The sequence below is a fragment of the Carcharhinus amblyrhynchos genome, chromosome 15 (genome assembly GCF_965287045.1).
Source record: "Carcharhinus amblyrhynchos chromosome 15, sCarAmb.v2.hapA, whole genome shotgun sequence".
Classification (NCBI taxonomy): domain Eukaryota; kingdom Metazoa; phylum Chordata; class Chondrichthyes; order Carcharhiniformes; family Carcharhinidae; genus Carcharhinus; species Carcharhinus amblyrhynchos.
In genome coordinates, this window is record NC_137338.1 from 65898274 (window position 1) to 66042452 (window position 144179).

The following is a 144179-nucleotide window of genomic DNA, read 5'->3' on the forward strand; positions in this document are numbered from 1 at the left end:
TTTTAACTGGTCGGCGCAACATCGTGGGCCGAAGGGCCTGTTCTGCGCTGTAATGTTCTATGTTCTATGTTCTATGTTCACCCCCCTCATACTCACTCACCCCCCTCATACTCACTCACCCCCTCTTTCACACTCACTCACCCCCCTCATACTCACTCACCCCCTCTCTCACACTCACTCATCCCTCTCTCTCACTCACTCACCCCCTCATACTCACCCCCTCATACTCACTCACCCCCTCTCTCACACTCACTCATCCCCCTCTCTCACACTCACTCACCCCCCTCATACTCACTCACCCCCTCTCTCACACTCACTCACCCCCCTCATACTCACTCACCCCCTCTCTCTCACTCACTCATCCCTCTCTCTCACTCACTCACCCCCTCATACTCACTCACCCCCCCATACTCACTCACCCCCTCTCTCTCACTCACTCACCCCCCTCATACTCACTCACTCCCTCTCTCACACTCACTCATCCCCCTCTCTCACACTCACTCATCCCCCTCTCTCACACTCACTCATCCCCCTCTCTCACACTCACTCATCCCCCTCTCTCATGCTCACTCACCCCCCTCTATTGCACTCACTCACCACCCCCGCACTCACTATCCCCCATCTCGCACTCACTCACCCCCCCTCGCACTCACTCACCCCCCCTCGCACTCACTCACCCCCTCTCTCATACTCACTCCCCTCTCTCCAACTCACTCACCCTCTTCTCTCGCACTTACTTCCCTCCCTCTCTCGTCCTCACTCACCCCATTTCTCTCACACTCACCACCCCCTCTCTTTCTCTCTCTTGCACTGATACCACTCTTTCTCACTCTCTCTCACACACACACTCACCTCCCATGCTGTCTCTCTCCCTCGCACTCACCCCCCTCCCCACTGATCTCTCGATCTCACCTGTATTTCTCTTTCTCTTGCTTTCGCACTCACCCCCTCTCTCTCTCCCTCACGTTCACCATCTCTTTCTCTCTCTCTTTCTCTCATTCACCAACTGCTGCCCTCTTCCTCTCGCACTCAACACCCTTTCTCACTCACTCTCTCCAACTCAGCCCCTTCTCTCTCTCCCTTTCTCGCACTCACACCCCCTTTCTCTCGCACTCGTCTCTCTCTCTTTCTCTCATATTCACCGGTCTCTCTCTCTCACTCACTCACTCACCAACCCTCTCTCTCTCACTCTCTCTAGCTCTCTCTTGCACTCGCTCCCCTCTCTCAGTTCTCTCACTCTCTCTCTCTCTCTCACTCTCTCTCTCATCCACTCCCTCTCTCAGTTCTCTCACTCTCTCTCTCTCTCACTCTCTCTCTCATCCACTCCCTCTCTCAGTTCTCTCACTCTCTCTCTCTCTCACTCTCTCTCTCATCTACTCCCTCTCTCAGTTCTCTCACTCTCTCGCACTCATGCCCATGTTTTCTGTAGGTCTGAGCAATACCCCAGGAATAGTTGTTGTTGCAGATGCCTCTCCACGTCAGTTGCCACTCTCTCCACCGAGGAGACTACTTTGACAAGTAGGCCTTTGACAAGGTACTGCATGGTAGGTTGTTGCATAAGGTTAAATCTCATAGGATCCAGGGTGAGGTATCTAAATGGATACAAAATTGGCTTCTTGACAGAAGCCAGAGGGTAGTTGTAAAGTTTTAAAAACTGGAGGTCTGTGACCAGCAGTGTGCCTCAGGGATCAGTGCTGTGCACTTCCTTACACAAGTGTGATATACCCTCACCATTGTGCAGTACCCACAGACCTATGCCCACTGTGTTAGTATCTGCACTGGTCCCAAGATACAGTATCTCACAAATGCAAAAATGATGTCTTTCTGGCTGTTTAACAGATGATTCTGTAACTCCTGCAGATGGTGCACCTGTAGATGGAAGGCACAACACCAGTGCATTCAATCAGGACAGTCACTATATACATTGGGTGTCCTACTGAGATGGTGCCATCTGTATTAGAGCTTCAATGGGCATGCTAGCATTGACAGCTCACTTTCTGATTGGAGGAATCAGTGATGTTTCCCAGATCGATGGCACACACATCTCGAACTTGCCTCTTACCCTCTTCCCAGACCCCCAGCTCACAAAGACCAGAGAGTGAGCTAGCCTGTGCCACTCCAGCTTGAAAGCATCACTTACATGAACTGGATGACAGGCAGAATATGCTGTCTTCCTGGAACAGCTCCAGTGCTCCTCCAGTGAAAGGATGATTAGGAAAATTGACCATGCAGTTGAGAGCGAAGAGGATCGCTGTCAACTCCAGAATGAGTCGAGTTTGAAGTTAAGTCGCATGGGAACAGAGATGAGCTGGCAAAGTAGATACAAACTGGCTCAGTCATAGAAGACAGAGGGTAGCAGTGGAAGGATGTGTTTCTGAATAGAGAACTGTGACAAGCAAAGTTCCTCAGGGATCAGTGCTGGGACCTTTGCTGTTTGTAATATATATAAATGATTTGGAGGAAAATGTAATTGGTTTGATTAGTAAGTTTGCGGATGACCCAATGGTTGATGGATTTGCAGATCATGATGAAGACCATCAGAGGATATAGCAGGATATAGATCGGTTGGAGAGTTGGATGGAGAGATGGCAGATGGAGTTTAATCCAGACAAATGTGAGGTAATGCATTTTGGAAGGTCTAATACAGATAGGAAATATATAGTAAATGGCAGATAGGAAATATACAGTAAATAGCCTTAAGAGTTTCGATAGGTAGAGGGACCTGGGTGTTCAGGTACACAGGTCACTGAAAGTGCCAATGCAGATGGAGAAGATAGTCAAGGCGGCATACAACATGTTTGCCTTCATCAGCCGGGGCATTGCGTTTAAAAATTGCCAAGTTATGTTGTTGCTTTATAGAACCTTAGTTAGGCTGCACTTGAAATATAGTCTTCAATTCTGCTCACCACACTACCAGTAGGATGTGGGGGCTTTGGAGAGAGTACAGAGAAAAATTACCAGAACGTTGCCTGGTCTGGAGGGCATTAGCTGTGAGGAGAGATTGGCGAAACTTGGTTTGTTCTCACTGGGACGAAAAGGCTGAGGGCGAGCTGACAGAAGTCTACAAGATTATGAGTGGCATTGACAGAGCGGATAGTCAGAAGCTTTCTCCCAGGGTGGAAGAAACAATTACTAGGGGGTATAAGTTTCAGGTGCCTGGAACTCGCTGCCGGGAGAGGTAGTGGAAACAGATACAATAGTGACTTTAAAGGAGCGTCTTGACAAATACATGAATAAGATGGGAATGGAGGAATATAATCACAGAGTCATAGAGGTTTACAGCATGGAAACAGCCCCTTCAGCCCAGCTTGTCCATGCCACCCTTCTTTTTCTAAACCCCTAAGATAATCCCAATTGCCTGCATTTGGCCGATATCCCTCTATACCCATCTTACTCATGTAACTACCTAAATGCATTTTAAAAGACAAAGTTGTACCTGCCTCTACTACTACCTCTAGCAGCTTGTTCTAGACGCTCACCACCCTCTGTGTGAAGAAATGGCCCCTCTGGACACTTTTGTACCTCTTTCTCCTTACCTTCATAGAACCCTACAGTGCAGAAACAGGTCCTTTGGCCCATCGAGTCTGCACTGACCACAATCCCACCCAGGCCCTGTCCCCATATCCCTACACATTTTACCTGCTAATCCCTCTAACCTACACATCCCACTACACTAAGGGGCAATTTTAGCATGGCCAATCAACCTAACCCACACATCTTTGGACTGTGGGAGGAAACCCACACAGACACGAGGAGAATGTGCGAACTCCACACAGACAGTGACCCGAGCCGGGATTCGAACCCAGGTCCCTGGAGCTGTGAAGCAGCAGTGCTAATCACTGTGCTACCGTGCCGCCCCTTAAGCCTACGTCCTCTAGTTTTAGACTCCCCTACCTTTGGGAAAAGATATTGACTATCTAGCTGATCTGTGCCCGTCATTATTTTAAGACGTCTATCAGATCACCTCTCGGCCTCCTACGTTCCAGAGGAAAATCATCCCAGTCTATCCAGCCTCTCCTTATAACTTAAACCATCAAGCCCTGCCAGCATCCTAGTAAATCTTTTCTGCATCTTTCTAGTTTAATAATATCCTTTCTATAATAGGGTGACCAGAATTGCACACAGTATTCCAAGTCTTGTATAACTTCAACAAGACGTCCCAACTCCTGTATTCAGTGTTCTGACCGATGAAACCAAGCATGCCGAATGCCTTCTTCACCACTCTGTCCACTTGTGACTCCACTTTCAAGGAGTTATGAACATGTATCCCTAGATCTCTTTGTTCTGTAACTCTCCCCAGTGCCCTACCATTAACTGAGTAAGTACTGCCTTGGTTTAGTCTACCAAAATGCATCACCTCGCATTTGTCCAAATTAAACTCATTTGTCATTCTTCAGCTCACTGGCCCAATTGATCCAGATCCCGTTGCAATTGGAGATAATTTTCTTCACTGTCCACTATGCCAGCAATCTTGATGTCATCTGCAAACTTATTAACCATGCCTCTTATATTCTCATCCACATCATTAATATAAATGACAAATGACAGTGGACCCAGCACTGATCTCTGAGGCACACTGCTGGTCACAGGCTTCTAGTTTGAAAGAATCCTCTACAACCACTCTCTGGCTTCTGTCAAGAAGACAATTTTGTATCTACTTAGATACCTCACCCTGGATCCCGTGTGATTTAACTGTATGCAACAACCTACCATGCGGTACCTTTCAAAGGTCTTGCTAAAGTCCTTGTAGACAACATCAGCTGCACTGCTCTCATCTACCTTCTTGGTTACCCCTTCAAAAAACTCTATCAAATTTATGAGACATGATTTTCCACTCACAAAGCCATGCTGACTGTCCCGAATTAGTCCTTGTATCTCTAAGTGCCTGTTCCCTGAAGGGTAAGGGGTTTTAGTTCAGTCAAGCAGCATGGTCGGTGCAGGCTTGGAGGGCCGAAGGTCCTGTTCCTGTGCTGTAATTTTCTTTGTTTTTTTCTTTGTTTTTTGGTATCAATGGTTTGGTAAAATGGCAGAAAAACGGCAAATAGAATTCAATCTGGGGAAGTGTGAGAGAACACATTTGGGAGGATAAACAAAGAAAGGGAAAATTCAATAAACAGGCAGAAATTGACAGGGGTTAAGGAAGGAAGAAATATGTCCTTGAAAATGGCAGGACAGATGGACAAGGTGTTCAACCATAGAATCTCTCCAGTGCAGGAGGCGACCATTCGGCCCATCAAGTTTGCACTGACTCTTTGACAGAGCTTTTAACCAGGCCCATCTCGACCCTGTAATCCTCTGCGTTTAGCATGACTAATCGCCCTAACCTACACATTTTTGGACTAAGGGAGGAAACTGGAGCACCCAGAGGAAATCCATACAGATACGGAGAGAAGTTGCTATCTTCACACACACTGACTCAAGGTCAGAATTGAACCTGGGTCCCTGGTGTCATGAGGCAGCATTGCTAACTGCTGCGCCACCCTGCCATCAAAAAAGCATACAGAAAGCATTCCTATATTGGGCAAAGTACTAAAAACAAAAACAGGGATATAGTGCTAAGACTGTATAAAACGTTGGTTAGGCCACAGCTAGAGTATTGTGTACAGTTCTGGTCACCACAGGAACGACATAATTTTTGTAGAGAGAGAGAGCAGAGGAGATTTACAAGAACGTTGCCAGGGGACTTTGAGGAGAGATTGGATAGGCTGGGATTGTTTTCCTCCAAACTGAGGAGGCTAAGCAGTGACCTAATTGAGGTATTATGTGAGGTCTACATATAGGGTAGGCAACAAAGACCTGTTTCCCTGAACTGAGGGATCAGTTACCATGGCACAGATTGAAGATAATTGGTTGAAGAATTAGAGGAGACATGAGGAGAAACCTTTCACTAGAGGGTGGTGGGCATCTGGAATTCACTCAGTTGGTGGTTGGAGTACTTAACTCATTTAAAACGTTTCTGGATCTGCATCTGAAGTGTTAGAAGCTACAAAATTATTGGCCAGCTGCTCAAAAATAGGATTAAAATGAGCAGCTAGGCCTTTTTTCCCCCTGTTTTCTGGGCCAGTGCAGACACAATGGGCTGAATGACCTCTGCAGTATGATGTTTCTGTGGTTCTATCCTGACCAGTCTGGGGGAGTTGGTGAAGTTGGTGGGAATCTGCTTTCCAAACCAGCAACAAATGTATACACGCTTCGTAATTGTAGCAATGGCTGAGTGACTTGATCAGCAGTCCTTAAAGGGCCACTGCAGAAAAGCAACCAAAATCTATTTGTGAGGATTCATAAATGCTGAGGAGTTGATCGCGAGCTTGACTCCTGGTTCAGCAATTCTCTTCCACCATCCCAACATGCCTACCCCTTTCTACCAGGTCCAATCCCTCAGGTGGACCAGTGAGACTTTGTGGCCGAGATGTTACCCATAGCCATTGGCTGTAAATGCCTCAAACATTGTGTTTACTGTCTGACTTTAACTGGCTCCATTTTAAGTGGGTACAGTTCCGGCAACCTGTGCTTACATGTTAATAAGTGATATTTTCTTCTCTAGTATTTGCTGAGTTTAATGAACCTTCATGTCTGTTTACTGTTCTCTCTGCTGTTGTTGACTAATTGTTGAATTTGCAGAGTAATCAGGTCAGCAGTTCAGAGGTCAGCAGGTCAGGGCCTTCCTGAGAGCTCTGTTTTCCAATGTCACGCAGGTTCAGGTTGTAGATTGACAGCTCCAGGCTGAGCCCTGGAGGGGAGCAGTTGTCCTGCAGAGGGCCCCTCACGGTCAATTGGTAGGACCAGAAGAGTGAGAGAAAATAAGTAATGTGTTTTTAAAAAACTCAACATCTTTTTGTCCCCAGAAAACTAAATTTCAGATTACTTCTCATCTAATTTTCCACTGAATTATTGCATACAAAGGTTATTCAAACCTTTGTGAAAAAACTTCAGGTCTGACACTCAACAGAGTTGTTGTCTTGATGTCACACCTCAGGAAGAGACGGAAACAGGCTGCAGGAACTGTTCCGCTAGTCAGGGTCTAGGGACCCTGGATCCCGTGAGTTAAATCTCACGGGATCCAGGGTGAGGTATCTAAATGGTTACAAAATTGGCTTCTTGACAGAAGCCAGAGGGTGGTTGTGGAGAGTTGTTTTTCAAACTGGAGGCCTGTGACCAGTGGTGTGCCTCAGGGATCAGTGCTGGGCCTATTGTTATTTGTCATTTATATCAATGATTTGGATGAGAATATCAGGGGCATACTTAATAAGTTTGCAGGTGACACCAAGACTAGTGGCATGGTAGACAGTGAGGAAGGCTCTCTCCAATTGCAGCAGGATCTTGATCAATTGGGCTAGTGGGTTGATGAATGGAAGATGGATTTAGACAAAAGCGAGGTAATGTATTTTGGTAGATTGAACCAGGGCAGGATTTACTCAGTTAATGGTAGGGTGTTGGGGAGAGTTACAGAACAAAGAGATCTAGAGGTACAGGTTCATAGCTGCTTGAAAGTGGAGTCACAGATGAACAGAATGGTGAAGAAGGCATTCGGCATGCTTGGTTTCATTGGTTAGAACATTGAATACAGGAGTTGGGATGTCTTGTTGAAATTGTACAAGACATTGGTAAGGCCACACTTGGAATACTGTGCGCAATTCTGGTCACCCTATAATAGAAAGAATATTATTAAACTAGAAAGAGTGCAGAAAAGATTTACTAGGATGCTCCCGGGACTTGGTGGATTCAGTTATAAGGAGAGGCTGAATAGACTGGGACTTTTTTCTCTGGAGCGTAGGAGACTGAGGGGTAACCTTATAGAGGTCTATAAAATAATGAGAGGCATTAGTGAATATCTTTTCCCAGAGGTAGGGGAGTCTAAAACTAGAGGGCATAGGTTTAAGGTGAAAGGGAAGAGATACAATAGTGTCCAGAGGGGCAATTTTTTCACACAGAGGGTGGTGAGTGTCTGCAACAAGTTGCCAGAAGTAGCAGTAGAGGCAGGTACTTTCTTTCAAAAAGCAATTTTATCTTTCACAAAGCATTTAGATAGTTACATGGGTATGATGGGTATAGAGGGATATGGGCCAAATGTGGGCAACTGGGATTAGAATATAGAACATTACAGTGCAGTACAGGCCCATCGACACTCGATGTTGTGTCGACCTGTGAAACCAATCTAAAGCCCATCTAACCTACACTATTCCAATATCATCCATATGTTTATCTAATGACCATTTAAATGCCCTTAATGTTGGCGAGTCCATTACTATTGCAGGCAGGGCATTCCACGCCCCCACTACTCTCTGAGTAAAGAACCTACCTCTGACATCTGTCCTATACCCCTCAATTTAAAGTGATACCCTCTCATGCTAGCCATCTCCATCTGAGGAGAAAGGCTCTCTTTGTCCACCCTATCTAATCCTCTAATCATTTATATGTCATTTTAGGGATTTTATCTCAGGGATTTAAAAAAAAGGGCAGCATGGACAAATTGGGCCGAAGAGCCTGTTTCCATGCTGTAAACCTCTATGACTTTATGCCTCTATGACTCTAGTCACTCTCCATAGTAACACTTTTCATCTCAGCCAGTGAGGGTCTGAGGGAAATTTGTTCTGCATTCACTTGTTCTGATTACTGTCAACTAAACTAAACCTTCCCCACCCATTCTATTCTCACCCTCTCCTCTGCCCCCTCACTATCACCCCCACTTCACCCAGCTTGTTATTTTCCTCTACCTGCAATGTTTTGATGCTCTACATTTTCAATATATGTTTCATCTTTTCAATTGGCACGGTGGCACTGTGGTTGGGACTGCTGCCTCACAGCGCCAGGGACCCAGATTCAATTCCAGCCTCGGTCATTGTCTGTGTGGAGTTTGTATGTTCTCCTCATGTCTGCATGGGTTTCCTCTGCGTGCTCTGGTTTCCTCCTACAGTCCTAAATTGTGTGGGTTAGGTTAGTTAGCCATGCTAAGTTGACCCTAGTGTTGGGGGATTAGCGGGGTAAATATATGGGATTATGAGGATAGGCCTGGGTGGGATTGTGGTCAGTGCAGAGTCAATGGGCCTAAGGCAATCTACAATGATTCAATGAATCTAGTTCAACCCGATTATCCTTGAACTGGGAAGGATGGGCAGGATGAGTGCTGAGTCATTTACGTTTATTAGGCTTGACTCCTGAAAGCAAAGTCTATGACATGTCCTACAAGAATGCTTCCTGGCAGGCTGGTAAGATGGCGGAATATTGGAGCAGGGGGCCAAGGGGTGTGCTTTGTGAATCTAGCTGCCTTGGCTGTACCAGGTGTACACAAGTGAGGCAAGAGGGTGAGGGGCTGAGGTGGTGGGGAGATAAGGTGGTGAGGGGTGAGGTGGTAAGGAGTTGAATGGGTGAAGTGGTAGAGGGAGTAAAGGTTGAGGTCCTGAGGGGGTAAAGGTTTGAAGTTGATATTGGGTAAGGAGCTGAGGTGGTGAGGGGTTGATGTGGGGAAGAGGTGGGGGGTTGATGAGGAGAGGGGTGAGCTGGTGAAGGGCTGTGGTGCTGAGGGGCCTATTGAGGGGGTGGGGTTTTGAGGTGATGAGAGGCTGAGTGGGTGAGAGGGAAGGGATTGTATGGTTCAGAGGTGAAGGTTGAGTTGGTGAAGGGGTGAGGTGGCATGGGGATGAGGGATTTAGCTGGTGAAGGGGTGAGGGATTGATGCAGTGAGGGGGTTGAGGTGGTGAAGTGGTGAGGGATTGAGGTGATAAGGGGTCGTGGCTTGTGGTGATGAGTTGAGGTGCTGAGGAGTTGAGGTGATGAGAAGGGTGAGAGGCTGAGGGGGTGATGGATTAAGGTGGCGAGATGTTGAGATGATAAGTTGTTGATTTGGTGAGGGAGTAAGGGTTGAGATGCTGAGAGAGTGAGGCGTAGAGTTGTTGAGCTGGTGAGGTCATAGGAGCATAGGGTAATATGGCACAGAAACAGGCCCTTCGGCCCAACTGGTCCATGCCGACCATGGTAGCCTCCCAGCTAGTCCCAGTATCCCTCTAATCCTTTCCCGTCCATGTACTTATCCAAATGCATTTGAAATATTGCTATTATACCTTCCTCTAGCAATTCATTCCATATTCCATATTGGGGTATTGAGTTTAAAAATTGGCAAGTCATGTTACAGCTTTATAGAACTTTAGTTAGGCTAAATTGCCCTTTAGTGTCAGGGAGATTAGCAGGATTAAAGTAAATAACTGCAGGTGCTGGAATCTGAAACCACAAAAGAAAATGCTGGGAAATCTCAGCATGTCTGACAGCATTTGTAAGGAGAGAAAAGAGCTGATGTTTTGAGTCCAGTTGACCCCTTGTCAAAGCTTTGTTAAAGATTAGCAGGGCAAATATGCATGGGTTATGGGGATAGGACTTGGGTGGGATTGTTGTCGCTGCAGGCTCAATGGGCTGAAATGGCCTCCCTACCCTGTAGGGATTCTATGAGATCCTGCCTAATTCCCACAAAATTGGCCTTGCTCCAGTTTAGGACCTTAACCTGTGGACATGTTCTATCTTTATCCATAACTATTTTAAGACTAATAGTGTTGTGGTCACTGGACCCAAAGTGCTCTCCGATTGATACTTCAGTCACTTGTCCTATCTTGTTTCCTAAGAGGAGGACCAGTATTGCACTCTCCCGAGTAGGGCCCTCTACATATTCATTCAGGAAACTTTCTTGGATACATTTAATAAATTCCATCCCATTTAGGCCCTTTGCACTCTGGGTGGCCCAGTTAATACTTGGGAAATTAATATCTCCCACTAATTCTACCCTATTATACTTACAAATATCCACAATCTCAAGGGTTGAGATGGTGAGGGGGGTGAGTTTTGAGGTAGTAAAGAGTTGAGAGATTGAGGGGGTAAGATAGTGAGGTGGGGACTATACCCTGTGCTGTGTCCATCCTGTGACATATAAACTACTTCATTCTGGATGGCACAGTGGCACAGTGGTTAGCACTGCTGCCTCACGGTGCCAGGGACCCAGGTTAAATTCTGGCCTCGGTCGCTATTTGTGTAGCGATTGCATATTCTCCCCGCATCTGCGTGAGTTTCCTTCAGGTGCTCCAGTTTCTTCCCACACTCCAAAGACGTGAGGGTTAGGTTAATTGGCCATATTAAATTGACCCTAGTGCCAAGGGGATTAACAGTGTAAATACGGGAATAGGGCCTGGCTGGGATTGTGGTCGGCATAAATTCAATGGACCCAGTGACCTCCTTCTGTATCTAGGGATTCTGTTCTAGTGTCCATTGGGCTAAGGAAGAGTTAAAATCAAACAGTTTCTATAATGAATGGTTGGAGCACAACAGGAAGTTTTTTTTTAAAGTTCATTTATTAGCTACAAGTAAGCTTACATTAATACTGCATGATGTTACTGTGAAAATCCCCTAGTTGCCACACTCTGGCGCCCGTTCAGGTATACTGAGGGAGAATTTAGCATGACTGATACACCTAACCAGCATGTCTTTCCATGGAGGAAATGGAGTACCCAGAGGAAACCCATGCAGACACAGGGAGAACGTATAGACTCTGCACATACAGTGACCCAAGCTGGGAATTGAACCTGGGTCCCTGGCACTGCGAGCCATCAGTGCTAACCACTGTGCCACCATGCATAGTTTATGGTTTATGGACGAAAAGGGATTGGTTTAGGTTAGTGGGTCATTGTTTTGTAACTGGTCGGCGCAACATCGTGGGCCGAAGGGCCTGTTCTGCGCTGTAATGTTCTATGTTCTATGTTCTATGCTGCCCCAGGAGGATCAAACTGTGGGTCAGGAAACTCTGAAAGCATTTTCCATCTCTCCCACTCCTATCTTGTTGCTGTACCTTAGTCACTGAGCAATCCTCTTCATCTTTCATTGCTCCTTCCACTGAAGATTTGAAAACATCATTCATCCCCATAAAGCAACCCACATGATGGAGATTGTCCATGGCTGCTGCGCCGTAAACAACTGAGTGTGCCTATCACCATCGCAGCGGCAGTGGTATCAGGAAACCATGCAGGAAGTAGGACATCTGCCTCTAGGACAATTTGGAAAAATTTTCTTTTTTGATGGACATCCCCTAATGAAGCTCCTCTTATGATTGGAGCAGCCAGTACATTCTTGTGTGTGGGTGCAATGCAATGTGATCCATGCTGGTTGACATGGCCATACAAAGTGTTTAGATCTATGCACACACCCTTGTCAAGAAGCTCTCACTGCTGGGAATCAATCCTGAAGCATCTCAAAAGTTCAAGACATTGTTTCAGGCAGTATAAATCACCTTTAAAACAGTCCAGAACCTGATGGCTCATAGACCGATATCTAGTGTCGGAAGCTTTGGTGTAATCGATCCCAGAATTCTGACTACAGAGCCATGAACATTCATCCTAATATATGGAAATGATTCCCAAAGTGATGAAGGTGTCATTGATAATGCTATCAACTGGCACTTACGCAGCAAAAATATGCTTACACATGCTCAGCTTGGATTCCTCCATGACTGTCTAACTCCTGACCTCATTACAGCCTTGGGTTCAAACATGAACGAAAGACCTAAAGAGGTGAGGTGAGAGTGACTGCTCTTGACATCAAGGCAGCATTTGAATGTGTGTGGCATCAAGGAGCCTCAGCAAAACTGAAGTCAGTGAGAATCAGAAAAACTCTGTTGGTTGGATAACTGGAACAAAGGAAGTTCATTGCAGTTGTTGGGGATCAGTTTCAGGACCTCACTGCAGGAGTTCTTTAGGGTAATGTCCTAGACCTAAACATCTTCAGCTGTTTCACTAATAACCATCATAAAACATAGAACAGTACAGCAGAGAAACAGACCCTTTGGCCCATGATGTTGTGCCAAACATGATGCCAAATTAAACTAATCCTTTCTGCCTGGTCTTGGTCCATATCCTCCATTCCTTGCATATTCATGTAATTATCTAAAAGTACTTTAAACATCCCTATCGTTTTTACATCCACCCCTATCCCTGAAACACTTTTCAGACACCTACCACTCCCTTTGTAAAAAGATTTGCCACTCACATCTCCTTCTCATTATTAGACATTTCAACTCTGGGAAAAGGATTCATAGAATCATAGAACCCTACAGTGCAGAAAGAGGCCCTTCGGCCCATCGAGTCTGCACCGAACACAATCCCACCCAGTCCCTACCCCCATATCCCTATTATACCCACTAATCCCTCTAACCTACACATCCCTGGACTCGAAGGGGCAATTTCTTAGCATGGCCAATCAACCTAACCCGCACATCTTTAGATTCTGACTGTCAATCCTACCTATGCCTCTCATAATTTTATAAATTTCTATCAGGTCTCCCCTCAGCCTCCACTGCTCTAGAGAAAATAACCCTAGTTTGTTCAACCTCCTCTTATAGCTCATACCCTCTAATCCAGGCAACATCCTAGTAAACCTCTTCTGCAATCTCTCTAAATTCTCCACACCCTCCCTTGTAATGTTGTAACCAGAATTGAACACAATACCTTAATTGTAGCCTAACCTAAGTTTTATAAAGCTGCCATGTCAGGAAGGTATACAGTAAGTGGTAGAGCACTTAAAAATATTAGCATACAGAGGGATCTAGGCGTGCAGATCCAAAATTCCCTGAAGGTGGCAACTCAAGTGGTCAAGAATGCAGAAGGCATGCTGGCCTTCATTGGTTGGGGCACTGAGTAGAGGAACTGGTAAATGATGTTGCAGTTGTATAATATGTTGGTTAGGCTGCATTTGAAGTATTGTGTACAATTCTGGTTGCCACATTACCAGAAGGATAGTGATGCGTTGGAAAGGGTGCAAAAGGGTGCAAAGATTAATCAGGATGTTGCCTGGTTTGGAGGATGTGAACCATGAAAAAAGGTTGAACTAACTTGGATTGTTTTCATAGGAGTGTTGGAGCTTAAGGGCAGTCCTGATGGAGGTTTACAAGATTATGACAGGCTTGGATAGAGTGGATAGTCAGAGTCTTCTCACCAGGGTAGAAGAATCAATTAAGAACAAAGAACAAAGAAAATTACAGCACAGGAACAGGCTCTTCGGTTCTCCAAGTCTTCACCAACCATGCTGCCTGACTTAACTAAAACCTCTTACCCTTCTGGGGATGATATCCTTCTATTCCCATCCTATTCATGTACTTGTCAAGACGCCCCTTAAAAGTCACTACCGTATTTGCTTCCACAGCCTCCCCTGGCAATGAGTTCCAGGCACCCACTATTCTCTGTGTAAAAAATCTGCCTCGTACATCTCCTTTAAACCTTGCCCCTCGCACCTTAAACCTATGCCCTCTAGTAATTGACTCTTCCACCCTAGGAAAAAGCTTCTGACTATCCACTCTGTCCATGCGTCTCATAATCTTATAGACTTCTATCAGGTCTCCCCTCAACCTCCACCACTCCAGTGAGAACAAACCAAGTTTCTCCAACCTCTCCTCATAGCTAATGCCCTCCACACCAGGCAACATCCTGGTAAATCTTTTCCATACCCTCTCCAAAGCCTCCACATCCTTCTGGTAATATGGCGACCAGAATTGAACATTATATTCCAAGTGCGGCCTCACTAAGGTTCTATAAGGCGGCAACATGACTTGCCAATTTTTAAACTCAATACCCTGGCTGATGAAAGCAAGCATGCTAGATGCCTTTTTGACTACTTTCTCCATTTGCATTGCCATTTTCAGTGACCTGTGTACCTGTACACCCAGATCCCTTTCCCTATCAATACTCTTAAGAGTTCTGCCATTTACTGTACATTTCCTATCTGTATTGGACCTTCCAAAATGCATTACCTCACATTTGTCCTGATTAAACTCCATCTGCCATCTCTCTGCCCAAGTCTTCAACTGATCTATATCCTGCTGTATCCACTGGTGGTCCTCATCGCTATCTACAAATCCACCAACCTTTATGTTGTCTACAAACTTACTAATCAAATCAGTTACATTTTTCTCCAAATCATTTATATATATTACAAACAGCAAAGGTCCCAGCACTGATCCCTGAGGAACACCACTTGTCACAGCCCTCCATTCAGAAACGCACCCTTCCACTGCTACCCTCTGTCTTCTTGAACAGTAAAAGAATTAGGGGTTATGGGTTAAGGGTTGCTCCTAATTACTGGGGGGCATTGGTAGAAAGTAAGAGGGGGTAAGAGATGGAAGGGGCAGGCTTTCCCCAGACAGTGGTGAAGGCTGGGAACATGCTGCTAGAGGAGGTGGTGGAAGAAGATTCTATAACAATGTCCAAGAGACATCTGGATGGATACATGAATAGACACGGAATAGAGGGATATGGACCACGTCGAGGCAAGAAAATATTAGATTAGAAAGGCATCTGTGGGCTTGGTGGGCCAAAGGACCTGTTCCTGTGCTGTACTGTTCTTTGTGACATTCTGACTCTTGTACTCAAAGCTCTGATGAATAAAGGGCACCATAGACTTCTTTATCATCCCATCCACTTGTTCCATCATAAGGTAATAAGAACGTAAGAACTCGGAGCAGGATTAGGCCATCTGGCCCTCGAGCCTGCTCCGCCATTCAATAAGATCATGGCTGTTCTTTTTGTGGACTCAGCTCCACTTACCTGCCCGCTCACCATAACCCTTAATTCCTTTACTGTTCAAAAATGTATCTATCCTTGCCTTAAAAACATTCAATGAGGAAGCCTCAACTTCTTCATCTGGGCAGGGAATTCCACAGATTCACAACCCTTTGTGTGATGAAGTTCCTCCTCAACTCAGTCCTAAATCTGCTTCCCATTATTTTGAGGCTTCCAGTTCCCCAGTTCTAGTTCACACGCCAGTAGAAACAACTTCCCTGCTTCTATCTTATCTATTCCCTTCATAATCTTATATGTTTCTATAAGATCTCCCCTCATTCTTCTGAATTCCAGTGAGTATAGCCCCAGCCTACTCAGTCTCTCCTCATAAGCCAACCCTCTCAACTCTGGAATCAACCTAATTAATCCCCTCTGCACCCCCTCCAGTGCCAATATATCCTTTCTCAAGTAAGGAGACCAAAACTGCACACAATACTCCAGGTGTGGCCTTACCAGCACCTTATACAGCTGCAACATAACCTCACTGTTTTTAAACTCCATCCCTCTAGCAATAAATTACCTGCTGTACTTGCAAACCAAGACCTTGAGATTCCTGCACAAGGACACTCAGGTCCCTCTGCACGGCAGCATGCTGCAATTTTTTACCATTTAAATAATAGTCCATTTCGCTGTTATTCCTACCAAAATGGATGGTCACTGATGATTACATTGTGATCGCTACATTTCTCAACTCACATTCTGAAGAAATGTGTAGAAAGAGCTAAACAACATTCAGACTTGGGTGGATAAATGACAAGACAACATGTTGGAACCAGCCATATAAATACTGCGGCGACAAGAGCAAGTCAGTGGCTAGGAATCCTGTGTCAAAAACTCACCCTTGACTCCTCAAAGCCTGCCCATCATCTACAAAGCACTAATCAGGAGAGTGGATACTCCCCATTTGCTTGGATAAGTGCAGCTCCACCTATGCTCCTGAAGCTCAAAGAACAAATAAAAGTACAGCTCAAGAATAGGGCCTTTGGCCCTCCAAGCCTGCACCGATAATGATGCCTGCCTAAACTAAACCCTATGCACTTTTGGAGTCCGTACCCTTCCGTTTCCATCATAATCATGTATTTGTCCAGTTGCCCCTTAAATGCCGCTATTGTACCTGCTTCCACCACCTCCCCAGGCAGCGCGTTCCAGACATTCATCGCCCTCTGTGTAAAAAAACTTGTCTCGCACATCTCTAAATTTTTTCCCACACTCCTTAAACCTGTGTCCCCTGGCACTTGACTTTTTTATCCTAGGAAAGAGCGTCTGACTATCCAAACTGTCCAAGCCACTCATAACCTTGTAAACCTCTATCATGTCACCCCTCAACCTCCAGTGAGAACAAACTGAGTTTATCCAACCTCTCCTCATAGCTAATACCCTCCAGACTAGGCAACATGTTGGTAAACCTCTTCTGTACCCTCTCCAAAGCATCCGCATCCTTCTGGTCGTGTGGCAACCAGAATTGTACACAATATTTTAAACGAGGCCTAACTAAGGTTCTGTACAGCTGCAGCATGATCTGCCAATTTTTATACTCAATGCCCCGACCTATGAAGGCAAACATGCCGCATGCTTGACTCCCTAAGCCACCTGCGTTGCTACTTTCAGTGATCAGTGGACATATACGCCCAGATATCTCTGCCTGTCAATACTCCTAATGGTTTTACCATTTCCTGTATAATTTCTGCATGCATTGGACCTTCCAAAATCTATTATCTCACACTTGTCCAGATTAAACTCCATCTGTCATTTCTCTGCCCAAGTCTTCAACCTATATCTTGTTGTATCCTCTGACAATCTTCACTATCTACAACTCCACCAATTTTTGTGTCATCTGCAAACTTATAAATTAGACCAGCTAAATTTTCCTCCTAATTATTTACATATACGATGAACAACAAGGTCCCAGAACTGGTCCCTGTGGAAACCACTAGTCACAGTCTTCCATTCAGAAAAGTACCCCTCAACTGCTACCTTTTGTTTCGATGGCCATGCCAGTTCTGTATCCATCTTGCCAACTCTCCACTGATGCCACATGACTTTTCAACACCATCCAGGACAAAACAGCCTGTTTGATTATCAACACATCCATTTCTTTAAATTTTCATCTCTCAATGCACAGTGGCAGCCATGTGTACCATCCACAAGACGCACTGCAAGAACTCAGCAAGGTTCCTTAGCATCCTTAGCAAGCATCTTTCAAACCCATGACCTTTATAACCTGCATGGACAAGGAGAGACTCATGGGAACACTGCAACCTGAAATCGTATCTCCAATCCATCCTAAACTTCCTCCCTCACTAACTGTGCATGGACTACAGCAGTTCAAGAAGGCAGCTCACCATCAACTTCTCGAGGGCAAATAGGGATGGGCAATAAATGCTGGTCTAGCCATAAATGAATAAATAATAAGCTCACAGTCCGAACTGCAACAAGGATTTGTTGTGTTGTGAAATGGGAAACCTATTCCAGAAAACCAACCCCAGCCGCAAAACAGTCACATTCCAATTTCACACAGACAGTTATGGGGGGAGGGGAAGGATAGGCGGGGTAGTGTGTGTGTGTGTGTGTGTGTGTGTGTAAGGGGTTATGGAGGGCTGGGGGGGGTGGATGTGGAGGGAGTCTGGATGTGGGTGCAGGTTGGGGTTTGGAGAGTGGGTGGAAGCAAGGGGGATTGTGGAAGGTGCGTGCCAGTGGATGCAGAGGCAGAGGATGGGGGTGGAAAGTGGGAGGTGGTGGATGTCAGGAGAATGCGGAGGGTGGGTGAGGGTGATAGAAAAAGGGGTGCAGAGGCAGGAGTGGGGTGCCAGGGGCTGCGGGAGGAGGGTGCAGAGGGGGGGTGATAAGTTGGGTGGGTGGGAGAGGGCAGTGGAAAGTGGGTAAAAGGGCACTGTGGAGGGTGGGTGCAAAGGGGGTGTGGAGGGAGTGGGGGAGTGCAGAGGGTGGGTGCAAGGAGGAGAGTGGGTAGGGAGTGCGAGGAGGGTGCAGAGGGTGGGTAGGGGTGTGAGTGGAGTATGGTGGGTGGGTAGAGGTGCAGAGGTTGGGTCAGAGTGTGGAGGGTGGGTGTGGCAGGTGGGTGGGGTGCAAGGGGGGGCAATGGGGCTATGGAAGAGGTGTGCAAGCGAGGAGATGTTGGACTTGTGCACTGGACAGTTTTGTTCACAATCTCAGGAAACCGTGACTTCTGATTGCGACACACAGGATATTAGAGATGAGGCTCAACAGGAACCTGAGTGTTTTCTTTTTTCAAACTGGTTGTTGATCTTTGAACTTTTGTTTATTCAGCCTGTTCACCAAAATTCAGATGCAAGAGATTTAGCAGAATCAAACCATGGCGAGTCTTTTCTGGGTCATATATCTTTTCTTGTTTTATAATCCTACAGGAGCTGAAAATTCAGGTACCGTCTTTCTGTCAAATGCTTTGTGTTGAAAGATTCTCAAATTCAAAACTATGCTTACCAAAGGTGCAAAGATTCAAAGTTTGTTATCTTAATAAGGCGACGCGATCATCCCCTCAGTAAGTTGCAGTCAATTGACACGTAAGACAATAATTATTTTGATGACTGAATTAAATGAGATACAGCTGCCAAATACCCACTAACTGTTCTTTTAGTGTTTCATTCAGGCTGAGATTTCTGATTGAGGAAATCAGCCCACAGAACAAAACAGCTCAGTTTCATTCAATATCATAGTCGTAGCATTGGGTTCATTCCTGTTGCAATAATTGGTATTGGTTCATCATTTTACAAAGCTTTATTCTCCTAAATCCTGCCACATTTGCCCGTTAGTCACCCATTTAATTCAATTGCTCATTTATTTCTCTTCCCATCATATAAACAGCCCTCTCACACCTCCAGTCATGACTGTTTTTTCTCCCACTCCCTCCGCTTTCTCGTCAATCAGTAAATGAATCTGTGTTAAGCATCTGGGCACCAAATCCAATGTAGGATTTTGCTGAAAATTTACTGAAGAATCAATCAACCTCAAATGGGAGTCAGAAGTTCACATCACTGAATGTGATTTTCCCCAAATTGGCAGTTCATGGCTGGGTGATAGGCTCGCAGTCAAGGTCAGGAAGGCTGGGATGGAGGGTGGGAGAGGATAGGCGCATGCTTCAATTGGCCATAGATATGCCCATCATTCTGCAGGTCAGAGGCCCATGATTCCATAGGTCGGAGATAGGCCCATGATTCTATACGTCAGAGATAGGCCCATGATTCTATAGGTCATGGGTAGATAAAGTCATTAAGGTTTACAACATGGAAACAGGCCTTTCGGCCCAACTTGTCCATGCTGCCCTTTCTTTTTTAAACCCCTAAGCTAATCCCAATTGCCCGCATTTGGCCCATATCCCTCTATATCCATTGTCCCCATGTAACTATCTAAATGCTTTTTAAAAGACAATATTGTACCCGCCTCGACTGTTACATCTGGCAGCTTGTTCCAGATGCTCACCACCCCCTATGTGAAACAATTGCCCCTCTGGACACTTTTGTATCTCTCCCCTCTCACTTTAAATCTATGCTCTCTAGTTTTGGACTCCCGTACCTTTGGGATTCTATGATTCTATAGATCAGTGATAGGCTTATGATTATATAGGTCAGGGATGGGCTTGCAATTCTATCAGTCAGGGATAGGCCCATCATTCTATATGTCAGAGAAAGGCCCATAATTCTATAGGTCACTGATAGGCCCATGATTCTATATGTCAAGGATAGGCTCTTCATTTCGTAGGTCAGGGATGGGGTCATGATTCTATAGATCAGGGATAGGTCTTTAATCCATAGGTCACTAATAGGCCCATGATTCTATACGTCACTAATAGGCCCATGATTTTATAGGTCTCTAACAGACACATGATTCTATAGGCCAGTGTTAGGCCCATGATTCTATAGGTCAAGGATAGGCAGGTCATTTTATAAGTCAAGGATGTGCTAGTTATTCCATTGGCCAGGGATAGGCCCGTGATCATATAGGTCAGGGGTAGGCCCAGGGCTCTATCGGTCAAAGGTAAACCAAAGATTCCAAAGATCAGGGATAGGGCCGTGACTCTTTAGGTCATAGATGAGCCCATGATTCTATAGGCCAGGGATGTGCCCATGATCCTATAGGTCAGGGATAAGCATATAATTCTATAGGCCAGGGATAAACTCATGATTCTACAGGTTAGGGATAGGCCTATGCTTCTACTGGGCAGGGATAGGCCCATGATTCCATAGGTCACTGATAGGTCCATGATTCTATAGGCCAGTGTTAGGCCCATGATTCTGTAGGTCTCTGATAGGCTCATGATTCTATAGGTCAGGGATAGGCCCATGACTCTATAGGTCAGAGATAAGCCCATGAGTCAGCCAGGGTAGTTTTCAGATAGCTGCTAACCCTTTTGTTTATCATTGATTTCTTCCAATTTAGTGTTTCTGACCAATGAAAATGCTAACAGCATCCTAACACGCCAGAGACGTGCCAACAGCTTCTGGGAAGAACTGAAAGAAGGTGATGTGGAGAGAGAATGCATTGAAGAGACGTGTTCATATGAAGAAGTCAGAGAAATCTATGAAAATGATCAGGCAACTGTAAGTACAAAGCTTTGTTTTAGTTTTGATATGTTGCTCCATTTCTGAGCAATGTCACATTTTTCTATTGCATCCTTTGAACGGAACAAGATGAGAAATATTAACTGTCATAGATTGAGGGTGACTTGATGTGGCTTGAATCAGCAATAGGTTTTACTGCAAATAAATATATTATTCGAAATTTGCAAATCATACAAAATTGGGTGGGAGGGTGAGCTGTGAGGACAATGCGCAGATGCTTCAGCGTGATTTGGACAGGCTCTGAGTGGGCATATGCATGGTAAGTGCAGTATAATGTGGATAAAACTGGTGTCCTTATCTGAGGAAGGATATCCTTGCTACAGAGGGAGTACAGCAAAGGCTTACTGGGCTGATTCTTGCGATAGCAAATCTGTCATATGAGGAGAGACTTGGTTGGTTAGGAGTATATTCACTGGAGTTTAGTAGAGTGAGAGAGGATCTCATAGAAACTTTTAAAATTCTCACAGGGTTAGACAGGGTAGATTCAGAAAGAGTGTCCCCAGTGCTGGGGGAGTCCAGGACGAGAGATCATAGCTTGAGGATAAGGGGTTAACCTTTTAGAACTGAGGCGAGGAGAAATTTCTTCACCTAAAGGGTGATGAATTTATGGAATTCACTATCCATCAAATGTAGTTGAGGCCAAAACATTATCTGATTTCAAGAAAAAATTATATGTAGCTCTTGGACTAAAGGGATCAAGGGATATGGTGAGTGTGGGGGAGGGGGGGTAATCAGATTCTAATTTTGATGAATGGCCATGATCAAAATGAATGGTGGAGCAGGCATGAAAGGCTGAGTGGCCTACTCCTGCTTCTATTTTCTACGTTTCTATGAAGGATAATATAGAGTCATAGAGTCATAGAGGTTTACAGCATGGAACAAGGCCTTTCAGCCCAACTTGTCCATGCCACCCTTTTTTTTAAACTTTTCATTTGCTTTCTTAATTACCGGCTGCACCTACAAACCAACTCCTTGAGTTTCCTGCACAAAGTCACCAGGTCCCTCTGCATAGCAGCATGCTGCAATCTTTTACCATTTAAATAATAGTCCATTTTGCTGTTACTCCTACCAAAATGGATGACCTCACATTTACCAACATTGCACCCTACCTGCCAGACCCTTGCCCATTCACTTAGACTATCTATGTCCCTTTGCAGACTTTCAGTTTGCCACTCATCTTAGTGTCATCCGTGAATTTTGACACACTACACTTGATCCTGAAGTCCAAATCATCTATGTAAATCGTAATTGCGGTCCCCACACTGATCCCTGAGGCACACCACTAGTCACTGATTGCCAACCAGATCAGTGGGTATTTACCCCCACTCTTTGCTTTCTGTTAGTTAACCAATCCTCTATCCAAGCTGATAGTTATCCATAACACTGTACACCTTTATCTTATGCAGCAGTCTTTGGTGCGGCACCTTGTCAAATGCCTTCTGAAAATCTAGATACATCACACTCACAGGTTGTCCACTGCACATGTAAGATCAGATCACCCCTCAGCTTTCTACACTCCAGAGAATAAAATCCCAGTCTATCCAGCCTCTCCTTATAACTCAAATCATCAAGTCCCAGGAGCATCCTAGTAAATCTTTTCTGTACTCTTCCTAGTTTAATAATATCCTTTCTATAATAGAGTGATCAGAACTGTACACAGTATTCCAAGTGTGGCCTTGCCAATGTCTTGTACAACTTCACTAAGACGTCTCAATGTATTAAATGTTCTAACCAATGAAACCCAGCATGCTGAATGCCTTCTTCACCACCCTGTCCACTTGTGATTCCACTTTCAAGGAGCTATGAACATGATCCCTAGATCTCTTTGTTCTGTAACTCTCCCCAGCACCCTACCATTAACTGAGTAAGTCCTGCCCTTGGTTCAATCTTCCAAATGCATCACTGAAAATTTATCTAAATTAAACTCCGTCTGCCATTTTGCCAGCCTACTGGCCCAGTTGATCAAGATCCCGTTGCAATCCGAGATAACTTTCTTCACTGTCCACTATGCCTCCAATCTTGGTGTCATCTGCAAACTTACTAACCATGCCTTCTATATTCTCATCCAAATCAATATAAATGACAAATAACAGTGGATCCAGGGCTGATCCCTGAGGCACACCATTGGTCATAGCCCTCCAGTTTGAAAAACAACCCTCCAGGACCACCCTCTGTCTTCTGTCATCAAGATGTGGACATGTTAGCATTCCATCTCAACCCTATACAACAACCTACCATGTGGTACCTTGTCAAAGACCTTGTTACGCTCCATGTAGACAACATCAACTGCACTGCCCTCATCTACCTTCTTGATTATCCCTTCAAAAAACTCAATCAAATTTGTGACGCATGACTTTTCACTCACAAAGCCATTTTGGCTGTCTCTAATCAGTCACCAGAACTGCACATAGTACTCCAGCTGTGGCTTCACCAAGATTCTATACAACTCAAAAGTGACTTCCTTGTTTTTATAACCTATGCCTCAATCGGTAAAGGCATGTAACTCATATACCTTTTTCACCACCCTACTAACATGCCCTTCTGCCTTCAGAGATCTGTGGATAAACACGCCAAGGTCCCTTTGTTCTACAGAATTTCTTGTCAAATTACTCCTTCCAAAGTGTATCACCTCACACTTTTCAGGGTTAAATTCCGTCCGCCACTTCTCTGCCCATTTGACTATTTTGTCTATATATCATTGTAACCCAAGACACTCAGCCTCATTGTTAACCACCCGTCCAAATTTTGTGCCATCTGCAAACTTACTAATCCTACCCCCATATAGTCATCAATGTCATTTATATAAATGAAAAATAATAAGGGGCCCAACACAGATCGCTGTGGTACACCACTGGACACTGGCTTCCGGTCACGGAAGCAGCTTTCTGTCATCACCCTCTGTCTCCTATAACTGAGTCAATTTTGAACCCACTTTATCAAATTGTCCTGTGTCCCATTTGAATTTATCTTCTTTACAAGTCTCCCATGTAGGACTTTTCAAAGGCTTTGCTGAAATCCATGTAAACTACATCAACTGCACTTGTCTACACACCTGGCCACCTCCTCAAAAATTCAATCAAATTTGTTAGGCATGACCTCCTTCCGATGACACCATGCTGACTATCTCTGATTAAGCTCTGTCTCTCTAAGTGGAGATAGATGCTCTCCTTCAGAAATTTCTCCAATAGTTTCCCTACCACTGATGTGAGACTCACTGATCTTATTATTTCTAGAACGCCTCTTAAATAGTGGAACCATATTAGGTGTTCTCCAATTGTCTGGCACCTCCTCTGTGGCCAGAGAGGAATTAAAAATTTGGGTCAGAGCCCCTGCAATTCCTTCCTTGCCTCCCACAACAGCCTAGGGCAAATTCAGCTGGACCTGGAGATTTATCCACTTTTAAAGCTGCCAACACCTCCAATACCTCATCCTTCCCGATGTTAATTTGCTTAAGAAGTTCGCAGTCTGCCTGAATTCCATTCCATCGTCCTCATTCTCTTGAGTGAAGACTGACGTGAAGTATTCATTCAAAACTCTACCAAACTCCTTTGGCTCCATCCACAGGTTTCCCTATTGGTCCCTAATGGGCCTTACTCTTTCTCTGGTTATCCTCTTCCCATTGACATGCTTGTAGAATATTTTGGAATATCTCCATATAAAAAGGACAACAGGAAAAATCAGTGGAAAACACGACAAAGGTTTCATCAGTCCAGAGACTTCCGGGCTCTGGTAGAGCACTTCAGTAGACTCTTCCATATTTAAAAGGCCGGATGAAAAGGACAGATTCATTAATTCAGATTGAAGGGGTTCTTCAGCAGCTTCTACCTTTTCAGTCTCAATTGCTCCAGTTCCAGATTCTCCATTGAAATCCCAGTAACTAGACCTGGTATCCTTGAACTATCTGCTGAGGTCACCTGTAGATCTACTGGCTTATGTAGGCTTATGTAAAGATGAGACATGAAGGCTCAGTTAGGGCACTGGAGAGTTATAAATTAGCCAGGAAGGAGCTAAAGAGAGAGTTAAGAAGAGCTAGAAGAGGACATGAGAAGACTTTGACGGATAGGATCAAGGAAAATCCTAAAGCTTTCTACAGGTATGTCAAGAATACAAGATTGGTTAAGGCAAGATTAGGGCCAGTCAGAGACAGCAGTGGGAAGTTGTGCGTGGAGCCTAAAGAGATAGGAGAGGCACTGAATGAATATTTTTTGTCAGTAATCACGCAGGAAAAATTCAGTGTAGTCGAGGAGAATACTGCGATACCAGGTAGTAGACTAGATGGGATTGAGGTACATAAGGAGGAGGTGTTAGCAATTCTTGAGAGTATGAAAATAGATAAGCCCCTAGGCCGGATGGGATTTACCCTCGGATTCTCTGGGAGGCTAGCGAGGAGGTTGCAGAGCCTTTGGCTTTGATCTTCATGTCGTCATTGGCTACAGGTATAGAGCTGGAAGACTGGAGGATAGCAAATGTTGTCCCCTTGTTCAAGAAGGGGAGTAGAGACCAGCCTGGGAATTATAGACCAGTGAGCCTTACTTCTGTTGTGGGCAGTTTTGGAAAGAATTATAAGGGATAGGATTAATAATCATCTAGAGAGAAATAAATTGATTAGGGATAGTCAACAGGGTTTTGTGAAGGGTAGGTCGTGCCTCACAAACCATATCGAGTTTTCTGAAAAGGTGACCAAAGAGGTGGATAAGGGTAAGGTGGTTGACGTGATGTATATTGATTTTAGCAACGCGTTTGATAAGGTTCCCCATGGTAGGCTACTGCAGAAAATGCGGATGCATGGGATTGAGGGTGATTTAGCAGTTTGGATCAGGAATTGGTTAGCTGATAGAAGACAGAGGGTGATGGTTGATGGGAAATATTCAACCTGGAGTTCAGTTACAAGTGGTGTACCTCAAGGATCTGTTTTGGGGCCACTGTTGTTTGTCATTTTTATAAATGACCTAGATGAGGGTGTAGAAGGATGGATTAGTAAATTTGCTGACGACACCAAAGTTGGAGGAGTTGTAGACAGTGAGGATGGATGTTACAGTTTGCAAAGGGACATAGATAAGCTGCAGAGCTGGGCTGAGAGGTGGCAAATGGAGTTTAATACAGAAAAGTGTGAGGTGATTCACTTTGGTAAGAGTAACAGGAGTACAGAATATAGGGGCTAATGGAAGGACTCTTAGTAGTGTTGACGAGCAGGGAGATCTCGGGGTACATGTCCATAGCTCCCTGAAAGTTGGCACCCAGGTTGATAAGGTTGTTAAGAAGGTGTATGGTGTGTTAGCTTTTATCGGTAGAGGGATTGAATTTCGGAGCTGTGAGGTCATGTTACAACTTTACAAAACTCTGGTGCGGCCGCACTTGGAGTATTGCGTACAGTTCTGGTCGCTGCTTTATAAGAAAGATGTGGAGGCATTGGAAAGGGCGCAGAGGAGATTTATCAGGATGTTGCCTGGTATGGTGGGAAGGTCTTATGAGGAAAGGCTGAGGGACTTGAGGTTATTTTCATTAGAGAGAAGAAGGTTTCGAGGTGACCTAATTGAGGCATACAAGATGATCAAAGGATTGGATAGGGTGGACAGTGAGAGCCTTTTACCTCGGATGGTGATGGCTAACACAAGGGGACATAGCTTTAAATTAAGGGGTGGTAATTATAGGACGGATGTCAGAGGTAGGTTCTTTACTCAGAGGGTAGTAAGGTCGTGGAATGCCCTGCCTGCAGCAGTTGTGGACTCGCCAACTTTAAGGGCGTTCAGATGGTCAGTGGATAGGCATATGGATAACGTTGGAATAGTTTAGGTTAGAGGGCCATTAGATTGGTTCCACTGGTCGGCACAACATCGAGGGCCGAAGGGCCTGTACTGCACTGTAATGTTCTATGTTCTACTGTGTTCATCAGTGCTCTCCTGTTTAGGTGGTCCACATGTTTCTTGATGTGCAGCCTCAATGAAGTGCGAGACCAGTCCTGTTCTCTTCACTATCTCACCAGCCACTCTTGCCAGCCCTGCTGAGAAATTTCTAACCAAGACCGCATCCTTGACTTTAAACACATTGATTTTCCTTCCTGTATCATGATTTTCCTTCTGGGAAGTTTGCCTAGCCTCCATCCTCCCCACTAAATTTGGGAATATTGCGTCCAAATGTGATAACCCCTAACTGATCTCCCTGTGGGGCTTGTTGGATATGAGCTCCCTTGGTAACCAGCAATGCCTGCCCTCCTTGAACTCATTACCTAAGCCCTTTATAAGCAGACACCGGGAACAGAGCTGTTGTCCAAGCTGGGACTTGTGTGTATACAGCATTGAGCAGTGACTTAATTGTGTATTTAACAATAAATACCATTTCTTTCCAGTCAGGCTTCCTGAGTTATTACACCAATCTTGTTTGTAACTGACGTCCCATCGCTAACATGGCTGACATAACTCCTGTGGTCATATTTGGGTTGGTGTTATATGATAATAAGAAACTGCCAATGTGTAAAGGAAAAGGCTTGTTTACCTGTTTTTTTATTGAAAATTTAAATGTTTGTACCGCATTCTCCACCAGCTACCAACCTATTTGATGCTGGGTTGTAAGATGCTGACCACACATGGTGAATGTTATTGGATTTGAGAAATTTTTGGAATTCTTCCACCATGATTTGGCCTCTGGTATAGTACCAGATGATTGGAGGTTAGCAAATGTTGTCCCATTGTTTAAGAAGGGGAACAGAGACTTCCCCGGGAATTATAGACCGGTGAGTCTCACTTCTGTTGTGGGCAAGGTTTTGGAAAAAATTATTAGGGATAGGATTTATAGTTATTTGGAGAGTAATGAGTTGATTGGAGATAGTCAGCATGGTTTTGTGGCGGGTAGGTCGTGCCTTACTAACCTTATTGAGTTTTTTGAGAAAGTGACCAAAGAGGTGGATGGGGGTAAGGCAGTGGACGTGGTGTATATGGATTTTAGTAAGGCGTTTGATAAGGTTCACCATGGTAGGCTTCTGCACAAAATGCAGATGTATGGGATTGGGGGTGATCTAGGGAACTGGATTAGGAATTGGCTAGCGGATAGGAGACAGAGGGTAGTGGTTGACGGTAAATATTCATCATGGAGTTCGGTTACAAGTGGTGTGCCTCAGGGATCTGTGTTGGGGCCACTGCTGTTTGTGATTTTTATTAATGATCTGGATGAGGGTATAGTTGGGTGGATCAGTAAATTTGCTGATGACACCAAAGTCGGAGGTGTGGTAGATTGTGAGGAAGGGTGTCATAGTTTGCAGGAAGACTTAGACAGGTTGCAGAGCTGGGCCGAGAGGTGGCGGATGGAGTTTAATGCAGAGAAATGTGAGGTAATTCACTTTGGTAGGAATAACAGATGTGTTGAGTATAGGGCTAACGGGAAGACTTTGAATAGTGTGGAGGAGCAGAGGGATCTAGGTGTATGTGTACATAGATCCCTGAAAGTTGAGAATCAAGTAGATAAGGTTGTTAAGAAGGCATACAGTGTCTTGGCGTTTATTGGTAGGGGGATTGAATTTAGGAGTCGTAGCGTTATGTTGCAACTGTACACAACTCTGGTGCGGCCGCACTTGGAGTATTGTGTGCAGTTCTGGTCCCCACATTACAGGAAGGATGTGGAGGCTTTGGAGAGGGTGCAGAGGAGGTTTACCAGGATGTTGCCTGGTATGGAGGGGAGATCCTATGAGGAGAGGCTGAGGGATTTGGGGTTGTTTTCGCTGGAAAGAAGGCGGCTAAGAGGGGATCTTATTGAAACATATAAGATGATTAGAGGTTTAGATAGGGTGGATAGTGATAGCCTTTTTCCTCTGATGGAGAAATCTAGCACGAGGGGGCATGGCTTTAAACTAAGGGGGGGTAGTTATAGGACAGATGTCAGGGGTAGGTTCTTTACCCAGAGGGTGGTGAGGGATTGGAATGCCCTGCCTGCTGCAGTTGTAAATGCGCCTAGTTTGGGGGCGTTTAAGAGGTCTGTGGACAGGTTTATGGACGAAAAGGGATTGGTTTAGGTTAGTGGGTCATTGTTGTTGTTTTTTTTTAAACTGGTCGGCGCAACATCGTGGGCCGAAGGGCCTGTTCTGCGCTGTAATGTTCTATGTTCTATGTTCTATGAATAATGTGCCATTGACCAACAGAATCTCTCCTGGAATGTGAATAGCAAATATCTTCCTTAACTTGTCAATGGTGGCTGTGGCTGTCATGAATTTGACATCAACTGTACATCTAATCACTTGTAGAAACGTAGAAAAACTACAGCACAATACAGGCCCTTCAGCCCACAGAGATGTGCTGAATATGTCCCTACCTTAGAGATTACTAGGCTTCCCTATAATCCTCTACCTTACTAAGTTCCATGTACTCACCTAAAAGTCTCTTAAAAAACCCTATCGAATCTACCTCCACCACCGCCGCTGGCAGCCGGTTCCACACACCCACCACTCTCTGAGTGAAAAACTTACCCCTGACGTCTCCTCTGTACCTACTCCCCAGCACCTTAAACCTGTGTCCTCCTGTGGCAGCCATTTCAGCCCTGGGAAAAGGCCTCTGACTATCCACTTGATCAATACCTGTCAACATCTTATACATCTCTATCAGGCCATCCCTCATCCTTCGTCTCTCCAAGGAGAAAAGTCCGAGCTCCCTCAACCTATCCTCATAAGGCATGCTCCCCAATCCAGGCAACATCCTTGTAAATCTCCTCTGTACCCTTTCTATGGCTTCCACAACCTTCCTGTAATGAGGCGACCCACTTGTACGAGAAACATATGATGCATAAACGGCCCAGCAAAATTTATAGGTAGCTTCCCCCGAGGTCACCCTGGCCACTTCTATGAATGTAGATTTGCTAACGGTGGTAAAGCCTGTAGACGCTCCCAACCTGGGCATTCCAACCTTTCCATTTCCTTGTCAATGCCCAGCCACCACACAACTCCTGGCTAGGACCTTCATTCTATTTTGACCTGGATGAAAGAAATGCAATTCTTATAACAGAAGTTGTCTCCCTTGGGGTGAGACTATAACTGTTGCCCTTCCCCCACAGTAATATCCCATCTTCACAGGTTAGTTCTGACCTTCTGCTCGGGTAGGGTTTTAACAAATCTGACTTATCATACTGCCTGCCACCCTTGCGTGACCATCTCCTTTACTTTCAACAACCCCTTTCTGTTCACAATTTTGTGTGTTTAGCTGAGACTGGGAAGGTGTCTACCAAATGCAAAGTTTGTATAATCTCTTGAGGAATCAGCAGTGATAATACTGTTTGTGGCAAAGATAACTGGCTAAGTACATGTGATTTCTGTATTCCAGGGTCTTACTGCTAACAAAAGAGCTCATCTCTGTACCCTTGCACAGACAATTGGTGGCACTGGCTTATCTTCTCTGAATAGTCCTAACAGTCGCTTGTGAGGTTTAGATAGGGTGGATAGTGATAGCCTTTTTCCTCTGATGGAGAAATCTAGCACGAGGGGGCATGGCTTTAAATTAAGGGGGGGTAGTTATAGGACGGATGTCAGGGGTAGGTTCTTTACCCAGAGGGTGGTGAGGGATTGGAATGCCCTGCCTGCTGCAGTTGTAAATGCGCCTAGTTTGGGGGCGTTTAAGAGATCCGTGGATAAGTTTATGGACGAAAAGGGATTGGTTTAGGTTAGTGGGTCATTGTTTTGTAACTGGTCGGCGCAACATCGTGGGCCGAAGGGCCTGTTCTGCGCTGTAATGTTCTATGTTCTATGTTCTATGTGGTCTGAGACTATTGTAAAATGTCAGTCATAAATATACAAACAAAACCAAGGAGCAAAGAACAGTACAGCACAGAAACAGGCCCTTTGGCCACTCAGCCTGCGCCGACACATGACACCTTTCTAAATTAAAGACCTTCTGTCTCTATGTGGTCCATATCCCTCTATTTCCTGCCCATTTATGTATATGTCAAGATGCCTCTTAAGTAGAACATAGAACATAGAACATTACAGCGCAGTACAGGCCCTTCGGCCCTCGATGTTGCGCCGATCTGTGAAACCAATCTAAATCCCATCTAACCTACACTATTCCAATATCATCCATATGCTTATCCAATGACCCTTTAAATGCCCTTAATGTTGATGAGTCCACTAGTATTGCACGCCCTTACTACTCTCTGAGTAAAGAACCTACCTCTGACATCTATCCTATATCTATCACCCCTCAATTTAAAGCTATGTTCCCCTCATACTAGCCATCTCAATCTGAGGAAAAAGGTTCACACTGTCCACTCTATGTAATCCTCTGACCATCTTGTATGCCTCTATTAAGTCACCTCTTAACCTTCTTCTCTCTAACGAAAACTGCCTCAAGTCACTCAGCCTTCCTGGTAAATCTTTTCTGCACCCTTTCCAATGCTTCCACATCCTTCCTATAATGCAGCGACCAGAACTGTATGCAATACAACAAGTGCGGCCGCACCAGAGTTTTATACAGATGCAACATGACCTCATGGCTCCAAAACTCAACCCCTCTACCAATAAAAGCTAACACACTGTACACCTTTTTAACAACCCTATCAACCTGGGTGCCAACTTTCAGGGATCTATGCACGTGGGCACCGAGATCTCTCTGCTCATCTACACTACCAAGTATCTTACCATTAGCCCAGTACTCTGTACTCCTGTTACTCCTTCCAAAATGAATCACTTCACACTTTTCCGCATTAAACTCCATTTGCCACCTCTCAGTCCAACCGTGCAGCTTATCTATGGCCCTCTGTAACCCGTAACATTCTTCTGCACTGTCCAAAACTCCACTGACTTTAGTGTCATCCGCAAATTTTCTAACCCATCCTTCTACGCCGTCATCCAGGTCATTTATAAAAATGACAAATGGCAGTGGCCCCAAAACAGATCCTTGCGGTACACCACTGGTAACTGAACTCCAGGTTGAATATTTCCCATCAACCACCACCCTCTGTCTTCTTTCAGCTATGATGTGGGTATGCCGGCGTTGGACTGGCGTAAACACAGTAAAAAGTCTGACAACACCAGGTTTTAGTCCAAACGATTTATTTGATAATAGACTCACAAGCTTTTGAGGTTTCCCTCTTCGTCACCTGACATCTTCCCAGTGTCCCACTCACAAGAGCTCAGAGTCTCGATATTATTTTCAATATCATGTTTCATTGATTTTTGATTTATCTTTCCTCCACTAACACTGAAAATGGATGGTATACCTGCTCACTTTGATGGAGCTGCATAATCCTGTGGTACAATGATGCTGGTGTGACAGGACTAGTTTTTGTAAAATTACCGATTATTGGTGAATTTTTTGTTTCACTCTGTTTTCAATAACCTTACATAATCCTAAGTGTGCTGATATGGTCTCACCTTCTTGTTTCAGGATGAATACTGGAGTAAATATATAGGTAAGTGATCATTTTGTTATATTCCTTTTCGTTCTAGTTCCTCTGCATGAGTTACCACTTAGTTGGCTAGCCTGTTTAGGAATGATTGGCCATGAACACAGGAACTGGGATACATCATTCAGCCCATCAAACCTGTTCCACCATTCAATTAGATCGTGGCCACTTTCTTGCACTATCGCCATATCCCTTGATGTAAGTAGTCTCCAGAAATCCGTCTTCAAAAGGTTCACCATCCTCAAAGTGAAGAAATTCTTCCTCACAGAATAGAAAGAATAGAATAGAAACACTACAGTGCAGAAAGAGTCCATTTGGCCCATCGAGTCTGCACCGACCACAATCTCACCCAGGTTCTACCCCCATATCCTTACATATTTACCCGCTAATCCCTCTAACCTACACATCTTAGTACACCAGGGGCAATTTTACCATGGTCAATCAACCTATCCTGCACATCTTTGGACTGTGGGAGGAAACCGGAGCACCCGGAGGAAACCCACACAGACATGAGGAGAATGTGCAAACTCCACACAGGCAGTGACCCAAGCCGGGAATTGAACCCAGGTCCCTGAAGCTGTAAAGCAGCAGTGCTAACCATCTCAATCTTAAATGGGTCCTGAGTCTACACTCACCAGCCTGGGGAAACATCTGATCTACATCCCCCATTTCACACTCTGGAAGAAATTTGAAAGTTCCAATGAGATCATCATTCATTCATAGGATCATAGAATCCCGACAGTACAGAAGGCCATTTGGCCCATTGAGTCTGCACCAACTCTCCGACAGAGCATCCCACTCAGGCCCTATACTCACAACCCAATGTATTTTCCCCTCTAGTACAGCGAATTTATACAGCTTTGGATGCAAAGGGGCAATTTAGCATGGCCAATCCACCTAACCTGCACATCTTTGGACTGTGAGAGGAAACCAGAACACCTGCAGGAAAACTCAAGCAGACATGGCGAGAACGTGCAAACTTCACACAGTCACCTGAGGCTGGAATTGAATCCAGGTCCCTGATGCTGTGAGGCAACAGTGTTAATCACTGTGCTACTGTGCAATCCTCCACTGTGTAGTCATAGAACAATAGTAAAGTTACATAGAACATAGAACATAGAACATTACAGCGCAGAACAGGCCCTTCGGCCCACGATGTTGCGCCGACCAGTTACAAAACAATGACCCACTAGCCTATACCAATCCCTTTTCGTCCATAAACCTATCCACGGATCTCTTAAACACCCCCAAACTAGGCGCATTTACAACTGCAGCAGGCAGGGCATTCCAATCCCTCACCACCCTCTGGGTAAAGAACCTACCCCTGACATCCGTCCTATAACTACCCCCCCTTAATTTAAAGCCATGCCCCCTCGTGCTAGATTTCTCCATCAGAGGAAAAAGGCTATCACTATCCACCCTATCTAAACCTCTAATCATCTTATATGTTTCAATAAGATCCCCTCTTAGCTGCCTTCTTTCCAGCGAAAACAACCCCAAATCCCTCAGCCTCTCCTCATTGGATCTCCCCTCCATACCAGGCACCATCCTGGTAAACCTCCTCTGCACCCTCTCCAAAGCCTCCACATCCTTCCTGTAATGTGGGGACCAGAACTGCACATAGTACTCCAAGTGCGGCCGCACCAGAGTTGTGTACAGTTGCAACATAACGCTGCGACTCCTAAATTCAATCCCCCTACCAATAAACGCCAAGACACCGTATGCCTTCTTAACAACCTTATCTACTTGATTCCCAACTTTCAGGGATCTATGTACACATACACCAAGATCCCTCTGCTCATCCACACTATTCAAAGTCCTCCCGTTAGCACAGAAGGAAGTCATTCAGTCAATCTTGTCCATGCCCGCTCAAGGACACCCAGGTGCACTTTCTAATCCCACCTTCCTGCACCCGGCCCATAGCACTGTAGCTTACAGCACTTAAGGTGCAGATCCACCACCATCAACTCAGGTAATGAACTCCAAACACCCATAGCCCTCTGCATTAAAAAAAAGGTTTTCTTTGTGTTCCTTCTACACCTTCTGCCACTTGTCTTGAATTATGTCCCCTGGTTCTAGAATTTTTCATCAGGGGGAAACAATTTTATCCTGCCCACTCTATATCTTCCCCTCATAATTCTGCCCCCTCAGTCAAATCAGCCTTTTTTGTTCCAAATGTTGTGAAATTAGTATTTGTAAAATTATTTTTAAAATGCTAAGAGGTGTAAAATTATATGGTCTGTTAAAAAAGGTAATTGCTTTTGCAATGCTTAGAGAGTTAAAAGATGCGAGTGTATGCTATACACAGACTGAAACATTGAATCGCGAGGCGAGGCAGCAGTGCTGCCAAGACAACAGGTTGTTTTCAAAGTTTGCCCAATCAGTTTAAACGAGGCATTTGAATAGCAGAGGCCTATCAGATTTGAATTTCATATTTTGATAACCTGTAAACCAATCCTATTGTGGGGATTTTGGTATGTCATCGGGGGTATAAGGACCAGCTCCAACCTCCAGAGAGCCAGGCATCCACTACCTCTCCCAGCACCTTCTTCTGCCGCAGTTCATAGCTTGAGAGAGGGAGAGAGAGAGAGAGACAGCCAACAACTGTCACTATCAGTGTAACAGCCACATTTATGTCTTAAAAGAAAGCCTCATCTAAATCGTAAAGGTACCAACAAAAAATAGTGAAAACAGAAGATAAAAAACACAGAAAATGTCGGAAGATAAAACCTGGTTATATTTTGAGGGTGACCAGAAATTCTATTTGTTAACAAGTGGGAACTGTATTTATATATAAAGCATTCCATTAGAATAGTGTTTTGTTTGGGTTGTTAATATTTTAGTTAACCTGTCCACTACTAGTTTGATGAATAAAGTGTTACTTATTGCCCTTACAGAGAATATCTCAGGTAGTTATTTTGATTTAACCACTAAAAGTTACTGAAGTGCAGATTTTACACCTTGTCACACACTCTTTAACAGGTTATGAAAGGAGGTACTTCTCTTTAAGTGGTTGAGTGTTAGTTTTCAGAGAGGAGATCAACCTGCCCCTTCATACCATGAGGAAAATAACCCCAATATATCCAATCTCTCCTCATTTCTAGCTCTGGCAACATTCTTGTGAACCTCATCTACACTCTTTCCAAAGCAATTGCATCCTCCCTGTAATGTGGTGACCAAGAACTGCACACAACACCCCAGTTGTGACCTCACCAGTGTTCTATACAATTCCAACATTATATTCTTACTTTTATATTCTAAACCTCTGCCAATGAAGGCCAGCATTCCATATACCTTCTTCACAACTTTGACTACTTGAATTGCTACTTTTAGGGACTTGTGTGCCCTTCAAAATTCTAAAGATTACAGGTCCATTGTCCTCTATCTCTCCTCATTAAACAATGTTGTCCTCCTGGGAATTAATCTAGTGAACATCCATTAGACTCCCTCAATGACAAGTATATTCTTCCTACCAACATCTCATCATTTAAGAAATACTTTACCTTTCTGTTTTTTACCAAAGTGGATAACTTCACGTTTATTCACATTATATTCCATCTGCCCTGTTCTTATCCATTCACTTAGTCTGTCCATGCTTCCTTACATCCACCTCACAACTCACATTCCCACCTAGTTTTGTTTCATCACTAAATTTGGAATTATTAAATTTGGTCTCCACATCCACACCATTTGTACAGATTGTAATCAGCTATGGCTGCAGGTCTGATCCTCTTGAAACTCCACTAGTCATAGCCTGCTGTCCCGAGAATTACTCATTTATCCCTGTTCTCTGTTTTCTGCCAATTAACTAATTCTCAATCAATACCGATATATTCCCCCCAGTGCTCTAATTTTAATAACAAACCTCTTGAGTGAGACTTTATCAAATACCTTCTGAAAATCTAAATGCACATCTACTGATTCTCATTTATCTTCAAAATAATAATTCTATAGATATATAAAAATGAAAAGATTAACAAGAACAAACATAGATCCATTGCAAGTGGAGTCAGAAGAATTTACAACAGTCAATAAGGAAATTCAGAGAAACTAAACAAATACTTTAAGCGGGATTCACCATGCAACCCACCACATGTGGGACGTGGCCAGCAGTGGGATCTTCTTGTCTTGCCATTGTCAATGAGATTTCCCATTGAATGCACCTCTTGTTGCCTATAAACCCATGGCAAATGGTGCACCGTTGGCAAGACCAGAAGATCCCGTTGGTGTTAACAGCCTTTGTGTTTGTCTTCATGAGGGGCATCCTAAAAATTTCCCAGACTAGGGATTAGTTGAACAAGGAACTGCAAGATGTTAATATTAGTTTTCTTTTAAATAGTATGTAGACAGATTAATGGGATTGAAAGTATAGAATCATAGAATCCCTACAGTGTAGAAGGAAGCCATTTGGCCTTCAAGCCTGCACCAACTACAACCCCACCCAGACCCTATTCCTGTAACCCCACTTATTTACCCTGCTAATTCCCTGACGCTACAGTTAATTTAGCATGGATAATCAACCAAACCCAAACATCTTTTGACTGCGGGAGGAAACTGGAGTACCCGGACTCTGGGAGAATGTGCAAGCTCCACACTGACAGTGACCTGAGGCCAGAATTGAACTTGGATCCCTGGCGCTGTGAGGCAGCAGTACTAACCACTGTGCCACTGTGCACCCCCTCCCCACCCCAGATTATCGACATCTCAGATTGTTGAAAGTGGCAATTTTAGAGATAGTGAATGTATAAACATAGAACATAGAACATAGAACATTACAGCGCAGAACAGGCCCTTCGGCCCACGATGTTGCACCGACCAGTTACAAAACAATGACCCACTAACCTAAACCAAACCCTTCTCGTCCATAAACCTATCCACGGATCTCTTAAACGCCCCCAAACTAGGCGCATTTACAACTGCAGCAGGCAGGGCATTCCAATCCCTCACCACCCTCTGGGTAAAGAACCTACCCCTGACATCCGTCCTATAACTACCACCCCTTAATTTAAAGCCATGCCCCCTCGTGCTAGATTTCTCCATCAGAGGAAAAAGGCTATCACTGTCCACCCTATCTAAACCTCTAATCATCTTATATGTTTCAATAAGGTCCCCTCTTAGCCGCCTTCTTTCCAGCGAAAACAACCCCAAATCCCTCAGCCTCTCCTCATAGGACCTCCCCTCCATACCAGGCAACATCCTGGTAAACCTCCTCTGCACCCTCTCCAAAGCCTCCACATCCTTCCTGTAATGTGGGGACCAGAACTGCACACAGTACTCCAAGTGTGGCCGCACCAGAGTTGTGTACAGTTGCAACATGAAATGATTGCCTTTAGTGATTGCCTTTCAAAATTCTATAGATTCCGAAATGGTTCCTACAGATTGAAAAGTGACAAATGTAACCCCCCCCCCCCACCCCGCCCCCCCCCCCATTTTAAAAAAGGAGGAATAGAAAAAATGAGGAACATCAGTAGTAGGAAACATACTGGAATCTATGATAAAAGATGAGATAACTGCATTTAGCAAATAATGCTAACATTGGGCAAAGTCAATAAATGTTTAAAAACATGATGGTTTCTTTGTAACCACTTTGCTAATATTGACTCTGTGATTAATTCTCCTTTGAGTTTCTCATTTTATTTGATTTTTTTTGATTTATTCAAAAGTAGAAATTATCCTTAGACAATCAGTATTAGTCCTCTATTTTCACCATTGTTAGTCATTCTGACTACTGAATGTAATTTTAATGTAAGGAAGACAAAACCTCCATTTCTACAGCACATTTCACAATGCCCAAATCACTTTACAGTCAATTAAATATTTCTGATTTTTAGTCACTGGTATAATATAGGAAATCAAATGGCAGACATACTTAAGGAGCTGAATGGTTTACTCTTGCTCCTAATATGTATGTTGCTACGCCATTAGATGGAAGAGATGAGCTGGACTAGATGGCATTTGTCACCATAATTATTTTATGATTATTTTGTGGAATCATGTCTGCAGCCCTGTTTATTTTGTTGCTAATGGAAGTTTAACAGGTTTTGTGCGATGAAATTGCCAGGTTAGGAGTTTGTGATGTGCTCATAGTGAATCAGTAATTTGTTTTACACTACTCAGGGTTCTCGAGATTTTTTTTCCATTGACTTAAATCTTGCTTTTTTTTAATCAAACTACCTATTATCCCATTCAGCCTAGGCACTTTTATGAGTCATTTGAGGTGTTGAAATGTTGTAATAAAGTTGTGTTGAGAGTAGATATTGAGAATGTTTGTAGTAAGAAGCAGCAATCATCAGAGTCTTCATATTTTCCAATTGAGAAAACACAGGCACCATTATGAATCATTCAGTCTTTGTGCTCTGGTCTCTTAAATATTGTGTTTCATAGAGAAACATAAGGGTTCCAATGCTTCTCATTGATAGTGAAGCCCCATGTCGTTCAATCATTCCACTTTGCTGCTCAGAAGTCATTTTATCTTTCTATCCTATGAGATTGCTGATAAGACAGAATCTAATTACACCCTCTTTAAGAAATAATTATCTCGAAAAATACAATGCACTCAGGCAAAAGAAAGTCTTCTACTTCTCCTACAGAATGCAAAGGATCTTATGCAATATATCTGGATTGCAAGTATTATATTCTCCTCCCCAGATATGAATTTAGTATAACTGTGTCCATATGTTACAATGTGCAGAACATGTTAATGAAGGTTGAGGCAGTTACCAAAATCAGCGTTACCATTTGCACAGTGTTATAAACAACAATGGGATATTCTGTCAGACTGGTAATACTGCATGATGCTGTTAAAGTAAAAGCTGTATTCACAGGTTTCTTTAATGGTCATGGTGAAATTACCTGTAGGATGCACATAACTATCGTTGCTGCATTTATCAGATGATGGAGGTGATTCTCCAAAAGTGCTGAATTGGTGGGAAAACTGTTCTAGATCATGACTGTTTTGTCAGTGCAGCTTTACACTCGAATCTCCCCACTGTGTACACTGCAGAGGTCACAATCGGAAATCTCATTAAAAACCCAGTGGTGGGGGGGGGCGGGGGGGATGCTATTTGCGCCAGGCTCTGACAGTTCCGGAACATTTTGCGTGCGCAGTGGTCCTGATCTCTCGGTCTTCCCGTTTGCTGATCAACTTGATCGCTGGCTAGCCCGGGACCCTGCAGTGCTGCACCTTCAACCCCACCCTCACCCACCCCCACAGCCTGATCACAGCCCCCACAGTGATTCCCAGGCTGGACTCAATCCCCCTGCCCCAGAGCAGTGTTCAGCAGTGTAGGCCCCTCCCACCCTCCCCCAGGGTCAGGCACCCACCCCTCCCCAGGAGGCAAAACTCTCCAGCCCACCATGATCACTGGCCTCCCTCCACCACGCAGTGTGGCAGTGGGGCCCACCACCGATTGTCCCAGGCCCCACCCGCAGTAGGCCCTGCTCCTGGTTGTTGAAGGTGAAGACATTGTGGTCCAGGATGAAGCGTATGAGTTGTAAAATTGCATCTGGAAACTGGCGGTTGTTGGTGTTGACACTGAGGCAGTTGCAGCAATGCCATCGTGTGGGTGATGCTGGTGTAGAGTGCTGAGACATCCATTGTGACGAGGAGTGGGCATTCAGCCTCTGATCTTCGGGTTCTCCAAAGCAGCCTTCATGACACACGACAGCGCAGAGTCGCTGAGCAGAGACTGATAGCCACGCTCCGCACACAATGAGGATGGCCTCAACCGGGACCTTGGGTTCATGTCGCATTATCTGTAACCCTCACAACTTGCCTGGACTTGCAAAATCTCACTAACTGTCTGAGGCCATACACATCTCCTTAACCTGTGCTTAGTGCTATCTCCAGTCACAATGTCTAGACATTTAAGACTTGATTAGCTGTGAGGACTCCCATTCCAACATTATGCTGTAAATTGAGTTTATATCTTTATATGCTGTTTGTGAATAGAACTCCCACTTACCTGATGAAGGAGCGGCACTCTGAAAGCATTTGCTACCAAATAAACCTGTTGGACTTTAACCTGGTGTTGTGAGACTTCTTACTGTGAACTATATAGAGTCACAGGTATCTACAGCACAGAACAGGCGTCTTCTGCCCATCGCAGCGTCATGTTGCAACTGTACACAACTCTGGTGCGGCCGCACTGGAGTACTGTGTGCAGTTCTGGTCCCACATTATAGGAAGGATGTGGAGGCTTTGGAGAGGGTGCAGAGGAGGTTTACCAGGATGTTGCCTGGTATGGAGGGGAGGTCCTATGAGGAGAGGCTGAGGGATTTGGGGTTGTTTTCGCTGGAAAGAAGGCGGCTAAGAGGGGATCTTATTGAAACATATAAGATGATTAGAGGTTTAGATAGGGTGGACAGTGATAGCCTTTTTCCTCTGATGGAGAAATCTAGCACGAGGGGGCATGGCTTTAAATTAAGGGGTGGTAGTTATAGGACGGATGTCAGGGGTAGGTTCTTTACCCAGAGGGTGGTGAGGGATTGGAATGCCCTGCCTGCTGCGGTTGTAAATGCGCCTAGTTTGGGGGCATTTAAGAGATCCGTGGATAGGTTTATGGACGAAAAGGGATTGGTTTAGGTTAGTGGGTCATTGTTTTTTAACTGGTCGGCGCAACATCGTGGGCCGAAGGGCCTGTTCTGCGCTGTAATGTTCTATGTTCTATGTTCTATGAATCTCTGCCAGTCAAAGGCAAACTATTCAACTATTCTACTGCCATTTTCAGCACTTGGCCCCTAGCCTTGTCTGCCTTTGCATCACAAGTACTTATCTAAATACTTGTTTAATGTTCTGAGGCTGTATGCCTCCACCATCCTTTCAGGAGTGAATTCCAAACTCCCAATTTCTTCTGGGTGAAAATATTTTCCTTGGTGAGGCTATGCCTGGAGAGGATTGTGCGCAGTTTTTAGTCTCCTCACCTAAGGAAAGGTATATTCTCCAGAGAGAGTGTGAAAAAAGGTTTGCCAAATTAATTCCAGGGATGGAGGAATCGTCCAATGAGGAAAGATTAAATAGACTGGGTTTAGAAGAATAAGAGTTGATCTTATTTAAATATAGACAGTTCTTAGAGGACTCTGCAGAGATGTTGCAGCAAGAAGCAGGAAGGATGTTTCCCCTTGTTGGGGTGTCTAGAACCAGTATACAGTCTCAGAATAAGAGGCAGGTTGTTCAGGACTGTGAGAGGAATCATAGAGTTGTAGAGCATGGAAACTGGCCCTTCATGCCCACGGAGCCCTCTTTTTTTAAAACCCCTAAAGCTAATCACAATTGCCCACATTTGGCCCATATTGCTCTTACCCATGTAATTGTTTAAATGCTTTTTAAAAAGAGGAAATTGCGGGTCGCCTAGTCGAGATGTTTGAATCGTTGATAGTCACAGGTGAGGTGCCTGAAGATTGGACAGTGACAAATATTGTGCCTTTATTTACAAAGGGGTGCAGGAGGAAGCCTGGGAACTGCAGGCCAGCGAGCCTCACATCCGTGATGGGTAAGTTGTTGGAAAGTATTTTGAGGAACAGTATCTACAGACATTTAGAGATTAGGAATGATTAGGGACAGTCAGCATGGCTTTGTGAGTGGAAAATCATGTGTCACAAATTTGATCGAGTTTTTTGAAGGGGTAACCAAGAAAATAGATGAGGGCAGTGCAGTTGATGTTGCCTACATAGACAAGGCCTTTGACAAGGCCTTGGTTGTTGCATGAAGTTAAATCTCATGGGATCCAGAGTGAGGTATCTAAATGGATACAAAATTGGCTTTTTGACGGAAGACAGAGGGTGGTTGTGGAGAGTTGTTTTTCAAACTGGAGGCCTGTGACCAATGGTTTGCCTCAGGGATCAGTGCTGGGTCCACGGTCATTTGTCATTTATATTAATGATTGGGAAAAGAATATAGGAGGCATGGTTAGTAAGTTTGCAGATGACACCAAGATTGGTGGCATAGTGGACAGTGAAGAAAGTTATCTCCAATTGCAATGGGATCTTGATCAATTTGGCCAGTGAGCTGACGAATGGCAGATGGAGTTTAATTTAGACAAATGTGAGGTGATGCATTTTTGTAGATTGAACCAGGGCAGGACTTACTCAGTTAATGGTAGGGCATTGGGGAGAGTTACAGAACAAAGAGATCTAGGAATACATGTTCATAGCTCCTTGAAAGTGAAGTCACAAGTAGACAGAGTGGTGAAGGAGGCATTTGGCATGTTTGGTTTCATCGGTCAGAATGTTGAATACAGGAGTTGGGACATCTTGTTGAAGTTGTACAAGATATTGATAAGGCCACACTTGGAATACTGTGTGCAGTTCTGGCCACACGATTATAGAGAGGATATTATGAAACTAGAAAGAGTGCAGAAAAGATTTATTAGGATGCTATCAGGACTTGATGGATTGAGTTATAAGAAGAGGCTAGATAGACTGGATCATTTTTATCTGGAGCGTAGAAGGCTGAGTGGTGATCTTACAGAGGTCTATAAAATAATGAGAGGCACAATTCAGCTAGACAGTCAATATCTTTTCCCAAAGATAGGGGAGTCTAAAACTAGAGGGCATAGATTTAAGGTGAGAGGGGAGAGATACAGAAGTGTTCAGGGGGGGCACTTTTTTCACACAGAGGCTGGTATCTGGAACAAGCTGCCAGAGGTAGTAGTAGAGGCAGGTACAATTTTGTCTTTTAAAAAGCATTTAGATAGTTACATGGGTATGATGAGTATAGAGGGATATGGGCCAAATGCGGACAACTGGGATTAGCTTAGGGGTTCTAAACAAAAAGGTGGCATGGACATCTTGGGCCAAAGGACCTGTTTCCATGCTGTAAACGTCTATGACTCTATGAAAAGACAAAATTGTATCCGCCTCTATGACTACCTCTGGCAGCTTGTTCGAGACACTCACCACCCTCTGAATGAAAAAATTGCCCTCTGGACACTTTTGCATCTCTTCCCTCTCACCATAAATCTACGCCCTCTAGTTTTAGACTCCCCTACCTTGGGAAAAGATATTGACTATCCAACTTGTCAATGTCCCTCATTATTTAATAGACCTCTATAAGATCACCCCTCAGCCTCCTACGCTCCAGAGAAAAATGCCCTGGTCTATCCTGCCTCCTCTTGCTCCAATTTCTTATGTTCTCATATCTATGCTACAGGGAAAGGGTAAGATTCCCCAGCCTCCCAGCTGTGTGTTTCCCATCAGTGGGACATGGCATGTTGTTTGCTAGTGGTGGAATTCCCATTGATGTTACTCCACACCGTGGGCGGGAGTATGCAGCTAGCTGGAGAATTCTGGCCAACATCTTCACAAAACTCCAGGAGGTTTGTCAAACATGATTTCCCTTACATGAAGCCATGTTGATTCTGCCCAATCGTATCATTATTTTCCAAATGTTCAGTTATCACATCCTTTATAATAAAAAAGAAACATATACAGTGCAGAAAGAGGCCATTCAGCCCAACAAGTCTGCACCACCAGGCCCTATCCCTACATATTTACCTGCTAATCCCTTTAATTTAGGCACCGTGGGGACCCTAAGGGGCAATTTAGCATGGCCAATTACCCTAACCTGCACATCTTTGGAATGTGGGAGAAAGCCAGATCACCTGAAAGAAACCCATGCAGACACAGGAAGAATGTGCAAACTCCACACAGACAGTGACCCAAGCCTGGAATTGAACCCAGGTCCTTAGAGCTGTGAAGCAGCAGTGCTAACCATTGTGCTACCGTGCCGCCCCCAAATACTGGGGAAACTCTGCAGGTCTGACATCAGCTGTGGAGAGAGTAACAGAATTAATGGGGTGATTCTCCCATAAGTGCTGAATTGGGAAGAAAACGACGTTTTTTCAGTTCAACTTCAGACCTGAATTCCCACACTGTGTGCAGTGCAAAAGTCACAATTGTGAATCTCATTAAAAACCTAAAACCCTTACGAGGAGCTTATTCACACCAGAGTCTGACAGCTCCAGTACTCTGCGCATGTGCAGTGGCCCCGATCTGTCAGTTTCCCCAAACACTGGCCAACCCGGGATCCTCACAGTGCTCCTCCTCTGACCAAGCTGCACAAGTATTCCTGGGCCAGTCCCAGCCACCCTGCCCCTCCCCTGCCAGTGTCCAACTACTCCCCCCCCACCCCTCCCCACCCCGATAGTGGAAATCCACCCCCCCCTCACCCAGGTAGACCAACCCATTGACCGGACCCCCCACCCACAACCAGCAGACCACCTCCCCCAGCCTGTCCCAATTGCTGGTCTCCTGCCCGCCCCAACCATCCCCAACGCACAGTGGCAGAGGGACAGCCCACACCTACTGTACAGGAGTACAGAGTATAGGGGCTAATGGAAGGACTCAGTAGTGTTGACGAGCAGAGAGATCTCAGTGTACATGTGCATAGCTCCCTGAAAGTTGGCATCCAGTTGGATAAGGTTGTTAAGAAGGCGTACGGTGTGTTAGCTTTTATTGGTAGAGGGATTGAGTTTCGGAGCCATGAGGTCATGTTGCAACTGTACTAAACTCTGGTGTGGCCACACTTGGAGTATTGCGTACAGTTCTGGTCGCCGCATTATAGGAAGGATGTGGAGGCGTTGGAAAGGGTGCAGTGGAGGTTTACCAGGATGTTGCCTGGTATGGTGGGAAGGTCTTATGAGGAAAGACTGAGGGACTTGAGGTTATTTTCATTGGAGAGAAGAAGGTTACGAGGTGACCTGATTGAGGCATACAAGATGATCAAAGGATTGGATAGGGTGGACAGTGAGAGCCTTTGACCTCGGATGGTGATGGCTAACACAAGGGGATATAGCTTTAAATTAAGGGGTGGTAATTATAGGATGGATGTCAGAGGTAGGTTCTTTACTCAGAGGGTAGTAAGGTCGTGGAATGCCCTGCCTGCAGCAGTTGTGGACTCGCCAACTTTAAGGGCGTTCAAATGGTCAGTGGATAGGCATATGGATAACATTGGAATAGTTGAGGTTAGAGGGTCATTAGATTGGTTCCACTGATCGGCGCAACATCGAGGGCCGAAGGGCCTGTACTGCGCTGTAATGTTCTATGACTATGTTCTACTAGACCCTGCCCACAATAGGCCCCGCTGCTCAACAACACCCACAATAGGCCCCATGCCCCGCTCCATTGCCTCTTTGGGCAATGCCACCTTGGCCCCACCCCCTTGACACTGCCGAATGCCCGGTATCCCCTTGGGCAGTGCCAGGGGGCACAGGCTGGCACTGTCAGAATGCCCATGCCCAGGGGCACCACCACACCACTCCCCCCCCCCAGCCCCCCCACCCCGACCGCCACCAAACACTCTGGGGGGGGCCCCAATTGCCCACTGCTTCACTCTGGCAGTGTGTCCTGCTAGTTCCCCACAAATGGGGAGCTACCCTAAATGCTGCCTGTGTTAAATATTCCTGATGGGGTGGGAGATGCTATCGGGCCTGGAGAATTTCATACTGGGTCCGATAATGAGATTTAAAATACATTAAAAAAAAGGTTTAAATGACTCATCTCTCTTCCTGCCGGTTTCCAATGCGGGCCGATTGCACCTGTTCTCTGGCTCTGGGAAGACGTGGATGCATTCTCAATGTATGCAATCCCAAAGTGCCAAAAAACGTGCTCGCTGGGATGGGAGAATCGCCCCAATGTCTCTTGTCCGTGTGACTCTTCTTCTGAAGAAGAGTTCCAGCACCTCCAGTATTTTGCTTTTATCGCATCCTTTATAATACAGTTTACTATTCTTCCTACTATTGCCACTAAACTCAAGGTCTGTAGTTCTCCATTTTCTCTCTTCTTAAACAGTGGGTAATATTTGCTACTTTCCAGTCTGTAGGAACCTTTCCAGAATCTATAGAATTTTGAAAGATAACCAACACATTCTTTATCTCTATATACACCTCTTCAAAACTCAGGGATGTAGCTCAGCTGCTTGAGGAATATTCAATTTAATTATATTTTTGAGCACTAGCTCTTCATTAGTGCTATTTTCTTTCAATTCCTCATTCTCACAAGCTCACCGCCATTCTGGGCGGTTTTCTGTATCTTCCTCCATGAAGACAGACACAGCATAATTGTTTAGTTGCTCCACCATTTCTCTATTCACTGTATCAATTCTCTGATCTCTGCCTGTATTGGACCCACATTTGGCCTTGCTAATCTTTTCTTTTTCACATCCTTAAAGAAGCTGTTACAGTTTGCCTTTATATTACCTGTTAGTTTGCGTTCATATTCTTTCTTTCTTCATCAGTTTCTTTGCCCTCCTTTTCTGGATTCTAAATTGTTCCTAATTCTCAGGCTTAACTTTCTTTTCTCATGTCCTTATAAGTCAATTCCTTTGATTTAATGCAACAGTTAATTTCTTTTGTTATGTTGTCTCAGCTTTTCTACTGGTTTTGGGGAATATTTATTTGTTGTAGACCACGTCATATTTCTTTAAAAACCAGCAATTTCCTCTCTACCTCAATTATTTTTATGTATTTTCCCAAAACACTCCTACCCTCAGGGAATGTGAGCATTACTGGGGTGAATTTCACAAATGCTTTTCAGATGAATGTTATATTGTTCTCTCTCACAGATGGGGATCAGTGTGAATCTAGTCCTTGCAGGCATGGTGGCTCCTGTCGCGATGGTGTTGAGCGGTATGAGTGCATCTGCCAACAGGGCTACAGAGGCATCAACTGTGAAGTTGGTAAGCTCCATGAGAGTGAACTGTTCATAACCAATCATTGAAAGTGGATTTATTTGCATAAGGTAGATGTTAAGGTTCGGAGGTGGAGATGAGGAGAGAGCGGTGAGAGTGGGGTGGAATTTTACAGCCTCACTTATCTCAAAACAGTAAAATCCAACCCAATGCCAACAGACTTTCCCATTGTTCACCCTCGCCTGCTCCAATTCCTGTGGTGGGTGGGGCGGTAAAATCTCTGTTAGGAGACGATGAGGTGGGGGAAGGGAGACAGGTCTGTGAGGAAGGTGTCCTCGTCAAATCCAGAGGAACACTCTTCCGGCTCCTTCTGAACCCACGTTGAAACTTAATGTGCCATTTAAAACTCACCTGGTCAGACGTCTCCTGAACCTTGGCAGGTTTGGCAGGGTGGAAAAGGTTTCACAGCAACCAATATTAAGAGGATTCATCTTTACATATGATAGAATCCCATCATTGCAGAAGGAGACCATTTAGCCCATCGAGTCTGCACCTTACCCATGCCCTTTCCCCATAACCTTACATATTTACCCCATTAACCTCCCTAAATTACACATCTTTAGACAATAAGGGACAATTTAGTATGGCCAATCTACCTAACCTACACTCCTTTGGACTGTGGACAAGAGGAGAATATGCAAACTCCACACAGACAGTCACTCAAGGGTGGAATTGAACCCGGGTCCATTAGTGATGCTAACTACTGTGCCACTCTGCAATTTTAACAGGTCACTTGATGAGATAAGGCTCCATGTAAGGAATTTATGGCAAGTAATGAATATATGGCAAACGAAATGGGGCCTTAGAGTTGCTTCCTGCTGGGACTGGCTGGAAGTAAGCAGATCTGCAACAAAGTGAAAGCTCCAAAGTTAATAAGAACAAAGAACAAAAACAGCCCGGGAAACAGGCCCTTCGGCCCAACGAGCCCGCGCCACCATCTCAACACCACCAGTGCACCTCTCCACCCACGACCCTTGCCTAATGTTTTATGGCCATCCACATTGAGGGAAACTGATTTAGGGACAATTTATTCCTGCCAATCAGCCTAACAGCACATCTTTGGGGTGTGGGAGGAAACCGGAGCACCCGGAGAAAACCCACGCAAGCACGGGGAGAATGCGCAAACTCCCACACACACTGGACCAAATCCATGTGTCTGCACAGCAATCAGCGATAGTCACTGAGCTGTTGCCTTGCCCAGTATCTTGTCCAGTTTAAGCACACAGTAACGACATGAAGCACTAGGCTAATCTCGAACAACCAAGAGCAGCCCCAGTACGACCCATCGCGTGTATGCCCCTCGTTGGACACGAGGCGGACCGACTTATAACCTGTGAATGAAAAGGGAGAAAAATGTGGGTGGGAGACCTGATTTTTGGATTAATGAGTGAGTTTCCACCTGGATTTCAGTCCCTCCCACCCCACTCACAACCACCAACCCCAAAATTAAGCCAACCTGGAGTTAAGTCTGTCTTGCTATGCCTGCTTCATGATTCATGTTTGGTGCCTTTCAGAAATCCCAAAGCTATGTAGTCTGGAAAACGGAGGCTGCCACCATTATTGTCGAGTCCAGCGAGAGCGTATCAAGTGTGCCTGTGTTGACGGCTTCGCACTTGGAATTGATGAAAAGTCATGTATTCCACAAGGTAGAAATGTAATATTTTATATACAACCTTTTCTTAAACTTTGCCTAGTTACAACATTCCTCATTGTTTTGAGGGGAGGGGATAAATAAGTTGCTTATGTCCCACTAGAACCAATCATGGAGCAATGATAGGAGGAGGACTAATCTACACAAAACTGAACAAGCTTGTGTTCTTCACAATGACCCTGTGGAAACATATGATACTGAGGAGGCTATACAGGGTGAATACTCAGAGGATGTTTCCCCCTGTGAGAGAATCTAGATCCTGGGGACGTGATATGAGAATAAAAGGTCTCCAATTTGTGACTAGGATGAGGATCTCTCAAAAGGATCTTTAATATTTGAATTCTCTCTCCCAGAGAGCAGTGGAGGCTGGGTCATTGACATTAGTCAAGGCTAAGTTAGACAGATACATAATCAACAGGGAAATCAAGAGTTGTGGGAGGAGGAGAGCACAGCTATATAGTCTACTCCTGCTCCTATTTGTTATGTTCTTACGTTCGTTAGATGTTAACTTGACACCTTAACTTATGAAGAAAGGTTAAACGGACAGGTCTTGTTTCCGCTGGAGTTTAGAAGACCGAGGGGTGACTTGATTGAAGTATATAAGATCCTGAACGGTTTTGACAAGGTGGACATTGAAAGGATGTTTCCTCCTGTGGTAAATCTGGAACCAAGAAGCACAGTTTTAAAATTAGGGATGATAGGACAGATGAGGAGAATTTTTTTTTGTTGGAACTCTCAGCCTCAGAAGGCAAGGAGAGGTCATTGAATATTTTGAAGGCAGAGGTAGATAGCTTGTTGTTAGGTAAAAATATCAAATGTGAACAGGGGCAGATGGTGTTCAGGTCAGAAACTCCAAAGTGTTTTTTGGAGCCCACCTGGATCATAGGTTTTGCCTCTTGAATTTGGCTAGGCATGATATGTTTCACTTCAGTTATGATTCAAATGACCCACTAGGGAGCTTTTATCAAACAAAGTTTATTTAAGAATATAGTTAATATGTTAATAAAGAAAATTAGCAAGAACTCTTATCAATTACAAGTAAGAAAGAAAACAACCACAATAATGTATAATCAATAACAAATATATCTTATGTCTATCAAACCAATCCTGTTGACAAAAAAACCATTTTCACAGGTTCAACAAAACAAAGACTAATGCTTATTTGATACTGGGCTTGAGAGCTTTGGATGAAATCTGAAGTTTTCTGGATAAACTCAGAATAGTTTGAAGTCAGAACAGCTTTCCAAAACACCAGGAGCTCTAGGCAAGTCACCAACAATGACAAATGGCAGATGGTGTTTAATTTAGACAAATGCAAGATGATGCATTTTGGTAGATTGAATCAGGGCAGGACTTACTCAGTTAAAGGTAGGGCATTGGGGAGAGTTACAGAACAAAGCGACCTAGGGGTACATGTTCATAGCTCCTTGAAAGTGGAATCACAGGTGGACAGAGTGGTGAAGAAGGTATTTGGCTTGGTTTCATCAGTCAGAACATTGAATACAGGAGTTGGGACATCTTGTTGAAGTTGTACAAGACACTGGCAAGGCCACACTTGGAACACTGTGTGCAATTCTGGTCACCCTATTATTGAAAGGATATTATTAAACAAGAAAGAATGCAGAAAAGGTTTACTAGGATGCTACAAGGACTTGATGGATTGAGTTATAAGGAGAGGCTGAATAGGCTAGGACTTTTTTCTCTGGAGCGTAGGAGGCTGAGGTGTGACCTTATAGAGGTCTATAAAATAATGAGAGGCATCAACAAGTTGGATCGTCAATATAATTTTCCAAAGGTAGAGAAGTCTAAAACTAGACACCATAGGTTTAAGGTGAGAGGGGAGAGACACAAAAGTGTCCAGAGGGGCACGTTTTTCACACAGAGGGTGGCGAGTATCTGGAATAAGCTGCCAGAGGTAATAGTAGAGGGAGGTACAATTTTATCTTTTAAAAAGCATTTAGATAGTTACATGCATACGATGAGTATAGAGGGATATGGGCCAAATGCAGGCAATTGGGACTAGGTTAGGGGTTTTAAAAAAAGGTGGCATGGACAAGTTGGGTCGAAGGTCTGTTTCCATGCTGTAAACCTCTATGACCCTATGACTCTAACTGCCGATTTCCTCCTTCAGAAAGACAAGACCTTGGTTTCACATGACTAGCAGAGCTTCCAAAAGCAGGGAAGAGACTTCTTTTCAGCTTAATGCCCCTTCTAAAAGTAAAACTTAAACCACAGCTCCAAACTGAAAATGAAAAAAAAACTCGTATCACCTAACATGCCAGCCAGTCTTTTTCCCTAACAATGCAGAGTCTTAAATATCCAGTAAAAATTAACATAAAATAAAAAAGTAGCAACAAAAGGACATCGCCAGTCAAATAATGACAGCAGCTAAGGCTGTGAGCTAAGAAACACTGACTATTCCAAATAAAAACACTGACTATGAGGACTGCAGAGATTATGATTTATTTAAAAAATTTAAAGGTACACTAACATCACAATGGGAATGTGGAATTCAACGCAAACAGATCATTCAGCTCGAGGGGCCAAGTGGCCTACATTTGTTCCTACTCCATATGTTCATATTACCTCTCAATTTGTCTGTGAATTGGCAAAAAACAATCCTTTTTGTCATTCTCTAGCTCTGCTTTCAACAGGCTAACACAGACTATGACTGTCTCTCACATGGAGAGAACATAATGTCAGACTCCAGTCATGCCATGGCCAAGCTCCAAGTTTGTCATCCGCTTCCTGATACAAGTATTTTACTGTGCTCTTACCAAGTTGAAGAAGTGTTACATCTGTTATTGTCTTCACCAAAGCTGATCTTTCAAAGCAAGGTGTAAACTAATCTTCATACAATAAGATGGTTACGGTTGAGCAATAACATAGCATTAACCTGTGGGCAAGCATCCCTGTGTGCCAGTGGATATAGCTCTGGTCACAATTCCAAAAATCCTTCAAAATTATCAGACTTCTGTTTAAATCCCGTCGTGGAGCTCTATTTTACCATTGCTGGGCGGACTTGAATCTTGGAATGTTCTAGATTCAACTCTTAGACCCGTTCTCTGGCTCCTGCATATGCACTCTGCCTGCAAAACTCAGTGATTTCGAATTGTGCTGCACAAGCCTGTGGATGGGGTTTAATGCGCCTGAAACCGTGCAGCTCCTGTCGGCTCCAACTGCACACGCGCAGAAACAAAATGATAGAATAACGCGTCCCTACCACTTTGCTCCTGTGCCGGATAATGCCCCACCCTGGACAACATTACTGACCCCCTTATCCCCTCACTCATCTGCCACACAGAACAGTCCCAGGCTCCCCCCCCCCCCCCCCCCCCCCCACTGATCTCAGGCAGAGTGGCAATGGGCCCCCCCTTTCCCCCAGTGATCTCAAATAGAGTGGCAGCAGACCCCCTTTCCCCACAATGATCTCAGCCCGAGAAATCCACTCTCCCCCCCTATAAACATCAGGCAGGGTGATCGCTCTCATCACCCCGCCCCCCCGGACCCTCCTGCACAAAGCCCCCATCTCCTCCAGACTCTGATGGGTGTGTGACACCTCCCCCTCTCTCTCTCTCCTCTCTTCCCAGTACTGAGACACTGATCCACCAACCCCATCCTCCCTCCCCATCAGCACACCCCACTTGCCTTCCCCTCAGTGCGAACAAGCAAACTGTATGTAACTTGCTCGAACGTTCTGCCAAACTGCCTGCAGCTGCTCTGCCCTAAAGAGGAGCAGCTCCATTAAAAACACAAGAATGGACAGGCAGGAAGGCATTCCTGCACTAAATGCGTGCAGGACGAACCCCCCCCCGATTTTCTGAGAGCGACATGGGGAAGCTACTGGATGCACAAAGGTGAGGCAGGACACCCTCTTCCCCCCAAGAGGATGCAGACCAGAGGGGCTGATGGAAATGCGACCTGGAAGGAAGTCACCAGGGTACTGGCCCCCCCCCCCGCAAACCAGGAAGCAGGGCTGGAAAAAAACCTTATCCATGCAGCAAGGGTGAGTGCTGAATCTGATCTTGCATCTTCCCCCAGATCCTCCATCCCCAGCATCCTGCATGCTTCCAGCTCCTGATCCCCAAGCACTTCCTTCCTATCCCCTCAAGACCCCCACTGTGCTTGCCCTCTAAAGGCCACCGGCTGATACTCTGCAGGAGTCACGTCATCATTTCTTTCTTGGCTCCTTCTGTCCCCACAGGAGAAGACCGACCACAACACCAGTGAAGACAGGGGACGGTGGACCAGACCTCTGGGTCCTCACCTTCTTTGAGGAGAGGGTGCTGGAGTTGTCAAGGGAAGGGGAGATGTGGGCTGTCAGCGACAGCATGTTCGGGCTGCCATCAAGACGTGAGCACTTGTCATTCCTCCACTCACTTTGAGGTAACTTCTTGGGGGCACAAGTTTCGAGTGTGAGGGGCAAGGTTTAAAGGAGATGAAGGAGGCATGTTTATTTGCACAGAGTAGTGGGTGCCTGGAACTCGCTGCCAGGGGAATTTGTGGATGCAGATATGATAATGGCCTTTAAGAGATACCTCTACAGCTATAAGAAAGGGATGGGAATAGAGGCATATGGTACCTGGAAGGGTAGGGGGTCAGATGGACAGCCTGGTCGCTACAGGCTTGGAGGGCCCTGTAACTGTGATATAATTTCTTTGGTGCTTTGCTCTACGTTCAATGGAGAAATATGAATCATGTGACCAGAGAGGTGGATGGGGGCAAGGCAGTTGACGTGGTATATATGGATTTTAGTAAGGCGTTCGATAAGGTTCACCATGGTAGGCTTCTGCAGAAAATGCAGATGTATGGGATTGTGGGTAATCTAGGAAGTTGGATCAGGAATTGGCTATCAGATAGGAGACAGAGGGTGGTGGTGGATGGTAAATATTCATCATGGAGTTCGGTTACGAGTGGTGTGCCTCAGGGATCTGTTTTGGGGCCACTGTTGTTTGTAATCTTTATTAATGATCTGGATGAGGGTATAGTTGGGTGGATTAGTAAATTTGCTGATGACACCAAAGTCGGAGGTGTGGTAGATTGTGAGGAAGGGTGTCATAGTCTGCAGGGAGACTTAGATAGGTTGCAGAGCTGGGCCGAGAGGTGGTGGATGGAATTTAATGCGGAGAAGTGTGAGGTAATTCACTTTGGTAGGAGCAACAGATGTGTCGAGTATAGGGCTAACGGGAGGACTTTGAATAGTGTGGATGAACAGAGGGATCTAGGTGTATGTGTACATAGATCCCTGAAAGTTGGGAATCAAGTAGATAAGGTTGTTAAGAAGGCGTACGGTGTCTTGGCGTTTATTGGTAGGGGGATTGAATTTGGGAGTCGCAGCGTCATGTTGCAACTGTACACAACTCTGGTGCGGCCGCACTTGGAGTATTGCGTGCAGTTCTGGTCCCCACATTACAAGAAGGATGTGGAGGCGTTGGAGAGGGTGCAGAGGAGGTTTACTAGGATGTTGCCTGGTATGGTGGGGAGGTCCTATGAGGAGAGACTGAGGGATTTAGGGTTGTTTTCGTTGGAAAGAAGGCGGCTGAGAGGGGATCTTATTGAAACATATAAGATGATTAGAGGTTTAGATAGGGTGGATAGTGATAGCCTTTTTCCTCGGATGGAGAAAGCTAGCACGAGGGGGCATGGCTTTAAATTAAGGGGGGGTGGTTATAGGACGGATGTCAGGGGTAGGTTCTTTACCCAGCGGGTGGTGAGGGATTGGAATGCCCTGCCTGCTGCAGTTGTAAATGCGCCTAGTTTGGGGGCGTTTAAGAGATCCGTGGATAGGTTTATGGACGAAAAGGGATTGGTATAGGCTAGTGGGTCATTGTTTTTTAACTGGTCGGCGCAACATCGTGGGCCGAAGGGCCTGTTCTGCGCTGTAATGTTCTATGTTTCTATGTGTTTGGCAGCCCGGATTCCTCTTCCTCCTTTGCACTTAATCTTGTGTCCTGTGTTGCAGGGACATATCTGGACACTCTGGGACTTTCTGGACCTCAGGTCCCTACTGCAGCTCCTGCCCGTCCTGGTCAAGACAGCTCGGATGAGTCCTCAGATGATACGGGTGAAGGGACTTCCAAAGGTGGCACAGTTTTAGCATCAGCTTCCACCTCACAACTCACCATCCCAGACACTGACACATCGATGAGTCTAATTAGTGGTGAGGCTTCTGGGTCACTCTCTGGTGAGCACGCCTGATGGAGAAGGGAATGTCTGAGGCCTATGGCATGTGTGGACCTGCCAGAGGCGAGACTCAGCTGGCCCCAGGCTACATGCTGTTGCCTCGGAGATCATTTCTCCCTCAGCTGCTGGAGTTGCAGCAATAGAGCAGGAGGGGCTGTCGCCCGTGGGGGACCAACTGCGAGGATGTTGAGAGGAGTTCCAAAGCTTTCAGGCAGATCAGCTTTCAGATGGACCAGCCTGTCTTGCGTGCTTCCCAGGCCAACACTGCAAGGGTGGCATCTGCAGTGGAAAGCCTGGGGCATGGGATCCTCACCACGAACAACAGGATCCAAGTGATGGCTGAGCCACAGCGGGCCGCAGTTGAGCGGCTGAACAGGCTTCTCGAGATTCTGCACCCCATGACTGAGAGGCTCAAGAACTTGCAGGAGGCCCAGCGGGGCAGTGCTGAGACACAGCAGGCTATGGCAGCAACCCTTGAGAACATGGCCCGATCTCAGAGAGCCACAGCCAAGGGTTTGCAGAGCGTGGCCCAGACTCGGGGCACTTGCTGTGGTCATTGAGAGATGACTCAAGTGGCCATTGCACAGGGCTCGACCACCATGGGTAGGACACAGGTGGTCTTCCAGGACTGGCAGTGCCAGGTGATGCTGCAGCTTCTGGAACTCACGCGGTGGGAAAGGGGGAAGTGCAGCCCATTAATTCAATTTAAATGTATTCAAATATATTTAAATGGCCATCACACCCGTTTTGGGCACAGTCCCAATCGCGGCCATTTTCAGGCCTTAGTAAAGAGCGAACCAGCACTGAGGCAAGCGCGAATCATACTACTCGCCTCACGCCCAACTTTACCAGGTTTTCGTGCCCAAAAACAGGCACAACTTGATGGTAAAATTGGGCTCACAGTGTCAATCTTTCCCTTTTCAAGAAGGGGAGTAGAGACATAAGAACATAAGAAATAGGAGCAGGAGTAGGCCATCTGGCCCTTCGAGCCTGCCCCGCCATTCAATAAGATCATGGCTGATCTGTCGTGGCTCAGTTCCACATTCCCGCCCTCTCCCCATGACCCTTAATCCCCTCTCTTATCAAAAACCCATCAACCCGCGTCTTAAAAATATTTAGTGAGGTAGCCTCCACCACTTCAACGGGCAGAGAATTCCAGAGATTCACCACCCTTTGAGTGAAGAAGTTCCTCCTCAACTCTGTTCTAAACCGCCCCCCCCTTTATCTTGAGGCTGTGCCCCCTAGTCCTACTGTCTTTTTTGAGTGGGAAGAGTCTCTCCACCTCTATCCTATCCATCCCATTCATCATCTTATACGTCTCAATGAGATCTCCCCTCATTCTTCTAAACTCTAACGAGTACAAGCCTAGTTTATTCAGCCTCTCCTCATAGCTCAGCCCCCTCAACTCCGGCATCAGCCTAGTAAACCTCCTCTGCACTCCCTCCAAGGCCAAAATATCCTTGCGTAATAGACCAGTGAGCCTTATTTCTGTTGTGGGCAAAGTTTTGGAAAGGATTATAAGAGATAGGATTTATAATCGTCTAGAAAGGACTAATTTGATTAGGGATAGTCAACACTGTTTTATGAAGGGTAGGTTGTGCCTCACAAACCTTATTGAGTTCTTTGAGAAGGTAACCAAAGAGGTGGATAAGGGTAAAGCACTTGGAGTGGAGTACATGGATTTCAGTAAAGCATTTAATAAGGTTCCCCATAATAAGCTATTGCAGAAGAAAAGGAGGCATGGGATTGAGTGTGATTTAAAGGTTTGGATCAGAAATTGGTTAGCTGCAAGAAGACAGAGGGGGGTGGTTGATGGGAAATCTTTATCCTAGAGTTCAGTTACTAGTGGTGTACCGCAAGGATCTGTTTTGGGGCCACTGCTGTTTGTCATTTTTATAAATGACCTAGATGAGGGCGTAGAAAGATGGGTTAATAAATTTGTAGATGACACTAAAGTCGGTGCAGTTGTGGACAGTGAGGACAGATGTTGCAGGTTACAGAGGGACATAGATAAGCTGTAGAGCTGGGCTGAGAGGTGGCAAATGGAGTTTAATGCGGAAAAGTGTGAAGTGACTCACTTTTGGAAGGAGTAACATGAGTACAGAGTACTGGGCTAATGGTAAGATACTTGAGAGTGTGGATGAGCAGAGAGATCTCGGTGTCCACGTGCATAGATCCCTGAAAGTTGGCACTGAGGTTGATAGGGTTGTTAAGAAGGAGTACAGTGTGTGTAGAGGGAATGAGTTTCAGAGCCATGAGGTCATGTTGCAGCCGTATAAAACTCTGGTGCGGCCGCACTTGGAATATTGCGTACAATTCTGGTCACCGCATTATAGGAAGGATGTGGAAATATCGGAACGTGTGCAAAGGAGGCTTACCAGGATGTTGCCTGGTATGATGGGAATGTCTTGTGAGGAAAGGCTGAGGGACTTGAGGCTGTTCTCGTTAGAGAGAAGAAGGTTAAAAGGTGACTTAATAGAAGCAAATAACATGATCAGAAGAGTAGATAGGGTGGACAGTAACAGCCTTTTTCCTCGGATGGGATGGCTAGCATGAGGGGCTATAGATTTAAATTGAGGGGTGATAGATATAGGCCAGATATCAGAGGTAGGTTCTTTACTCAGAGAGTAGTGACAGAGTAGAATGCCCTGCCTGCAATAATAGTGGGCATTAAGGGCATTTAAATGGTCATTGGATAAACATATGGATGATATTGGAATAGTATAGGTTAGATGGGCTTTAGATTCATTTCACAGGTCGGCACAACATCGAGGGCCGAAGGGCCTGTACTGCACTGTAATGTTCTATGTTCTACGTTCTATAAGTTCCTCCAGTCTTCTCTTTGCTTAGTTTCTTTGACTTTGGCCTTGCTGAAGTCCATGTAAACCACATCCACCGCTCTTCCTTCGTCAATGTGTTTAGTCACGTTTTCAAAGAACTCAACTAGGCTCGTAAGGCACGGTCTGCCCTTGACAAATCCGTGCTGACTGTTTCTGATCATACTAAACTTCTCTAAATGTTCATAAATCCAGTCCCTCAGTATCCTCCCCATCAACTTCCCAACCACTGAGGTCAGACTCACCGGTCGGTTATTTCCCGGGCTATCTCTGTTCCCTTTCTTGAAAATAGGAACCACAAATAGGATCTTGTAGCTGGGCGGGGGAGGAGAATTTCCGGGTTCTCAAGGGATCAGTGCTGTCAAAGGTGTAGCTCTGTGGGTTGAAGGGAGGATACTGGGGAGCAGAGGAAACTGTCAGAGTGGCAGGGGACAGGCAGGGGCTGGGGGGAGTAGTTGCAGGAATGGGATGTGGTAGGCTGTCAGGTCCAGGTTGGGGAGGGATTTGAGGAGGGTCACGGAAGTTGATGAAACAGATGGTGTAAACACCAGGAATGGGCATTGGGATAGCAATGGGGCCAGGCTCAAAGGGAGGGAAGGCATATGAACGGTTTATATGCGAGGGTGAAGGGGAAGGTGCAAGAATGACAAAGGGAGAGAAATGGTATTATTGGGTTGGTTAAAAGTGATGGGGGAAGTTGGTAGATGGTGGGGTTTGGTAAAAGGTTGTGGCGGAGTTTCAAATGTTATGAGCACCATTGAGAGTCTCACAATGCAGTGACTGTAAAACTATGATCCTCCAAGTGGAAGGAGGGTCTTTTCAGGTGGGTGGAGTTGAAGATCAGCTTAAGTGACCGAGTAAAGGGACACCCTAATGATTATACAAAGAACAAAGAAAATTAGAGCACAGGAACAGGCCCCTCGGCCTTCCAAGCCTGCACCAATCGTGATGCCCGATCATGAACTAAAACCACCCTCCCCATCCGGGGACCATATCCCTCTGTTCCCATCCCAAGATGCCCCTTAAAAGTCACTGTTGCATTTGCTTCCACTAACTCCCCTGGCAACGAGTTCCAGGCACCCACCACCCTCTGTGTGAAAAAAAACCTGCCTCGTACATTCCCTTTAAACCTTGCTCCTCACACCTTAAACCCAGTAACTGACAATTCCACCATGGAACAAGCTTCTGACTATCCACTTTGTCCACATCCCTCATAATCTTGTAGACTTCTACCAGGTTGCCTCTCAATCTCCATCATTCCAGTGAGAACAAACCAAGTTTCAGAGCTAATGCTTTCCATACCCGGCAGCATCCTGGTAAATATTTTCTATATTCTCTCCAAAGCCTCCACTACCCTTCTGGTAGTGTGGCAAATTGAACACTATATTTCAAGTGCAGCCTAACTAAGGTACTATAAAGCTGCAACATGACATTATGAGTCAACTGGATGTCAAAGATGCTCAGGTGTGTTCTCTGGTCTATGGTGAAAGCTACGTTGCAGCAGGTTTGTTCCTGACTCATGGGTTTCTTACCTTGGGATCTCAACAAGGTGAGAAACTGCCATTCATCCTGTAGCTTTGCCATCGGCTGCAGTCAGAGAAAGAGCTGAATGGAGGGAGGTAGGTAGGTAGGGAGGTAGGTAGGTGGATGCCTTCAAGGAGCAAGGCGTGCACGGCAGCCAACTCCCAATTCCAAACCTCCATCCTCCCAGGTGAATGGTCATTGCTGACAAAGGCTCATGTGGTTAGCCTTTGATGCTGCCAAGGCAATGGTCTCTCTGTGGAGTGTCCAGTGTCAGACAGATGGTTGTAGCACGTGGTTCTCATCACCCAGGTCAAAGAGCAATATATCCATGCACAGTCATGTATGAACAGGAGGAACACCTAACACCAGGCTTCCAGAATGTCAGTCACCTGGGATGGGTGTGAAGTGGATGCCATGTAAAGACAAAAGCCAGGAACTGGGTTTGCACAGGCTTAGTGGCTCTGGGATGGAGGAAAACAAGTACAGAAAATGCTCACTACATTGATCACTTCAAATCGTTTACAGATCCACTAGGCCTAGATGATGCAAGGCCTAAATCCTACCTTTCTATTCCTCTCACCCAGATGTGGAAGAGGGCCTGGCACTAATTGGCACAGAGCCTAGAGGAGCAAGAAAAAAGATGATGATGACCAAGGACTGGTGCAACAGCATTGGTCAGAATCATAGAATTCCTTCAATGCAAAAGAGGCCACTCAACTCATCAATTATGGTGTCGAAATTTGCTGATGACACCAAGATTGGGGGAACGGCAAATTGTGCGGAGGGTGTGGAGAGTCTGCAGAAGGATCTAGATAGGCTGGGCGAATGGGCCAGGAAATGGCAAATGGAATTTAATGTTGGCAAGTGTGAGGTGGTCCACTTTGGTAGGAAAAATGGTAGGAAGGACTATTACTTACGAGGCGAAAAACTGCAGCAGGCGACGGTGCAGAGGGACCTCGGGGTCCTTGTGCATGAGTCGCAAAAACCCAGCTTGCAGGTGCAGCAGGTGGTCAGGAAGGCGAATGGGATGCTGGCCTTCATAGCGAGGGGGATTGAATATAAAAGTAGGGAGGTCTTGCTGCAGCTGTATAGGGCATTGGTGAGGCCGCAACTGGAGTACTGTGTGCATTTTTGGGCGCCGCACCTGCGCAAAGATATTTTGGCCTTGGAGGGAGTGCAGAGGAGGTTTACTAGGCTGATACCAGAGTTGAAAGGGTTGAGCTATGAGGAGAGGCTGAATAAACTGGGCTTGTACTCGTTAGAGTTTAGAAGAATGAGAGGAGATCTCATTGAAACGTATAAGATGATGAATGGGATGGATAGGATAGAGGTGGAAAGACTCTTCCCGCTCAAAAAAGACAATAGGACTAGGGGGCACAGCCTCAAGATAAAAGGGGGGCGGTTTAGAACGGAGTTGAGGAGGAACTTCTTCACTCAAAGGGTGGTGAATCTCTGGAATTCTCTGCCCGTTGAAGTGGTGGAGGCTGCCTCGCTAAATATTTTTAAGACGCGGGTTGATGGGTTTTTGATAGGAGAGGGGATTAAGGGTTATGGGGAGAGGGCGGGAAAGTGGAACTGAGCAGCGACAGATCAGCCATGATCTTATTGAATGGCGGGGCAGGCTCGAAGGGCTGGATGGCCTACTCCTGCTCCTATTTCTTATGTTCTTCTTATGTTCTTATTATAGAATCATAGAACCCTACAGTGCAGAAAGAGGCCCTTCAGCCCATCGAGTCTGCACCGTACACAATCCCACCCAGGCCCTGCCCCCATATCCCTACATATTATACCCACTAATCCCTCTAACCTACGCATCCCTGGCCACTAAGGGGCAATTTCTTAGCATGGCCAATCAACCTAACCCGCACATCTTTGGACTGTGGGAGGAAACCGGAGCACCCGGAGGAAACCCACACAGACACGAGGAGAATGTGCAAACTCCACACAGACAGTGACCTGAGCCGGGAATCAAACCCAGGACCCTGGACCTATGAAGCAGCAGTGCTAACCACTGTGCTACTGTGCCGCCCATTCTGCACCAACTCTCCGACAGAGTATCTTACCAGATCCTCTTCCCATATATCCTCATAATCCACACATTTCCCATGGCTAATCTATCTAACCTATGCATCTTGGGACACTAAGGGGCAATTTAGCATGACCAATCCACCTAACCAGCACATCTTTGGAGTTTGGGAGGAAACTTATGCGGACGTGGAGACAACATACAAACTTCACACAGTCACCCGAGGCCAAAATTGAACCCGGGTCCCACTGAGATCACAAGTTTCTTGCAGGCACTCCAGCTATCTACAGACAAGTGAAAGGTAATGCTGTAGGTGTGCCAGAATATTCTGGAATGTGGTTGCTCACATCTGCCAATTTCTCCAAAATGATCCGTGGTCATAAGAACTTGGAGATAATCTCATGCCCTGTAGTATTAAAACGTCACTGCTGCATTAAATTTCTTTGTCAGAGCTACATCCAGGTCATAAGCCCCGGGGATCTCAGCTCTGCAGCAACCTCCATCCAGGCTACCAGGGCCATCTGGGGAAAACAGCGCCTCTCGGCTTCCCTGGATGGCATTGAGGGAATCTCCAAGAAGGTGTCACTGATCAGTGGGGATGTACATTGTTTTTCTTTCCCTTTATGGTTGAAAACATCTTAAGTGCTTTATAAACGTTGCAGATAGAAAAGTTAAACCTCAAAACATCCAACCTAACTGCAATGTTTATAAACATTGTTTGACAGGTTGGATATTATACCAGGTTTAATTCCTTCTTTTCTAACCGCAATGTTGACAAAACACTTTATATTCAATCAAAAATAAGTATAACAAACAAGGTTCTTTGCGAGTGGGTAAGTAATCTATGCCTGCCAATCAAACCACTTCAAAGGATGCAGACACCAAATATTCACCTTCCGATGTTAAGAGGCTACTCCCTAGTCAAACTGATCATCAATGCACTTCAAAAAGTTTTCACAGCAGCTGTGGAGTGAGTGAGAAAGCAAGGGGACCTCCCAGGTAATCCTGAATTACAGAGGATATTTAATACCTGCACCAATCCCTATTGTGGAATGGAGTGCTGCAGTGTCTTTGAAGGCCTCCAGATGACACGTCAAAGTGGATGTCAAAGTGTCCAGGATATTTCAAAGGTTTTAGAGGAAAGAGGCAATAATGACTCTCTTAGCCCAGAATGGCCTCAGAATTCACCATCCTGAGACTGAAACAACACCTTCTCCAGGGCAACAAGGACACGTGCAGCCACTAGACCCCCATCCCGGAGAAGAGTCTTGAGGTCAAGACCTTTCCCCACCCAACCGCCAGGTCCCTGCCTTTGTAGCCTGGCAGCAGCATAGGGGCATATGGGCACAGCACTTACCTTCCTGCTCCCCTTCAGAGTACAAGGACACCCAGTCAGACATGACAGGGGACATTGCAAAGTTGATCCAGGGGGCCCTGAGGGAGTGCCTGATGGAACCCCATCTGGAAATGTTTCTCTTGTGGGGAGAAGAGGGGATTTTGAGGCCTGGCGTTGGCAGGAGAGGGTTTCGGGTCATGTCTCCATGGCATGGTTGGGGGTGGGGGATGTGATTGGTTCCTTCAGTGATGGGCAGAGCTTGCCCCTGCGTGCTGAGACATTGGGAAACACTGCAATTTCTCACTGGTCAGAGCACTTAAGAGGCAGATGGGAGAATTGCACTGACTGTGTTTTTGGATGATGTCACCAAGAATCAGGATGCAGGTGAGAAATAGGAAGAGACCTAGGGCAGATCCTTGGGGTCATCAGAGATAAGGACATGGGAAGAGAAATCATTGTGAGTTATGCTCTGGGTAAGATAAAAATAGAGCCAATTGCTCACAACAACTCAAGGCGTCTTTTTCTTTTTCTGCTTGTCCTTTTATCAATTTCCTGAAATTAATGTCTTAGTTACTGACGTTTCCACATCTGGGAACAATTTCTCCAGATCATTTCATCATTTTAAACTTCTGGATTAAAAACATTCTTTGCTCTAAGAAGAGCAATTAAAGTTTGTCTACTCTCTCCACAGAACTGAATTCCCTCGCCCCAAGAATCATTCAGGTCAATCTCTAGTGCATTTCCCTGTACAAACCTTAAAGACTTTCCTAAAGTATACGCTGAAAACCTCCTGCCTCAACTGTGATTATCTGGTCCCGCTGCAGTGAATAGAGTTTTGGTTGGGCGCCAAATTCTCCATTTTCGCTGGCAGCAGGGTAGGAATGAACAAGATTGGAGAATTCCATCCAGTAGTGTCTAGAACAGGAGTCAATGCTGTAACTCTGGCTAAAAGAATGATTGCCATAACTTCCTTGCTTTTGATCTCTCTGGCCATTATCTTCTGCACTGTAAAAATGTTCAGGCATTGTGCTCATTTGAAGACTCAACTCTCAATGTCACGCTACGGGTGCCAACCAAATCATTTAGGCCATTTCCAATCATGATCCAGTTAAGGACAACAAATGAGTGAAGGTGGGTCAAAAGATGGTATGGGTGGTAGCCCCACTGGGGAAGGTGAAACTGTGCCACAAGATGGAGATCAGCTTCAGGTGATCCAGAACAGTCAAGGGCATTAGTCTGCAGGAAAAAACATGTCAAGGTGAAGGTTTTCTGGAGATGACAAGACATTGTGGAAGCAACCCAACAGGATCCTGCAGCATCAAATTACTAATGTGCCTCACATTACTAGGAAGATTCCAGCCTATACCCCATTTATGTCGTCAAGGATCCTTTCTTGTCTTCTTTATTAACTCCTCCTGTCACCTTTAAAGATCTGTTCATGTGAACCTAATGCTGAGAATACTGAGAGAGGCAAGGGAGGAAATTGCTGAGGCCTTGAGAAAAATCTCTGTGTCCTCACTGGTTGCAGGGGAGGTCCCAGAAAATTGGACAATAGCCAGTGTTGTTCCTTTGCTTAAGAAGGGTAGCAAGAATAATCCAGGTAATTACAGGCTGGTGAGCCTTACAGCAACAGTACAGAAATTATTGGAGAGGATTCTTTTAGGCAGGATTCACTCCCACTTGGAAATAAGTGGACGTATTAGAGAGAAACAACATGGTTTTGTGAAGGGGAGTTCGTGTCTCACTAACACAGAAACATAGAAAAACTACAGCACAAACATGCCCGTTGGCCCACAAGTTGCGCCGAACATGTCCCTACCTACAAGGCTTACCTATAACCCTCTATCTTACTAAGTTCCATGTAGTTATCCAAAAGTATCTTAAAAGATCTATCGAATCAGCCTCCACCACCACTGCCGGCAGCCAGTTCCACGCACCCACCACCCTCTGAGTGAAAAACTTACCCCTGACATCTCCTCTGTACTTACTCCCCAGCACCTTAAACCTGTGCCCTCTTGTGGCACCCATTTCAACCCTGGGAAAATGCCTCTGAGAATCCACTCAATCAATATCTCTCAACATCTTATACACCTCTATCAGGTCATCCCTTATCCTTCGTCTCTCCGAGGAGAAAAGACCGAGTTCTCTCAGTCTATCCTCATAACGCATGCCACCCAATCCAGACAACATCCCTGTAAATCTCCTCTGCACCCTTTCTACGACTTCCACCTTCTTTCTGTAATGAGGCGAGAACTAAGCACAGTACTCCAAGTGCGGTCTAACCAGGGTCTTATACAACTTCATCATTATCTCCTGACTCCTAAACTCAATTCCTCGATTGATGAATGCCAGTACACCACTCGCCTTTTTAACCATAGCCTCTACCTGCGAAGCTGCTTTGAGTGTCCTATGAACCCAAACCCCAAGATCCTTCTGATCTTCCGCACTGCTAAGAGTAATATTATATTATATTCTATCATTCTATTTGACCTGCCATATGAATCACCACACACTTACCTGGGTTGAGGTCCATCTGCCACTTCTCCGCCCAGTCTTGCATCCTATCAATGTCTCGCTGCAACTTCTGACATCCCTCCACACTATCCACAACACCTCCATCCTTTGTGTCATCGGCAAACTTACCAACCCATCCCTCCACTTTCTCATCCAGGTCATTTATAAAAATCACAAGGAGTAGGGATCCCAGAACAGATCCCTGGGGCACTCCACAGGTGACCAAGCTCCATGCAGAAAAAGACCCATCTACAACCACTCTTTGCCTTCTGTGGGCAAGCCAGTTCTGAATCCACAAAGCAATGTCCCCTTGGATCCCATGCCCCCTCACTTTCACAATAAGTTTTGCATGGGGCACCTTATCAAACGCCATGCTGAAGTCCATATAAACTACATCTACTGCTCTTCCTTCGTCGATGTGTTTAGTCACATTCTCAAAAACTTCAACAGGCTCGTAAGGCATGATCAGCCTTTGACAAGCTGTGCTGACTATTCTTGATCATACTATACCTCTCCAAATGTTCATAAATCCTGCCTGTCAGGATCTTCTCCATCAACTTACCAACCACTGAGGTTAGACTCACTGGTCTATAATTTCCTGGGCTATCTCTACTCCCTTTCTTGAATAAAGGAACCACATCGGCAATCCTCCAATCCTCCGGAACCTCTCCCGTGTCCATTGATGACGCAAAGATCATCGCCAGAGGCTCAGCAATCTCTTCCCTTGCCTCCCACAGTAACCTGGGGTAAACCCAACCGGTCCTGGCAACTTACCTAACTTGATCGAGTTTTTTGAGGAAGTGACGAAGATGATTGATGAGGGTTGGGCAATGGATGTTGTCTACATGGACTTCAGTGAGGCCTTTGACAAGGTCCCAAACTGGTTTAGAAGGTGATCAGAGGTGAACTGGCAAGATAGATCCAGAACTGGCTCCATCATAGAAGGCAGAGGGTAGCACTGGAAGTATATGTTTCTGAATGGAGAATTTTGACAAGTGGTGTTCCTCAGGAATCAGTGCTGGGACCTTTGAAACAAAGAAACAAGGAACAATACAGCACAGGAACAGGCCCTTCAGCCCTCCAAGCCTTCACCAATCATGTGTTCCTAACTAGACCATCCGTTTAGAACATAGAACATTACAGCACAGTATAGGCCCTTCGGCCCTCGATGTTGCGCTGACCAGTGGAACCAATCTAATGACCCTCTAACCTAAACTATTCCAATATTATCCACATGCCGATCCAATGATAATTTGAATGCCCTTAAATTTGGCAAGTCCACAACTGCTGCAGGCAGGGCATTCCATGCCCTTACTACCCTCTGAGTAAAGAACCTACCTCTGACATCTGTCCTATATTTATCACCCCTCAATTTAAAGCTATGCCCCCTCGTGTTAGCCATCTCCATCCGAGGAAAAAGGCTCTCATTGTCCACCCTATCTAATCTTCTAATCATCTTGTATGCCTCAATCAGGTCACCTCGTAACCTTCTTCTCTCTGATGAAAATAACCTCAAGCCCCTCAGCCTTTCCTCATAAGACCTTCCCACAATACCAGGCAACATCCTGGTAAACCTCCTCTGCACCCTTTCCAATGCCTCCACATCCTTCTTATAATGCGGTGACCAGAACTGCACGCAATACTCCAACTGCGCCCGCACCAGAGTTTTGTGCAGCTGCAACATGATCTCACAGCTCCAAAATTCAATCCCTCTACCAATAAAAGCTAACACACCGTACGCCTTCTTAACAACCTTATCAACCTGGGTGCCAACTTTCAGGGATCTATGCACATGTACACCCAGATCCCTCTGCTCATCAACACTACCAAGAGTTCCTCCATTAGCCCTATATTCTTTACTCCTGTTACTCTTTCCAAAGTGAATCACCTCACACTTTTCCCCATTAAACTCCATTTGCTACCTCTCAGCCCAGCCCTGCAGCTTATCTATGTCCCTCTGCAAACTGTAACATCCATCCTCACTGTCTACAACTCCTCTGACTTTAGTGTCATATTATATCCCTCTGTTCCCAGTCTGTTCATGTGGCTATCTAAATAAGTCTTAAATGATCCGAGCATGTCTGCCTCAACCACCTTGCTTGGTAGTGAATTCCAGGCTCCCACCACCCACTGTGTAAAATATGACCCCCGCATATTGAACTTGGCCCCCCTTACCTTGAACTTGTGACCCCTTGTGTTTGCCATTTCTGACCTGGGAAAAAGCTTCCAACTGTTCACGCTATCTATGCCCTTCATAATTTTATAAACCTCTATTAAGTCGCCCCCTCAACTTCTGTCTTTCCAGGGAGAACAACCTTAGGTTACTCAATTTCACCTTGTAACTGATACCCTCCATACCAGCCAACATCCTGGTAAACCTTTTCTACTCTCTCTCCAAAGCCTCCACGTCCTTCTGGCAATGTGGCAACCAGAACTGGATGCATTATTCCAAATGTGGCCTAATCAACGTTCTATATAGCTGCAACATCATATGCCAACTTTTATACTCTATTCCCGTCCAATAAAGGCAAGCATAGAACATAGAACATTACAGCGCAGAACAGGCCCTTCGGCCCACGATGTTGCACCGACCAATTAAAAAAGCAATGACCCTCTAACCTAAACCAATCCCTTTCCATCCATAAACCTATCCATGGATCTCTTAAACGCCCCCAAACTAGGCGCATCTACAACTGCAGCAGGCAGGGCATTCCAATCCCTCACCATCCTCTGGGTAAAGAACCTACCTCTGACATCCGTCAGATGTGGAGGCTTTAGAGAGAGTGCAGAGGAGGTTTACCAGGATGTTGCCTGGTATGGAGGGGAGGTCCTATGAGGAGAGACTGAGGGATTTGGGGTTGTTTTCGCTGGAAAGAAGGCGGCTAAGAGGGGATTTTATTGAAACATATAAGATGATTAGAGGTTTAGATAGGGTGGATAGTGATAGCCTTTTTCCTCGGATGGAGAAAGCTAGCACGAGGGGGCATGGCTTTAAATTAAGGGGTGGTAGTTATAGGACGGATGTCAGGGGTAGGTTCTTTACCCAGAGGGTGGTGAGGGATTGGAATGCCCTGCCTGCTGAGGTTGTAAATGCGCCTAGTTTGGGGGCATTTAAGAGATCTGTGGATAGGTTTATGGACGAAAAGGGATTGGTTTAGGTTAGTGGGTCATTGTTCTTTAACTGGTCGGCGCAACATCGTGGGCCGAAGGGCCTGTTCTGCGCTGTAATGTTCTATGTTCTATGTTCTATGTTCTATATCTACCACCCCTTAATTTAAAGCCATGCCCCCTTGTGCTAGCTTTCTCCATCTGAGAAAAAGGCTATCACTATCCACCCTATCTAAACCTCTAATCATCTTATATGTTTCAATAAGGTCCCCTCTTAGCCGCCTTCTTTCTAACGAAAACAACCCCAAATCTCTCAGTCTCTCCTCATAGGACCTTCCCTCCATACCTCCTGGTAAACCTCCTCTGCACCCTCTCTAACGCCTCCACACCCTTCCTATAATGTGGGGACCAGAACTGCACACAATACTCCAAGTGCGGACGCACCAGATTTTTGTACAGTTGCAACATGATGTTGCGGCTCCTAAATTCAATCCCCCTACCAATAAACGCCAAGACACCGTATGCCTTCCTAACTACCTTATCTACTTGATTCCCAACTTTCAGGGATCTATGTACACATACACCTAGATCCCTCTGTTCATCAACACTATTCAGAGTCCTACCGTTAGCCCTATACTCTACACATCTGTTATTCCTGCCAAAGTGAATTACCTCACACTTTTCCACATTAAACTCCATCTGCCACCTCTCGGCCCAACTCTGCAACTTGTCCAAGTCTCTCTGTAAACTATGACACCCCTCTTCACAATCTACCGCTCCTCCGACTTTGGTGTCATCAGCAAATTTACTGATCCACCCAACTATACCCTCATCCAGATCATTTATAAAAATTACAAACAGCAGTGGCCCCAAAACAGATCCCTGAGTCACATCACTTGTAACCGAACTCCATGACGAATATTTTCCATCAACCACCACCCTCTGTCTCCTATCTGCTAGCCAATTCCTGATCCAATTAACTAAATCACCCTCAATCCCATACATCTGCATTTTCTGCAGAAGCCTTCCATGGTGCACTTATCAAACGCCTTACTAAAGTCCATATATACCACGTCAACTGCCTTACCCCCATTCACCTCTTTGGTCACTTTCTCAAAAAACTCAATAAGGTTAGTAAGGCACGACCTACCCTTCACAAAACCGTGCTGACTGTCTCCAATCAATACATTACTCTCTAAATAACTATAAATCCTATCTCTAATAATTTCTTCTAAAACTTTGCCCACAACAGAAGTAAGACTCACCGGTCTATAATTCCCAGGGAAGTCTTTGTTCCCCTTCTTAAACAATGGGACAACATTCGCTATCCTCCAATCCTCTGGCACTATACCTGTGACCAACGACGACCTGAAGATCAGAGCCAGAGGCTCTGCAATCGCCTCTCTTGCTTCCCAGAGAATACTGGGGTAAATCCCGTCCAGCCCAGGGGACTTATCTGTTTTCAAACCTTCAAGAATATCTAGCACATCCTCCTTATCAACTGCAATATTATCCAGTTTACAACCCTGTAACCCAGTGTTCTCCACAGCTACATTTATGTCTCCCTGTGTGAATACCGAAGATAAATATTGGTTCAATGCCTCTCCAATCTCTTCCGGTTCCACACATAACTTCCCACTGCTGTCTCTAAAGCATGCTGTATGCCTTCTTCACCATCTTTTCCACCTGTGCTGCCACCTTTAGGGATCTGAGGATTTGCATACCCAGATCTCTTTGTGTGATAAATACTCCTGACGCTTCTGCCATTTATTGTATAGCTCCCTCCTGCATTAGATCTACCAAAATGCATCATTTCACATTTATCCGGATTAAATTCCATCTGCTATTTCTCCACCCAATTTTCCAGCCTACCTATATCCTGCTGCATCCTCTGACAATGTTCATCACTATCCACAACTCCATCAATCTTTGTGTTGTCCACAAACTTACTAATCAGACTAGCTACATCTTCTTCAAACTATATATCAAATAGCAGAGGTCCCAATACAGAGTCCTGTGGAACAACACTAGCCACAGACCTCCAATCAGAAAAAGACCCCTCCACTGCTACCTCCTATGGCCAGTTCTGTACCCATCTAGCTAGTTCACCTTTGATCCCGTGAGATTTAACCTTTTGCACCAGTCTGCCATGAGGGACCTTGTCAAACACTTTACTAAAATCCATGTAGACGACATCCACGGCCCTTCCCTTGTCAATCATTTTTGTCACCTCCTCAAAAAATTCAACCAAATTTGTGAGGCATGACCTCCTTCGTACAAAACCATGTTGTCTATCGCTAATGAGAGTATTCAGTTCTAAATGTGTATTGATCCTCTCTCTAAGAATCTTCTCCAATAATTCTCCTACCTCAGATGTCAAGCTCACCGGCCTATAATTACCCAGGTTATCCTTGCTACCTTTCTTAAATTACAGAACAACATCTGCTATCCGCCAATCCTCTGGGATCTCACCTGTGTCCAATGAAGAAACAAAGATCTGTGTTAGAGGCCCAACAATTTCATCTCTTGTCTCTCTCAGTAATCTAGGACAGATGCCACCTGGCCCTGGGGGTTTGTTGACCTTAATGCTCCCTAAAACACCTAACACTTCTTCCCTTGTAATAGCGATTTGTTTTAACGGGTCTACACATCCCTCTGAGACACTACCAATCAACATGTCCCTCTCCTTTGTAAATACTGATACAAAGTATTCATTTAGGATCTCACCTACTTCCTCGGGTTCTAAGCATAATTTCCCTCCTTTGTTCTTGAGAGGTCCGGCTCTTTCTCTGAAATCCCTCTTGTTCCTAATATATGTAAAATGCCTTGGGATTCTCCTGACTGCCAAAGACATTTTGTGGCTCCTTTTTGACCTTCTAACTCTCTGTTTGAGTTCTTTTCTACTTTCTCTGTATTCCTCCAGTGCTCCATCTGTTTTTAGCTGCCTGGACCTTATGTATGCCTCTTTTTTTTTGGTTGGATCCACAATTTCTCTGCTTATCCATGGCTCTCAAATCCTACCTTTCCTGTCCTTCCTTTTCACAGGCACATGCCTGTCCTACACTCCTATCAACTGCTCCTTAAAAGACTCCCACATGCCAGACGTGGATTTACCCTCAAACAGCCTCTCCCAATCAACAGCCATCAAATCCTGCCTAATCCAGCTGTAGTTAGCCTTCCCCCAATTCAGCACCTTACCCACAGGACAACAATCATCCTTTTCCATGATTATCCAAATGTTTACAGAATTGTGGTCACAGCTCACCACATGCTCCCCCACTGAAACTTTGATGACCTGACTGGGCTCATTCCCCAGTACTGGGTCCAGTGTAGCCCCCTCTTTTGTTGGACTATCAACATATTGTTCCAAAGAACCTTCCTGGACACGTTTTACAAATTCCTCCCTGACTGGACCCCCAACCGTAAGGGATTTCCAGTCTATATGAGGGAAATTAAAGTCTCCCACTACAACTTCCCTATTTTTTCTGTACCTGTCACTAGGACGCTTGCTGGTATTTGTAGTTTTTTTTTCTTGGGCCCCTAACCCTATAAATTAGTGTAGAGAGGATACCCGACCCTCTACACTGGTAGAGAATCCCACCCTCCCACCTCCTCTAACCTAAATTATAAGAGTGGGGGAAGTTTGTTGTTTGTTTTTTTTAAATTTATTTTTCTGCTGGTAATTGCTTCAGGGATGGCAGTTCAGGCAGTAAGCTGCATCTCCTGTGGGATGTATGTGGTGAGGAAATCTAGTAGTGTTTCAGGGGAGTTTACTTGTAGGAAGTGTGTTAGATTGCAGCTTCTGGAGAAGCGAGTAAAGGAGCTGGAGGTGGAGTTAGAGGAACTCCGCATAATTCGGGAGGCAGAGGTGGAAATCGATAGGAGTTATAAGGAAATAGTCACTCCTAAAAATGAGTCTTGGGTCACTGCCAGGAAGAGGGGAAAGAAGCAATCGGGGGGACAATCCCCTGGGGCGGTTCCCCTCCAAAATAGGTTTTCGGTCCTGGAGGCTACAGTTGAGGAGGAAACAACTGGGGATAGTCAAAGGGACCAGGTCACTGGGGGTGAGCCTAGTGTGAAAGCTCAGGTGGTTAGGGGCTGTAAACGATTGGGCCTCGTGATTGGGGACTCCACGGTTAAGGGGACAGATAGGAGGGTCGGAAGTAAAGGTAGGGACTCAGGGCTGGTGTGTTGCCTACCAGGGGCTGGGGTCCGGGATGTATCTGAAAAGGTATTCAGGACTCTTAGAGGAGAGGGAGATCAACCCCAAGTTATTGTTCATGTGGGGACACATGACATAGGGAGGTTAAGGGAAGGGGATATTAAGCAGAGATTTATGGAGTTGGGGTGGAAACTAAAGGCCAAGACTGATAGAGTGGTTATCTCCGGACTCTTGCCTGTGCCACGAGATAGTTTAGAGAGGAATAGAGAAAGGGAAAGTTTGAACTTGTGGCTGAGAGGATGGTGCAGGAGGGAGGGGTTCAGGTACTTAAGCAATTGGGGCTCGTTCTGGGGAAGGTGGGACCTCTATAAGAGGGATGGTCTACACCTGAATCAGAAGGGGACCAATATCCTGGGGGGTAAGTTTGCTAGGGCTATGCAGGGAAGTTTAAACTGATTCGGAGGGGGGAGGGATCCTGAGTAGAGGGGTTGAAAGTGAGGGGTGCATGGATGGGGACTGCAATGCATGGCATCGCAGGGGTGGGGTGGAGCAGGGTTTGAAATGTGTATACTTCAATGCGAGGAGTATTCGCAATAAAGTGGATGAACTTGCAGCGTGGATCAGTACCTGGGACTTTGATGTTGTGGCCATTTCAAAGACATGGATAGAGCAGGGGCAGGAATGGATGCTGCAGGTCCCGGGGTTTAAATGTTTTAGTCGAAGTAGAGAAGGAGGTAGAAGGGGGGGAGGGGTAGCATTATTGGTCAGGGATTGTATTACAGTGTCAGAGAGGAGGTTTGATGAGGACTTGTCTGTTGAGGTAGTATGGGCGGAGATTAGAAATAGGAGAGGAGAGGTCACCCTGTTGGGAGTCTTTTATAGACCTCCTAAAAGTTCTAGAGAGGTTGAGGAAAGGATTGCGGAGACGATCCTGGTTAGGAGTGAAAGTAATAGGGTAATTGTTATGGGGGATTTTAACTTTACTAATATTGATTGGAATTGTTATAGCTCTAGCTCGTTAGAGGGGTCAGTTTTTGTGCAAAGTGTGCAGGAAGGTTTTTTGACTCAGTATGTAGATAGGCCAACTAGAGGTGAGGCTATATTGGATTTGGTGCTGGGAAATGAGCCAGATCAGGTGTTGGATTTGGAAGTTGGTGTGCATTTTGGTGATAGTGACCACAATTCGGTTACGTTCACCTTAGTGATGGAAAGGGATAGGCGTGAACCTCGGGCCAGTGGTTTTAGCTGGGGGAAGGGTAATTATGAGGCTATTAGGAGAGAATTAGGAAACATAGGTTGGACTAGGAGATTACAGGGATTGGGAACGTCCGAAATGTGGAGTTTTTTCAAGGAGCAGCTACTGCGAGTCTGTGATAGGTATGTCCCTGTCAGGCAAGGTGGAATTGGTAAGGCTAGGGAACCGTGGTGCACCAAAAAAGTTGATTCGTTGGTTAAAAAGAAAAAGGAGGCTTATGTTTGGATGAGACGTGAGCACTCGGATAGTGCACTAGAGAGCTTTAGATTGGCTAGGCGGGAGTTGAAGAGCGAGCTAAGAAGGGCTAAAAGAGGACATGAGAAGACTTTGGCTGATAGGGTTAAGGAGAATCCTAAGGCGTTCTATAGGTATGTCAAGAACAGAAGGTTGGTTAGGGCAAGGTTAGGGCCAGTTATAGACGGCAGAGGGAAGTTATGTGTGGAACCGGAGGAGATTGGTGAAGCATTGAACCAATATTTCTCTTCGGTGTTCACGCAGGGGGACATGGATATAGCTGAGGAGGACACTGGGTTGCAGGGGAGTAGAATTGACAGTGTTACAGTTGATAAGGAGGATGTGCTGGATATTCTGGAGGGTCTGAAAATAGATAAGTCCCCTGGTCGTCGTTGGCCTCTGGTATAGTACCAGATGATTGGAGGTTAGCGAATGTTGTCCCATTGTTTAAGAAGGGGAACAGAGACTTCCCCGGGAATTATAGACCGGTGAGTCTCACTTCTGTTGTGGGAAAGGTTTTGGAAAAAATTATTAGGGATAGGATTTATAGTTATTTGGAGAGTAATGAGTTGATTGGAGATAGTCAGCATGGTTTTGTGGCGGGTAGGTCGTGCCTTACTAACCTTATTGAGTTTTTTGAGAAAGTGACCAAAGAGGTGGATGGGGGTAAGGCAGTGGACGTGGTGTATATGGATTTTAGTAAGGCGTTTGATAAGGTTCACCATGGTAGGCTTCTGCACAAAATGCAGATGTATGGGATTGGGGGTGATCTAGGGAACTGGATTAGGAATTGGCTAGCGGATAGGAGACAGAGGGTAGTGGTTGACGGTAAATATTCATCATGGAGTTCGGTTACAAGTGGTGTGCCTCAGGGATCTGTGTTGGGGCCACTGCTGTTTGTGATTTTTATTAATGATCTGGATGAGGGTATAGTTGGGTGGATCAGTAAATTTGCTGATGACACCAAAGTCGGAGGTGTGGTAGATAGTGAGGAAGGGTGTCATAGTTTGCAGGAAGACTTAGACAGGTTGCAGAGCTGGGCCAAGAGGTGGCGGATGAAGTTTAATGCAGAGAAATGTGAGGTAATTCACTTTGGTAGGAATAACAGATGTGTTGAGTATAGGGCTAACGGGAAGACTTTGAATAGTGTGGAGGAGCAGAGGGATCTAGGTGTATGTGTACATAGATCCCTGAAAGTTGGGAATCAAGTAGATAAGGTTGTTAAGAAGGCACACGGTGTCTTGGCGTTTATTGGTAGGGGGATTGAATTTAGGAGTCGTAGCGTTATGTTGCAACTGTACACAACTCTGGTGCGGCCGCACTTGGAGTATTGTGTGCAGTTCTGGTCCCCACATTACAGGAAGGATGTGGAGGCTTTGGAGAGGGTGCAGAGGAGGTTTACCAGGATGTTGCCTGGTATGGAGGGGAGATCCTATGAGGAGAGACTGAGGGATTTGGGGTTGTTTTCGCTGGAAAGAAGGCGGCTAAGAGGGGATCTTATTGAAACATATAAGATGATTAGAGGTTTAGATAGGGTGGATAGTGATAGCCTTTTTCCTCTGATGGAAAAATCTAGCACGAGGGGGCATGGCTTTAAACTAAGGGGGGGTAGTTATAGGACAGATGTCAGGGGTAGGTTCTTTACCCAGAGGGTGGTGAGGGATTGGAATGCCCTGCCTGCTGCAGTTGTAAATGCGCCTAGTTTGGGGGCGTTTAAGAGGTCTGTGGACAGGTTTATGGATGAAAAGGGATTGGTTTAGGTTAGTGGGTCATTGTTGTTGTTTTTTTTTTGAACTGGTCGGCGCAACATCGTGGGCCGAAGGGCCTGTTCTGCGCTGTAATGTTCTATGTTCTATGTTCTATGTTCTATGTCCAGAATCTCCTTACATATTCGTTCCTCAACTTCCCGTGAGCTGTTGGGAGGCCTGTAGTATATCCTCAGCATAGTGACTGCGCCCTTCCTGTTTCTGAGCTCTACCCACAATGTCTTGTTACATGCTCCTTCCAAATTGTCCACCCTCTGTACCGCTGTAATCTGCTCCCTAACCAGTATTGCTACTCCCCCACCTCTTCTAGCCCCTCCTCTGTTTCACCTAAAACACTTCTACCCCGGAATATTCAGCTGCCAGTCCTGTCCTTCTTTTAATCAGGTCTCTGTCACTGAATCCACATCCAAGTTCCGCGCATGCATTAAGGCTCTAAGTTCATCTTGCCTGTTATACTCCTTGCATTGAAGCAGATGCATTTCAGACCTCCAGGCCCACTGAGTTCATCCTCCTCCAGATTGCTCTTCCTCTTAGGTAGCCTTGTCTTGGCCTCATGCTCATCCCCAGTCTCTACACTTGCTGACCTATTGTTCCGATACCCCCCCATCCCCCGCCACATTTCTTTAAACCCACCTGAACCACACTAGCAAACCTCCCAGCCAGGATATTGGCACCCCTCCAGTTCAGGTGTAACCCGTTCTTCTTGTACACATCCCATTCTCCCTGGAAGATTTCCCAGTGGTCCACAAATCTGAAACCCTCCCTCCTGCACCAGTTCTTTAGCCACGTGTTCAGCTGCACAATCTCCCTGTTCCTAGCCTCACTAGCATGTGACACGGGGAGTAATCCGGAGATTACTACCCTAGGTGTTCTGTTTTTTAGCCTTCTACCTCTCTAAATTGCTCTTGCAGGACCTCCCTGCTCTTTCTGCCGACGTCATTTGTACCAATGTGGACAATGACATCAGTCTGATTATCCTCCCCTTTTTGGATGCTTTCTACTTGCTCAGAGACATCCAGGACCCTGGCACCAGGGAGGCAGACTACCATCCTGGAGTCTCGTTCGTGCCCACAGAACCGCCTGTCTGTGCCTCTAACTGTTGAGTCCCCCACTAGTATTGCTCTCCTATTCTCCCCCTTTCCCTTCTGAGCCACAGAGACTGACTCCATGCCAGAGACCTGGTCAATGTTGATCCAGACAAATGTGAGGTAATGCATTTTGCAAGATCTAATAAAGATAAGTAATATACAATGGCAGAACCCTTGAGTGTATTGATAGGTAGAGAGATCTGGGTGTACAGATACACAGATCACTGAAAGTGGCATCGCAGGTAGAGAAGGTAGTCAAGAAGGTATGCTTGCTTTCATTAGCCAGGGGATTCAGTTTAAAAATTGACAAGTCATGTTGCATCTTTAGAAAACTTTAATTAGGCCGCATTTGGAATATAGTGTTCAATTCTGGCCACCACACCACCAGAAGGACGTGGAGACTTTGGAGAGAGTACAGAAAAGATTTACCAGGATGTTGCCTGATATGGAGGGCATTAGTGATGAGGAGAGGTTGGAGAAACTTAGTTTATTTCACTGAATGACAGAGGTTGAGGGGAGACCTGATAGAAGTCTACAAGATTATGAGGGGCATGGACAGAGTGGATAGTCAGAAGCTTTTTCCCAGGGTGGAAGAGTCAATTACTAGGGGGCACAGGTTTAAGGTACAAGGGGCAAGGCTTAAAAAAAATGTATGAGGCAATTTGTTTTTTTTTACACAGAGGGTGGTGACTGCCTGGAACCCACTGCCAGGGAAGGTAGTGGATGCAAATACAAATACTTTTAATAGTCCTTTTAATACTTGTTATACTTTTAATACTTTTAAAATACTTTTAATAAATGCAATAATTTTAATAGTCGTCTGGACAAATACATGAATAGGATGGGAATAGGGGAATATGGTTCCTGGAAGGGCAGGAGGTTTTAGTTCAGTTGGACAGCATGGTCAGTGTAGGCTTGGAGGGCCAAAGGGCCTGTTCCTGTGCTGTAATTTTCTTTGTTCTTTTTTCCTTTCAAGGGAAATTCTGTTTCTGAAGGCAATGGAGAATCTGGCATTATTCCCCTTAAGAACACAGCAGATTTAATCAAAGTGTCCAAAATCATGGGAGGTTTCCATAGATGTTTCACAGATAGAAAGTATTTACACTGGTAGGAGACTCAATAACCAAAGCACGCTGATTTAATAAATTCAAGGAGCTTTGAGGAGAATGTTATCTTTATTCAGCGAGTTGACATAATGGAACGATTTAACTGATGATAAAATCAAATTCAGGAGTAGATTGCAAAGTGGCATTGGACAAAAACAGAAAGATATACATTGACATGATGGGTCGGATTGATTGTTTCTTCATTATATAACTCCCTAATGCCACACCTCCGGCTACAGTTCTCCTGTTAGTTAAACATTATAAATGTAGGTAAGAAGTAATGTCTCTGGACCCAACTGTTCCAAGTGAATACACCAGATTATTTATAAATTGCTTGTGCTTGAATAGCCTGACAGCATTTTAATTAACATAGATACATTGTGTGTGTGTTTTTTGAACAGTTCCTCATCCTTGTGGGACCATTGCTAAGGAGCGAGCTCGAAGATCAGCTGATGAGATTGATTTTGTGTCAATGAACAGCACGAAGACTACAGACCCAACCAACAGCACAGCGCCAACCAACAGCATTGCACCAAACGATACCAACGCTCAATCTCATGGTTTTGAAGGTGGCTCATCTGTGCCCAGAAAACCAATTGAGAGGATCCTGGGTGGAAAAGATTGTCCCTTGGGAGAGTGTCCATGGCAGGTAGTCCCATTTGGAATACTACGTACAGGTTTGGTGTCCTAATATTGAAAAAAATGTATAATTGCATTGATAGCAGTTCAGAGGAGATTCATTTGACTTTTTCCTGGAACAAGGGGCTTACCTTATGAGGAAAGGTTGAACAGGTTGAACTTATACCCATTAGAATTTAAAAGAATGAGAGGTGACCTTATTTAAACAGTACGGTACAGGTGGCACAGCACCACGGTGGTTAGCACCACTGCTGCTTCACAGCTCCAGGGTCCTGAGTTCGATTCCTGACTCGGGTCATTGTCTGTGTGGAGTTTGCACATTCTCCTTGAGTTTGCATGGGTTTCTTCTGGGTACTCCAGTTTCCTTCCACAGTCCAAAGATGTATGGGTTAGGCTGATTGGCCATGCTAAGAAATTGCCTCTTAGTGTCTAGGGATGCATAGGTTAGAGGGATTACTAATATGTAGGGATATAGGGGTGGGGCCTGGGTGGGATTGTGTTCGGTGCAGACTCGATGGGCCGAAGGGCCTCTTTCTGCACTGTAGGGTTCTATGATTAAACATAAGACAGCATGGGGATTTGATAGGGTGGATTCTGGAAGGATGCTTCCCCTTGTGGGGTACACTAGAGCCAGGGGACTGATTTTAAAATCGAGATGTCTATTGTTTAGGATCCAGATGGGGAGAAATTTTTCTCTCGTTAGTCTGTGGAATTTTCTTTCCCAGAAAGCAGTGGAGACGGCCTCATTGATTTACTCAAGACTGAGTTAGGATAGATTTCTGATTGATAAGGGAGTCAGGGTTACACAGCAAAGCATACTCATGACGTCAGACATAATCTTATTGAATGGCAAAGCAGACTCAAACAGCTGGATAGTCGAAACCTGCTCCTAAATACATTGTTCCCATGTTCATCGAAAAACACGATATTACTAGAAATTAGTGCTGAATATGTTTTTAGTCCAACCACCATACTGAATTGTACATTCAGATCTCCAGCACAGCAGCCTGCCCTCCAAGCTGCCCAATCTTATTTCCACATCAGATCCTGAGTCTAATCCCATACTGCCACTCACCTTGCTCTCTTCAATAACCCACCCAGCTTAATCTAACTCTCCAATGCACTTCTATATCCCACCCAGTCTAATCCTACTCAGTTATCCCTCTTTCTTCACACCCTTTAATATCCCACCCAGCCTAATCCCACTATCCCTTACTCCCCCATACCCTCAGTATTCTACCCAGTCTAATTTCACTTCATCCTTACCTTTCACGGGCTTTAATATGTCACAACTTCTAATCAACTCTCCCACCCACTCCCCATAGCCTCTTGGATCTCCCACTCAATTGAATTCCATTCTCCCATTGCTGCCGAGCACCTTTAATATTCCTTCTTATTCAAGAACCAGTGAATTCCTTTTCAAATGATTGAACAGGCTTGTCTTCAATAATGGTTTGAAACACCTAAATATTTCATCCTTGGCACAAGAACATTCTTTCAATGGGGCGGCACAGTGGCACAGTGGTTAGTACTGTTGCCTCACAGTTCTAGCGACCTGGGTTCAATTCCCAGCTTGGGTCATTGTGTGTGGAGTTTGCACATTGTCCTGTGTCTGCGTGGGTTTCCTCTGGGTGGTCCGGTTTCCTCCCACACTCCAAAGATGTGCAGATTATGCTGGTTATGCTAAATTGCCCCTTAGAGACCTGGGATGTGTCGGTTAGAGGGATTAGTGGGGTAAATATGTGGAGTTACAGGGATAGGGCCTGGGTAGGATTGTAGTTGGTGCAGGCTCGATGGGCTGAATGGCCTCCTCTGTACTGTAGGGATTCTGTAACTTCTATGATTTGGGTGGGTCCTGTCACTTTTTTTCCTCATTATCTTATACTTGCTCCCTCTCATTCTGATCATCGCAATGAGTAAGAGTAAACTACCACAGAAACATTACATAAGAACATAAGAAATAGGAGCAGGAGTAGGCCATCTAGCCCTTCGAGCCTGCCCCGCCATTCAATAAGATCATGGCTGATCTGTCGTGGCTCAGTTCCACATTCCCGCCCTCTCCCCATAACCCTTAATCCCCTCTCTTATCAAAAACCCATCAACCCGCGTCTTAAAAATATTTAGCGAGGCAGCCTCCACCACTTCAACGGGCAGAGAATTCCAGAGATTCACCACCCTTTGAGTGAAGAAGTTCCTCCTCAACTCCGTTCTAAACCGCCCCCCCTTTATCTTGAGGCTGTGCCCCCTAGTCCTACTGTCTTTTTTGAGCGGGAAGAGTCTCTCCACCTCTATCCTATCCATCCCATTCATCATCTTATACGTCTCAATGAGATCTCCCCTCATTCTTCTAAACTCTAACGAGTACAAGCCTAGTTTATTCAGCCTCTCCTCATAGCTCAACCCCCTCAACTCCGGTATCAGCCTAGTAAACCTCCTCTGCACTCCCTCCAAGGCCAAAATATCTTTGCACAGGTGCGGCGCCCAAAACTGCACACAGTACTCCAGCTGCGGCCTCACCAATGCCCTATACAGCTGCAGCAAGACCTCCCTACTTTTATATTCAATCCCCTTCGCTATGAAGGCCAGCATCCCATTCGCCTTCCTGACCACCTGCTGCACCTGCACACACATTTCAGAAAATTCCTCAACACCTTGTGGGAAAAGTCCCAAATTCTGACAAACTTCTCAATGTCCAGTCCTTCATGTGGTTTTAAGAACAAAGAACAAAAACAGCCCGGGAAACAGGCCCTACGGCCCAACGAGCCCGCGCCGCCATTTTAACACTACCAGTCCCCCCCTCCACCCATGGCCCCTATCTATTGTTTTATGGCCATCCACATTGAGGGAAACTAACTTAGGGACAATTTATTCCTGCCAAACAGCCTAATAGCACATCTTTGGGGTGTGGGAGGAAACCGGAGCACCCGGAGAAAACCCACGCAAGCATGGGGAGAATGCGCAAACTCCCACAGACACCGGCCCAAATCCATGTGTCTGCACAGCAATCAGCGATAGTCACTGAGCTGTCGTCTTGCCCAGTATCTGGTCCAGTTTAGGCACTCACTAACGACATGAAGCACTAGGCCAATCTCAAACAATCGAGCAGCCCAAGTACGACCCATCGTGTGTATGCCCCTCGTTGGACACAAGGCAGACCGACTTAAAACCTGTGAATGAAAAGAGAAGAAGCATTATTATCATACCACATCCTTTTACATTACCAGGGATGTCCCAATGCTAATGAACCTTATTTAAAACAATCTCCTATATCCACCCATCTCCAACCCACTCATTTGCCTGTCTAAGTTACTCTTAAACAACTCTAGCGTGCTTGCCTCCACCACCTTACTTGGCAGAGCATTCCATACCCCCACTACCCTCTGTGTGAAAAACCTCCCTCTAATATCTGTGTTAAACCTCTCCCCCCTCACCTTAAGCCCATGGCCCCTCGTACTGTGTGTCTCTAACATAGGAAATAGCTTACCACTGTTTACTCTATCTATACCCTTCATAATCTTATATACCTCTATTAGATCCCCCCTCAGTCACCGTCTTTCAAGGGAAAACAGCCCCAATTTGCTCAATCTTTCCTCATAACCCAGTCCTTCCATACCAGGCAACATCCTGGTAAACCTCCTCTGCACTCTCTCCAGAGTCTCCACATCCTTCCGGTAGTAAGGCGACCAGAACTGGACGCAGTACTCTAAATGCGGCCTAACCAACTGTCTATACAACTGCAACATTAGACTCCAGCTCTTATATTCTAAACCCCTTCCTATAAAGGCTAACATACCATAGGCTTTCTTCACAACCTTCTCCACTTGTACTGCCACCTTCAAAGACTTGTGCACTTGCACCCCCAGGTCTCGCTGCGATTCTATACTCCTTATGGGCTTACCCTTTATCATTTAACTCCCCCCTACATTATTCCAGCCAAAATGCATCACCTCACATTTATCCGGATTAAACTCCATTTGCCGTGTATCTGCCCAATATACCAGCCTAAAAATATCCCGTTGTATTGCCAGACACTGCTCCTCACCGCCTGCCAATCCAGCCATCTTGGTGTCATCAGCAAATTTGCTGATCACACCACCTACTCCCTCTTCCAAGTCATTTATATACACTACAAAGAGAAGAGGTCCCAGTACCGAGCCCTGCGGCACACCACTAGTGACAGACCTCCAGCTAGAAAAGGACCCCCCCACTACTACTCTCTGACTCCTCTTTGCAAGCCAGTTCTCAACCCATCTAGATACCTGGCCACGTATCCTATGAGCCTTAATCTTTTCTACCAACCTACCATGAGGGATTTTGTCAAATCCATGTAGACGACATCAACCTTCATCGACCGTTTTTGTCACCTCCTCAAAAAATTCTACCAGATTCGTAAGGCAAGACTTCCCCTTTACAAAGCCATGCTGCGTATCCTTAATCAGATCGCAATGGTCTAAGTGCTCATACATCCTATCCCTAAGAATCCTTTCCATCAACTTGCCTACCACTGACGTCAAACTCACCGGCCTGTACCCAAGTGAATCTACTGTATTTTTTTGATTGATTTTATATCCTTCCTAGAATATGATCAAAATTGTACACAATGTTTTCAGCTGAGGCATCCATAATTTCTGTAGAGTTTCTTAATTCTACCCATACATTCATCACTGCCTGTTTACCTCTCATTTTATCCTCTTTTCACGGAAATGATTTCATCCTTAATCTCTGAGACAATTCATTGCAATCTATCATTTTCCATCTTTCCCATACACTTCGAAATTTATTGATTTTGTTGCCATTTCTATAACCATGTCTCTGTAATAGCTGGCACGCCGCACTCTCCAAGTTAAACTAGTGTGTGCAATCCATTCACCTTGCTCCTTATATTCTATGTGTTTGCATAAAGAAAGCTTGTTAGTGCCAGGCACCACAATCTATTCTTCAGATCCAATGTCTCACTTATGCTTCTTATTGATCTCGTTGGGATTAACTTTTAGATTCCCATGCTTCTGCAAAGCTGAAAGCATAATTCTAACTCTTATTCTACTCTTTTGCTTTTAATTTGTTTTAGAAATATTATTATTACATTTTCCACCTGAGGTCTATCACTGGCACCAAAGCTTCACCCACCCCCCTCCCCAAAGTCTCACCTCCCCCTCCAAGCCTCACCCCCCTCAAACCCCTTTTCCAAATAAAATGTATTTATGAATAAAATTTAACTCATTGCCTATATCAACATTCACGGTCATGTCTATCTCTCTGATAAATATTCCACCCAGTTCATTCCCACTCTCCCCCTTACTTCCCACATTCCTTAATATCCCATTCAGCAATTATTTAATATTTCTGTCATCACTTTATGGTGTTATTCTGTCTATTCCTGAATGGAATAGACAGAATAACACAACTCCTCATTCACCTGATGAAGGAGCATTGCTCTGAAAGCTATGGGTTTATGGGGATTAGATGGAGGGCAGGGCCTGAGTGGAATGTTATTTCAGAAAGTTGGTGCAGATTCGATGAGGCAAATTGTCTCTTTCTAAACTAAAGGGATTCGAAGATTCTCACTCTATGAAGGTGATGAATTTAAAATTAATTACAGTATTATAGAATCCCTACAGTGCAGAAAAAGGCCATTTGTTCTGTGCTGACTCTCTCTGAAAGAGTATCTTACACAGGCCCATTCCCCCACCCTATTCCTATAACTCCACTCATTTACCATGGCTAATCCATCTAAACTATACATCTTTGGACACAGAGGAGCAACTTAGCACAGTCAATCCAGCTAACCTGCACACCTTTGGACTGTGGGAGGAAACCGGAGCACCTGGAGTAAACCCACCAGACACAGAAACTGTGCAAACTCTGCACAGATATTCACCCAAGGATGGAATTGAACCCAGGTCCTTGATGCTGTGAAACGGCAATGCTAACCACTGTGATACCCACTTGTCTCCGAGTCAGGAGCTATGGGTTTGATTCCCACTCCAGAAGCTGATGACCACGAAAGGTGGAGTTATAACATGAGCAAACATGTTGATTATCAACTGGTAAGTACTTGCAATCTGCCTACCACAGAATTTTACAGTGCAAAAGGAAGTCTTTTTGCCCATCATGTCTGAACTGACTCTCCAAATGAGCATCATGATTAGTACCATTCCCCTGTACTCATACACATTGCTTCTATTCAAATAATCATTTATTGTCCTCTTAAATGCCTCAATTGAACCTGCCTCCACAGTACTTGCAAAAATTGCATTCCAGACCCCAACCACTCAGTGTGTAGTGGGAAGAACGGCAGAGTCTCCTGGTCAGCCTTGCTTGATGTTGAATGGTTCCCCTCAAGTTACAGCTTCTGTGACAGACTGGTGACATATTTCAGGAAGAACTACCCATGGAAACAGGCAAACGTTCAAAAAACAGTTTATTTTATTCGTGTCACAATAAGGCTTACATTAACACTGCAACGAAGTTACTGTGAAAATCCCCTAGATGTCACACTCTGGCTCCTGTTCACTGAAGGAGAGCTTAGTATGGTCAATGCACTCAACCAGAATGTCTTAGGACTGTGGGAGGAAACCAGAGCACCCAGGGAAACCCAAGCAAACTCAGGGAGAACATGCAGAGTCCGCACAGGCAGTCACCCAAGCCAGGAATTGAACCCAGGTCCTTGGTGCTGTGTGGCAGCAATGCTAACCACTGTGCCACCCAACTGAGGTTTGAAATTGAGCCCACTTCAAACTTAATATGATCACCACTGGCATTGCTTATGAACAGAAAACTAGCTGAGCCCAATGGAAATGTGCCACTATGCCGAACAATGTGTTGGCTGCGACCACTCCTTGTATCAATCGATGCAGAAAAGCTTTGTGGGCCTTAATTGTTCTTAACTTGCCTGTGCTCAGCCTACTGAATATTCTGATGCTTTATCTAAATTGTCCACAGGTTCTTCTAATTGATGAAAATGGCAAACGGTTTTGTGGAGGCACCATTCTGACTGAGACTTTAGTGGTGACTGCAGCCCATTGCCTAAACCAGACGCTTACCATCACTGCTGTTGTTGGTAAGAAATCTACTCTTTAAATTAGCCTCTTTGATGAATAGTGAATCCCACTGAAAATAAGACTAATGTCATCAGGAAACGAAAGTGATTCTTGGGTCATGATTATGGGCAGAATTTGCCCCAAAAATGGCAAAGTGTCATTTTTGGTGAGGAAACCGATGCAATTCCTGGTGGCAACAGCAACGCAATTGGAATGCAATCTTAAGGCACTCCTACGGCACTTCCCCCATGTGAAAAGTGCCACATCTGAGGTGCAAAACTACTGATCCACCTGACGTGGGAGATCACCTGGGTTCTTCAATCAATGTGTTGCATTGAAATGATTTCACAGCACTCAGAATCATTCAAGCCAGGAAGATGGCAGCTTAAAGCTCAGTTTCCAGGTTCTTGAGCAGACTCTAACAATACTTTTGGATGCAGGTAAGCGAGGCAGACAATAATCTACCCACAGGTTAGGACATAGAATATAGAAGAGTATAGCACAGGATCAGGCCCTTCAGCCCACGATGTTATGCCAAACATAACGCCAAATTAAACAATGCCTTCTGCCTGCCTTTGGTCCGTATCCCTCTGTTCCGTACATATTCATGTGTTTATCTAAAAGCTACTTAAACATCCCAATTGCATCCACCTTCATCACCACCTGTGGCAGCGCGTTCCAGACACCGACCACTCTCTGTGTAAAAAACTGGCCCATCACATCTCCACTGACCTTTCCCCCTCTCACTGTAATACCAGGCTTGACCCCTGGCATTAGACTTTTCAAGCATGGGCAATAAGCTGTTGCAAAAAATGGTTTATATTGACAACCTCATTATTTGCCATGGGGCCTTTTAAATTAGAGTCCCCACCCAGGCTCTATCTCCCTACCCCATGTATTTATCCTGCTAGCCCCCCTCAGACTAAGGGGTAATTTAGAACATAGAACACTACAGCACAAACAGGCCCTTCGGCCCACGAGTTGCGCCAATCAACCTAAACTTCGCATCTTTGGAGTGTGGGAGGAAACCAGAGCACCCAGAGGAAACCCGCACAGACACGGGGAGAACATGCTAACTCCACACATACAGTCACCGAAGCCGGGAATCAGACCCAGGTCCCTAGTACTGTGAAGCAGCACTGCTAACCACTGTGCCATCGTGCCCCCATAATCCAGGGTCTTGATGCCAATTGTAGTGTCCTATCACCAATCTGGTTGAGACAGGCCTTCTCAGCAAAGGCCAGGGATCTCATGAGGCCACCTCACTCCATCCCAATGTGGGGGGGATGGTTGTTTTCTCAACGTTGTCATTATTTGTTGCATTTTTTAAATTACCTGTGAGACTGGGGAACTTTCTCCACAGCAACACCTCAGCCAATTAGAATCCACTTGCTAACCAATCAGCACTCTTTTCTTCTGTGATAAAAATTATGGCGATCATTTTGAAATTTGGTGTTCTTGAGTTTGTCCTGATGAGTGCAAGATGAAAAGCTTCAACAGCATATCGCCTTTTCAGCAATATTCATATTCTCGATAAAAGCAAAATACTGCAGATGCTGGAACGTGAAACAAAAACAGAAAATGCGAGCAAATCTCAGCGAGTCTGACAGCATCTGAGGAGTGAGAACAGAGCCAACATTTCAAGTCAGTCAGCATCATCCAGATTTGAAACATTGGGGGTGATCTTACCAAAAAATTCAAAGAGCAGAAGGGGCAAGAAAACGAGAGAGTTTCAGATCCATTTTTTTTGGATCTTATGCACTCTGTGCAAAGAAAAAAGCCCTCAATCTCATTTCCGCCACTAGGAGGAGTGGCCAAGGCCCAGCTCACCTGAAAGCTGGCTGATAACCACAGAGTGCGCAATTGGACACGTGCAGGTTTCTTGCTGAGATCAGCTGAGACCTGTAATGTTGGCAGGAGACACCCAACAATGTGACGAATCCTGCTGGGAGGGAACGTCGGCAGTGGTCATTGCGAAAAATATTACCAAGAAAAAGGGGATTCAATGTCAGGAAAGGATGAATGATCTCCTGCAATCTACAAAGGTAAGTCACTCCTGAGCATCCGACCATTCCTTTACCCCCGGAATGTCACCTCGATCCACTTGCTGCCATCTCGCAGCTTCCCATCAGCATCATCCTCAATGTTCACCCTCCGCACACCTCAACAGAGGTTCTCCCTGCTTAGACATGGTGCCCACACATGTCAAGCTCATTCCCTTTTACATCCCTGCAGGAGAAGATAGCCAACAACCAGAGAGAGAGAGAGAGAGAAGATGGACAGGGAATACCCGAGTTAAGGATCCTTGACACCCTTGGAGGTGAGGCCTTTGGGGCTCACAGGGGGAGGGGCAGGATGGGCCGACATGGACAGCGAGGCTGGCCTGTGACAGAAGTGAGGAACCACTGCACCTTCATCCAGATAACAAGTCTCCAGAGAGTTATTAAGTGCCCAACCCTTGTCCTTGCCATGGACTAAAACGTACCTTTTACCTTGCAAGAACATCAACCAATGAGCCTCAGCGATCAACCATCAGAACACCCCCCTTTCCATTCCCGACAGAATCTCAGAGGAGATCTTTGAGGAGGATTCGGAAAGTACATCACAGCTGTCACCCTCGCCATCACAGAGACAATCATCTTGGTGGGAGGGATTAGCAGACAGATTTCTGGCTCACTATCTGGTGAGCGCAGTCTTGAATCCAGGCTGACACTGCACATCTGTACAGGAACATCCCAGGGATTGGGCAGAGGTCTGCTGGATCTCAGGACAAAGCTGTGCCCCAGCCAGGCACCGAGAATCTGGACACATTCATTCCACAGCTGCTGGGAAATGCAAAAGGAAAACCGGGAATCCAGGCTGGGTTGTCAACGACATTTCTGCGACTGCAAGGCAATTTGGAAGAGACGCTGAACATTCAGTCACACAAGATGTTGCTTGCAATGCGTGGCACCCAGGCAAGAGCTGGAGACCATCCCAGAGTCTTCCACCCAGGAGACTTTCTCAGTGACCAGCCCTTCTGAATCACCCTTTCCTGATACCAATGATTCTCAGGGTAGCAGGCAGAACTGGGTGAGGAGGCAACATCAGAGCCAACCAAAAGTTGGCCAGGTCCCACCATGTCCAGACACTCCAGATGCCCACTAAAAGCATCTCAGGCAGCAGGCCATGGAAGGCAGCAGGCTCCACCTCCTGGCAATGATCATTGGTTGGTGGGAGGGCTCAGAAAATCAGTGGGATTGTTGTTGATTTAAACTCGGTGGGCAGAATGGCCTCCTTCTGCACTGTAGGGATTCTACGACCCTCAATCTCCCATGTGGGACCTTGTCAAAAGCTTTGCTAAAATCCATAAATCCAGCAACTGAACATCCCTCATCCACACACTCGATCACAGTATTAAAATATTAACAAATTCGTTAGACAGGACCTCCATCTGACAAAGCCATGCTGACTGTCCCTAATTAACCCATGTCTTTCCAAGTGGAGATTAATTCTCTCCTTATGAATCTTTTCCAATAGTTTCCCTTTCACTGATGTGAGACTCATTGGTCTGTAATGTCCTGGTTCATCTCTAACACCCTTCTTGAAAAGTGGAACCAAATTAGCCATCCTCTTAATCCTCTGGCCAGAAAGAAATTTAAAAAATGGGTCAGAACCCTAGCAATTTCCTGCCTCGCTGTCCACACAGAACCTGGAACACAATTCATCCGGGCCAGGGATTCATCCACTTTTACGCCTGTCAGAGCCTCCAATATCTCCTCATTTCCCCCTATGTCAAATTGTGTAAGTTCCTCACAGTCCCTTTTCCTGTATTCTGTACCTATATTCTCCTTTTCCTGAGCCAGGAGTTCGACATAAACAAAACCTGAGGGGCATCAGACCTTTCCTTACTGTGAGTAGTTATCATCCTCCTGTATTGTCAGGCTGAACATGCACAAGGACAACCCAGAGCCAGCACCCTGAGATGTTTTGTGATGTTTCGAGATTTATCCGTGATAGGTATGTCCCTGTCAGGCAAGGAGGATTTGGTAGGGCTAGGGAACCGTGGTGCACTAAAAAAGTTGATTCGTTGGTTAAAAAGAAAAAGGAGGCTTATGTTCGGATGAGGCTTGAGGGCTCAGGTAGTGCATTAGAAAGCTTTAGATTGGCTAGGAGGGAGTTGAAGAGTGAGTTAAGAAGGGCTAAAAGAGGACATGAGAAGACTTTGGCTGATAGGGTTAAGGAGAATCCTAAGGCGTTCTATAGGTATGTCAAGAACAGAAGGTTGGTTAGGGCAAGATTAGGGCCAGTTACAGACAGTAGAGGGAAGTTGTGTGTGGAACCGAAAGAGATTGGAGAGGCATTGAACCAATATTTCTCTTCGGTGTTCACGCAGGGGGACATGAATATAGCTGAGGAGGACACTGGGTTGCCGGGGTGTAAAATAGACAGTATTGCAGTTGATAAGGGGGATGTGCTGGATATTCTAGAGGGTTTGAAAATAGATAAGTCCCCTGGTCTGGATGGGATTTACCCTAGGATTCTCTGGGAGGCAAGAGAGGTGATTGCAGAGCCTCTGGCTCTGATCTTCAGGTCATCGTTGGTCTCTGGTATAGTACCGGAAGATTGGAGGATAGCGAATGCTGTCCCATTGTTTAAGAAGGGGAACAGAGACTTCCCCGGGAATTATAGACCGGTGAGTCTTACTTCTGTTGTGGGCAAGGTTTTAGAAAAAATTATTAGGGATAGGATTTATAGTTATTTGGAGAGTAATGAATTGATTGGAGATAGTCAGCATAGTTTTGTAGCAGGTAGGTCGTGCCTTACTAACCTTATTGAGTTTTTTGAGAAAGTGACCAAAGAGGTGGATGGGGGTAAGGCAGTTGACGTGGTATATATGGATTTTAGTAAGGCGTTTGATAAGGATCACCATGGTAGGCTTCTGCAGAAAATGCAGATGTAAGGGATTGAGGGTAGTCTAGGAAATTGGATCAGGAATTGGCTAGCAGATAGGAGACAGAGGGTGGTGGTTGATGGTAAATATTCGTCATGGAGTTCGGTTATGAGTGGTGTGCCTCAGGGATCTGTTTTGGGGCCACTGCTGTTTGTAATTTTTATTAATGATCTGGGTGAGGGTATAGTTGGGTGGATTAGTAAATTTGCTGATGACACCAAAGTCGGAGGTGTGGTAGATTGTGAGGAAGGGTGTCATAGTTTGCAGGGAGACTTAGACAGGTTGCAGAGCTGGGCCGAGAGGTGGCGGATGGAGTTTAATGCAGAGAAGTGTGAGGTAATTCACTTTGGTAGGAATAACAGATGTGTTGAGTATAGGGCTAACGGGAGGACTTTGAATAGTGTGGATGAGCAGAGGGATCTAGGTGTATGTGTACATAGATCCCTGAAAGTTGGGAATCAAGTAGATAAGGTTGTTAAGAAGGCATACGGTGTCTTGGCGTTTATTGGTAGGGGGATTGAATTTAGGAGTCGCAGCGTCATGTTGCAACTGTACACAACTCTGGTACGGCCACACTTGGAGTATTGTGTGCAGTTCTGGTCCCCACATTATAGGAAGGATGTGGAGGCATTGGAGAGGGTGCAGAGGAGGTTTGCCAGGATGTTGCCTGGTATGGAGGGGAGGTCCTATGAGGAGAGACTGAGGGATTTGGGGTTGTTTTCGCTAGAAAGAAGGTGGCTAAGAGGGGATCTTATTGAAACATATAAGATGATTAGAGGTTTAGATAGGGTGGATAGTGATAGCCTTTTTCCTCGGATGGAGAAAGCTAGCACGAGGGGGCATGGCTTTAAATTAAGGGGTGGTAGTTATAGGACGGATGTCAGGGGTAGGTTCTTTACCCAGAGGGTGGTGAGGGATTGGAATGCCCTGCCTGCTGCAGTTGTAAATGCGCCTAGTTTGGGGGCGTTTAAGAGATCCGTGGATAGGTTTATGGACGAAAAGGGATTGGTTTAGATTAGTGGGTCATTGTTTTTTAACTGGTCGGCGCAACATCGTGGGCCGAAGGGCCTGTTCTGCGCTGTAATGTTCTATGTTCTATGTTCTATGTTTCTGTAGCGTTCACCCTCCTATGGGGAGAGCGGGTGTGGTCCAGAAGGTCTTGTGGAACTCCTGGACAATGTGATGATCCAAGTGTGCAAATTGGGAAGCGATCAGGAAATCCCTGGTCCTCCTGCCCAAGTGAACCCTTCCTGCTGCCTGACCTCCAATCTCCAACTCCTCCTCTGGCTTTCCCTCCACTTCGTATTGAACATCCTCTTCGGAGGAAATGTTCCACTTCTGGCCTTCATTGAGTTTGTTGTCCCGCTGCTGTGTTAAGTTGTGGAGGGCACAGCGACTATGATGATGACTCTCTGTTGCAATGGTGCAGGAATAGCCATGAGTGCCATTGATGAGGCCCTGGACCTCAGTAATCCCATCATGGGAGCCCTGGATCTGTGGAAGTCCAGTGATGGCACTGCTGGAGGCTGCTGACCATCTGGCTGAGCTGGTTTTTCTCCTATTTGTGAAGTATGCTCTCTTGCTTCAAATGCTGATTTCAAACATTGAGAGATTTCAAACACTGTTTTTTCTCTGCTGAACTTCCTCAATTTTCAGCCTGCCGTCATTGTGAAGAGCTTCCTTCTCAAACTGCGAGTGCCGAAAGGTCTCCTGCTGTTTTCTCAGCTCACTTTGTTTCGAGATCTCCAATCTGCTTCTTCAAATGTCTTTATTCCCTTCACATTTCACCTCCTCTCTGGCAAGTGTAGCCTATATCTCCTCTTCTCTCTTTGGGAGAGGGTATAGTTGGATGAGGGTATAGTTGGGTGGATTAGTAAATTTGCTGATGACACCAAAGTTGGAGGTGTGGTAGATTGTGAGGAAGGGTGTCATAGTCTGCAGGAAGACTTAGATAGGTTGCAGAGCTGGGCCGAGAGGTGGCGGATGGAATTTAATGCGGAGAAGTGTGAGGTAATTCACTTTGGTAGGAGCAACAGATGTGTCGAGTATAGGGCTAACGGGAGGACTTTGAATAGTGTGGATGAACAGAGGGATCTAGGTGTGTGTGTACATAGATCCCTGAAAGTTGGGAATCAAGTAGATAAGGTCGTTAAGAAGGCATACGGTGTCTTGGCGTTTATTGGTAGGGGGATTGAATTTAGGAGTCGCAGTGTAATGTTGCAACTGTACACTACTCTGGTGCGGCCGCACTTGGAGTACTGTGTGCAGTTCTGGTCCCCGCATTACAAGAAGGATGTGGAGGCGTTGGAGAGGGTGCAGAGGAGGTTTACTAGGATGTTGCCTGGTATGGTGGGGAGGTCCTATGAGGAGAGACTGAGGGATTTAGGGTTGTTTTCGTTGGAAAGAAGGCGGCTAAGAGGGGATCTTATTGAAACATATAAGATGATTAGAGGTTTAGATAGGGTGGATAGTGATAGCCTTTTTCCTTGGATGGAGAAAGCTAGCACGAGGGGGCATGGCTTTAAATTAAGGGGGGGTAGCTACAGGACGGATGTCAGGGGTAGGTTCTTTACCCAGCGGGTGGTGAGGGATTGGAATGCCCTGCCTGCTGCAGTTGTAAATGCGTCTAGTTTGGGGGCGTTTAAGAGATCTCTGGATAGGTTTATGGACGAAAAGGGATTGGTATAGGCTAGTGGGTCATTGTTTTTGTAACTGGTCGGCGCAACATCGTGGGCCGAAGGGCCTGTTCTGCGCTGTAATGTTCTATGTTCTATGTTCTATGTCAGTTTAGTTCTGCAATTGGCTGCTGTAGCTCAGCAATTTGATCTTGCAGGTCTCAAGTTTCATCTTCCAACTTCCACTTTGATTTCTCCACCTCTTGTCTGTTTTATCTTCCTTCTTCAAACATTCTTCAAAATCTGTAATCACCAACTGTGAGATTAATTTGAAAACCAGGGATGGAATGTTCCCATCCTGCCCACTCTGGACTAGTAGCAGGTGGGACAAGAAATTTGGAGGACCATTCAAATAAAGATCCACTAACCTTGGGCAGAAATTTTCGGTCTTGCGGCTGCACTTGGAGTATTGTGTACAGTTCTGGTCCCCGCATTATAGGAAGGATGTGGAGGCATTGCAGAGGAGGTTTACCAGGATGTTGCCTGGTATGGAGGGAAGGTCCTATGAGGAGAGACTGAGGGATTTGGGGTTGTTTTTGTTGGAAAGAAGGCGGCTAAGAGGAGGCCTTATTGAAACATACAAGATGATTAGAGGTTTAGATAGGGTGGACAGTGATAGCCTTTTTCCTCGGATGGAGAAAGCTAGCACGAGGGGACATAGCTTTAAATTAAGGGGTGGTAGTTATAGGACGGATGTCAGAGGTAGGTTCTTTACCCAGAGGGTGGTGAGGGATTGGAATGCCCTGCCTGCTGCGGTTGTAGATGCGCCTAGTTTGGGGGCGTTTAAGAGATCTGTGGATAGGTTTATGGATGGAAAGGGACTGGCTTAGGTTAGAGGGTCATTGCCTTTTTCTTAATTGGTCGGCGCAACATCGTGGGCCGAAGGGCCTGTTCTGCACTGTAACGTTCTATGTTCTATGTTCTATGTGTGGCCAGAAAATCCCACCCCAGGTCTTCAACATTTTCTTCTCTTTGGTCAAATTTGAATTCTTTTAGCAGCAAGACATCTTCTTCCATTTTGGTTCAACTGTTACTTTCTTAAGTTGAAGCTTCTGTCGAGTTCCTTCCTTCTTCTTCACAAAGCTGCATTTCTAGATCCTGAATGTATTGCTGCATTTTCTTTTTATTCTGCAGCTGCTGGAACTCTTCCTGGGGAGAGCTTGCATCATCTTTTTCACTCCCGATTCTGCTGTCAATGTCTGTTGTTTCCTTCCGCTGCTCTGCTAACAGCATTCGGTTACTTTCAGCCTGTTGTTGGATTGCTGTGTGAGATTTGCCTGCTGTAGTATATTTTCTTTTAATTCAGCAATAAGATTCTCTTTCAACTCAATTATTTTATCTTCAAATTTCTCCAGTGCTGCATATGTGGAGCTTTTTCTTCTTTTGCTCACAGCCTCTGCCCACATTCTCCAACACAGCAATATAGCTGAGGGAGTTCCATTACGCTGGGATCTTTGTAGGCAGAGAACTTAAACAAACTTTGACATGAGTTTTAGGTAAACAGTGCAGTGATCCTATACTTATTGTCACAAAGTCTGTTCAATATAAGGAAACCAGTTCAAAACCTAGCTCTTTGTTGAGTGTGATGTTTACATTGATTATCTTCCCTATATATTTGACTAGATAGTTAAGCTATTCACTGGTGCAGTCAAACCAAGATAGACAGAAAGTCTGTTAGTCAGTGATCAAAAAGTTAACAGGCTCAGGTTCTCAGCCTATCCCAATTCCAATTTGAGGTCACACACCAAACAATGCCAGGTTGTCAGACTCTCAGTTTGCTCACCAGGTAGTCAAACACATTCTCTCAGGTTGTTCTCTCAATTTATAGTACTTTGCAAAGTGCTCAGCTGGGACAATGCTGTTTAAGCCCCTTTTTTTTACCTACTCCTGCTTCCTGTTCCAGAAGTGTGATGCTATGTGGCTCTGGCCAAGAGTAAATGCAGTAAGAAGTCTCACAACACGAGGTTAAAGTCCAACAGGTTTATTTGGTAGCACAAGCTTTCAGAATGTTACTCTTTCTTCAGGGGAAGAAGGGTAAATGTTCAGAGAGATACTGCCTTTCTCGATTCAGCCCATGGCTGTGTTCCAGTGCAAAAACACAAAAACAGCGGCCCAACCATGGCTAGCAAAATTAATTAAATAAAATATTAGATACAAAGAGGAGTTATTCAAAGTAGCAAGCGTGAAGATTGAAAACAGTTTAGAATTCAGCAAAAGGAGGATCATGAAACTTTCAAAATCTTCTATAAGAAATGGAGACAAATGTAGGTCCCTTACAGTTCAAAACAGAAGTATTTGTAACAGACAACAAAAAAAGGCAGAATAATTAAGCAACTACTTCAATTTTGTCTTCATGGAGACAGATACAAATAACTGTCCAGAAATGCTAAGGAATCAGGGTAGAGAAGGAGAAATTGAAGGAAATTAGTATTACTAAAAAAAAGTTAGAAAAATTAATGGGATTGAAAGCTAATAAATCCCTAAGGCCTGATAATCTACATCCCAGGCTACTAAAGGTGGCAGCCATGGAAATAGTGATGTGCTGGTTGTCATCTTCCAGAATTCTCCAGGAACACCCGACTGTGAATATAATCGCAGTAGAGGGGCAGTCGGGCTGGACGACACCCTCAGTTGCCACTGCCTGGATCTGTCAATGGCAAATTTGGCCAGGCCCAGGAGCAGGTCCTTCTCCTTTCCTGCCCCCCTCCGCACCATGTGCCCGTAGATCAGAAACATGGAACTGAAGTGCAAACAAAACATCAGTGAAAGGTACTTTAAAAAACAAAAAAAAAGAGTGTGCAATCTCAAACAACTTTCCGTAGACATGGTCCACGGACTCACAAAACGCAAAAAGGACAGGTTTCTTGGGAGTACGTGAACCGAAACATCTCATGATTGTATGGAATTGCTGCGTACAACACCCTCCACTCCAGGCCCTTAATGTTAAGGGAGAGAGCCACAAAGGGTGAATGGGACTTGATGACAATGCAGGCAGTAGAGTTTGGAATGAGCTTATGTTCACAATGTGTGTAAGGAAAGGGATCAGCCAGACCACATTGGAACAGTCAAGTCTAGAGGTAACAAGAAATGGCTGCGAGTTCCTGCAACAAGCTGGGTTAAGATTGGTGATGTAACTGAGCTGGAAGTAAGCAGTCAGGTTGACTGTGAGGATACTGATTGGAAAGCTCAGTCTAAGATCAAATCAAATTGTCTGCTTCAGCCTCAGACCATGAGAAGGTAGAATGATAGAGTTGGTGAGTTGTTATATTGTGGCAATATAGACAAGGTGTTATTTTCTGAATGTGTAGTCATTGAACCTGTGAACTTTGCAACTCCTGTAGTCAGGTTAAGCTTTAGTAACATGGTGTATGCCCAAACAGATGCGCTGCCAACAGATCCCCTCTAGGTCAAGCAATCATGAACATTTTCATGTCCCACAAGAAATTTGTTTTTGATGGAATGAGCCTAAACTGTCTATATTTCCGACATGTAGATGATATGCTCACAATCTGTAGTCACAGGAAAGGATTTCCTTGTACATCTTAAAGCATTCCATACCATACACAAATTAATTTCTCAGATGGAGCATTTAGACAGGCTCCCTTTCCACAACATGCTCATTGAGAAATGGACCTACTCAGCCACAATTGTTTACTGAAAGCCAGCTTTCACTGATCAGAATAAACATTCTATAAAATTGGCCTTATTAACAATCTTGTGAACAGGGCCTTAGCTATTTGCTCACTTTGCAAGCTTGATAAAGGAATAGAATGCACCAAAGCTATCATGTCAGACAATAGCTATCATTGTTCACTGTGTATTGTGTAAACTTTCAGATGTGGAAAATGCCAGATCTACCTCCTTATTTTATAAGGACAAAATGTTACAAAAAAAAATTGAATGACAGGTTAAACACATCATTCCCCCCGCAATTGTGAAGTAGCTATGCAAGTGATATTTTCCACAAACAGGGTTCTGCTTAAGTCCAAACTGATGTTCCATCTACTACACTATTCAGCAGAGCAGTGCCTGGATTTTCATGCCTGTGTGATGCCTGGTACATAGGCTGTATGTGCCAGCAATTGGCTATTCGAATCAACCAGTGTGTTCCTTCAGTTCTTCATTATAGGCAGGCTTTTCAACATTTTCAAGATATTTCAGACATTTTCAAAACCCAAAACAAAATGTCTACTGTTAGATGTGATTCCATGCTTGGATGCATGAATAGCTATAATAACAACTAATTTAAGACTACTAATTGACAACTACTAATTAACAACTAATTGAGCTCATAACATGACTTACTTATGCTTACTAGAAGTGACATACATCTATCCACAGAAACCTGTTTTCTGCAAACTAAAGGAATATGTTCAGGCCTTGCACCTTTTTTGAAATATCTGGGAACTTGGGAAACTAATAGTTAACTGTTGCTTTCCATGTGGTAAACTGTAGGCCAATCAGAGTTGACATGCTAATCAATCAGCACCCCTTTATCTTGTACTTAAATTGTTGTGATCAATTTGGCATTGTGTTTATCTTGAAAACATAGAAACTAGAAGCAGGAGTAGGCCATTTGGCCCTTCGAGCCTGCTCCACCATTCATTTTGATCATGGCTGATCCTCAAATTCAATATCCTGATTCCACCCTGCACCCACTTCACCCCCAACCCCTGCATATATCTTGATCCCTTCAGCCCAAAGAACTATATCTAATTTTTTCTTGAAATCAGACAACATTTTGGCTTCAACTACTTTCTTTGATAGTGAATTCCACACATTCACCACCCTCTGTGTGGATAAATTTATCCTCACCTCAGTTCTAAGTTTACCCCTTATCCTCAAACTATGGCTCCATAGTTCTGGACTCCCCCATAATTGGGAACATTTTTTCTGAATCTCCCTCTGTCTAACCATGCTAGAATTTTATAAGTTTCTATGAGATCCCCCTCACCCTTTTAAACTCCAGTGAACATAATCCTAATCGACTTAGTCTCTCCTGATATGGTAGTCCAGTCATCCCAGGAATCAGCCTAGTAAACCTTTGTTGTATTCCCTCTGTAGCAAGGACATCCTTCCTCCGATAAGGACACCAAAACTGCACACAATACTCCAGGTATGGCCTCACCAACCCCCTGTACAATTTCAGCAAAACATTCCTGTCCCTAAATTCAAACCCTCTTGCTATGTCGGCCAACATACCATTTGCCTTCTTTACTGCCTGCTGTACCCGCGTGTGTGCTTTTAGCGACTGATGCATGAAGACTCCAAGGTCTTGCTGAATATCCACCTCCCTCAATTTATACCCATTCAAGTAATAATCTATCTTCCTATTATTGCTACCAAAGGGGATAACCTCACATTTATCCACATTATACTGTATCTTCCATGCAGACGCTCACACATTTAGCCTGTCCAAATCATGCTTAAGCATCTCTGCATCCTCCTCAAAGTTCACCCTCTGATCCAACTTTGTAGCATCTGCAGATTTGGAGATAATCCATTCAGTTCCCTCCTCCAAATATATTGTGAACAATGGGGCCCAGCACAGATCCTTAGAGAACCTCACTAATCACTTACTGCCAATCAGAAAAAGACCCATTTATGCCAACTCTTTACTTCCTATCTGCCAACTAGCTTTCTATCCATCTCAAGTTATTACCTGAAATCCCATGCGCTTTAACTTTGCACAGTAGAATTTTACATGAGACCTTGTCGAAAACCTTCTGAAGGTTGAAATAAACCACATATACTGGTTCTCCTTGGTCAACTGTACTAGTGACAGCTTCAAAAAAATTCCAATAGATTTGTCAAATATGATTTCCCTTTTGTAAATCCATGTTGACTTTGTCTGATTATACCATTACCTTCCAAATGCTGAGTTATGGAATCTTTGATAATACACTTTAGCTACATCCCTAGTTCTAATTTTAAACTCACTGGTTCTCTGTTTTCTCTCTATCTCCAATTTTGAGTAATGGGCTTACACCACCCACCGTCCAATCTGCAGGAACTATTCCAAAGGCCAAAAAATTTTGGCAAATAACCAATAGATCTACTATTTCCAGGGCTATTTCCTTACGTATTCTGAGATGAAGATTATCAGGACATGGAGATTTATCCACCTTCAATCCCAACAATTTCCCCAATCCATTTCTCTACTAATGCGGATTTCCTTCAGCTCCTCACTAAAACGTGTTTCTCTCAGCAATTCTGGTATATTATTCATGTCTTCCTTTGTGAAGGTACAAATTTAATTCCCCTTTATGAATTCGCCTGTTTCTGATTGTAAGAGGTGGCATTCTTTTTTTGTCAATCTTTTTCGCTTCACATATCTACAGAAACTTTTATAGTAAGCTGGGATCAAGTGAATCTCTTGAAGAGTATAGGGGAGTTCGATTCCCGGCTCGGGTCACTGTCAGTGTGGAGTTTGTACATCCTCCTCGTGTCTGCGTGGGTTTCTTCTGGGTACTCCAGTTTCCTCCCACAGTCCAAAGATGTGCAGCTTAGATTGATTGGCCAGGCTAAAATTGCCCTTAGTGTCCTGAGATGCATAGGTTAGAGGGATTAGTGGGTAAAATATGTAGGGATATGGGTGTAGAACCTGGGTGGGATTGTGTTTGGTGCAGGCTCGATGGGCCTCTTTCTGCACTGTGGGTCCTATCATTCTTTATATGATAGGGGGCATAGGAATAGAGTTAAGAGAGAAATCAGGAGGGCAAAAAAGGGACTGGAAATTGTTTTAGCAGATAAGGCAAAGGAGAATCCAGAGAACTTTTACAAATACATAAAGGGCAAAAAAGTAACAAGGGAGAGAGTCGGACCTCTTAAGGAGCAACAAGGTCATCTATTTCCGGGTCCACAAGAGATGGGTAAGATCCTAAATGAGTATTTCTCATCAGTATTTACTGTTGAGAAAAGCATGGAATTTATGGAATTTGGGGAAATAAATGTTGATGTCTTGAGGAATGTACATATTACAGAGAAGGAGGTGCTGAAAGTCTTAAAGCGCATCAAGCTAGATAAATCTGTGGGACCTGATGAGTTGTATCCCAGGACGTCGTGGGAAGCTAAGGAGAAAATTGTGGGTCCCTTAGCCGAGATATTTGAATCATCAATAGTCACGGGTGAGGTGCCTGCAGATTGGAGAGTGGCAAATGTTGTGCCTTTGTTTAAAAAGGACTGCAGGGAAAAGCCTGGGAACTACAGGCCATTGGGCCTCACATCTATGGTGGGTAAATTGTTGGAAGGTATTTTGAGAGATAGGATCTACAGACATTTAGAAATGCAAGAACTGCTTAGGGACAGTCAGCATAGCTTTCTGAGTGAAAAATCATATCTCGTAAATTTAATTGAGTTTTTTCAAGGGGTAACCAAGAAGGTAGATGAGGGCAGTGCAGTTGATGTTGTCTACATGGACTTTAGCAAGCTCTTTGACAAGATACCGCATGTAGGTTGTTGCATAAAGTTAAATCTCAAGGGATCCGTGGTGAGTTATCGAAATAGGCACAAAATTGGCTTCTTGACGGAAGCCAGAGGATGGATGTAGAAAGTTGCTTTTCAAACTGGAGGCCTGTGACCAGCGAAGTGCCTCAGGGATCAATGTTTGGCCCACTGTTATTTGTCATTTATACTAATGATTTGGATGAGAATATAAGGGACATGGTTAGTAAGTTTACAGATGACACCAAGATTTGTGGCATGGTGGACAGTGAGGAAGGTTATCTCCAATTGCAATGGGATCTTGATCAATTAGACCAGTGGGCTGATGAATGGCAGATGGAGTTTAATTTAGACAAATACAAGGCAATGCATTTTGATAGATTGAACCAGGACAGGACTTACTCAGTTAATGGTAGGGCACTGGGGAGAGTTACAGAACAAAGAGATCTAGGGGTACATGTTCATAGCTCCTTGAAAGTGGACAAAGTGATGAAGAAGGCATTTAGCAAGCTTGGTTTCATCGTTAAGAACATTGAATACAGGAGTTGGGATGACTTGTTAAAGTTGTACAAGACATTGGAAAGGCCAGGCTTGGAATACTGTGTGCAGTTCTGGTGACCCTATTATAGAAAGGATATTATTAAACTAGAAAGAGTGCAGAAAAGATCTACTAGGATGGTTCCGGGACTTGATGGATTGAGTTATAAGGAGGGGCTAAATAGACTGGGACTTTTGTCTTTGAAGCATAGGAGGCTGAGGGGTGACCTTATAGAGGTCTATAAAATAATGAGGGGCATAGACAAGGTAGATAGTCAATATCTTATCCCAAAGGTAGGGGAGTCTAAAACTAGAGGGCATAGGTTTAAGGTGAGAGGGGAGAGATACAAAAATGTCCAGAGGGGCAATTTTTTCACACAGAGGGTGGTGAGTGTCTAGAACAAGCTGGCAGAGGTAGTAGTAGAGGCGGGTACAATTTCATATTTTAAAAAGCATTTAGATAGTTACATGGGTACAATGGGTATAGAGGGATATGGGCCAAATGCAGGCAATTGGGATTAGTTTAGGGGTTTTAAAAAAAGGGCAGCATGGACACGTTGGGCCGAAGGGCCTGTTTCCATGCTGTAAACCTCTATGACTATTACTCTAAGTTTCTATGTTTCCTGCTAGCTTACTTTCATACTTCATATTTCCCTTCTTAAATCAGTCTATTGGTCTTCTTTTGCTGAACTTTAAACTGCTGCCAATCTTCAGGCCTACTGCTTGACAAAAAAGTCTCCCATATTATGGTCACTCATCCCTAAGGATTCTCTCAACTAGATTGTCAATTAGTCCTTTCTCATTGTACAACACCCAGTCCAAGATGGCCTGCTCCCTTCCTTGTTGGTTCCTCAACATATTGCTCAGAAAACAAAGAACAAAGAAAATACAGCACAGGAAACAGGCCCTTCGGCCCTCCAAGCCTGCGCTGCTCATTGGTCCAACTAGACCATTCGTTTGTATCCCTCCATTCCCAGTCTGTTCATGTGGCTATCCAGATAAGTCTTAAACGATCCTGGTGTGTCCACCTCCACCACCCTGCTTGGCAGTGCATTCCAGGCCCCCACCACCCTCTGTAAAATATGTCCGTCTGATATCTGAGTTAAACCTTGCCCCCTTCACCTTGAGCCTGTGAGCCCTCATGATCGTCACCTCCAACCTGGGAAAAAGCTTCCCACTGTTCACCCTATCTATGTCCTTCATAATTTTATACACCTCTATTAGGTCGCCCCTCATTCTCCATTTTTCCAGGGAGAACAACCCCAGTTTACCCAATCTCTCCTCATAGCTAAGACACTCCATAGCAGGCAACATCCTGGTAAACCTTTTCTGTACTCTCTCCAAAGCCTCCATGTCCTTCTGGTAGTGTGGCGATCAGAACTGGACGCAGTATTCCAAATGTGGCCTAACCAATGTTCTATACAGCTGTAACATCAGTCGCCAACTTTTATACTCTATGCCCCATCCTATTAAGGTCATGAAGTGGATATGCGGCGTTGAACTGGAGTAAACACAGTAAAAAGCCTGACAACACCAGGTTTAAGTCCAACCAATTTATTTGATAGTAAACTCACTTGCTTTCAAGGTTTCCCTCTTCATCAGGTGACGAAGAGGGAACCTCAAAAGCTTGTGAGCTTACTATCAAATAAATTGGTTGGACTTAAACCTGGTGTTGTCAGACTTTTTACCGTCCTATAAAGGCAAGCATACCATCTTCACCACCTTCTCCACCTGTGGTGCCACTTTCAAGGATCTGTGGACTTGCACACCCAGGTCCCTCTGTGCGTCTATACTCTTGATGGTTCTGCCATTTATTGTATAGCTCCCCCTTACATTAGTTCTACCAAAATGCATCACTTCGCATTTACCTGGATTAAATTCCATCTGCCATTTCTCTGCCCAATTTTCCAGCCTATCTATATCCTGCTGTATTCTCTGACAATGCTCATCGCTATCTGCAATTCCAGCAATCTTTGTGTCATCCTCAAACTTACCGATCACACCAGTTACACCTTCCAAATCACATATATATATATATCAAACAGCAGAGGTCCCAGTACAGATCCCTGTGGAACACCACTAGTCACAGATCTTCAACCGGAAAAAGACCCCTCTACTGCCTATGCTCTGTCTTCTGTGGCCAAGCCAGTTCTCCACCCATCTCGCCACTTCACTTTTTATCCCATGAGATTTAACCTTTTGCACCAACCTGCCATGAGGGACTTTGCCAAATGCTTTACTAAAATCCATATAGACAACCTTCCCTTGTCAATTGTTTTTGTCACCTCCTCATGTTGCAGGGATGGGAAGAAATGGAAGAATGGGAGTAGTGAGGCAGTGAATCAGTTAATTGCCGAAAGGAAGTGGAAATTTCCTGAGCGATTATTGTGCAGCCACTGCCTGGGGATTTCCAGGGGGTCTCCAGGTTTATCTTCGAGGATACCCTTGGGGTATGACCACCAGGAAACTACCCTTGTGTAGAAGTATCAAAGTATGGCTTCAATCAAAGCTCCTCCACTCCGGGATTAATGCTGGCTTCCTATTTTTGAATATCATTTGAAGTGCTACTGCATGGTAGCAAAGTCAAGCCAGAAAGTAATTTTGTCTCGCACACAAATGAGTAATGTGGTCTCTGAAATTCAGTGTCAGTGTGATGCCAAGTATGTAGGCAGTACATCCCAAAGGTTGGTGGATTGTATCAAACTACAGGGCCTTTCCGTTGTTGGATCTGTGGGTAGTGAAGAGAATTGTCAGAGGATACAGCAAGATATAGACTGGTTGGAGACTTGGACGATGGCAGATGGAGTTTAATCTGGACAAACGTGAGGTAATGCATTTTGGAAGTCCAATGAATGTAGGAATTAAACAGTAAATGGTAGAACCCTTAGGTGTATTGACAGGCAGAGAGATCTGGGTATACAGGTCCACCAATCACTGAAAGTGGCAACTCAGGTGGATAAGGGAGTCAAGAAATTAGATGGCATGCTTGCCTTCATCAGTCACAACATTGAGTATAAAAATCGGCAGGTCACGCTGCAGTTGTACAGAACCTTAGTTCAGGTCTCATTCGACACACTAGGACGTGGATGCTTGAAGAGGGTACAGAAGGGGTTTACCAGGATGTTGCTTGATCTGGAGGGTATTATCTATGAGGAGAGGTTGGATAAACTCAGTTTGTTCTCACTGAACAACAGAGGTTGAGGGGTGAACAAGATTGAAAGTGGCTTGGACAGAATGGATAGTCAGATGCTCTTTCCTAGGATAGAAAAGTCAAGTGCTAGGGCTTATAGGTTTAACGTGTGTGAGGAAAAGTTTAGTGGAGATGTGTGAGGCAACTTTTTACACAGATGGTGGTGAATGCCTGGAACGCTCTGCCTGGGAAAGTGGTGGGAGAGGTACATAGCAGCATTTAAGGGACATCTGGGCGGATACGCGAATAGGATGGGAATGAAAGGATATGGATTTTGTAAGTGCACACAGTTTTAGTTTAGGCAGGCATCATGATCGGCACAGGCTTGAAGAGCCGCAGGGCTTGTTCCTGTGCTGTATTTTTCTCTTTTTTTTGTTCTTTCTTTGTTCAACGGCAAGGTACAGACCATACAATAAGACCATTCTTGCAAAACTCAAAAAACTGTATCTAACATTAGATACGATTCCATGACTGAATAACATTTGTTAAATAATCCTCAGTGCGCTAAGAATTATGCTGACAACCAATTTAAAATTGTCAGTGAGTTTACAGTGTGATGCATGTGTGTGTACTGGAAGCTTTAATACCAAGGGCCCTGTTCTTTGTAGACAGAAGGAACAAGTACAGACATTACTTCTGTTTCAACTAAGTGACAGCTATTTGCTGGTTCATTCTTCAGGAAAATGCCTAAATCAATCAGAGTTAAATTGCCTGGTTTAAATTTCAAACAATGCTTGTCAGTTAACTGTCAGTCACCTGGTACATCTCCACGATAACACTTCTAGCAATAAGAGTCTACTCGTCAACCAATCTGCACTTTCTTCTCATAGTGACAGGATAAATTGTTACTTTCCTCTTATATTAATATTCTTGAAGTGTCCTGATGAGTACAAGACAAAAAGCTTTGACATACCTTATTTTTCAGCAACACTCAAGTTCTGTACTGTCAAACAATTATTTCTTTCATTTGATTGTGAACTGGTGGAATTCGAATGTTGAGTTATTGCTTCATTGGCACATATCTGTTCTTACCCCCCTCCCCACCCCCACTTTCCCCCCAGGTGAGTTTAATGTTAAGGAAGAGGAACATACAGAACAGCGACTGGAGGTTATGGCAGCAGTTCCCCACCACAGGTTCCAGGCCAAAACATATGACAATGATATCGCAGTTCTGGTATTGAAGAATCCTATGCAATTCAATGAAAATGTCATCCCAATCTGCCTGCCCCAGAGAGAATTTGCAGACACGGTCTTGATGAAAATGCGGAATGCTTTAATCAGTGGTTGGGGCCGTGTCTTTGACCACGGAATGACAGCCGACAAGCTCCAACGATTGACGGTGCCGTACGTCGATCGGACAAAGTGCATTGAGTCCAGCAAGTATGCTGTGTCTCAGAACATGTTCTGTGCTGGATACAAGGATGAGAGCAAAGACGCCTGCCAAGGGGATAGTGGTGGGCCCCATGTCACCAAATTCAAGAACACCTGGTTCTTGACTGGCATTGTGAGCTGGGGAGAAGGATGTGGACAGAAGGGAAAATATGGCATCTACACAAAGGTGTCCCGGTATATCAGATGGCTCCGAACGGTTATGAGAGAAATGTCTCATAATAGTAACAGGAACATAACCTCAACTACAGTTCAGAAATGAATGTCATAACCTTAAAAAACAAAGAGCACACACCTTACAAGAATGCAAATGAGTGACACAATTAGACCCACTCCCCATACAATGCAACAACACATCATTGTTGAAATAATCCTTGCATTAATAGAACATAAAGACCAAATTCAGGATACATTGATCCCACATGATCTTAGTTACACCAATTGATCTGAGAATTACCCAAAGGTTATCTACCTTAGCCCAGTATTTGTGCTTGTAATAATAGTGAAATTGTCAGTGCTCAGCGTTATGTGCAGAAGTCACAGCAACTTCTACTCTTTGTGAATGTGAAATTAAAAATGGGTATTGGAGAGTTGATGCTGGCAATATGTTGATCTTCCACAAAGTGTGCTATTTCAGTTTTTACAGAGTTGCATGATGCATGATCACGCACTTAAAAAAAAAATCTTTGAACTGTTAACCCTTACAAAATAAAACAGAGTTCTGGCAGTACGCAATATCAAACTTACTGGCATTAACTTTATGACCAGAAATATTAATTTTACAAGTGTGGGGTTCTATTCTTTCCATTCTGTGATAAAAGATGTATGATTTCAAAAATAATAAAAGTTAATTTTTTAAGAATTGTTTGCGATATTTCATTTTCCAACTTGATCCCATTGGTATTGGAACAGAGCTGGAAAATAAAAGAGTGAGATGAGTGAGACTGAGAGCCGCGCTGGAAGGATAAAAAAAAACATATGGAATGAGACAGAATGGGGGCGGGAGGATAAAAGAGTGAGAAAGAGCAAGAGTGAGAGCGGAGCTGGGAGGATAAACGGTGAGAAAGAACAGATGGAGAGTGGAGCTGGGAGAAAAAAAAAGAACAAGTAAGAGTGAAACCGAGAGTGGAGCCGAGACGATAAAAGAGCTAGAAAGGGCAAGACTGAGAGCGGAGCCGGGAGAACAAAAGAGCAAGACAGAGAGGAGCTGGCAGGAGAATAGAGCGAGAAAGAATGAGACTGAGAGCAGAGCTGCAAGGATAGCCTTCCAGGATGCAGATGTTTTAAGCGGGGTAGAGGGGGATGTAAAAGGGGTGGGGGAGTTGCACTACTGGTTAAGGAGAATATCACAGCTGTATATGGGAGGACATCTTGGAGGGAGGGCTCATGGGTAGAGCTCAGGAATAGGAAGGATGTAGTCACAAAGTTATGGGTTTACCATAGGCCACACAACTGTCAGTGAGAGATAGAGAAACAGATTTTGACCAGATGTAAAAGTAACAGGGCTGTTGTGGCAGGAGGTTTTAACTTCCCCTATATTGACTGGGACTCACAGTGCTAAGGACATGGATGGAGTAGAGTTTGTAAGGAGCATCATGAGGGCTTCTTCAAACACAATGTAGCTAATCCAACTACGGAAGGGGCCATACTGGACCTGGTTTTGGGGAATGAGCCTGGCCAGGTGGTTGATGTTTCAGTAGGGGAGCAGTTCGGGAACAATTCAGTAAGTTTTAAGGTACTGATGGATAAAGGTAACTGTAGTCCTCAAGTTCATGGCTAAATTGGGGGAGGCTAATTACAACAATATTAGGCAGGAACTGAAGAATGTAGATTGGGGGCAGATGTTTAGGGGCAAATCAATATCCGGTTTCCTCCCACACCCCAAAGATGTGCTGTTAGGCTGATTGGCAGGAATAAATTGTCCCTAAATCAGTTTCCCTCAATCTGGATGGCCATAAAACATTAGATAGGGGTCATGGGTAGAGAGGTGGACTGGTGGTGTTGAGATGGCAGCGTGGGCTCATTGGGCCGAAGGGCCTGTTTCCCTGGCTGATTTTGTTCTTTGTTCTTTGGTATGTAGGGGGGTTTCAAGTGTAAGTTGATAGGGATTCAGGACCGGCACATTCCTGTAAGGATGAAAGATAAGTATGACAACTTTTGGGAACCTTGGATAATTAGAGATATTGTGAGCCCAGTCAAAGAGAAAAAGTAGGCATTGGTCAAGACTAGGAGGCTGGGAACACACGAAGCAAGTGTGGAATACAAGGAAAGTAGAAAGAAACTTAAGCAAGAAGTAAGGAGGCCTAAAAGAGGTCACGAAAAAGCATTGGCCAGCAGGATCAAGGAAAATCCCAAGACTTTTTATACTTATATAAAGAGCAAGAGGGTAGCCAAGGAGAGGGTTGGCCCATTCAAGAACAAGGGAGAGAATCTATGTGTGGAGCCAGCAGAAATGGATAAGGCATTAAATGAGTATTTTGCTTCAGTCTTCACCAAAGAACTTGGTGTTTGATGAGTCTGGGAAAGGATGTGTAGATAGTTTGAGTCATGTTGAGATTAAAAAGGAGGAGACATTGCGGTTCTTGTGAAATATTAAGGTAGACAAGTCCCCAGGGCTTGATGGGATATACCTCAGGATACTGACAGAGGCAAAGGAGGAAGTTGCTGGGGCCTTGAGAGAAATCTTTGTATCCTCACTGGCTTTAGGGGAGATACATACAGTAAGAGGTCTCACAACACCAGGTTAAAGTCCAGGACTTTAGCCTGGTGTTGTGAGACTCCTTACTGTGTTTACCCTAGTCCAATGCTGGCATCTCCATACGCAAGGAAGGTCCCAGATGATTGGGGAATAGCCAACGTTGTTCTTTTGTTTAAGAAGGGTAGCAAGAATAATCCAGGTAATTACAGATGATGAATGGGATGGATAGGATAGAGGTGGAGAGACTCTTCCCGCTCAAAAAAGACAGTAGGACTAGGGGGCACAGCCTCAAGATAAAGGGGAGGCGGTTTAGAACAGAGTTGAGGAGGAACTTCTTCACTCAAAGGGTGGTGAATCTCTGGAATTCTCTGCCCGCTGAAGTGGTGGAGGCTGCCTCGCTAAATATTTTTAAGAAGCGGGTTGATGGGTTTTTGATAAGAGAGGGGATTAAGGGTTATGGGGAGAGGGCGGGAAAGTGGAACTGAGCCACAACAGATCAGCCATGATCTTATTGAATGGCGGGGCAGGCTCGAAGGGCTAGATGGCCTACTCCTGCTCCTATTTCTTATGTTCTTATGTTCTTATGAGCCTGACATCAATGGTAGGGAAATCATTGGAGATGATTCTTCGAGATAGGATTCATTCCCAATTGGAAATAAGTGGATGTATTAGTGAGAGGCAACATGATTTTGTGAAGGGGAGGTCGTGTCTTACTAACTTGATTGAGTTTTCGAGGAAGTGACGAAGATGATTGATGAGGGTAGGGCAGTGGATGTTGTCAACATGGACTTCACTAAGGCCTTTGACAAGGTCCCTCATGACAGACTGGTGCAGAACATGAAGTCGCACGGGATCAGAGATGAGCTGGGAAGGTGGATACAAAACTGGCTCAGTCAAGAAGACAGACGGTAGCAGTGGGAGGGTGTGTTTCTGAATGGAGGGCTGTGACAGGTGGTGTTCTTCAGGGATCAGTGCTGGGACCTTTGCTCTTTGTAATATGTATAAATGATTTGGAGGAAAATGTAACTGGATTGATCAGTAAGTTTGCAGATGACACAAAGGCTGGTGGATTTGCGGATAGCGATGAGGACCATCAGAGGATACAGCAGAATATAGATCAGTTGGAGACTTGGGCGGAGAGATGGCAGATGGAGTTTAATCCGGACAAATGTGAGGTAATGCATCTTGGAAGGTCGAATACAGTTAGGAAATATCCAGTAAATGACAGAACCCTTAAGAGTATTGATAGGCAGAGGGATCTGGGTGTACAGGTACACAGGTCACTGAAAGTGGCAATGCAGGTGGAGAAGGTAGTCAAGAAGTGCATGCTTGCCTTCATCGGCCGTGGGATTGAGTTTAAAAATTGACAAGTTATGTTGCAGCTTTGTAGAATTTTAGTTAGGCTAAACTTGGAATATGGTGTTCAATTCTGTTTGCCACACATCCAGAAGGATGTGGAGGTTTTGGAGAGGTTACAGAAAAGATTTATCAGGATGTTGCCTGAAATGGAGGGCATTAGCTATGAGGAGAGGTTGGAGAAACTTGGTTTATTGTCACTGGAACGACGGAGGTTGAGGGACAATCTGATAGAAGTCTACAAAATTATGAGGGGCACGGGGCAGCACGGTAGCATAGCAGTTAGCACTGCTGCTTCACAGCTCCAGGGACCTGGATTCAATTCCCGGCTTGGGTCACTGCCTGGTTGGAGTTTGCACATTGTCCTCATGTCTGCGTGGGGTTTCCTTTGGGTGCTCCGGTTTCCTCCAACAGTCCAAAGATGTGCTGGTTAGGTTGATTGGCCATGCTAAAATTGCCTCCTGAGATGCGTAGATTAGAGGGATTAGCAGGTAAAATATGTAGGGATATAGGAGTAGGGCCTGAGTGGGATTGTAGTCGGTGCAGACTCAATGGGCCAAATGGCCTCTTTCTGCACTGTAGCGTTTCTATGATTATAAGACAGAGTGGATAGTCAGAAGCTTTTTCCAGGGTGGAAAAGTCAATTATAAGGGGTTGTAAGTTTAAGGTGTGAGGGGCAAGATTTAAATGAGATGAATGAGGCAACATTTTTACAAGAGGGTGATGCATGCCTGGAACTCATTGCTGGGGGAGGTAGTGGAAGCAGATATGATGGTGACTTTTAAGGGGCATATTGACAAATATATGAATAGAATGGGAATAGAGGGACATGGTCCCCGGAAGGGCAGGGTGTTTCAGTTAAGTCAGGCAGCATGGTCAGTGCAGGCTTGGAGGGCCAAAGGGCCTGTTTCTGTACTATAATTTCCTTTGCTCTTTGTTCTCATTTCTTTGTTCATTGATTAAAAGCAAGACTGAGAGCGGAGACGGGTGAATAAAAAAGTGAGACTGACGGCAGGGTTGGCAGGATAAAAGAGTGAGAAAGAGCAAGACTGAGAGCTGAGCCAGGAGGACAAAAGAATGAGAAGGAGCGTGACTGAGAGTTGACCCAGGAGGATTAACAGTGAGGAAGAACAGACTGAGAGCAGAGCGGGGAGGATAATAGAGTGAGAAAAAGCGAGACTGAGAGTGGAGCCAGTACTATAAAAGAGCTAGAAAGGCCAAGACTGAGAGCAGAGGTAGAGAGTAAAAGAGCGAGAACGAGCAAGACTGAGAGTGGAGCAGCTGGGAGAACAAGACAGCAAGACTGAGATCAGAACCGGGAGAAAAAAAGAGCAAGACTGAGAGAGAAGCCGGTAGGAGAGTGAGAAAGACCGAGACTGAGAGCAGAGTTGGGAGGGTAATAGAGCGAGAAAGTGTGAGAATGAGAGTGGAGCCAGGAGGATAATAGAGTCAGAAAAAGTGAGACTGAGAGTGGAGCTGCGTAGGTAATAGAGTGAGAAATAGCGAGAAAGAGAAAGATTAAAAGTGGAGCTGGGAGGATAAAAGAGCAAGATGGAGAGTAGAGTCACCAGAATAAAAGAATGAGAAAGAGTGAGACTGAGAGTGGAGCTTGGACGATAGAAGAGTGAGAAAGAACAAGAATGAGAGTAAAGTTGGTAGAATAAAAGAGTGAGAACATAGAACATAGAACATAGAACATTACAGCACAGAACAGGCCCTTCGGCCCACGATGTTGCGCCGACCAGTTACAAAAACAATGACCCACTAGCCTATACCAATCCCTTTTCGTCCATAAACCTATCCAGAGATCTCTTAAACGCCCCCAAACTAGACACATTTACAACTGCAGCAGGCAGGGCATTCCAATCCCTCACCACCCGCTGGGTAAAGAACCTACCCCTGACATCCGTCCTGGAGCGAGACTGAGAGCAGAGCTGCAACAATAAAAGAGTGAAAAAGAGCAATACTGAGAACAGAGCCAGGAGGGTAAAAAGCAAGAAAGAACAGAATGAGAATGGAGTGGGGAGGACAATAGAGCGTGAAAGAGCGAGACTGAGAGCGGAGCAGTGATGATAAAAGAGTGAGATTGCAGCCAGCAGGACAAAAGAATGAGAAAAAGCAAACTGAGAGCAGAGCTGGGAGAATAAAAGAATGAGAAAGAACAAGACTGACAACGGAGCTGGGAGGAAAAAGAGTAAGAGCGAGACTGAGAGCAGAACTGGGAGCATAAAACTGTAAGAAAGAGTGAGACTGAGAGCGGAGCAGGCAGAATAAAAGAGTGAGAAAGAACAAGATTGAGAGTGGTTTCGGCATGAAAAAGTGTGAGAAAACAAAACTGAGAAGGGAATGGGGAAGATAAAAGAGTGAGAATGGGAGCGGAGCCAGGAATGTAAAACAATAACAAAGGGCAGGCTCAGAGGGAGGACAAATCAATGAGAAAGACGAGACTGAGAGTGGAACCGGGTGAACAAAAGATCAAGACTGAGAGAGGAGCCAACAGGAGAATAGAATGAGATGGAGAGCTGAGCTGCCAGGATAAAAGAGTAAAAAAGAGCAAGACAGAAAGTGGAGCTTGGAACAAAAAGGGTGAGAAGGAATGAGACTAAGGGTGGACCCAGGAGCATAAAGTAGTGAGAAAGAACGAGACTGAGAGCAGAGCTGGGAGGATGAAAGAGTGAGAAAGACTGGGACTGAGAGCAGAGCTAGTGCATAGAAGAGTGAGACTGACAGAGCCAGGGAGAGTAAGAAAAACAGTGACAGTGCGAAACAGCGACAGTGCGAAACAGTGAGAGAGAAACAGTGAGAGAAAAAGCAAGAGAGAGAAACAGTGAGAGAAAAAGCAAGAGAGAAAAACAGTGAAAGAGAAACAGTGAAAGAGAAACAGCGGGAGAGAATCAGAGAAGGAAACAGTGAGAGACAGAAATGGCGAGCGAGAGAAACAGCAAACGAGGATAACAGAGAGCAAGAGAAAAAACAAGAGAGAGAAACAGCGAGAGAGAGAAACAGCAGGAGAAACAGCAAGAGAGAAACAATGAGAGCGAAAATAAGTGAGTGACAGAAACAGCGAGAGAGGAACAGCAAGAGAGAGAAAGAGCGAGTAAGAGAAACAGTCAGACAGAGAAACAGTGAGAGAGAGAGAAGCAGCAAGAAAGAGAAGCAGCGAGACAGCGAGAAACAGTGAAACAGAGAAACAGTGACAGAGAAACAGTAAGAAACGAAACAGCGAGAGAAACAGCAAGCAAGGATAACAGCGAGTGAGGCTAACAGAGAGAGAACAGCGAGAGAGAAACAACGAGAGAGAGAAACAGTGAGAGAGAGAAACAGCGAGAGAGAGAAACAGCGAGAGAGAAACAGCGAGAGAGAGAAACAGCGAGAGAGAGAAACAGCGAGAGAGAAACAGCGAGAGAGAGAAACAGCGAGAGAGAGAAACAGCGAGAGAGAGAAACAGCGAGAGAGAAACAGCGAGAGAGAGAAACAGTGAGAGAGAGAAACAGCGAGAGAGAGAAACAGCGAGAGAGAGAAACAGCGAGAGAGAGAAACAGTGAGAGAGAGAAACAGCGAGAGAGAGAAACAGCGAGAGAGAGAAACAGCGAGAGAGAGAAACAGCGAGAGAGAGAAACAGTGAGAGAGAGAAACAGCGAGAGAGAAACAGCGAGAGAGAGAAACAGCGAGAGAGAGAAACAGCGAGAGAGAAACAGCGAGAGAGAAACAGCGAGAGAGAGAAACAGTGAGAGAGAGAAACAGCGAGAGAGAAACAGCGAGAGAGAGAAACAGTGAGAGAGAGAAACAGCGAGAGAGAAACAGCGAGAGAGAGAAACAGTGAGAGAGAGAAACAGCGAGAGAGAGAAACAGTGAGAGAGAGAAACAGTGAGAGAGAGAAACAGCGAGAGAGAGAAACAGCGAGAGAGAAACAGTGAGAGATAGAAATGGCAAGAGAAACAGCAAGAGAGAAACTATGAGAGCAAAAATAAGTGAGTAAGAGAAACAGTGAGAGAGGAACAGCAAGAGGGAGAAACTGCGAGAGAGAGAAAGAGCGAGCAAGAGAAACAGTCAGACAGAGAAACAGTGAGAAAGAGAGAAGCAGCGAGAAAGGGAAACAGCAAGACAAAGAGAAACAGCAAGAAGGAGAGAAACAGCAAGAGGGAGACAGAAGAGCAAGCAATAGAGAGAATCAGTGACAGAGAGAAACAGCGAGAGAGGAAAACAGGGAGAAAGAGAAACGAGAGAGAGAGAACCTAGAAGAGAGTAACAGCGAGCGAGGGAAACAGCGAACTAGGATAACAGCGAGAAACAGAAAGAACAAGAGAAAGAAACAGCGAAAGACAGAAACAGCGAATGAGGGAAAGAGCGAAAAAAGATAACAATGAGAATGAGAAAAAACAAGAGAGAGAAAAAGTGAGAAAGAGAAACAGCAAGAGACAGTGTGGTGGAGAAAAAAATCATAAAGATGGATACCTGGAATAAAATAGCTGCCCGGCACATGAAGGGTTAAAAGACATTAAGCAGGCACTGACTTTTAATGCAGGCAATTACTTGAAATTTAAACATACAGGACAGGCAGTTATTTGAATTAAACAAGGGAACAAATACTACAGGAAGCCAGGGACCTTAAAGATAAAGACATTCAATGGGGTCTGATAGAGAGATTAGCCACGAGTGGGAACGGGAATACATAAATGCAGGAAAACCAATTACTGTATGAATAGACTGAGACCAAGTAATTGATAAAGAAGAAATGTATCCATTCATGGAACAATGCGATATTAAAATGCTCATGTCTGTATCTGTCTATAACAATGGGTTAAATGATCATTCACCTACTTGATTACAACGATGTGTTAATGATGTCCGCTCCATCTATTGTGTAAAAGGTACAAAGGTGGACTGTCCCTATTGTATCATTGAGAGAAGGTAGCTGCCCAGTACTGCGGAATACCAGTGCCTTTTCTCCACGAAGCTTCATTAAATAAAACTGTATTGTTGCATCTCCAGTCTGACTCCAAAGTGGTAATTTCCCACAAGAACAGCGAGAGAGGGAAACAGTGAGAGAGAAACAGCGAGAGAAACAGTGAGAGAAACAGCAAGCGAAGATAACAGCAAGTGAGGCAAACAGACAGAGAGAAAAACAGCGAGAGACAAACAGCGAGAGAGAGAAACAGCGAAAGAGAAACAGTGAGAGAGAATCAGTGAGAGACGGAAACAGTGAGACAGAGAAACGGCGAGCAAGGGAAACAGCGGGCGAGGATAACAGTGAGAAAGAGATAAACAAGACAGAGAAAAAGCGAGAGGGACAAACAGCGAGCAAGAGATATAGTGAGAGAAAGAAAGAGCGGGAGAAACAGTGAGAGAGAAAAACAGCTAGAGTGAGAATAAGTGAGTGAGAGAAACAGCAAAAGAGGGAAACAGCGAGAGAGAGAAACAACGAGAGAGAGGGAACCTGCAAGAGAGAAACAGTGAGTGAGTGAAACAGCGATTGAGGATAACAGCGAGAAGGAGAAAAAACTAGAGAGAGAGAAACAGCAAAAAAGAGAAACAAGAGAGAAACAGCAAAGGACAGAAACAGTGAGAGAAACAGTGAGAGAGAAATAGCAAGAGAGAGAAAAGGCAAGAGAGAGAAACAGTGAGTGAGGGAAACAGCAAAAGGGAGAAACAGTGAGAGAGAAATAGTGAGAAAAAGAAACAGCGAGAGAGAGAAAAACAGCAAGAGAATGAAAATGGTAAAATTGGGCCCAGTGTCCTGAGATGCAGAGGTTAGAGGGATTAGTGGGTAAATACGTAGGAATATGGGGATAGTTCCTGGATGGGATTGTGGTCGGTGCAGACTCAATGGGCCGAATGGCCTCTCTGTGTTCTGTAGGTCTTCTAAGTGCTGATTCTAGGCGTAGTACAGATCCGACTTAGAAATCCGCTTTCAGGTGCCCCCATACGTACTGGGCCATCTCCAGTCAGATTCGTGCCGTGGGAGGGGCTTAGCGTTGCCGGAACGATCGGAGCTCTGAACTACTCATGCACAGTTAGAAAAAAATTGGAAAAAGCACGCCCGTTTCAAATCGCTCCCGAGCCACAGAAAGCAGAGAAAGCAGCCGAGGAGAGAAAGTGTGAGTGAGGGTGTATCCAGGGGGTGAGGTGGGGTGGGGGGGCCACTGAGGCAGGTAAGACATATCTCGGTGGTGGTGGGGTGCGGTGGCAGATGGATCTCTGGTGGGGGAGCAAATGGATCCATGGTGCGGGGAGGGGGGGGGGGCGGAATGGGGTCCATTGCCACTCTGTGGGCGATCGGTGAGGGGGAGGGGGACAGGGGTGGCGATCGGTTTGGGTAGTGGGTGGGTGGTTAAGGGGGACACACATACATCACTGGCTCCCTTATCCACTTCCCCACTACCCAGATCGAACACTACCCATGCCCTCCTCCCCTCCCACCAATCACCCACAGAGTGGCAGCGGACCCCCCTGCCCCCCACCAAAGATCCATCTGCCCCCCCCCCTCAAGGAGATCCATCTCCCCCCCCCCCGCCCCCAACAGTGATCCATCTGACCCGCTTCCCTCCCTCTCCCCAGCAAGACAATGATCTGGCCTCACTCCCCCACTCCCATGACAACGAACTTGCCGCACTCCCTCCCCCCGTCCCCCCAGAGAGTGGTCTGGCCTCACTGCCCCTCCTCTCCAGAATAACATCTGACCCGCCTCCTGCCCCCTCAGCACCAGAGAATGATAAGCTCTCCCCCCAGAATGGTGAGGGAGGGAGAGAGATAGAGGAGCCAGACCCCGAGACCTCTGTGTACCTTCCCCCGTGGGAGTTTACCATTGAATCCAAAACCTTCCCTCAATGGCAAACCAGTGATGGTGGAGTTAAAATGGGGAATGGAATACAAGGACTACTTGGGATCAGTCGATGGATATATGAACATGCAGCTGGCCAACACAGGAGAATATATTGATGGTGCTTTAGCGGGTCACCTTGGCGAAGTTTTAATAAGGTGTAACAATGTCCTGTACATCTGAGGATTTGAAGAAGAGGAAGAAGATGGAGAAGTGAGAGAATAACATTCTTCCACATTGAAAAATAAAAATGTGTAGAATTTTTGAGTACATTTTAAATATTCAGCCTTTCGAATACACTGTATTTGGATTTGCACTGACTAGGTCAGGTGTTTGTTCTGTGCTGCAAAGTGTAGATGACAAACCATAATTTATTTGCAGACACCTGCTCCAGTTTGACTCGGAATATGTTCAAATGTGAATTCAGGTGTAAGTTGAACCAATAAAACTAGTTTTCGATCTGAAAAATAGACACCGATCAGCCTTTCCCCCCCCGCCCCCGTCAGAGATACATCTGACCTGCCTCCACCCCCACCCCCGCCCCCACCCCCACACTGATCTGAGTCAGAGAGCCGCTGGAATCACCGAACGCGCTCTTCAGAGGCTGGAGCGCCCGACTCAGACTTTTATTCAGCAGGCCCCTAAAAGCGCAGTTCAAAGAACAAAAAACAGCCTGGGAAACTGGCCCTTCGGCCCAACGAGCCCGCGCTGCCATCTTAACATTACCAGTCCCCCCCTCCACCCATGACCCTTATCTATTGTTTTGTGGCCATCCACATTGAGGGAAACTAATTTAGGGACAATTTATTACCTCCAATCAGCCTAATAGCACATCTTTGGGGTGTGGGAGGAAACCGGAGCACCCGGAGAAAACCCACGCAAGCACGGGGAGAATGCGCAAACTCCCACAGACACCGGCCCAAATCCATGTGTCTGCACAGCAATCAGTGATAGTCACTGAGCTGTCGTCTTGCCCAGTATCTGGTCCAGTTTAAGCACACACTAACAACATGAAGCACTAGGCCAATCTCGAACAACCAAGAGCAGCCCAAGTACGACCCATCATGTGTATGCCCCTCATTGGACACAAGGCGGACCAACTTAAAACCTGTGAATGAAAAGAGAAGAAGCGTTATTATCTTACCATATCCATTTACATTACCAGGGATGCCCCAGTGCTAATGAACCTTATTTAAAACAATCTCCTATATCCACCCATCTCCAACCCATTCATGTGCCTGTCTAAGTTACTCTTAAACAACTCTAGCGTGCTTGCCTCCACCACCTTACTTGGCAGAGCATTCCATACCCCCACTACCCTCTGTGTGAAAAACCTCCCTCTAATATCTGTGTTATACCTCTCCCCCCTCACCTTAAGCCCATGGCCCCTCGTCCTGTGTGTCTCTATCATAGGAAATAGCTTACCTCTGTTTACTCTATCTATACCCTTCATAATCTTATATACCTCTATTAGACCCCCCCTCAGTTGCCGTCTTTCAAGGGAAAACAGCCCCAATTTGTTCAATCTTTCCTCATAACCCAATCCTTCCATACCAGGCAACATCCTGGTAAACCTCCTCTGCACTCTCTCCAGAGTCTCCACGTCCTTCTGGTAGTAAGGCAACCAGAACTGGATGCAGTACTCCAAATGCAGCCTAACCAACGTTCTATACAACTGCAACATTAGACTCCAGTTCTTATATTCTATACCCCTTCCTATAAAGGCTAACATACCATAGGCTTTCTTCACCACACTCTCCACTTGCACTGCCACCTTCAAAGACTTGTGCACTTGCACCCCCAGGTCTCGCTGCGATTCTATACTCCTTATGGGCTTACCCTTTATCATATAACTCCCCCCTACATTATTCCAGCCAAAATGCATCACCTCACATTTATCCGGATTAAACTCCATTTGCCATATATCTGCCCAATATACCAGCCAATATCCCGCTGTACTGCCAGACACTGCTCCTCACTGCCTGCCAATCCAGACATCTTGGTGTCATCAGCAAATTTGCTGATCACACCACCTACTCCATCTTCCAAATCATTTATATACACTACAAAGAGAAGAGGTCCCAGTACTGAGCCTTGCGGCACACCACTAGTGACAGACCTCCAGCTAGAAAAGGACCCCTCGACTACTACTCTCTGTCTCCTCTTTGCAAGCCAGTTCTCTACCCATCTAGATACCTGCCTACGTATCCCATGAGCCTTAATCTTTTCTACCAACCTACCATGAGGGACTTTGTCAAACGCCTTACTGAAATCCATATAGACGACATCAACGGCTCGTCCTTCGTCGACCGTTTTTGTCACCTCCTCAAAAAATTCTACCAGTTCCCGATTGGTAAATGCAGTGGTAAAGGAGAAGTGCTGATAGAGTTGGGCGGGAAGTTCATTAATTCAATTTAAATGCATGCAAATACATTTAAATCATCGTTGTGCCCGATTTGGGTGCGGAACAGATCCCTGCCATTTGTGGGTCTCGGTAAAGTGGTGATCTGCGCAGACTTGAGTGCAGATCACGATAAAGGCCTCACACCCGATTTTACCACAATTTTCGGGCGCGAATTGTTGGTAAAATCGGGGCCCACTAAGGGCAATTTTAGCATGGCCAATCAACCTAACCTGCACATCTTTGAACTGTGGGAGGAAACCAACACAGACATGAGGAGAATGTGCAAACTCCACACACACAGTGACCCAAGCCAGGAATCGAACCCAGGTCCCTAGAGCTGTGAAGCAGCAGCGCTAACCACTGTGCTGCCATGCCACCAAATGAAATATTTTTAAATTTGCAGATGACACTAATCTGGGTGGCAATGTGTGCTGTGAGAAAGATACTAACAGGCTGCAGGGTGAATTAGACAGGCTGGCTGAGTGGGCAGATATTTGGAAAATGCCGTATAATGTGGATAAATGTGAAGTTGTTCACTTTGGTGACAAAAACAGGAAGATTATTAAGTGAATGGTGACAGTTTAGGAAAAGGGGAAATGCAACGTGACCTGGGTGTCATGGTGGAACAGTTGCTGGAAGTTGGCATGCAGAAACAACAGGCAGTGAGGAAAGCATGCTGGCCTTCATAGCAAAAGGATTTAAGGCAAAATCCTTAAAGAAAACTGTATTTCTGCAGTTATACAAGGCCTTGGTGAGGCCACACCTTGAGCATTGTGTGCAGTTTTTGTCTCCTTTTCTGAAGAACATTCTTGCTATTGACAGAGTCCAGCAAAGATTCACCAGACTGATTCCTGGAGTGGTAGGACTGACATATGAAGACAGACTGGATCAACTGGGCTTGAACTCACTGGAATTTAGAAGGAGAGGAGGTCTCATAGAAACATATTAAATCCTGATGGGACTGAACAGCTGGGAAGATATTGTTCTTGATATTGGGGAAGTCCAGTAATAGGGGTCACAGTCTAAGAATAAGGGACAAGTCCTTCAGGATTGAGATGAGGAAGAAGTTCTTCCCTCAGAGAGTTGTGAACCTATAGAATTCTCTACCAGGGAAAGCTGTTGGGGCCAGTTCATTAGATATGTTCAAGAGGGAGTTGGGTGTGGCCTTTGTGGCAAAAGGGATCAAGGGGCATGGAGAGAAGACAGGAGTGGGATACTGTAAGTGCATGATCACGGTCATAGTGAATGGTAGTGCAGGCTCAAAGGACCAAATGATCGACTCCTGCACCTATTTTCTATGTTTCTATGAAAAGTGAAGAGAAGATATGGAACTGTAGATCAGCTAACCTAACATCAGTGGGAGGAAAAAAAATTAAAACCTATTATTAGGGTTATGATAGAATAGAGAATCATAACACAATTAAACAGAAGCAACAAATTTATGTAAGGACACCAGGAATGAGTGAATTTTACAAACATCTTAAAATATTCAAGGATCTAATTAGCAGAGTAGGTAAAGGTAACCAGTTGTTGGATTTTCAAAAGACATTCAATAAGGTGTCACACAAGAGGATGCTCCCAAAATTAGCAATATGGATTGAGGACTAGTTAGCAAGGGAAACCAGAAAGTAGGAATACAAGGGACATTTTCAGATTGGTAAGCTCTAATTAGTGGTATACCACAAGGATCAGTATTTGGATCTCAGTTGTATACAATCTAAATTCCGTTCTGTATTTATTCACGGGATGTAGATTTCTCTGGCAAGAACGGTGTTTGTTGCCCATCCCCTGTAGCTTGCTCGGTCATTACAGAGGGCTGTTAAAATCCAACCACATTACCCTGGAGTCACATGCATTGTAGGTTGATAAGTAGTCGCTTGGCAGTACAGAACTTGTACACTGCTGAAAAAGTAGCCAACTTTCTTCCCTAAACCAGATAGGTTTGTCTGACAATCAATGATAGTTTAATGTCCACCATTCTGAAGACTTGCTTTATATTCCAGACAAATTTAATTGAATTTAAAAATTCCACCAACTGTTGTGGTGGGATTTGAACCCATGTCCCATAGCGTTAGGCTGGCCTGGGATTTTCAACATTATGTTCCCCTCTCCACGTTCAGGAAGAAGGCCAAGTGTAATGTCCAAACACATGAGATCACAGGTTTGGAATGTTGAGTTCTATCATCCCCACATGTATTGTCACATTGGTGTACAGAAGATGACTTTGGGTACCTTTTATTGAAAATTCATTCACGATTCTATGTTCCTAACACTGCATTGTCTGCTTCTCAGAGACCAAGGTTTCATCGTTTTCAGATGAAGTCTGAGTTAAGTAATGGAACAAAGAAGAAAGAAAACTAAAGCACAGGAAGGGATCCTTCGGCCCTCCAAGCCTGCACCGACCAGACTGCCCGATTGAACTAAAATCCTTACCCTTCCAGAGACCATATCCCTCTATTCCCATCCTATTCATATATTTGTCAAGACGCTTCTTAAAAGTCACTACCATATCTGCTTCCACTACCTCTGTCAGCAACGAGTTCCAGACACCCACCACCCTCTGCGTAAAAAAAATCTGCCTCGTACATCTCCTTCAAACCTTTCCCCTTGCACCTTAAGCCTGTGCCCCCTAGTAATTGATTCTTCACCCTGGGAAAAAGCTTACGACTATCCACTCTGTCCATGCTTCTCATAATCTTATAGATGTCTAGCAGGTCAACCCTCAACCTCCGTTGTTCCAGTGAGAACAAATCAAGATTCTCCAACCTCCGGGCGGCGTGTAGCACAGTGGTTAGCACTGCTGCTTCACAGCTCCAAGGACCTGGGTTCAATTCCTGGCTCAGGTCACTGTCTGTGTGGAGTTTGCATGTTCTCCTCGTGTCTGAGTGGGTTTCGAATAGCTTCAACTGCCTGCTCATGGCTTGCATCTCGCAAGTCAACCCCATTTCCTCTGGGTACTCCGGTTTCCTCCCACAATCCAAAGATGTGCGCGTTAGGTTGATCGGCCATTCTAAAATTGCCCCTTAGTGTCCTAAGATGCTTTAGGTTAGAGGGATTAGTGGGTAATAATATGTAGGGATATGGGAGTAGGGCCTGCGTGGGATTGTGGTCGGTGCAGACTCGATGGGCCGAAGAGCCTCTTTCTGCACTGTAGGGTTCTATGGTTCTATAGCCCTCTCCTCATAGCTAATGCCCTCCACACCAGGCAACACCCTGGTAAATCTTTTCTGTACCCTCTCCAAAGTCTTTTGGTAAAGTGGAGGTCAAAATTGAACACTATAGTTCAACTGCGGCCTAACTAAGGTTCTATAAAGCTGCAACATGACTTGCCAATTTTTAAACTCAGTGCCCCGGCCGATGAAGGCAAGCATGCTGTATGCCTTCTTGACTACCTTCTCCACCTGCGTTGTCACTTTCAATGACCTGTGTACCTGTACACCCAAATCCCTTTGTTTATCAATACTCTTAAGGGCTCTGTATATTACCTATCTGTATTAAATCTTCCAAAATGCATTACCTCACATTTGTCCAGATTAAACTTCATCTGTCATCTCTCTGCCCAAGTCTCCATGTATTCTGCTGTGTCCTCTGATGGTTCTCATCACTACCACAAATCCACCAACCTTTGTCTGTCCACAAACTTATTACTCAAACCAGTTACATTTTCCTCCAAATCATTTATATATATTTCAAACAGCAACAATCCCAGCACTGATCCCTGAGGAACACCATTTGTCACAGCCCTCCATTCAGAAACACACCCTTCCACTGCTACCCTCTGTCTTCTATGACTGAGCCAGTTTTGTATCCACCTTGCGAGCTCATCTCTGATCCCATGCAATTTCACCTTCTGCCATGAGGGACCTTGTCAAAGGCCTTACTCCATGTAGACAACATCCACTGCCCTACCCTCATCAATCATCTACATCACCTCCTCGAAAAACTCGATCAAGTTAGTGAGACACGACCTCCCCTTCACAAAACCATGTTGCCCCTCACTAATATGCCCACTGATTTTCCAAGACGGAATAAATCCTGTCTTGAAAACTCCTCTCCTATAATTTCCCTATCACTGATGTAAGGCTCACTGGCCTATAATTACCTGGATTCCTCTTGCTACCCTTCTTAAACAAAGGAACAACATTGGCTATTCTCCAATTTTCTGGGACCTCCCCCCGTAGCCAGATTTCTCTCAATGCTCCAGCAATTTCCTCCCTTGCCTCTCTCAGTATTCTGGGGTATATCCCATCAAGCTCTGAGGACTTGTCTAACTTAATGTTTCTCAAGAACTCCGATACTCCCTCTTTTTGATCTCAACATGGCTCAAATTATCTACACCCTTTCCCAGACAATTATAGCCTGAAAGTTCATCAGTGTTACCAAAGCAAAAAACTTTCAGTGTGAATTACTGTTACCTTTTAAAAAACAGAGGGCAACTGACATTTCATAAGAACTTTACTCTTTATATTGAACGCTACTGGCACTTTGGAACAGATGAATACAGAACAAAATCAGTTGAGTACACTCAAGTAAAATCAAAGCAAATATTACAAAACATACTTGGCTAGTTATCACTGTTTGCAAACATTGGCAAAAAGGACATGTAGTGACTTTAACTCTCTCCCAAATATGAACCAAAGCCAGGTCAATCATACTTGGATTTCAAATAGGCTTGATGGACTAAATGGCCGACTCAATGGCCTACTTTCAAACATGGGCAATTGGATTAGCTGGGAGGGCACCATCATTGGCATGAACTGGTTGGGTGGAAGGGCCTGTTCCTGTGTTGTATTGTTCTTTTACTCTGTTCCAATTTCATCTGATCTTATGAAATCTTTCCCATCACAGCCTGACACAGTGGCATTGATATTTACAGACAGACAGCAAAGGAGCATTTATCTGTTCCTCAGAAAGAGAGGCTGAAATGGGGGAAGCAGAGCAAACTGTCGAGGTCAAAGAATTGTTGAGGTGAAAGACCAAAAAGTTCAGAGAATGGTGAGTCATTGCTTTTCGGGGAGTGAACTGAAAAGAGATTGTGGATTCAGGAAGTCCCTCAATGGGGTGGGGGACTGGAATGCAGCGTAAATCGCTGGTGAGCCATGGAGGACATCGGTAGACAACAAACCTCGGGGTCCTTGTGCATGAGTCGCAAAAACCCAGCCTGCAGGTGCAGCAGGTGGTCAGGAAGGCGAATGGGATGCTGGCCTTCATAGCGAGGGGGATTGAATATAAAAGTAGGGAGGTCTTGCTGCAGCTGTATAGGGCATTGGTGAGGCCGCAGCTGGAGTACTGTGTGCAGTTTTGGGCGCCGCACCTGCGCAAGGATATTTTGGCCTTGGAGGGAGTGCAGAGGAGGTTTACTAGGCTGATACCGGAGTTGAGAGGGTTGAGCTATGAGGAGAGGCTGAATAAACTAGGCTTGTACTCGTTAGAGTTTAGAAGAATGAGGGGAGATCTCATTGAGACGTATAAGATGATGAATGGGATGGATAGGATAGAGGTGGAAAGACTCTTCCCGCTCAAAAAAGACAGTAGGACTAGGGGGCACAGCCTCAAGATAAAGGGGGGGCGGTTCAGAACGGAGTTGAGGAGGAACTTCTTCACTCAAAGGGTGGTGAATCTCTGGAATTCTCTGCCCGTTGAAGTGGTGGAGGCTGCCTCGCTAAATATTTTTAAGAATCGGGTTGATGGGTTTTTGATAAGAGAGGGGATTAAGGGTTATGGGGAGAGGGCGGGAAAGTGGAACTGAGCCACGACAGATCAGCCATGATCTTATTGAATGGCGGGGCAGGCTCGAAGGGCCAGATGGCCTACTCCTGCTCCTATTTCTTATGTTCTTATGTTCTTATGTAAATCATGGGGGAGTGGGTCTAATCACTCAGCATGTTCACCGAATCACAGAGTCCTACAGAGCAGAAGAGACCCTTCAGCCCATCGAGTCTGCACTGATGCATGAAAGGCCCTGACCTGCCCATCTAATCCCACGTGCCAGCATTTGGCCCATAATCTTGACTGTTATGGCATGCCAAGTACTCATATAGAACGTAGAACAGTACAGCACAGTACAGGCCCTTCGGCCCTCAATGTTGTGCCGAGCTATGTCTAAACCCAAGATCAAGCTATCCCACTCCCTATAATTCTGGTGTGCTCCATATAACTCCTGTGTGCTCCTATCTAATAACCGCTTGAAAGTTCCGAAAGTGTCGTACTCCATTATCACAGCAGGCAGTGCATTTCACACCCCAACCACTCTGAGTAAAGAATCTACCTCGGACATCCCTCCTATATCTCCCACCATGAACCTTATAGTTATGCCCCCTAGTAACAGCTACATCCACCAAAGGAAGTAGTCTTGGCACACCCACTCTATCTATCTCCCCATCATCCTACAAACCTCTAGTAATTTGCCTCTCGTCCCCCTCCCCTCTAAAGAGAAAAGCCCCAGCTCCCTCACCCTTTCCTCATAAGACCTACCCTCCAAACCAGGCAGCATCCTGGTAAACCTCCTCTGCACTCTCTCCAATGCTTCCACATCCTTCTTATAGTGAGGTGACCAGAACTGCACACAATATTCCAAATGTGGTCTCACCAATGTCAGTGCAGCATAACCCCACGGCTCTTAAACTCAAACCCCCCTGTTAATAAACACTAACACACTATAAGCCTTCTTCACAGCTCTATCCACTTGAGTGGCAACCTTCAGAGATCTGTGGATATGAACCCCAAGGTCTCTCTGTCCCTCCACATTCCTCAGAACCCTGCCATTGGCCCTGTAATCTGCAATCAAGTCTGTTCTACCAAAATGAATCACCTCGCACTTATCAGGGTTAAACTCCATCTGCCACTTTTCGGCCCAGTTCTGCATCCTATCAATGTCTCTTTGCAGCCTGCAAGAGCCCTCCACCTCATCCACTACTCCACCAATCTCGGTGTCATCAGCAAATTTACTAACCCAGGTACTTTTTAAGGATGTGAGACATCCCGCCTCCACCACCATCCCAGGCAGTGCATTCCAGACCGTCACTTCCCTTTGAGTAAAAATGTTTTTCCTCAAATCCCCTAAACCTCCCACCCCTCACTTGTGCCCCCTTGTAACTGACCCTTCAACTAAGGGGAACAGCTGCTCCCTATCCACCCTGTCCATGACGCTCATAATCTTGAACATCTCAATCAGGTCACCCCTCAGTCTTCTCTGCTCCAGAGAAAATAACCCAAGTCTATCCAACCTCTCTTTATAACTTAAATGTTCCATCTCAGGCAACGTCCTGGTGAATCCCCCTCCAGTGCCTTCATGTCCTTCCTATAATGTGGCGACCAGAACTGCACACAGTACTCCAGCTGTGGCCTCACCAAAGTTCTATACAACTCCATCATGACCTCTCTGCTTTTGTAATCTGTGCCCGATTGATAAAGGCGAGTGTGCCATATGCCTTTTTCACCATGTATTAACCTGTCTTTCCATCTAACCTGTTAACAGGTTAGGATGGGGAGCAGCATTCCTGCTCACCTTAGTCCTCCGGCTTTGCTGGAAAATACACTAATCCCTTCCGTGCAGCAGCCCTTTAATTTCCCAATTTCCTCATTCAGGAAACCTGGTCAGCAAATGGAGAAAACATCTGAGACCTGCAGCCTTATTAACAAATGTAAGTGAATGATCCACCTCCTGGGAGGGGATTATCTGCCTGCGCATCAAATGCTTCCCCATCCTGTCCTCATTAAATCCAAAGGTGACTGGGTTCAAAGCAGTTTAGTTCAGGTTTGAATTTTTAATTAAAATGACTCCAGATGAAACAGCAGTAAATGGTCAGTTAAAAGCAAATTACTGCTGATGCTGGAATTTGAAATTAAAAAAAATACTCAGCAGGTCTGACAGCATCTGTGGAATGTTTTGAGTCTGGATCACTCTTTGTCAGCGTAAGATCCAGAGGGATTGTGGATTCAGGGAGGCCATCAATGGGGCAGAGATGTTGGTGGGCAACATGTAGCTACAGCAAAGAACAAAGAATATTCAGCAGAGGAATAGGCCCTTCAGCCCTCCAAGCCTTTGCTGATCATGATGCTCTAACTAAACTGAAAAAAACCTTCTGCCCTTAGTCTGTATCCCTCTATTCTCTATCCGTATACCCATTCAGATGCCTCTTACATGTTGCTAATTTGCCTGCTTCCACCACCTTCACTGGCAGGTGACTGCAATCCAGGCAGCCCCTCCAGCAGAGAAAGAGCCCGTAAGGTAAGTGAGTAAGTGAAGGAATCCTGAAATAGCACCACCATCATTAATCAGGAAATGCAGTCAACCACCAAGACTTGGAATCAGGAATAGTCTATTCAAGCCCTCAAGTCTGCCCATCATTCAGTTAGATCAGGGCTGATAAACTCACCTCCACTCCACTCCCTCAATATCATTATCCAAGAAAAATCTATTGATGAAGCCCTAAAAGTTCTGTTTGTTCGGTCAACTACAGCCTTTTGGAGGAGGGAGTTCCAGTTTTTCTCTTCCTCCCTATTCATGCATCCATTCAGATGCCTCTGAATTGTTCAACTCTGATTTCTCTTGATCCTAGAAATATAAATATAAAATACTCTTCACATACTGATTCCTGAAACTCACTACCTGATACCCCAGGGCAAATGGTCCTTCCTTCTCTAAGTATAGGTGAGGCAGTGAATCATGAAAGAAGGGCAAGGATCTGCCCTACCCCGCTCCCCTTCAGAGTACAACAGGCAGCACAGTGGTTAGCACTGCTGCCTCAATTCTAGCTTTGGGTTAATGTGTGAAGTTTGCACATTCTCCCCATATCTGCATGGACTTTCTCCCACAGTCCAAACTGTGCAGGTTAGGTGCTAAATTGCCCCTTAGTGCACAAGGATATGTAGGCTAGATGGATTAGCCATGGGAAATGTGTGAGGTTTCAGCGATAAGCTGGGCGGGTGGGAGGGGATCGGTTGCGTGGGCAAGATACTCTGAGAGTTGGTGCAGAATCGATGGGCTGGATGGCCTCTTCTGCACTGAAGTGATTCTATGATTCTATGAGAACATCTCCAACAAATTTGAAATAGACGCCTGCTCCTTTCAGTGTTGCAGTGATAATTGCCCCAGTCCACTCCAATGGGAGCCCACCCTGAGGAGGACTAAACAGCAACACTTCATGGGATCAGGCCTATCTTGTTTGCCTCCTCCCACACCAAAAGAGAATCCAGCGCAGGGAAGTTGTTGGGAGGTGGAAGGAGGGATGGTTGAGCCAGAGAAAATTGAAAAGACATTTAAAGCAGAGGAGTGTAAACCACCATTGCCACACCATTTCTCAAAAAACTCATCCTTGACCTTGCTCCCTCACAAATACTGCTCACATTCCCATCTTCCTTTCCTCGAACATGTTGTTGCCACTCAAATCCATACTCAGCTCTCTTGAAACACCCAGTTTCAAACTCTCCAGTCAGGTTTCCACTGAAACAGCCTGACCAAAGTCATAAATCCTGTTCTTGATGAGAGTTTATATACTCTTATACACTTGGGTGACTCAGGGACAGGACCGGTTACTTCAAGTGCCGGGTTTCAGATGTTTTAGAAGGGACAGGGAGGGAGGCAAAAGAGGTGGGGGAGTGGCACTGTTGATCAGAGATAGTGTCACGGCTGCAGAAAAGATGGACGCCATGGAGGGATTGTCTACGGAGTCTCTGTGGGTGGAGGATAGGAACAGGAAGGGGTCAGTAACTTCACTGGGTATTTTCTATAGGCCACTCAATAGGAACAGGGATGTTGAGGAGCAGATTGGGAGGCAGATCCTGGAAAGGTGTAATAATAACAGAGTTGTTGTGATGGGAGATTTTAATTTTCCAAATATTGATTGGAATCTCCCTAGGATAAGAAGTTTAGATGGGGAAGAGTTTTTTAGGTGTGTTTAGGAGGGTTTTGTGTCACAGTGTGTGGATAAACCTATAAGAGAAGAGGCTATGCTTGATTTGGTATTGGGAAATGAACCTGGTCAGGTGTCAGATCTCAGTGGGACAGCATCTTGGAAATAGTGATCATAATTCTATCTCCTTTACAATAGCATTGGAGAGAGATAGGTTCAGTTAAGATAGAAAAGTGTTTAATTGGAGTAAGGAGAATTATGAGGCTATCAGGCAGGAAATTGGAGGCTTAAATTGGAAAGAGGTTTTCTCAAGGAAATGTACAAAAAAATTGCAAATTTTCAGAGAATCTTTGCCTGGAGTTCTGCATAGCAACGTTGCAATGAGACAGGGAAGTTATGGTAGGTTACAGGAACCATGGTGTACAAAGGCTGTAATAAATCTAGTCAAGAAGAAAAGAAAAGCTTACAAAAGGTTCAGAGAGCTAGGTAATGTTAGAGATCTCGAACAGTAAACTGCTAATAGGAAGGAGAGCCAGAAGGGGTCATGAGAAGGCCTTAGCAGGCAGGATTAAGGAAAACACCAAGGAATTCTACAAGTATGTGAAGAGCAAGAGGTTAAGACGTGAAAGAATTGGACCTATCAAGTGTGACAGTGAGAAAGTTTGTATGGAACTGGAAGAAATAGCAGAGGTACTTAATGAATACTTTACTTCAGTATTCACTATGGAAAAGGAGTTTGGTGGTTGTAGTACAGACTTGCAGCAGACTGAAAAGCTTGAGCATGTAGGTATTAAGAAAGAGGATGTGTTGGAGCTTTTGAAAAGCATCAAGTTAGATAAATCGTCAGGACTGGATGGGATGTATCCCAGGCTACTGTGGGAGGCGAGGAGGGAGATTGCTGAGCCTCTGGTGATGATCTTTGCATCGTCAATGGAGACGGGAGAGATTCCGGAGGATTGGAGGATTGCGGATGTGGTTCCTTTATTCAAGAAAGGGAGTAGAGATAGCCCTGGAAAATACAGACCAATAACCTCAGTGGTTGGTAAGTTGATGGAGAAGATCCAGAGAGGCAGGATTTATGTACATTTGGAGAGGTATAATATGATTAAGAACAGTCAGCATGGCTTTGTCAAAGACAGATCATGTCTTACGAACCTGATTGAATTTTTTGAAGATGTGACTAAACACATTGATGAAGGAAGAGCAGCAGATGTAGTTTATATGAACTTCAGCAAGGTGTTTGATAAGGTGCCCCATGCAAGGCTTATTGAGAAAGTGAGGGGGCATGGGATCCAAGGGGACATTGCTTTGTGGATCCAGAACTGGCTTGCCCACAGAAGGCAAAGAGTGGTTACAGATGGGTCTTTTTCTGCATGGAGGTCAGTCACCAGTGGAGTGCCCCAGGGATCTGTTCTGGGACCCTTACTCTTTGTAATTTTTATAAATGACCTGGATGAGGAAGTGGAGGGATGGGTTGGTAAGTTTGCTGATGACACAAAAGTTGGAGGTGTTGTGGATAGTGTGGAGGGATGTCAGAAGTTGCAGCGAGACATTGATAGGATACAAGACTGGACGGAGAAGTGGCAGATGGAGTTCAACCCAAGTAAGTGTGAAGTGATTCATTTTGGCAGGTCAAATAGGATGGCAGAACATTATATTAATGGTAGGACTCTTGGCAGTGTGGAAGATCAGAATGATCTTGGGGTCTGAGTTCATAGGACGCTCAAAGCAGCTGCACAGGTTGAAGCTGTGGTTAAGAAGGTGTATGGTGTACTGGCCTTCATCAATCGAGCAATTGAGTTTAGAAGCCGAGAGATAATGTTGCAGCTATATAAGACCCTGGTCAGACCCCACTTGGAGTACTGTGCTCAGTTCTGGTCGCTTCATTACAGGAAGGATGTGGAAGCCACAGAAAGGGCACAGAGGAGATTTACAAGGATGTTGCCTGGATTGGGGAGCATACCTTATGAGGATAGGTTGAGGGAGTTCTGTCTTTTCTCCTTGGAGAGACGAAGGATGAGGGGTGACCTGATAGAGGTGTACAAGATGTTGAGAGGTATTGATGGAGAGGATTCTCAGAGGCTTTTTCCCAGGACTGAAATGGTTGCCACAAGAGGACACAGGTTTAAGGTGCTGGGGAGTAAATACAGAGATGTCAGGGGTAAGTTTTTCACTCAGAGGGCGGTGGGTGAGTCGAATGGGCTGCCGTTGGCGGAGGTGGAGGCTGATTTGATAAGGTCTTTGAAGAGACTTTTAGTTAAGTACATGGAACTTAATAAGATAGAGGTAAGCCTAGTAATCTCTAAGGTAGGGATATGTTCAGCGCAACTCTGTGGGCCGAAGGGTTGTATTGTGCTGTAGTTTTTCTATGTTTCTATGTTTCTACTTTAGTCCCCCTCTGCCTCTCTCCTAGTCTTTAACATAATCAACATGGTCTGTTCAGTGGAACTGCCCTCATTTGCTTCTTAATCTAGCCACTGTAACCAGAACAATGGTTTTTCTACTATTGCCTCACTGCTACCTCTAAAGCCCTAAAGTCTGCGCTGACTCTCTGACAGAGTATCTCAGACAGGCCTTCTTCTGAACCTATCACCGTAACACCAAACCTTTTCCATGACTAATCTATCTAACCTTGTTGTTCGTCCATCGTTATTGATGAGGACCTTGACACCATTAGTCATTTTGAGGCTGGTTGTGGTGTGTCCGAAGATGACTGATCAGGCCAATTTGGGCACGGAATGTCCTGGCATATATTGGACAGACTTGTGTAGCCACTGTAGTTGTTGCGCTGGTGGCTCTGGACTTGCGCAGCTCACACTTAAGTTGTGCTTCAGCAATACGCCTTGTTTCATGAGCTTGACAGCCTTTGTGGATGAGGCAGCGCCAGGTAGGGCGGTTTTGTGCCAGTGTTTCCCAGGTGGTTGTGTCAATGTCAAGCAACTTCAGGGAGGCCTTGAGTGTGTCTTTGTAATGTTTCTTCTGCCCTCCATGTGAGTGTCTTCCAGCAGGGAGTTCCCCAAAAAGGAGCTGCTTGGGTATGCGCTTGTCTGACATAGGGATGACATGACCTGCCCACCGGGTCTGTGCTCTCATCAGCAGTGTGTGGATTGATGGTAGACTTGCTCTAGAGAGAACTTCAGTGTCTGGTACTTTGTTTTGCCATCGGATGCATAATATTCTGTGAAGACAAGTCATGTGGAAATGATTGAGCTGTTTTGCATGCCTTCGATACACAGTCCATGTTTCACAGGCACACAGGAGGGTAGTGAGTAACACGGCGCTGTAGGCCTCCAGTTTTGTTGCTGGGCTGATTCCTCGACGTTCCCATACAGTGGAGCGCAATCTACCAAAAGCAGAACTTGCCTTTGCTATTCTGCAGTTAACTTCTGTATCAATAGCCACTGCTTGGGAGAGGGTGCTGCCAAGATAAGTGAACTGGTCCACTGCCTGTAGTTTCTGCCCTTTGATTGTGATTATGGGTTCTGTGTACAGTGCATGAGGAGCAGGCTGGTGCATGACTTCAGTCTTTTTAATGTTGATGGTGAGTCCAAAGTTGTCACAAGCCGTGGAAAATTTATCCGTACCGACTTGCATGTCTGGCTCTGAGCCAGCATACGGGGATTAGTCATCAGAAAAGAGGAAATCTCTCAGAACAATCTAACTATCTAACCTAAGGAGTAATTTAACATGGCTAATCCATCTGATCTGTGCATCTTTGGACTGTGGGAAGAAACTGGAAGAATGATAGAATCTATAGCATGGAGGCAGGCCTTTCGGCCCAAATATGTTCATGCTGACCAAAATGCCCATCTAAGCTAACTCCATTTGCCTGCAGTTGGCCCATATCCCTCTAATCCTTTCCTATCCATGTATCTGTCCAAATGCCTTTTAAATGTCAATATCCCTACCTAAACCACTTTCTCCAGCAGCTCATTTCACATACTTACCACCCTCTCTGTAAAAAAGTTGCTCCTCAAGGGTCAGTGCTGGGCCCACTGTTATTTGTCATTTATATTAATGATTTGGATGAGAATATAGAAGGCATAGAACATAGAACATAGAACATTACAGCGCAGAACAGGCCCTTCGGCCCACGATGTTGCGCCGACCAGTTACAAAAACAATGACCCACTAGCCTATACCAATCCCTTTTCGTCCATAAACCTATCCAGAGATCTCTTAAACGCCCCCAAACTAGACGCATTTACAACTGCAGCAGGCAGGGCATTCCAATCCCTCACCACCCGTTGGGTAAAGAACCTACCCCTGACATCCGTCCTGTAGCTACCCCCCCTTAATTTAAAGCCATGCCCCCTCGTGCTAGCTTTCTCCATCCGAGGAAAAAGGCTATCACTATCCACCCTATCTAAACCTCTAATCATCTTATATGTTTCAATAAGATCCCCTCTTAGCCGCCTTCTTTCCAACGAAAACAACCCTAAATCCCTCAGTCTCTCCTCATAGGACCTCCCCACCATACCAGGCAACATCCTAGTAAACCTCCTCTGCACCCTCTCCAACGCCTCCACATCCTTCTTGTAATGCGGGGACCAGAACTGCACACAGTACTCCAAGTGCGGCCGCACTAGAGTAGTGTACAGTTGCAACATTACACTGCGACTCCTAAATTCAATCCCCCTACCAATAAACGCCAAGACACCGTATGCCTTCTTAACAACCTTATCTACTTGATTCCCAACTTTCAGGGATCTATGTACACACACACCTAGATCCCTCTGTTCATCCACACTATTCAAAGTCCTCCCGTTAGCCCTATACTCGACACATCTGTTGCTCCTACCAAAGTGAATTACCTCACACTTCTCCGCATTAAATTCCATCCGCCACCTCTTGGCCCAGCTCTGCAACCTATCTAAGTCTTCCTGCAGACTATGACACCCTTCCTCACAATCTACCACACCTCCAACTTTGGTGTCATCAGCAAATTTACTAATCCACCCAACTATACCCTCATCCAGATCATTAATAAAAATGGTTAGTAATGGTTAGTAATAAAAATGGTTAATGGTTAGTAAGTTTGTAGATGACACCAAGATTGGTGGCATAGTGGACAGTAAAGAAGGTTATCTCTGATTGCAATGGGATCCTGATCAATTGGGCCAGTGGGCTGACGAATAGCAGATGGAGTTTAATTTAGATAAATGCGAGGTGATGCATTTTGGTAGATTGAACCAGGGTAGGACTTACTCAGTTAATGGTAGGGCATTGGGGAGAGTTACAGAACAAAGAGATCTAGGGGTACATGTTTATAGCTCCTTTAAAGTGGAGTCACAGGTAGACAGAGTGGTGAAGAAGGCATCCAGCATGCTTGGTTTAATTGGTCAGAACATTGAATACAGGAGTTGAGATGTCTTGTTGAAGTTATATAAGACATTGGTAAGGCCACACTTGGAATACTGTGTACAGTTCTGGTCTCCCTATTATAGAAAGGATATTATTAAACGAGAAAGAGTGCAGAAGACATTCACTAGGATGCGAGACTTGATGGTTTGAGTTATAAGGAAAGGCTGACTAGGCTGGGATTTTTTGCTCTGGAGTGTAGAAGCTGAGGGGTGATCTTATAGAGGTCTATAATATAATGAGGGGCATAAATCAGCTAGACAGTCAATATCTTTTTCCCAAAGGTAGGGAGTCTAAAACTAGAGCGCATAGGTTTAAGGTGAGAGGGGAGAGATACAAAAGTGTCCAGAGGGGCAATTTTTTTACACAGAAGGTGGTGAGTATGTGGAACAAGCTGCCAGAGATAGCAGTGAGGCGAGTACAATTTTGTCTTTTAAAAAACATTTAGACAGTTAACATGGGTAAGAAGGGTGCAGAGGGATATGGACCAAATGCAGCCCACTGGGACTAGCTTCAGGGTTTAAAAAAAGGGGCAGCATGGACAAGTTGGGCCAAAGGGCCTGTTTCCATGCTGTAAACCTTTATGACTCTATGACTATGACTCTATGACTCATGTTCCCATTAATTCTTTTCCCTCTTAAACCAATGCCCTCTAGTTCCCAATTCCCCAACTCTGGGAGAAAAACTGAGTACACTCATCCTATCCATGCCTCTCATTATCTTATACACCTCTGTAAGATCACCCCTTAGTTCCTATGCTACAAAGAAAAAAAGTCCTAGCCTGTCCAATCTCTCCCTATAACTCAGTCCCTTGAGATCTGGCAACAGCCTTGTAAATCTCTTCTGCACTCTCTCCAATTTAATAACATCTTCCGTATCACAAGGCGACCAAAGCTGAACACAATACTCCAGGTGCAGTCTCACCAACATCTTGTACAAGTGCAAGATAACTTCCCAACTTCTATACTCAATGTCCTGACTGATGAAGGCCAGCACGCCAAAAGCCTTCTTTACTGTCCTATCTACCTGTGACCCCACCTTTAGAGAACCGAGAACCTGAACTCCAAGGTCACTGTGTTCCACGCTACTCCCTGAGATCCTACCATTCACCGTGGAAGTCTGACCTTGATTTGACTTTCCAAAATGCAACACCTTACACTTATCCGTATTGAACTCCGTTTGCCATTTCTCGGCCCACTTCCCAGCTGATCAACATCCTGCTGCAATTTTTGATAACCTTCCTCACTGTCTACAACACCACCTATTTTAGTGTCATCTGCAAACTTACAGATGATCCCTTGTACATTTTCATCCAAATCGTTGATATAGGTAACAAACAGCAATGGGCTCAGCACTGACACCTAAGGCACACCACTAATCACAGGCCTCCAGTCTGCCAAGCATCCTTCCACCATTACCCTCTGCTTCCTACTCAAGCCAATATATCCAATTTGCCAGTTCCCCCCGGATTCCATGTGATCTAACCTTCCAGAGCAGCTTACTATATGGAACTCTATCAAAGACCTTACTGAAGTCCATATTGTCCTCATTAACCTTCCTGGCCACTTCACCAAAGAACTCTAACGAATTTGCAAGGCATGATCTGCCATGCACAAAACCGTGCTGAAACGCACACAGACTTGGGAAAATGTGGAAACTCCACACAGTCACCCAAGGAATTGAACCTAGGTCCCTGGACCTGTGAGGCAACAGTACTAATCATTGTGCCACCATGCCAGCCTGATCAGTATATCCTTCAAATGCTTTCTTGATAATGTTGTTACCCAGCTTCCCCTTAACTCTCTGTAAAAGAAAGTTCCACATTCCACCCACTCTCTGGGTAAAGATATTTCTCAAATTCTCTACTGGATTTTTTACTGTTCTATTTTCTTCTATTTTTGACCTTCAGTTTTGCATTTCTCTAAAAGTGAAAACAGCTTTTCTATTTCTTCCTTTTCAAAGCTTTTCATAATTGTAATCTCCCCTCAACCTACTCTTCTCTAGAGAAAAGAAACTTCCAGACTGTGCAACACGTCCTGATGTAAATATTTTGTTCAGATATCTTCCTTATCAATCCTCCTTTGGTTCCAGAGCCTCTAATCTTTTTCCATTCATGAGATGTGTGTGCCACTGGCTAGGCCAGCATTTATTGGGCATTTAATGCAGGCCAGACCAGGTAAGGGTAACAGATTTCCTTCCCTAAAGTACGTTAGTGACCCAGATGGGTTTTTACAACAATTGACAATGGTTTCATATTCATGATTAGACTTTTCATTCCAGATTTTATATTGAATTCAAATTTCACCATCTGCTGTGGTGAGGTTCGAACCCGTGTCGAAGGATTGTTAAATGGGATTAGTACTGATTGGTATTTGATGGTTGGCATAGACATGGTGGGCCGACGGACCTGTTTCAGTGCTATGGCTATGACTAGACACTGGGTTTTCATCTTGAGTTTGAGAAATGTGGGTCAAAGCAGTTTCTAACTTTGCCAAGCCAACCCATTACCTCCTCTCATATTTCTCCTTCTAGAGTAATGTGTGTTTAAGAATGGGGTCTGCTGCCTCACTAGGCAGGCCAAAGACAGCTTTGGACGAGTTTGAGTGCTAATTAATAGTCCATCTCAGTTCTCTGCCCTGCGATCCTTTACCTTTACTCCTCACCCAACCTACATGCCACTTTCACGCTTCTCATATTGCCAGGCCCCTTTCATACTCCCTCGTGCCCCCATGGCCCCCATGTACCTTCCATTGACACAAAGCCTCTAATCTTTTTCCATTCACTACTATGGATAGACCTCAGGAGCCATGTAATAGCAATGGACATCTTTGAAATTGACATGAGAAAAGAACTCTAAATCAAATAGAGCTGTCACTGAAAGATATCACATTCTACATTGAATGAAAAACTCCAGAACCACTGAAAAAAATGAAAGATCTTCAAGTGGTTTGTAAAAACAAACATCTCTTCAGAAACCACATCAAAGATAGATAATCATTTAGTAATTTTTTAAAGATGTATTTCAATCTGTGTACACAACTTTCTGCTGAACTGTTTCATTCCCTTTTGAAACACAGCCAAGCATTCATACTGGACTCAGCTGTCAAATTAAACCATTGCATACAGTCTATGACTCTATGAGTTGTAGGCAACGGCGCCTACTGAGACTGAAAAAACAGGTGAATATATTTTTTCTAAGATACTTCACCCGTCACTCAAAGAATTCAAAGATTAGGTGGGTGTTTTTTTTCTAAGTGAAAACAGCAAGCTATTATATTTCAATGCAAAGCATTATGGACATTGAAATCACTTCAGAACATGATGTGAGGGTTCCCAAGCACTGTTTTATAGAATTTTGAATGCATAACAATACTTTTTAATTGCACTTTCCAAGTGGTAAAATTATTGCAATGTATCTCAACACTTCCTTTTCAGGACAAAATCCAGTGTTAAATCACTGCAGTATAAACACAGGTAACTTATAAGAAGGCATCTGGTTATGACCTCTGACATTGTTAAAATAATTAACACTTACCTGTAAGAATGTTCCTGGCTCCTCAGCAGGTTCCCCCCTGCCCCCCAAGGTTCCCAAACTCTTTAACTTGGCAGATTTCCCAGTCTTTCAAAACCATCTGAATCAATGACAATAGTGTGAATTATATATCAAAATATGTGAAAATATTTATGAAATATAAATTTGCCCAGGCCTGTCAATGGTGATCCTGACATTCTAGGCTGTGTATAAAGGGTTATAACCCATACCTACCCCAAATCTCTCCAACCTATAGGAAGCTTCTATAGGGCTCTTTTTAAGGAGGAGATACAAATTTCCAATCCTATGGCTCCAGCTTTGTTCATTCCAGAACACATTCACAACTTTTTTGGGACATGAAGTCCAACTTAGAATCACACAACTGTGACCTAACCAAGGCTCAACATAAAAGCAAAATACTGCATGAATTGACTCAGCAAGCCCGACTGGAAAGGAACATAGTTTATTACAGGATGCAAAGTAAAATCACTACCACGGTGTACACACACTAGTTCCTGCCTGGGATTATAATTCAGCAGGCACAGTCCTGGGCCTGCCTTATAAAAGACTCAGGAAATGAGTTCCAGTTGGACAGGCCACTGCCTGTTACCAGGGCACCTCATACTCAACAAGCCCCTCAGCGAGATCAGTGATACCCTATGGATCTCATGGGAGTTAGTACACTGCAGATGCTGGAAATCTGTAATTAAATACGCAGCAGATTAGGCAGCATCTGTGAGACAGAAATAATTAATTGACCTGATTTGACCTCTGTAAATGAATGGATATTGAATGTTAAAGCTGATGATGTTTTGACAGGCTCTATATAAATGTAACAGATCTTTGCTGCTATTCAATTTATCCTTCTAGAAATGTTATTTTTCCCTGTACTTTCTTTATAACCTTAATAACCCATGTTCCTGCTTTTAATGATTTGTGTATCTATACCTCAGATTACTTTGATCCTTTATCCATTTAAACATTCAACATTCAAGCAGAAAATGGATTCTGAACCTTTCCTCCCAAAATGTACCTCTTCACACATATCTATACTAAAACTTGCCGTACACATGCCCAAGCTGCAGGTTTATGATTGGCTGCTTGTACTTTGTCAAAGCCCATCTCAGTTTTAGCTCCACCACCCAATTTGGTCTTAGTTTCTGAATCAATTGCAGTTTTCTTGGGCAGATTCTTCAGAGCCTGTTCTAGCTCTGGACCCGACCATTGATTTCATCCTCCTCACTGGCTTTGGTTCAGTTACCATATCAACCTTCAATCTCTCGATGTACTGTTGCAGTGAATGAAACCCCTCTATCTCCCTCTATTGGTGTCTCTCTCTTTGTATCATTATATCCAGTTAAAGCTGGCTAACTCCCTCTGTTGGTGTCTCTCTGTATAACAATGTTCAGGGAAACCTTTCTCATAAATACATAGCAATAGGTTGACGAGAGGGGCATGTTGAGATTAGGAAAGGGTGTGTGAATACTCTCGGACAAGTCAATATAATGAAGGAGGAAATGTTGGTGTCTTAAATGCATTTATGATGTGGAGATGCCAGTGTTGGACTGGGGTGGGCTCTTTTTAAGGAGGAGATACAAATTTCCAATCCTATGGCTCCAGCTTTGTTAATTCCAGAACACATTCACAACTTTTTGGGGCATAAATTCCAACTTAGAATTCACAACTGTGATCTAACCAAGGTTCAATACGCTTGAGAAGTCTCACAAATCCAGGTTAAAGTCCTGAAAATAAAATAGGTTTATTTGGTATCACGAGGTTTCAGAGTGCTGCTCCTTCACTGAATATAAAAGTAGGGAGGTCTTGCTGCAGCTGTATAGGGCATTGGTGAGGCCACAGCTGGAGTACTGTGTGCAGTTTTGGCCGCCGCACTTACGCAAGGATATTTTGGCCTTGGAGGGAGTGCAGAGGAGGTTTACTAGGCTGATACCAGAGTTGAGGGGGTTGAGCTATGAGGGGAGGCTGAATAAACTAGGCTTGTACTCGTTAGAGTTTAGAAGAATGAGGGGAGATCTCATTGAGACGTATAAGATGATGAATGAGATGGATAGGATAGAGGTGGAGAGACTCTTCCCGCTCAGAAAGGACAGTAGGACTAGGGGGCACAGCCTCAAGATAAAGGGGGCGTGGTTTAGAACGGAGTTGAGGAGGAACTTCTTCACTCAAAGGGTGGTGAATCCCTGGAATTCTCTGCCCGTTGAAGTGGTGGAGGCTACCTCGCTAAATATTTTTAAGACGCGGGTTGATGGGTTTTTGATAAGAGAGGGGATTAAGGGTTATGGGAAGAGGGCGGGAATGTGGAACTGAGCCACGACAGATCAGCCATGATCTTATTGAATGGCGGGGCAGGCTCGAAGGGCTAGATGGCCTACTCCTGCTCCTATTTCTTATGTTCTTATGTTCATCAGGTGAGTGATTGACACCAAATAAATCTGTTGGACTGGTGTTGTGAAATTTCTTAAAATGCATTTAGGTAGACAAATTCCCTAGGGCCGGATGGGATCCAACTTAGGGTACTCTGGGAGGCAAGGGAGGAAATAGCTGGGGCCTTAATAGATATCTTTGCAAGCCCTTTGGCCACAGGTGAGGCTCCAGAGGGCTTAGAGCATAGCCAATGTTGTTTTCTTGTTTAGAAAAGGAGGCAGGGATAATCCAGGAAATTATAAACCGGTCAGCCTGATGTCAGTGGTGGGGAAACTGTTGGAGAAGATACTGAGAGACAAGATTTATTCACATTTGGAACCAGATAGACTTGTTAGTGACAGATAGTATGGCTTTATTGGGGTCATGTCTCACCAACTTGATTGCGTTTTTGAGGAGGTGACAACAATGATGAGGGAAAGGTAATGGATATTGTCTACGTGGACTTTAGTAAGGCCCCTCATGGTCCCTCATGACAGACTGGTAAAAAGGTAAAGTCTCATGGGATCAAGGGTGTGCTGGCTAGATGGATACAGAATTAGCTTGGTCATAGAAGATGGAGAGTAGTGGTGGAAGAATGCTTTTCAGAATGGAGATCAGTGATTAATGGTGTTCCACAGGAATCAGTTTGCAGATAACACAAAGATCAGTGGATTGCCAGAGATTGTCAGAGAATACAACATAGATTGCTGATTTGGGCAGAGAAATGGCAAATGGCGATTAATCCGGACAAACGCGAGGTGATGCATTTTGGAACATCAAATTCAAGTACAAATTATATAGTAAACAGCAGAACCCTTTGGAGGATTGACATACAGAGATATCTGGATGTACAGGTCCACAGACCCCTGAAAGTGGCAACACAGGTGGATAGGGTGGTCAAGATCATGTACAGCATGCTTGCCTTCATCAGCTGGGGCATCGAGTATAAAAATTGGCAAGTTATGTTACAGCTGCATAAAAATTTAGTTAGGCCACAATTGTGAGCAGTTCTGGCCACCACACTACCAGAAGGATGTGGCAGCTTTGAAGAGGCTGCAAAGAAGATTTATTCGGATGTTGCCTGGTCTGGAGGGTTTTAGATATGAGGCAAGGTTGGATAAAATTCGGATTATTTTCACTGGAAAGATGGAGATTGAGGAGCGACCTGACAGAGGTCTATAAAATTCTGAGAGGTATAAATAGGGTAGATAGTCAGAGGCTTTTTCCCAGGGTGGAAAAGTTAACCTACAAGAGGGCACAGCTTCAAGATTAGAGGGGAAAATTTAGCAGTGATGCAGAGAAAGGACAAAGAACAGTACAACAGTACAAAGAACAGAAATAGGCTGTTGGGCCCAACAAGTGTGTGCCGACACAGATGCCTCTCTAATCTAATATTTTCTTGCCCCTATGTGGTCCATATCCCTCTATTCCCTGTTATTCATATATCTATCCAGATACCCCTTGAATGTTGTTACAGAATCTGCTTCTACCATCTTCTCCAGCAGCTCATTCCAGGCATTCACCACCCTGTGTAAAAAACTTGCCCCTTACATCTCTTTTAAACTTTCCCCCCTCACTTTCAACCTATATCCCTGAGTAATTGACCTTTCGACTCTGGGAAAAAGATTCTGACTATCCATTCTATCCAAGCGTGTCTTAATCTTGTAAACCTCTATCAGGTCCGCCCTCATCCTCCAATGCTCCAATGAAAACAATCCAAGTTTGTTCAACATTTCTTCATAGTCCACATCCTCCAAACCAGGCAGCATTCTGGTAAATCTCTTCTGCATTCTTTCCAATACATCAACATCCTTCTAGCAGTGTGGTGACCAGAATTGTACACAATACTCCAAATGCAGCCTAACCAACATATTATACAGCTGCCACATGATTTTCCAATTCCCATACTCAACGAGCCAACCAATGAAGGCCAGCATGCCATATGCCTTCTTGACCACCATGTCCACCTGAGTTGCCACCTTCAGGGAACTGTGGATCTGCACATCTAGATCCCTCTGTGTGCTAATATTTCTAATGGCTCTATCATTTGGACCCGCAGTCCGAAGATGTGCGGGTTAGGTTGATTGGTCATGCTAAGAAATTGCCCCTTAGTGTCTAGGGATGCGTAGGTTAGGGGATTAGTGGGTATAATACGTAGGGATATGGGGGTAGGGCCTGGGTGGGATTGTGTTTGGTGCAGACTCAATGGGCCGAAGGGCCTCTTTCTGCACTGTAGGGTTCTATGATTCTATGAGTCTATGATTTACTGTAAATGTTCCTTCTGTGGTAGACCTTCCAAATTGTACCACCTCACATTTGTCAGGGTTAAGTTCCATCTGCCATTTTATATATCCTGCTGTATCCTCTGATAATCCTCCTCACTATCTGCTACTTCCCCAATTTTTGTACCATCTGCAATCTTACTAATAAGACCACCTATATTTTCCTCCAAATCATTTATATATATTACAAACAACAGAGGCCCCAGCACAAATCCTTGTGGAACACTGCTTGTCACAGACCTCCAGTTGGAAAAGTACCCTTCCACTGCTACTCTCTGCTTTCTATGCCCAAACCAATTGCATATCCATCTTACCAGCTCACCTCGGATTCCATATGATTTCACCTTCTGTATCAGCCTGACATGAGGAACCTTATCGAAGACAAGGGAAAGTTTTTCACTTTTTTGAATACAATAAAACAGAGGGTTGTGGCTGCCTGGAACACATTGCCAGGGGAGGTGGGGGAAGCAGGCATGTTAGCAACATTCAAGGCATATCTTGACAGACACATGAACAGGAGGCGAACAATGGGGCAGAAACCCCATCAGGGCAATAAGCACTGTGTCTAAATAAGGATCATGAATCAGCAAAGGTTTGATGGGGTGAAGGACCTGTTCCTTGTTCTGTATTGCACGGCCTCATGAGTTTGCTTTGCTATTCAATATGATCCTGGCTGATTATGAGCTTTAACTCCCCATGTCCCTTCATTCTCAGAGATTAAAAAATCAACCTATGCCAGCACCTCTCTCAGCAGTCCTGTACTCACCTACATTTCGACAGAATCAAAGTGTGAAAAATTGGATCAACGGGCACAGCGATCGTGATATGTAATTACCCTACATCGTCTTTTGAACAGTTCATGTCAGCACAAAAACTTCTTGATCCCTGTTAATTTAAATAAAATCAGCAATGCAACAATAAGCACATTACTGAGTGACTGAAGATATCAGCAAGAGGGCCCAAGTTCTAAAGAAGCTAGCACCATTTAAAGGTGGGATATACTCTGGTTGCAAAAGGAAATGGGCAAAGAGCAACTGAAAGATGCAGCACAGTTCTTAGAATCATAGTCATACAGTGCAGAAAAGGCCCTTCGGCCCATCAAATCTACACCAACAAGATCTACCACTAATGGCACACACTAATCACATTTTCCTGCATTTGTCCTAGCTCCTTGAATATGATGATATTTCAAATACTCATCCAAATACTTTTTAAAGGTTGTAAGATTTCTGGCCTCCACTAACCTCCCGGCAGTGCATTCCAAATTCCCACCACCCTCTGAATGATAAAGGCTTTTCTTAAATCCCCACTGAATTTCCTGCCCCTTGCTCTATATCCCCTTGCGATTGACCCGTCAACCAAGAGGAACAACTGCTCCCAATGCACTCTGTCCATATCTCTCAAAATATTAAACAGCTTAATCAGGTATCCCCTCAGCCTCTTCTGCTCCAAAGAAGTCAATTCAAACCTATCCAGTCTCTCCATAACTCTCATACTCTATTTCAGACAGTATCTTGGTGAACTTCCTCTCTACCTCATCTAGTGCCATCACATCCTTCTTATCGTGAGGTGACCAGA

At 44.9% G+C, this 144179-nt stretch overlaps 1 protein-coding gene and 1 pseudogene across 1 annotated transcript; both read left to right on the plus strand.

Annotated features, from left to right (window-relative positions):
• Window positions 1-18912: 18912 nt before the first annotated feature.
• LOC145352997 (coagulation factor X-like) lies at window positions 18913-106135 on the plus strand. The gene is made up of 8 exons (XM_080203310.1): window positions 18913-18979; window positions 20994-21154; window positions 32533-32557; window positions 47112-47225; window positions 48752-48883; window positions 78429-78676; window positions 85609-85726; window positions 105546-106135. The coding sequence occupies exons 1-8, from the start codon at window positions 18913-18915 to the stop codon at window positions 106133-106135; spliced, it is 1455 nt and encodes a 484-aa protein (XP_080059436.1).
• A 10633-nt stretch (window positions 106136-116768) lies between these two features.
• LOC145352998 (small nuclear ribonucleoprotein F pseudogene) lies at window positions 116769-116930 on the plus strand (annotated as a pseudogene).
• Window positions 116931-144179: the final 27249 nt, after the last annotated feature.

What these genes read in the sequence shown, in the direction of transcription:
- LOC145352997 (XM_080203310.1), top strand. Translation starts at nt 18,913, where the DNA reads ATGGCGAGTCTTTTCTGGGTCATATATCTTTTCTTGTTTTATAATCCT. An exon ending in AGGCATCAACTGTGAAGTTG is followed by an intron (nt 47,226 to 48,751) that starts GTAAGCTCCATG and finishes GGTGCCTTTCAG; the next exon opens with AAATCCCAAAGCTATGTAGT. An exon ending in TACCATCACTGCTGTTGTTG is followed by an intron (nt 85,727 to 105,545) that starts GTAAGAAATCTA and finishes CTTTCCCCCCAG; the next exon opens with GTGAGTTTAATGTTAAGGAA.